At 39.2% G+C, this 144,179-nt stretch overlaps 3 protein-coding genes across 7 annotated transcripts; 2 read left to right on the top strand and 1 right to left on the bottom strand.

Moving 5' to 3' along the window:
• Positions 1-17,640: 17,640 nt before the first annotated feature.
• On the bottom strand, positions 17,641-38,201 carry CD274 (CD274 molecule). Its single transcript, XM_007094152.2, has 7 exons — positions 38,155-38,201; positions 33,494-33,549; positions 32,276-32,617; positions 23,738-24,025; positions 21,482-21,592; positions 19,709-19,768; positions 17,641-18,292 (listed from the first exon to the last, which is right to left on the bottom strand). The coding sequence occupies exons 2-7, from the start codon at positions 33,543-33,545 to the stop codon at positions 18,270-18,272; spliced, it is 876 nt and encodes a 291-aa protein (XP_007094214.1). The 5' UTR covers positions 33,546-33,549; positions 38,155-38,201; the 3' UTR covers positions 17,641-18,269.
• An 11,382-nt stretch (positions 38,202-49,583) lies between these two features.
• On the top strand, positions 49,584-109,866 carry PLGRKT (plasminogen receptor with a C-terminal lysine). 5 transcript variants are annotated; one of them, XM_042964207.1, is made up of 7 exons: positions 49,584-49,676; positions 50,846-50,945; positions 52,784-52,870; positions 87,656-87,786; positions 88,364-88,473; positions 106,083-106,155; positions 107,361-109,866. In XM_042964207.1, exons 3-7 carry the CDS (start codon positions 52,790-52,792, stop codon positions 107,368-107,370), a joined length of 405 nt encoding a protein of 134 aa, XP_042820141.1. In that variant the 5' UTR covers positions 49,584-49,676; positions 50,846-50,945; positions 52,784-52,789; the 3' UTR covers positions 107,371-109,866. The 5 variants fall into 5 exon arrangements, with proteins under 5 accessions (XP_042820141.1, XP_042820138.1, XP_042820139.1 ...); XM_042964204.1 differs by lacking the exons at positions 106,083-106,155; positions 107,361-109,866 and adding exons at positions 50,353-50,568; positions 92,218-92,603; XM_042964205.1 differs by lacking the exons at positions 106,083-106,155; positions 107,361-109,866 and adding an exon at positions 92,218-92,603 and having other exon boundaries at positions 49,584-49,680.
• Positions 109,867-110,777: 911 nt separating this feature from the next.
• RLN2 (relaxin 2) lies at positions 110,778-116,349 on the top strand. Its single transcript, XM_007094155.3, has 2 exons — positions 110,778-111,117; positions 115,910-116,349. The coding sequence occupies exons 1-2, from the start codon at positions 110,910-110,912 to the stop codon at positions 116,245-116,247; spliced, it is 546 nt and encodes a 181-aa protein (XP_007094217.1). The 5' UTR covers positions 110,778-110,909; the 3' UTR covers positions 116,248-116,349.
• The last annotated feature ends 27,830 nt before the right edge of the window (positions 116,350-144,179 follow it).

Below are 144,179 nucleotides of genomic sequence, written 5' to 3' on the forward strand. Positions count from 1 at the left end.
CCTCATCCATATTTTTAGAGTATATTCAATGACCAGTTTCAAAAAGTGCTTTGTTAAAACAACCTCAATAGAGGCCAGTGACATTATAGCTATTTTAATTCAATGTAGTCTTTTCTTGCTGGGATACCAATACTAATTTGGTCTTGATGTTCAGCTGTAGCCAACACTGATAGCTCTCCCTCCAAATTCATAAACTCCTTTTTCCAGCTAGATTATATGTCCCAGTCTCCCTTGCAATTGGGTATGATCTTGTGACTGAATTCTAACCAATGAAATTCTAACCAACGAAATTCTAACCAATAAAACCAATTCATAAAAACTTTCCACTGAGCTCCTCTATATTCTCCTAGTTTAACAAGCTGTATGGAGGCCCCCTAAGGAAACCTCAGAAACCACATACTGAATATAACAGGGCCATTATCCATCTGAGTCCTTGATTGACTACACAGAGCAGACTGCCTACCCAAGTAGATACTGACTCTGTCCTTTTCTTATAGAAATTTTACCCCATGCCTATGGACAGAACATACATATTCTTCTACCAGCTCATGTTCAGCATTTACAATGTGCTTGAGTTTTCTTACACATATTAACTCATGTAATTATCCTAACAGCTGTCTTGATTCAGGTACTATCATTGGCTCCATTACACACATCAAGAAAGAAAGAAGTACAGCAACTTAACCAAGGTCAAAGAAACAGGAAGCAGCAAACCCAGAATTCAAACCCAAACAGCCTAATTCTACAGTCCCTGCTCTCAATCACTCTCCTACCCTATTTTCTAACAGAGTTTTATTAAACTCTTTGTTGACATAGGTGCCAACTAATTAACTAAAGCCAAACGTTAGTCTTCAGCCATGCTTGTGATCCCTATGTCCATTGGAAATACTTTAATACTTGGCATGAATTATTGTGAGTCAATAAAACACTCTCCCAACCACTGTCCGGTACATACAAGTGTAATCCTGGATGAAAACTATGTCTGGGTTTCTTCCTTTTGTTTCTTCAGTCTCTTACAGGGAGGCAGAGGCAGTGATAAGACTGTGTGAGTCAGCAGGGGAAAGATGATGGAGTAGAAAAGCATCAGGAGTTTGTTTTCCCACCTGGACAATAATTACAGTGGCAGAATCTGTCTGATACAACTATTTTGGAACTCTGGAATCTATTGAAGACTTGCAATTTCCAGGGGAAGGCATGGTAAATTGCAATTAATTTTGATACATTTCAGCTCATAGCACAATATCAGCTGCCTATTTCCTACCCCTACTCCTATGGCAGGAGGCTAGCTATGCACATATTCCTGGAATAGCCCACACACAGCTTGTGGGAGCCAGGGCAGGCAAAAAAGACCCTATTCTCCAAATATTGAGGATTTTTGCTCTTATCACTGATTGCTGCATCTAACCACAGAGGTGCAGACAAAGAGGCAGCGGCCATTCTTGTTGCACCTCCTCTCATTGCTGCAATGCCCTCCCCCTCCAGCTGACATGACTTCCAGGGGACTTAAAGGGTCAAAGCCCTTTTTCTTACTATCCCCTAAAACTTCACATTTTTCTCTTTTTTCCCTTTGGGGAGCCAGACAACAAAGACTAGGACATTTATAACTGCAGATATGGGGAAATTTTTTAAGTGACTGCATATGGCCAGAGAAAGGAATAGGTTCATAACAGACCTGAGAAGACCTTAAGTTTACACCTTGGTAAAATTGGCACAGATTCTTGGCACAGAGACAGACTACAACAGTAACAACAACGGCAACAACAACAAAATAAAAACAATATACAAAAACCACAACAAAACAGCAAACTCTAGGGAATATGGAGAATCTTATTTCTAGAGTTAACACATTATTAGATTCAAATGTCTTATTTTCTACCAGAACAACAAAAACAAAAATAAGGCATACAAAGAAACAGGAAAGTATGGTGCATTCAAAGGAAAAAATAAATCAACAGAAACTGTCCCTGATAAAGACCTGATGGCAGATCTACTAGAAAAATGCTCTGAAACAAGTGTGTTAAAGGTGCACAAAGAACTAAAGGATGATATGGAGGAAGTCAAGAAAATGATATATGAACAAAACAGGAAGACTGATAAGGAGATAGAAAACCTAAAAAGAAACCCAAAAGGAATTCTGGAGCACAAAAGTACAATACCTGAAATGAAAAATTCACTAGAGAGATTCAATGGCAGATTTGAAAGGGCAGAAGAAAGAACCAGTGAACTTGAAGATAAGACAATGGAAATTATCAAGTCCGAGGAACAGAAAGGAAAGACTCTGAAGAAAAGTAAACAGAGCCAAAGTGACCTGTAGGACACCACCAAGTGAGCCAGAACATGCATCACATGAGTTCCAGAATGAGAAGAGACAGAGAAAGGGGCAAAGAGAATATCTGAAGAAATAATGGCTGAAAACTTCCCAAATTTGATTAAAGACATGAATATAAACATCCAGGAAGCTCAATGAACTTTCAGTTCTGAACTCCACTGAGACACATTATAATCAAACTTTTGAAAGACAAAGACAAAGAGGGAAACTTGAAAGCAGCAAGAGAGAAGCAACTCATCACATACAAGTGATCCTCAGATAAGATTATCAGCAGATTTCTTATCAGAAATTTTGGAGGCCAGAAGGCAGTGAGCCGATAATTATTACTACTAGACTTGCTCTGCAAAGAAATGCTCAAAGGAGTCCTGCAGGGTGAAATGAGACGACAACAGACAGTAACTCAAAGCCATATGAAGAAATAAAAATCTTGATAAAGATAAATACACAGGCAATTATAGAAGCTAGTATTATGGTAACAACATTTTGTAATTCCACTTTTTGTTTTCAAAATGATTTAAGAAATTAATGCACTTAAAAGAATTATTAGTTTATGTTTTGGGGGATACAGTATATAAAGATATAATTTTGTGACTTCAATAGTCAAAATGGATGGGGAAAAAGTTGTAAAGGAGCAGAATTTTTGTATGTTACTGAAGTTAAGGTAGCATCAATTCAAATTAGAATGTTAGAACTTTAAGATGTTAAATGTAATCCCATGGGAATCATGAAGAAAATAGCTATAGAATATACACAAGAGAGAGAGAGAGAGAGAGAGAGAGAGAGAGAGAGAGAGAGAGAGGAACTTAAGCATTTCCCTACAAAAAATTAACCACAAAAGAAGAGAGTAATGCAGTAAATGAGGGACAAAAAAAGCTATAGGCTATATAGGATATAGAAAAATGACAAAATTAAGTCCCATCTTATCCATAATTACTTTAAATTTCAATGGCTAAAACTATCCAATCAAAATACAAAGATTGACAGAATGGATCAAAACACATGATACAACTGTATGCTGTCTATAGGATACTTATTTAGTTCCAAAGGTACAAACAGATGGAAAGTAAAAGGTTGGAAAATATATTCCATGCAACTAGTAATGCAAAGAAAGCAGGGGTAGCTATACTAATACCAGACAAACGGACTTTAAAACCAAAAAGTTTGCAAGAGACAAAGAAGGACATTACATATTAATAAAAAATCAATACAGCAAGAAGATATAACATCCCATTTACAATAGCATCAAAAAGAAAAAAATACTTAGGAGTTAACCAAGGAGGTTTAAGACTCACAAAATGAAAACCACAAAACATTGCTGAAAGAAATTAAATAAGACACAAATGGAAACACACCCCATGTTCATGGGTTGGAAAGCTTAATATTGTTAAGATGCCAGTGCTACCCAAAGCAATCTACAGATTCAGTGAATCTCTATTAAAATCCCAATGGTATTTTTTTGCATAAATAAATAAAATGCATCCTGAAATTCATATGGAATCTCAAGGGACCTCAAATAGCCAGAGCAATCTTAACAAAGACCAAAGCTAGAGGATTCACACTTCCTAATTGCAAAACTTACTACAAAGCTGTAGTAATCAAAACAGTACAATATTGGGGAAAAGGCAGACATATAGGTCAGTGGGATAGAATAGAGAACCCAGAAATAAACCCCTCAACATATATGATGAAATAATTTCTGGCAAGCTTGCCAAGACCACTCAGTAAGTAAAGGACAGTCTTTGTAATAAATGGTACTGGGAAAACTGGATATCCACAGGCAAAACAATGAATTTGAACCCTTATCTAAAACCATATACAAAAATTAACTTAAAATGTATCAAAGACTCAAATGTAAGAGCTAAAATAATAAAACTTCTAGAAGAAAACATAGAGCAAAAACTTGATGAGATTGGATTTGTCTTGAATATGACATGAAAGGCACAGGCAAAAAAAGAAGATATAGACAAACTGACTTCATGAAAAATTTTAAATTTTGCACATCAAAAGACAATGCAAACATTGCAATAAGGCAACCAACAGAATGGGAGAAGCTATTTGCAAATCATATATCTGATAAGGGATTGATATCCAGAACTCCTAAAAGTCAAAAACAATAAAAGCCTGATTAAAAACTGGCAAAGGGCTTGAACTGACATTTCTACAAAGAAGATACATGAATGGCCAGCAAGCACATGAAAAGATGTTCAACATCACTAATCATTGGGGAAATGCAAATCAAAACCATAAGGAGATATCACCTTACACCCTAGAGTGGCTACTGCCAAAAAAAACAAAAACAAAAACAAAAACAAAACCAGAAAATAACACGTTGGTGAGGATGTGTAGAAATTGCCCTTGCATACTGTTAATGGGAATGTAAAATGAAATGGTGCACCCACTGCGGGAAACAATATATCAATTCCTCAAAAAATCACTGTATGACCCAGCAATTCTAGTTTTGAGTATACACAGAAAATAATTGAAAACAGGGTCTCAAAGAGGTGTACCCATGTTTATGACAGCATTATTCACAATACCTGAAACTTGCAAGCAACCTAGGTGTCCCATCAACAGATTGATGGATAATCATAATATAGTGTATACATTCAATGGAATATTATTCAACCTTAAAGAGAAAAGAAATTCTGACATATGCCACAACCTGGATAAACCTTAAAAACATTATGCTAAGTGGGTGCCTAGATGAGTTAGTCGGTTAAGCATCCAACTGTTTTTTTATTTTTATAGAAATAGAACATTGAACTTCTTTTTAAAAAATTTTTCTAAACATTTATTTATTTTTGAGAGAGAGAGAGAGAGAGAGAGAGAGAGAACGAGCAGGGGAGGGGCAGAGAGACGGAGACACAGACTCCGAAGCAGGCTCCAGGCTCTGATCTGTCAGCACAGAACCTGACATGGGGCTCAAACTCACAAACCGTGAGATCAGGACCTGAGCCCAAGTTGGACGCCTAACGACTGAGCCACCCAGGCACCCCGTAGCACCCAACTCTTTATTTCAGCTCAGATCATGATCTCACATTTCATGGGCTTGAGCCCCACATTGGGCTCTGTGCTGAGCATGGAGACTACTTGGGATTCTCTCTCTCTCTCTCTCTGTTTCTCCCTCTCTCGCCCTCCCTGCTTGTGCTCATGCTCTCTTTCTCAAAATAAATATTAAAAAAAAACAACAAGCAAAAACATTATGCTAAGTGAAATAAGCCTGCCACAAAAAGACAAATACTGTATGATTCCACATATACGAAATATTTTACAGTAATCAAAATCATAGAGACAGAAAATAGATTGGTGGTTGCCGGGGGCAAGGGCAAGCGGGGAATAGGGAGTTACTGTTTCATGGGTACAGAATGTCAATTTTTACGATGAAAAGGGCTATGGTGCTGGATGGTGGTGATAGTTGCACATGAATGCATTTAAAAATGTATACTTAAAAATGGTTAAGATGGTAAATTTTGTTATGTATATTTTACAATAAAAAAAAAGCAATAGCATGATCAGAAAAAAAAAAAAAAAGATTGTAGGAGTTAGGGTGAGTATCTGCTGGTGAGGGTAGGAAGATGAGCTTGAACTGATGACTCACCAAGAGGTTATCTGCACAGGAGAGAAATAAACCCATTTATTTGTCTCAGTCCAGCAAATCCGTGTGCCACAGCTTGGAGAAGATTTGAAACACAGCCCTGTAGGATCTTTTGATCTTTGAATCACTATAATGATCTCGCTGGATTAATACATTTACAGAAAATCTTGCTGCTATTGCAAATTTTGATGATGTATCAGACAGGAAGCCTGGACCCTGCCATATATCCTGCATATGTAGCACTGCCTCAGACCATTACCTTGTCATCATTATGACTCTAATGGGATGCTGCTTTGTTCAGTGGAGTAAGGGGTTTCTTAAAAGTCAGAGATTGTCAAAGTGTGACCTGGGGGCTACCTCTGGTCTACTGTTTTTGTAAATAAAGTTTTATTAGAACACAGCCATGCTAGTTTGTTTGCATATTAATTATAGCTGCTCTTGCACTCTGATGGCAGAGGTGAGTAGTGGCAACAGAGATCACATGGCTCGCGAAGGCTGAAATATTTACTATCTGGCCCTTTACAGAAAATTTAAAAATGCCCACCCTTGTTATAACGGAGTAGGAGAAGAAAGGATAAAGGGATAGGTTGGAGGCTCATTGTGGGCATCTCGAATGGGGAGGCCAAGGTGTTCAGACCTTATCCTTCACTCAGGGAGGAGCCACTGTAATACTAAGAAAGGGCTGTGATGACAGAAATATGTTTAAGGAGAATTCTGGTGACTTTATTATAAATGCTGAGAAAATGGGGGCTGAAACAAAAGGCAGGGGAGCATGGTTAGGAGGAAGCTTACAGTTACTTAAACTGAGGCGATCAGGGTCTGGAGCAGACACTGTTGGTTGTCTACCACCATTCAAACCCCCATCTTCCACTGTGGCAAGGCCCCGACTTTGTTAAGGTATCTATCCTCATGTGACCCAGAAAAAGATGGTCTCATCCCTGGCTCCTGGGTAAATCCTTGCCAACAATTGGTTTGGGGGATGGGCATGGGGCCTGGTCGTGGCCAGTGAGACACACGAGGTGTGGCTGCTCAGTGTGGAATGTGGGACTACCATAGCTGTCTTGCTACAAGCTTGTGTATATAGAGTCAACCCCCCACCCCCACCACAGAGTGAGGCCAAGAGAATTGCAGAGAAATAGAGACAGAGCCATTCTACATGTATATTTCTTGCTGAGACCCACAAAAAAATAAAGGGAAAATTGGTAAATAGGACTATGTAAAATTAAGAGCTTTTTGATCATCAAAAGACCCCACTAAGAGAAAGAATAGGAAACGCACAGGGTGAGAAAATATCTGACAAAGGACTTATATGTAGAATCTGATAAGAATTCCTACAAATCAATCATAGACAACCTAATAAAAAATGAACACAACACTTAAAAAGCCCCTTCATGGAAGCTGATTGCCACATAGCCCATAAACATGAAAAAGAGCTCAATTCCATCAGCCATCAGGACAATGCAAATGAAAACCATAGTTGATATGTCTACAGATTTACCAGAATGCCTAAAATAGAAACAACAAAATGCCAGATGTTGGTGAGAAAGTGGAATAACTAGAGTTCTCACACGCTGATGCTGGAAATGCGAATTGGTACATTTCCCAACATTTCCACACTATGCCCCAGAAATCCCACTCTTATGTATGTCTATATCTTGATGGCCCAGCAGTTGAACTTACCAGTTATATACTGAATAGAAATGAGCTCAAGGATTCATCAAAGACATACACTAGAATATCTAGAACAACACTAGTCAGATTATCCCCCATTGCCTGGAAAAACAAAACTATACAGGCAAACGAACATGTGACTGCTTCTGGAGTTGTCCAACCCAGGTAGGTCCCAGTGGTAATAAACTCTGAAACCTCTTCATTAACATGCCTCCAGGCAGTCTTTGGCTGCAGCACAGCAGGGAGTGTAAGAGCACGGGATCTGAAGCCACACTGTGTCTGCATCCTGCAGACATCTGATTTTGGTCCAGTTATCTAAACTTTCTGTTCCTTCATTTCTCCATCTGTCAAGAAGAGATGATAACGGTAGTTTCCTCGTAGAGATTTTAGGAAGACTAAATGAGTCAATACACACAAAGCACGGAGAATATTGCCCAACATAGAGTAAATGTTTTAAAAATCTTAACGCTATTGGGGTGCCTGGGCGGCTCAGTTGGTTAAGCGTCCGACTTTGGCTCAGGTCATGATCTCACAGCTTGTGGGTTCCAGCCCCTCATTGAGCTCTGTGCTGACAACTCAGAGCCTGGAGCCTGCTTCGGATTCTGTCTCCGTCTCTCTCTGCCCCTCCCCCGCTCATGTTCTGTCTGTCCTTCTCTCACAAAATATAAACGTTAAAAAAATTTTTTTAAGTCTTAATACTATTAAACCTCTTTCATATGTTCCAGTGCTCTGATATGGCAGAACTCATGCAACTACAAAAATACCACATTTGGGTTAGAATCAATGAGGCACCAAAATTCACGAACTCGCCAAGGATTGAGAAAATATAACTTCAGTGGTAGAGAGGATAAAGATTGAGTTCAAACTGCTTTAATTATTTTCTGGCGATTCAGTGGTTTCTCTAACACTGTTATTTGTGTCTTTTGTTTTGTTTTGGGAGGAGGAGGCGGCTCTATGCCCATAAGTAATGATAATATGCTTCAATCGTGGTGTTTTTAAAGGTAGTGTGGATGTCTGGCTCATCTCTATATTCTTCAGGAAGCCAAGTAGATACAGTAGGCACTAAATGCGTGTTTGTTCAAACAAAGAGGGCAAGTTCTCATTGATGGTGTACTTGTTTCTCTTTAGTTAGAAACCAACAAGGGTCATTGTTTTGCTATATTTTGTTTTCAGTTTGACTGAAGGATAGACAGAAATATTTAACTTGAGGTGTAAAAAGAGGAATTACTTTCCACTAGAAAACAGCTTGTTCTGAAATTACCAAGAAGTGAAGCATCTTTCTTTAAAAACAAAACACAGGTATCCAAATAAACATTTTCTAAACTGTCCCTAAATAAGTTACATTATCTTATGCAAGTAATTTCTGCTTTACGGTAGAGTTCAGCATTTACTGACATGAGAGATCCAGATGAATCGAAAAGGGATCAATGCCAGAATTTTAAATGGGCAAATTAAAAAAGAAAAGAAATTCTAGTCAATTGTAACATAATGAAAAACTCCAAAATTGTTACGATGACCATCAACCCAACTTTAATTCAGTTATTTTACTTTAGAGAAAGAAAAATTAAACATTTTAACTTTAAAATTTTTTAATTTTTAAAAATAAGTTTTAGTAATATATACAAAATTAATTTTGATTTAAAAATGGTTTCTGAAGTCGTCCATTACCAATACCAGTCTGGTTGGATTTATAGCTCCTGGACTTTAAAATAATTTAATAAGTAATTTCTTGGCATTGATACTACCAATACACAAACTGACTAGACCATCCATCATGCATTAGATATGCTGTCGCATTTAGACCTCACTCTGTTTTACCCATAAGGAAACAAGACTCATGAAGTTAAATCACATACCCAAGTCACAGAGTTACTAAGAGTGGAACTTGGGTCTGACTCCAGGTTTCTACACAATCTCTCACTTTTCCTAAATATATGTATATTTCTCAGTACAGCTAGATTTTTTTTTTTTTTTCAGTTTTTACCTTCCACAGTCACCCAGGATGAAGCAACTTTTAGAACAGTGGTAAAACAACAAAATGTGTTTGTTGTTTTTGTCTTTGTTTTTGTTTTTCAGTTTTCTCCTACATGTCTGAATCACTTTAATCAAGTTTTGAAGTCCCCAAGCATCTTCTGTGTCCTAGAAAGAGGCCATTTTGTTGGATCTCATACATGTTAGCATTGACAACTTGTTTCTGTCTTGCTAAGAGAGGTAGTTGACGGATAAAGCTTGCTCTCAGTCATTTGTTGTTGCTGATTTAAATTTTTTTCATTATTCATGCTTGATGTGGCATTTTCTTTAATTCTCACAACAAAAAAAGATTCTTCTAGTCAGTTTCAGTTATGCAAGTTTTGTTGTCTCCTGAGTAACTTCTCCATAATCTTTCATTTTTCACAACTGCAAGGCACTGAGGTGGAAACAGCTTTTTGTGTCTTGTGAAAGTCTGGGTGCTTGGTCTTGGGGCAGACGGCCAAACCTTCCCAAGGAGAAGCCAAGATCTGAAAGGGGAAACCTAGGTTTGGGGGATTTTGATAGTCACCAATAACCCCCCAAATGCTGGCCAAAAGTTTTACCTTGCAGTTATGCACAAACTTTGCTTGTGTTAAACTCAGTTCTTAGACTGGATACATATACTGGAATCTTTCTTGCAAATTTCCCCAAGGTCCAAATGTTTTAGTGATTTCATATCAAAAGAAACATATTTCATATCTATAACACCATAAACAATGGGTTGATTTGTTCTACTCATTTTTTTTTTAACAGTATCATATGGATCTAAACCCACAGTCAGAGCCCATAAGTAAACTGATCATGCTTTTCCATAGTCAAACCATACTGGGAGTGAAACCAGTGAAAACTGGGGAAAGGTAAATGAAAGAAAATAATTCAGTCCAGATTGAAAATCCATTGGTGGTTCAATTTAGTTGTTTAAACTCCCTCACCTCTGATGTTTGTATTTAGTCTTATACATTAAGGAGAGTTATCATTTCTTACAAGTAGTACTTAAAAGTTCCTAGAAGGCAAATAATTGAGCTCAGATTTTAAAAATTATAATTTATTTGGAATAGGTAATATGTTCACATGATTCAAAAGTCAAAAGGTCCTACCAGTAAGATTCTCCCACTAGGAACCCACTATGCCACTCCAAAAACAACCAGTCTTATCAGCCTCTTATGCATTCTTTCAGATATACATTTTTTGCATATACATGTAAATATGTATCTACATTTTTTCCCTTTCAAATAATACAAAATTTATATCTGCAAGGATAGTGTACATAATATACAAACTAAGTGTACCCAGTATACACACTAAGTACCTGGTGTACAAAGTGTTCATAGTATAAATGCACACATAATACAATGTACAAAGTGCTCATACTATACTGTTCTATATCTTTTTTTTCAATTTAACAATAACTATATGTCAGAGATATGTTTCATATCAGTACAGAAAGAACTTCCTCATCTGTTTATGTGGCCATCTAATATTCTCGTTTGGATGCGACGCCCCATTCATTTAACCAGTTCCCAAATGATGAACATTTGGGTTATTTCCAATGTTTTGCTATCACAAACAAAGCTGAAATTCTTTCAGCTTTAAAACCCTTTTTTAAATCAAAATTAATCTCATATTTATTAATTCACATATCCTTCACAGTAATGATACGTGAATATCCTGACACATATGTCATTTTTCACATACGAGAATAGAACTGTAGGGTAAATTTCTATAAGGGGAATTCCTGGGTCATTTATCATTTTGATAGATATTGCCAAATTATCCTTTTCAGAGGTTGTAGCAATTTACATTCCCACTAAAATGTAAGGGATCACAGATTTTCTTCCATTGTTAAATTTATCCAAAGGGGAAAGGGGAGGGGGATGGGGAGGAAGAGGAGGATGACGACGACGACAAGGAGGGGCAGCAGCTGCCCACACTGCTATGGCCTAGATATTTGTGTCCCCTCAAATTCACATGTTGAAATTCTAACCCCCAAAGACGATGGTCTGAAGATGATGGAGCCTATGGAGGGTTCTTGGGTCATCAGGGTGAAGTTCTCATGAGTGGGATCAGTGTTCCTATGAAGGAGACACCACAGGGATCCTCTGCCCCTTCCACCATGTGGAGAGACCACGAGAAGGTGCTGGGTACAAGCCAAGAGGAGGATCCTGACCAGAAGACAACCATGCTGGCCTTGGCCTTGGTCCCACCTGGACCTGGGACTTCACAGTCGCCAGAAAGGTCAGAAATAAATTTACCAGTCAGCTGCTCTGTGGTATTTTGCTATAGCAGCCTGAACGGACTAGGAACGCACACCATCAGACGCAGGCATCTTCTCCATTCTCCAGGGTCCAAGTTGAATATGGCCTCATTGGTGAAAGTTTCTGGCACCAATGATTTCCTCCTTCTTCTACTTTATAATGTTTGCTGTCCTCTCTTCTCACTGTCCTGAGACATTTTCTTCAAGTCTCATATTCTCCAACATTTGAATTATGACTTAATTCTTCTTGAATTTATGTATTATGTCTTCAGTTAGACTGTAAGCTTCTTGAAAGCAGTGGCCACATTTCACATCTTTGACTCCTCTGCTATGCCTTGTAAATGCCTGGCCTAGAGAAGTTGGCCAACAAGTAATTGTGACCCACGGATATGGTTGTAATGGAACTGTGAAGAAACATGAGTGGAATTTCAAGTATTAAAGTGGCACTTGTGGGGTGCCTGGGTGGCTCAGTAGGTTAAGTGTCCGACTTCGGCTTGGGTCATGATCTCGCGGTTTGTGAGTTCGAGCCCCGCATCAGGTCTGACAGAACGGAGCCTAGAGCCTACTTTGGATTCTATGTCTCTCTCTCTCTCTCTCTCTCTCTCTCTCTCTGCCCCTCTCCCACTTGCATGCATGCTCTCTCTCTCAAAAATAAAGAAACATTAAAAAAAAATTTTGTTTTAAAGTGGCACTATATCTCATCTTTGGCATGGGCTGGGGAAGGGAAATCAACCCCTAGACTACAAAGAGGGAGAACAGAGGTAGAGGGAAATACAGGAAGCAAAATCAGATTAATATGTTAAGATTTGCCACAATCATGACACAAAGCCTTCTTCTGGTAAACCCATTTACTTCTTGAGAATTTTCCTTCCCCAAAATGGAAGCACCAGAACACCGTCCTAACTCGGTTTTGCCACCATCGTAGTCATCCCCAGGAGTCTCAAGGCACTGGATCTGAGAGTGTGATCCTTCAGCTGGTCTCCAGCCTGGAGATGATGCAAGATCAGATTCACCTCCGTTTACCTTCCCTCCAGCCAGGATGTGGCTGCCTATTGTTTGAGGCATAGCCTTGAAGGGGGTGTCCCTTCTGCAGTGCCTAGGGTCTTAACATCTCATCTCCCCTCCCTATCTGGAGCATCCGCAGATTTGCCACCTGGCCTGAAAGGCCCTACTGAGGGGCTGAATCCTGAGGCCTGCATGAGACTTAACTCCACACCAGACTGCTGCCCATCTCCCCAGCCTTGACTCATTTTCTGCAAGAGATCTAGAAAGATCCAGAAAGATGACACTGACTAGAAGGAGGAAGATGGGGATCTGTGTTTTCTTCAATGGAGATAGAGGTTCTGAACTTCTGCTTCATTTAATTCCATTCTTCTATACTACAGAATCTGCAATCAAATCATAAATTGATGAAAAAATGGAGCTAAAATATGATAACTTCATAATTAAGAAACCAAGAAGTGTAGGGGCACCTGGGTGGCTCAGTGGGTTAAGTGTCTCTCTCTTTTTTTATTTTGAGAGAGAGAGAGAGAGAGAGAGAGAGCAGGGGAGGGGCAGAGAGAGAGAGGGAGAGAGAGAGAATCCCAAGCAGGCTCCATGCTGTCAGCACAGAGCCCGATGTGAGGCTCGATCCCACAAAGCGTGAGATCATGACCTGAGCTAAGATCAAGAGTTGGATGCTTAACTGACTGAGCCACCCAGGCGCCCCAAGCATCTGACTCTTGATCTCGGCTCAGGTCACGATCTCACGGTTCGCGAGGGCAAGCCCTGCATCGGGCTCCACGCTGACAGTGAGGAGCCTGCCTGGGGTTCTCTCTCTCTCTCCCCTCCCCTACTTGCACACTCGCTCACACTCTCTCTTTCTCTCTTACTTAAAATAAATAAATTAACTTAAATGAGAAAAAAAGAAACCAAGAAATGTACATTTCAGCCAATTTGGCCACCTATTCTCCATTCAAAATTATGTCATAGTAGTCTTATATACATTACTTTTAAATGACCACTTTGTATTTTTCTGTTGAGGGAAAAGACATAAGTAAATAATCAGCAAGAATTATAATAAAAACTATTGCTTGGTATATCTCATCACCAGCCCATGGCATTAGATGAGCTAATATAATCCCAGTGTCTAGCCTGAAGTACGTGCCCAATAAACGGTAATTATCATGACTTTTAATGACAAAACCTCACCACTAACAATTGTTTCAGTTTCCTCAAACTTTAATTTCTTTTAAAATATAAATAATTCTGAGAATATTTAAATTATAATAAGGGTAAGTTGGTTTACTGATTTCCTTGAAACTCTGGAGGCCTGGAGCAGGGAAAAGTCATAAAAATGGAATGCATCTGTCTTCACAAATATGGCCAGGGATAGCAATTGTGCAAAAGTTAACTCTGAATTCTAACTTTTAAAATAGTAATAATCTAAGTTTTCTAAAATATTTAGATAAAAATATATTTGGTTGGGGCACCGAGGTGGCTCAGTCGGTTAAGCTTCCGACTTTAGCTCAGGTCATGATCTCATGGTTCGTGGGTTCCAGCCCCACGTTGGGCTCTGCGCTGACAGTGTGGAGCCTGCTTGGTATTTTCTCTCTCTCTCTCTCTCTCTCTCTCTCTCTCTCTCTCTCTCTCTCTCTCTCTCTCTCTCTCCCCCTCTCTCTCTCTCTCCCCCCACCCCCGCCCCCCCGCTGATGCGGTCTCTCTCTCAAAATAAATAAATAAACTTAAATAGTAATAATAATAAATAAAACTACAAATCTTTTTATGGCCCCATCCTAGACCAGGCTTTAATCCTCCACTTGACTTCACGCTAAGATGTCTCACTTCCTTTTCAGAATGTGAAGACTGGAATACATCCAGCTTTACAGGCATTGGCCTTCATGTCCATGTTTACTGTCCTGCGAAGAGGACTCTCTGAGAGGAAAGCCCCTTCAGTTTCCTTATTGCTGTCTGTTTTGTTTTTTTAGAGAGAGTAAGCACAGGCAGGGGAGGGGCAGAGAGAAGGAGAGACGGAATCCAAGCAGGCTCTGTGCCATTAGCACAGAGCCCAATGCAAGGCTTAAACTCACAAACCTTGAGATCATGACCTGAGCCGAGATAAAGAGTCTCAGAAGCTTAACCCACTGAGCCACCCAGGCGCCCCTCCTCATAGCTGTCTTGAGGACCACTCCCTCCCTCTCATCCTCCCTCCTCTCCTTCCTCCCTCAGATCTTCAATTTGTGTGACACAACTTTGACTCTTTTCTTGGTATTGTCCTAAAAGAAGCTATCGAGTAAGAGAGAATGAAAACTTTCAATACATCCTTTTTAAACAAATAATTCTCTTGATCGATTTCATCACACTTAACTCAAGAGTATGCAACATAAATGGCAGCTATGAAAAAAATTACTAGGAAGGTAGCTGCAGATATTCTAAGCAACTTTTCCCACCAGGATATTAAACTGGACGTGGTTTTCTAAAACCTAGAAAACAAGAAAATGGACAGGCTGGTGCACCGAGGAACAAAATAAATATTTTATTAAATTAATGCAGGTGTAAATAATGACAATTAAAACGCAGAACTAAGTATCCTCTCTGCCTATGTCTTTTACAGTGAAACACAAGACAAAGATATAAAGTGCCTTACAAATCTAACACCACAAGAATGCATTAACATTTAGGAATGGAGTGAACAGACTGTCCTCCAACTCAGCCAGAACCCTCTCTTGTACCTCACACAGAGGATACAGTCACGCAAACAACGGATGCTGTACAAATGAACGTGTACAAAAAGAGAACAGAAGGAGTTCTGTTCTGTTGGATATTCTGTTTCTTCAGCCTTGACATGTGGCAAAGCAAAGGTTTTCCTTGTTGATAACACAGGTAGATGGCGAAGACAGAAGGAATACGCTGGGGCCTCCAGAGAGGGCATGTAAATTCAAAGTTCTGAAAAGCAGTATCTTGGATCTTTGTAGTGATGAGAACTGGTAGGACTCAAGGGTTCAGGCACAGCCCTTTTCAAGGGTTCAGGCTCACCTTTTCTAGCACAGGTGAGAGGCAAAGTACAGTACTGGAATTTCAAAAAAACAAAAACAAAACAAAAAACAAAACACAATAAAACCCACTCATGTAGTTTTGCAACTGCAACATCAAAGTCTAGTTTATACTCAAGAGAAAACAGAGAGGAAAAAACAAGTTCCACACATGATTTGGTCGTAGAGAATTAGTATTAAAGTCAGCCCTTAGGACTAGGTTGACCCCGTGTACCCTGGAGAACCCAAGGGTTTCACTTTGAGAAACACAACAGAAACCAAATCCAAACTCAGTCACAGAGCACTCAACAAATGCTGTTGTCTAAATGTGGATGAAGTAATATTTAGGATGTACTAAGTCTTAGAAAAGATACTAACAGGCTATGGAAGAAGCAAAGAAGCAAAGAAGACATGACGCCCGGCCTCTGGGAACTTCACATTGGTTCCAGCCGCTACATGAGGAATAATATATTCAATAAAAATAGCAAAGTGCACAGCAGGTGAATAGTGTGTTACCACTTACGTGAAAAAGAGAAAGAAATAAAAGACATACTTTTCACACATATTTCTACATATATTCAGAGATGGTCTTTAGAAGACCACATAAATAAAAGGCAGGGATGGTTGCTTCTGCAAAGGAAAACTCGACGGCGAGAATGGAATGAAGACTTTTTAATGTCTTCTCTTAGATCTGAATTCTGAATCACGGAAAGATACGAATTCAAAATTCAACAGCACTTAAGTAAAAAGAAAGAACTGCTAAAAATAATACCAACATGACATATATCGACATCAGACTTCAGGGCAAAGGTAAGTAAATCAGAGGTAAATACAATGAGAGAAAAGGGATTCAAGAGTTATCGTCCACAATTTTTAAAAATGCTGACTTCTCCTCATAAACTAAAATCACTTGGATTATGAAAATGCATTTTCAGCTTCTGAGGAACACACTGACTGGCATCCCTCCTTTTGGAGGCTTTTCCAGACTCTCCACACCGTCGCGGTCCTCCGGTACCTTATACTGTGACGCTGCACTAAGTTGTAATAATATATTCTCGGACCCATCACTCCTCCATGCCACGAGCTCCTTGAGGAGAGCTACTTTGTCCTCTTCAGTCACGGCCCGGCAAAGTGCTGGACGTGCAAGGGTACTTCCTAAATGTCTCTGCTAAATGAATGAATTGCTTAAAGCAAAACACAGCCCTCAACTGTCTTCTAAAGGGCCAGTGAGTGACAGCTGTGGAAATCTCAGGTGTGATATTTACTGGCTCGGGCCAGTTACTTTATCCCTCCTCTCCCTCCACCGTGAAATGGGGGTAGCAACGGTGCCTACCACAATACAGTTGTCACAAGCATTACGTGACATTGTGTGTGAGGATGCCACATGGCTGTAATGCTGAGAGGTAAAATGGAACAGACACTGCAGTAACATACCTCGCCTTAAGGTGTGAGAGTAAGAGTTTTCATGTCAACCAAAGTACTGGGGGGCTAAATAAGGTAATATCCTATACAAACCATCAGTCTGTTCTCTATGCTTCCTACGTCCTGGTAGCTGTGGTGGATACCAAGCACTTTATAAATACTACATGCCTTGGGGCACCTGGGTGGCTCAGTCAGTTAGGTGTCCGACTTCGGCTGAGGTCATGACCTCATGGTTCATGGGTTCCAGCCCTGAGATGCGTTCTGTGCTGACAGCTCGGAGCCTGGAGCCCGCTTCGGATTCTGTGTCTCCCCCTCTCTCTGCCCCACCCCTGCTCACCCACTGTCTCTCTCTCTCTCTCTCTCTCTCTCTCTCAAAAATAAAGAAACATTACCAAAAAATTTAAAAACACTACACATCTTATTGAACACACCCAAGTCACTAAGCAGTTTAGTTCCGTGGCAAAATTTTAACTTCCACCATAGTATTCCTTCAAAAGAAATCACTCACAACCACACTCACATGACAAGACTCCACACACTCAAAATAAATAGAAATAACATACTTAAATATTGCTGCAACACTGGGGCTCTCAATAACACAGACGACAAATAGAGATGCTGGTGAAGCCAACGGGCACTTCTGTAGGAACTGACCACTAAATCAGGGAATCTCAACTTGTTTTCCTAGGATGAGCGACGGACAATTTGGAAGTGTCCTCTCTCTTTCTCAGGTGCCCGTAAGTCTGAGGCCCCAGTCATGCTGAGGCCACAGGGTTTCCTGGCAGGTGACCCCTGCTTACACCTTGCTTTGTTCTCCTCTTCTCTCCTGGCTTCCACTTTTCAGTGCTTGGGCCTCTCACATCCGACATCATCTGCAGTTCGCCTGGCCCTCCGCATTCCTCTGGTCATGCTTACCCCTGACGAGCCCAAACACAGGCTGAGAATCCCTGCTTTAAGATCAGGAATTTCAATGCTGGATTACGTCTCCTCAAATTGTAGATCTGGAGAGTGATCATGAGAAACATAACTCATGGTTGCTAGATGATATAATAAATTTGCAGTAAGAGAAAGAGGCAAATTATGTTTATGTCCAGTTACCTCTGCAGCATAAAGGGTGATCAACCTAGGTTTGTCCTAGTTTTAAAACTGAGAGTCCATGTCCTGAAAAACCCCTTAATTCTGGGCAAATGGAGAGAGATGGCTGGTCACCCTAAGATGCTCCTAACGTTCACTGGTTTTACAAAACAACTGAGTGGGATGGACAGCATAATGAGACCTGCCTGGGCTTATCCAAACTAATTAGATTCCTTTAAATTTGGGTTTGTCATGAAGTTTCATTTCTATCTGAATTAGAAAGAATTAGAGGGGTGCCTAGGTGGCTCAGACAGTTAAGCATTAGACTTTGGCTCAGGTCATGATCTCGTGATTCATGGGTTCGAGTTCTGCATCGGGATCTGTGATAACAGCTCAGAGCCTGGAGCCTGCTTTGGATTCTGTGTCTCCCTCTCTCTGCCCCTCCTCCACTCGCACTCTGTCTCTGTCTCTCTCCCTCTCAAAAATAAACATTAAAAAAATTTTTTTTTAGAAAGAATTAGAAATCTTAATATAACTTTCTTCTTAGTTCAGGGGTGCCTGGGTGGCTCAGTTGGTTAAGCTTCCAACTCTTGATTCTGGCTCAGGTCATGATCTCAAGGTTCATGAGCTTGAGCCTGGGCTCTGGGCTACAGTGTAGAGCCTGCTAGGATTCTCTCTCTCAAAATAAATAAAATAAACTTGAAAAAAATAAACCTTTCTTCTTAGTTCAATCAGCTGGGTGAGGTCTTTCTACCTTTTGTCAATGCAGACATTTGTGGTGAAATGAATGTTAGTGGACAGGTTAAGAGTAAGGATCAATGGTCAGGCTAGCGGGCTCCAAAGCCTGATTTTTGTCAGGTATGTGTTCTTGGGCAATTTACATGATCTTCTTAACCCTATGTTTTCTCTACTATAAAATGGAGAATATTCCAGTATTTATCTCTTTGATTTTGTGGGGGAGAGATTAAATAAGGAACTGCCTATGCAGTTAACACAGTGACTGCTACTCAAGTTCTCTATCATCTATCCATCTGTCATCCACCCACGTAACTCAACTTGGTCCCCCCTTTTGCAGGGAGGTGTTAGGATCCAGAGCAATAAAAATTTAGCAGAGAGAAGTTACGTCCTCCTGCCATCCCCAAAGCTGTGGACCAGGGCTGTTCCTCAGTCTCCTGGCTGACAGTGAGAGGAGGCCCCTTATCGCAGGTGGAGGTAAGGAGGAGCCCGTCGCTCTAACAGCCAGCATTCTTTACAGTGAGGGGAGATTATAGCTGATGGCTTTCTTCTTGTTAACTTTTTGTTTCTTTTTCCTTCAGCTTCCTCACCCCTGCTAATATTCTTACCATTTTGTTTCTTTGAGTTCATATCTGTGGTGTCACATTTTTCCACATCCATCGTTCGCACTTCAAAAAAAAAAAAAAGAAAACAACAAATCATATTTATCCCCATATAACATAACTCTACATCCCATGCAGTGACTCAAGTTTAAATTCCAGGTTCTTAGGAAACATTTTTAATCCCCTAGGAAATCTGGTAGACTTCCAAATTTATTCCATGGGTTCCAACCCCTGAGGTCAATTCAACAGTTTAGGGCATATTCTTTTGCTGCTAGATTTTCTTTCTTTCTTTCTTTTTTTTTTAAGTTTGTTTGTTTGTTTGTTTGTTTGTTTGTTTTAGTTGTCATCTCTATGCCCAGTGTGAGGCTCAAACTCACAGCACTGAGATCAAGAGTCATATTCTCTCCTGACTGAGCCAGCCAGGTGCCCTGCTCCGAGATTTTTTTTTAGCAGTATATACTTTTATTCTCCATCCTTCCCTCAGAGATGGACCATATTCCAAGGTACTTTATTATACACTAGTTTTCTAGTCATTCCTAATGCCAAAAATTATTTTTCATGGGGAAATATTCAAAATGCAAGGTGGCAATAGTCACTTCCTTGGACAAATCAACTCCATTTCAGGGTCATCATATCATTGAAACTTCATCCTTACATTCTGGCTCATTGTCTCGGTTCTGTTAAATACGTATTCTTTAGAAACAGCTGACCTCCACTTAATTACACCACTTTCCCGTATCCACTCACCCTATTAGGGGTTGTGGGGAATTTCTCAACCACCATTGGAATTCCCTTCCATCCTCCACTTCCCTATTTGACCTCAGATAATTCTACACACAGATCATCATTGGATCCCCTGATATACTTCTCAAAGTATTGGGGAAATGTCTACTTTGAATCATCTTAAAATGGGAGGAAATTATTTGAATAGATTCAATTTCCTGGATTCTAATTGTTCCCATGGGCAAATAGAGAAACACATGCAAATTATTTCAAAAACTATATAGCACCCTCAGCCAGAAATCTTATAAAATACTCTATGGTAGGAGTATCACAGCTCTACAGGAAAAACTATCTTTATTCCTCAGGGTGCCCAGAAACCAACTCAATACAGCAGTACAACTAATGCAAGACTTAAATTCAACCGAAACCGGCAGGTATTTTAGCTTTTCCTCTCCTACTCTAAGTCTGTGGTTATTTGCATGATGGAAAGAAATTGTATGACGCGTGGTCTTCTTCACCCTGTGTACACACCCATTCTCCCGCCCTCACCCCCATACACACGCTCTTCACGCCGCAATCCTGCTCGGCCTCACTGCCATCTCTACTCAACAGCGGAATGTCTTTGGGACACGCTGCAAAGGCAAATCAGGTTTCCCTGCAGCCGTGATCCAACTGTCACCCCCTTGGAAATGCTACTTCAAGGGCTCACTGCCATCCTCAATGTAAGCAATGGTGCAGAACAGCGAAAGGAGCAGGACTGGAGTGACGCATGACACACAGGTTCACACGCTAGCACAGCTAAGACCTACTTTGCATAACTGAAAGCTGGCCTTAGAAGTGAATGCTAATAGAAAGGCAGCATTTTATAAATCATTGTTTCCTAGTGGGGCCACCACTAACATTTCGGGCGGGAGGGCCCCCTGCTACATGGGACTATCCTGCACATTACACAAGACTTAGCAGCCCTGGCTCTGCCTATAAGAGCCACTGTGGCAACAACAGCACCCCATACGCTTGCCCATATGCCCGGCGGCCCAACTGCAATAAAAGATATACCATCTTGTTTCTTCAGACAGAAAGTGACAGCCGGGACCACGACAAGAAACAACAGGATGGCTCCCAGAATCATGAAGTGGGTCCTCTCATTTGCTGGAGCCAGAAATGGTTCTGAAAAACAAAAGAGAAAGAGAAACTGAAGATAACATTTTGACGGGAAGGGGTCGAGAGAGTAACTATCCTTGAAGTTTAATTCAGATCAGCTTGAGGTGGCCAAAAGTGCCAGGCCAGCGAGTGGCCAGAACGGCGAGATGCCTTCGACATGAGAATGGGAACAGCACAGAAAAGAGAAAGAAGCCCAGGCTTTGGACAGACGGGCCTGGAGTTCAATTCTGCTGCCACTCCCTAGCTTTGAGGTCTCAGGCAAATCCTTTAACCTGCCCACAAAATGGAAATGATAATAAATTTATTGCGAGGCTAGCGTTTGTGAAGTGCTCACCACAGCAGCTCAGTACCACGTGGGAGCCTTATTATTCTCCTCGCATTCTTTAATGCAGAAGCCAATGGCTTGCTGTACGTGGTGGAGATGGCACATGAAGGCCACCTGGCCCTGGCAGAGAGCTCCTGCCTCCCCGTACACGTGGCCGCCACTAAAGGCCTTTTCAGGCTACCTTTTATTTCTCAGTTTGAACATCTCGGGCCATCCAATCACTCATACCTGTCACCAATCTGTCTGGGGTTCCGTGCAGGAGGAAAAGGGGTTCCCTCAGCACATGATGCTCAGATACTGCTAATTCCCACCTCCTAACCATTAGTCATGATCCCTGACGGCCTAATTCAAGCTTTAAAACCACACAGTGGTCAACCTTTCTTTAAGAGCTTACAGTTTACAACCTGTTTATATCTATTTTATTTTAATCTCAAAGTTAAGTTGAGTTAGGCATGTAAGATATTAAAATAAAATCGCAGGTTATAGATGAGGAAACAAACACCAGCAATTAGGCGAGTTACTGTAAGCCTTCCCACAAATAAGCTGTCATAAAACAACTTTTAAATGGCAGGAGCCCATGAGAGCAGCCCCTACCAAAGTGACTCATAACCCAGTAAGAGCATCTCTTTAAGTTTCTAAACTTTTTTTGCTCTTTTCATTCACAGGACCAATCCAGTATTAATTACCTTTTCCTATTGTTTGACCTTTCCACCTAATTTCTTAGCTTTTTTTTTAAGTTTATTTATTTACTTTGACAGAGAGAGAGAGAGAGAGAGCACGCACAAACTGGGGAAGGCAGGGTAGAGAGAGGGAGAGAGAATCCCAAGGAGGCTCCACAATACCAGTGCAGAGCCCAAGTGGGGCTCGAACTCACAAATCATGAGGTCATGACCTGAGCCAAAACCAAGAGTCAGACGCTTAACCGACTGAGCCACCCAGGCACCCCACTTAGTTGTTTTTTCTTAAGTAACTGAAGCTTTACTGATAACATCTAGTAGAAGAGGGGGCGTTGAGAAGTGCTTCTCAGAACACCTCTGGGGTTACATTAACATCGTACTCTCCTGTCTCTCTCTAAAGGTCTGAGCCTCTCACCAGACTCTGCATCCCACCTTACCCACTTCTGTAGGGTAGTAAGGAAAACAATAATGGAGTCTGCACAGGCAAGAGTCTCAAATCCCTCTCACACGCTGTAGCTTATTTACCCCTAGGATAACCCTGCCTGACAGGTTATTGCTGTAGAGGGAGCGTGACACATGCAGAAATTGAGTCTCTTATGTCTTACGTGCTCAGCAGACTGCTTTGAGTTGGAATGTCATAGACTATATCTGGGGTTGGGGGACAGATGGGGAGAAATGACCTGTACCATTTAGAATAGGATAGATTTCCATTTGCTTGCTACCGGAGAAACCCTGGAAAGAAAGGAGCAGCTCTGATGTGCTCAGATCTGGACTCCTGAAACCCTGCCTGTGTTGAGTCTTCCTTTCAGATACTCCCCCAGACTCCCTCAGCCATAAGAGCATTTCCTACATGGAATGGGGTTGCCTTATCTGTTTAACTTTTCCTTTTCCTGGAGAGCCTGAATGGTGTCTTACTTTTCTATGAACCCCTGATACCTGGAACATAGGGCGTATTCAATAATATTTGCTGAATGCTTATTAAATAGCAATAGGACTCAGATGAGTGGAGGTGAGGAAGCATTTTTTAAATACATTGTAATACATGCATTCATCTATTTAACACATGAATGCCTACAGTGAACACGCATCGTGCTAGAGGCCAGGGGACAGCAGTAGGCACATTTTAGTTGAGACATTTCAGAATATTACCTGGGATGACCAACTCAGCAGTACTGTTTCCCTCTGGACTTGATCTTTGAAGAAAAGTGCAGTAGAAAATCTCGTTAGCTGTTGTGTTGATTCTCAGCGTGCTGGTCACATTGAAAAGCTTTGTCTCCATGTTGGAAACAGAGATGATGGTTTTGCCATTCAGGACTTGATGGGTACTGTTTGTCCAGATGACTTCAGCGGTCGGGTAACCCTCAGCCTGACACATTAGTTCATGTTCAGAGGTGACAGGATCCACAGAAATTCTTTGGTTGATTTTTCGATATGGGGCTAGGTCATGAGCAAAAAGAAGGCAGGGCTTTTATTTAGGACAAAACTATGTATGTAGCTTGATGCTGTCTACATTAGAAAAAGTATCAATTCTGGCTGGTTCTCAGAGAAATAAGCTTAATGTTCAAACGTCTCAGCAGTGGGGAACCCCTGTTAGTTCTGTTTCAACTCTTTTTTAAATTTTTTTTAACATTTATTTATTTTTGAGAGAGAGACAGAGAGACAAAGTGTGAGTGGGGGAAGGGCAGAGAGAGAGGGAGACTCAGGATCTGAAGCAGGCTCCAGGCTCCGAGCTGTCAGCACAGAGCCCAATACGGGGTTTGAACCCATGAACTGTGAGACCGTGACCTGAGCTGGAGTTGGATGTTTAATCGACTGAGCCACCCAGGCGCCCCTCCTTCAACTCTTCTATTCACAACTGGGCTAAGTTTGAACTTACAGGAACAACTACCTTGCCATAAAAATCATATTGCTTTTATTTAGACTTCAAGTAAATGTACAGGTTAATTTAAAGAGAAATGTCTTCCTGAAACCAATAGTCTTTCTATCCAAATATAAAGTATGTCTGTCCATTTACTCAAGTCTTTGTATGTTTCTCAGGAAAGCTTTATAATTTTTACAAAGGGCCAAACCATTTCTTCTTAAATTTATTCCTGGATATTTTCTTTTTGTTGCCATAAATCTATCTTCATAACATTGAACCTCTTCAGCTGGGCAGCACAGTTTTCTTAGACTTTATTTAATAAACAGAAAATCTGATTTTCATGTGCCACTCACCTTTTTTTTTTTTTTTACTATTTTTCTTCTTCTTCTTTTCTAAATATACTTTATTGTCAAGTTAGCTAACATACAGTGTATACAATGTGCTCTTGGCTTTGGAAGTAGAGTCCCATGATTCATTGCTTACATACAACACCCAGTGCTCATCCCAACAGGTGCCCTCCTCAATGCCTGTCACCCATTTCCCCTCCCCCTTCCCCCTATCGACCCTCAATTTGTTCTCTGTATTTAAGAGTCTCTTATGGTTTGCTTCCCTCTGTTTGAAACTATTTTTCCCCCTTCCCTTCCCCCATGGTCCTCTATTAAGTTTCTCAAATTCCACATATGAGTGAAAACATTTGATATCTGTCTTTCTCTACCTGATTTATTTCACTTAGCATAATATTCACTTTTTCAACTGTAGGTCAAGGATCAGAAATTAGGTATGAAAAAGAGCATGATATCATTATAAAAACTGCTATGTGTTCCTGATAATACTTTTTAAAGGTTAAATTTATTTTTTATACTAAGGTAGTTTCAGATTTACAGAAAGATTTACACCAAAGATAGTGCAGAGTCCCTACATACCTATCACCCAGTTCCCCCACTGCTGACATCTTACATTTGTCATAACTAAGGAGCCAATGTTAGTACATTATTATTAACTAAACTTCACACTTTGTTATATTTAACTAGTTTTTCCCTACGGTCCTTTTTCTATTCTAGGATCTCATCCAGAATTCCATATTATGGTACTTACTTTTTTGAACATTTTTATGCTATTCTTTATTTTATTTATTTTTAAAATCTATTTATTTGAGAGAGAGAGAAAGAGAGAGAGAGAGAGAGAGAGAGAGAGAGAGATTGAGAAAGGGAGAATCCCAAGCAGGCTCTGCACTGTCAGCACAGAGCCCCACATGGGGCTCAAACTCATGAACCATGAGATCATGACCTGAGCCGAAACCAAGAGTTCTATGCCTTAACTGACTAAGCTACCCAGGCGCCACTATGCTGGCTATTTTAATAAATCATTTAAATAATTATTACACTCAAGATATAAAGTTTAAATTTTAGATCATCGATTAAAATTTAGCTCATCAGTTTAGGACCCTTTTAGGATTAAGATACCATGTGTACTGACTATTCTAGTAGATTGTTTAGTCTATTTACATCACCTAAGACCTTTATTCATGTTTTTTCATTACAAGCATGGTAACGAGCCATTATTATGCTGGTAATCTTTATTTTACTTCCAATGCTTCAGTGAAATCACTAGCGGTTCACCCAGAGCCTTAACTTTCCATTCCTTTACTAAAGGCCTAACAATGGCTTTATGATAAGATATATTCACAGAAATTTGATACAAAACAACCAGAAACAAAACTGAAATAATGATGTGATGTTTTTGTGCTCTTAATGAAACCACAAATAGAAACACTGGAAATCAACATAATGACAATTTCAAAACACATAAAGAATGGTTCTCATGAGTACTTGGGCCCTCAACATTGTATGTGTTATGTTCAAGAATTCTTTAAGAAAAATAAATCCACTGGGGCACCTGGGTGGCTCGGTTCTTGATTTTTGGCTTGGGTCATGATTTCAGGGTCATGAGACTGAGTCCCACGTCAAGCTCCGCAGTGGGCGTGGAGTCTGCTTAACATGGTCTCTCTCCCTCTACCCCACACACTGCTCTTGCATGCGCTCTCTCTCTCTCTCTCTCAAAATAATAAATCAATCAATCAATCCACTGATTATATACCTCCTGCAATAATATGACCGTAACAGGTTCTAGTTCACATAGCACAGAGCTTGATCTCTGGACAATTTCAGTTTCAAGAGTAAAATCACAGATAACGGTAAAGGATTAGAGGTAAAAAGTTTGCTTTTTTACTCTTCTACTATAATTTTTAATGGAATAATAAAGGAGAATGTTGCTTCATGCTAAGAAAATGTATAAATGTGGTATACCTCTAAGTGCCCAATAAATGAGTGCATTGGTTCTACTCATGGTTAGATATCCACGGTATCAGTCTCTAAAGTAGGGCACATGTATTTGGGTATAAAAAGAAAATATGAGAACTTCCACTTATACATATTTTTATCATAATAATTAAGAGATAATCTAAGCTTAAAGCTTTGCTAATTGATACTGGGGCTTGCTTCATATGCCACATGAGGGTCATATGGGAAGAGGGAGGTTTTACAACACCAAAGGGAGAATAGTGACTCATTTGGGGCTTATTATAGATTATCTGATTTTAAGTAGACTGAACCTGCTTACAAAATGAACAACTAATTAAAAGTTTCTCCGCAGAGAAACTGAAGATGGAAGATAATACTAAGAATTCAAGCACAAACCACAAGGAAGTGGCAGGAATGACACTTTATGAAGTTAAAAGAGTAAATGCCTAATTGGACCTGACAAGGTGATGGTTTGAAAACCCTAAAGACTGTAGATAATGCTGCTATAAATACTGGGATACCCGTATACCTTTGAATTAGTATTTTTGTATCCTTTGGGTAAATACCTAGTAGTGCAATTGCTGGAGCATAGGGTAGTTCTATTTTTAACTTTTTGAGGAACCTCCATACTGTTTCCTACAATAGCCAAATTATGGAAATAGCCCATATGTCTATCGAGTGATGAATGGGTAAAGAAGATACGGCATATATATACACACAACACACTACACACACACACACACCAGAATATTACTTAACCATAAAAAAATAATGAAATATTGCCATTTTCAATGACATGGATGGAGCTAGAGAGTATTATGCTAAGTGAAACAAGATGGTGAAAGACAAATACCATGATTTCACTGGTATGTGGGATTTAAGAAACAAAAAAAATGAGCATAAAGAAAAGGAGAGAAGCAAACCAAGAAACAGACTCTTAACCTATAGAGAACACACTGATGGTTACCAGAGGGGACGTGAGGGGAGGTGGGTGGAGGGATGGGTGAAATAGGTGATGGGGATTAAGGAGGGCACTTGTTGTGATGAGCACCTAATGTTGGATGTTAAGTGTTCAATCACTAAATTGTACACCTGAAACTGAAAAAAACCCTCAAGATTGTCAAGACCATCCACTTTGTTAACAATGAACTTCACCTTGAAGTATTAGCTAATGATAGTGAATCATCATAATTAGCGAGGCATTAAAAATATGGTATGTTAAATTTTTATTCCATCCTTTAAAATTTTCTATTTTTGTACATATTTTTAATGTTTGTTTTTGAGAGAGAGGCAGAAATAATGTGAGCAGGGGAAGGGCAGAGAGAGGAAGACACAGAATCTGAAGCAGGCTCCAGGCTCCCAGATGTCAGCACAGAGCCCTAGGTGGGGCTCAAAGCCATGAACCCTGAGATCATGACCTGAGCCGAAGTTGGATGCTTAACCGACTGAGCCACCCCAGAGCCCCCTATTTTTGTACATTTATGGAATGCACAATGCAGTAGGTTGAACCATATGAAATTAGTGATGTTCAACTTCTTTTACCTTTTAAAAAAGTCAATTTCTTATGCTATATCCTTTATATTAGCACAAGTACATCCTTTATAACTACACACACATATTAGCTAATCTACTTTATTGATGGGGTAGGTTATCAAAAACAGTTACAGACTACTGGTTTACTAGATATAGAGCACACATGTGCTAATCCAGTGGTCATATCAAGACCAAGAAAAGTTCACAGTAGTTTTAAAGTCAATATACAATTCCATATATGCCCTGGAGGGATAAATACAAGGGGTAAAACCTGGTCATTAAGGACAGAGACTTAAGAGCTAAATTACCTGAGTTCAGAACCTGGCTTTACCACCTAATAGCTGAACTTGGGTAAATTACTTAATTTCTTTAGACCTCAGTTTCTTAAAAATATTTTTTTCAATGTTTTATTTACTTTTGACACAGACAGAGACAGACTGCAAGCAGGGGAGAGGCAGAGACAGAGGGAGACACAGGACTCAAAGCAGGCTCCAGGTTCCGAGCTGTCAGCACAGAGCCTGACGCAGGGCTCGAACTCCCGAACCGTGAGATCATGACCTGAGCCGAAGTCAGACGCTTAACCAACTGAGCCCCCCAGGTGCCCCGGAGTTCAGTTTCTTTATTCATAAAATGAGAATCACACCATACCCATCAGTGAATCCAAGATGGCATCTATTGAAAGACACACTTAGATTGCAGAGATAGTCGAATGTGAAAACATGCATCCTCCTACCCCATGATGGACCTCCTACCCCATAGAGTCATTTGAGGATTGAGTTAATATAGGAAAAGTGCTTAGGACAGGGCCTGGGATGCAATAGCTACTACATACGTGTCAGTTACTACTAGGACAGCTACTAGAGCTGCTGCCGCTCCTCTCCCTACTACCTCTATTTAAGTGTCCTCAGACAGTCTTCTTCAGAAAGTACTGACAATTCCTCATGAACAGACTCAGAAATAAATTTTCACATATTCAAACTTGTTCATGTTTCAAAAAGGTTAGGTTTATCCTATTTGAGGAAATCATTCATTCAATAAATATATTTTTTATGTTCTTTTCATGTTTGTTTGTTTGTTTGGAGAGAGAGAGAGAATACGAATGAATGTGCATGCACAAGAGAGCCAGGCAGGGCCAGAGAGAGGCAGAGAGAACCTCAAGCAGGCTCCATGCTATTAGCGCAGAGTCCACCGTGGGGCTCGATCTCATGAACCAGGAGATCGTGACCTGAGATGAAATCAAGAGTCAGATGCTTAACAAACTAAGCCACCCAGGCACCCCATTCAACAAATATTGTGTGTGTGTGTGTGTGTGTGTGTGTGTGTGTGTGTGTTCTTGTCACACTCTTCTTGTATGCCAAGTCCTAGGGATAAAACAGTGATTAAACAAACCAAAATCTCTGCCTTTGTGCGAAATATATTCAAGAAAGAGGAGAGAGATAACAAACAGAACAGGCACATTTATATGATGTGTTAGATGGGGATAAGTATGTTCTGTGATACATTAGATGGGGAGGAACACTACAGAGAACACCTAAATGGGGATGGCTGGTGAATCTGGGGGGAGAAATGCGGTTGGTGGGGAATGACAACATGAATCCTTGGTCTGTATGAACAAATGAGCTTTATCAGGGTAACTATATAGTAATTGAGTTCATCTAAAACTAAACTCTTACACATTTCAGTTTTGAAATGCTTCCCCTTTAAAATCCCAGGGTGAGTAAACTCTCTGTGGGAAAGCTGCTGTTAACTCAGGTCGACAGTGATGGGGAAAGGAACCTGACAGCATTACTGTGAAATCATTTGCATATGGAGATGACTCAGGAATTCTAACCTGCTTGAGTTGTGAAGCTCATGAAAGAGGACATTTCCACGAATGACTCTGCCTCAGTGCATGTGAAGCTTGGTGGCTGGCTTGCTCTCAAGTGTAGTTCAACTCAACACCCAAGACCACTGTGTACAGATGACAAGAGGGATGGGACTAGGGTGCCAAATTTAGTAATTTATAATACAAAATGGAATGGTCAAAACAAATCAGGGTGCCTGGGTGGCTCAGTCAATTGAGCATCCGACTCTTGATTTCAGTTCAGGTCATGATCTCACAGTTCGTGGGATTAAGCCCTGTGTTGGGCTCTGTGTTGACAGCATGGAACCTGTTTGGGATTCTTTCTCTCTCTCAAAAATAAGTAAATAAACTTTAAAAAACAAAAATAAATCAGACCCTCAAACCTGGATGTTCATCTGCTTTGTTCCATTAGGAACCCCTCCTTGGAAAAACCATCAAGGCTATAAGGTTTTCTATTATGTTGAACCATAGCAAAGGAAGTCACAGATCAACAAGGGACATTACAGAGCCCAGAGGACCTAAAAGAACACTCACACTCGCTACAGGACAACTGTTCCACTCTCTGCATACCCCCTAATGGCTGATGAGAGACCCTCTTTTCTGGAAGCAGAAATTTATACCCTATACTTCCTTCTACCTGACCACAGGGTTTTGCTCTTTTTCTCCAACCTAGATCCAGCCATGCTGGCCATTCATGGGGCTAAGTCTTGATAATTTCTTCAATGCCATGAAACAGTTAGTGCCTGATATTTGCTGACAGACTGAAGGAAAGTTGAAAATCCCAACCTGGGATCTCACCGGCTTGCTGTTCTGGGGAAGTATATGGTAAAATATAATGAAAATTAGATCTACTTCCCAAGACAAGTGACATCTTCTTGACAACAGTAGTACTAATTGATCCAGAATCAGAAACTCAATAATGTGCCATAAAATAGATGCATTTCTCCGAATTCCTACAAAATTTTGATTTTGAGTTTATAATAATCAGTTATCCCTTTATGATAAATATAAACTTTTTCTACTGATAAAATTGATCTTCCAATGGAAGGTGGGTAAACCAGGAATGGAAAGAGCAAGGAGGGTAATGATTAGATTCTGGTCACATACTAAAAGATCATCATGTAGACAAAAAAGGCAGGCAGATAATCTCAAAACTATGACTAGAGAGAACAGATTTCAGCTTAGTATCAGATAATAATTTCAATAAGCCTATGGACAGGATGTTGCTGTGGAAAGCATGTGAGCAAAAGATCCCTTAGGGGAGATTTCTGTTCTTTGGGACTTTGGATTAGTTTCTCTTACTTGGGATCCTTTCATGTTTCAATTCTGTGAATCTAAACAGTGAAAGCAGTAGGGGTCAAGTAAGGTGTTGAAGGTGTTTTCCTTTTCTTAGCTAGTGGCAATGCAAAACTTTGAACCTAAGTGACCTGATGACGTATCTGTGGGTCAGTACCCAGGAATTTGACATTCACAGTTCCTCTGCAACACTCCAAGATAACAGTGGGACATATTTTCAAGATGAATATATGCCCAATGAGCCTAGTTTACACTGTCTCTGAAGAATAGTTTCCTTTGTATTCGGTAGGATTATTTTTTGCCTACATAGACTGACTTCAAGTCTTTCTGAATGTAAACCTTATAGTGGGGTTTGTTTTTAACATATTAATTGGGACTTGACACAGAGAGGCATAAAGGAAGGAAAATGATGGCAGACTTCATAAAATTTTAAGAAATTATAGTGGAATAAAAAAATTCCTGGAGGGACACACGAACGGTGGTTGCCATCTTTGTGTGCCATGGAAAATGGCAGTGAATGGAGGAAGGGCACTTTTGTAATTCATTTTACTCCCCTCCATAGTATCTGAATTATTTGCAAATACATATATTACTTTCACAATAATAAAAAAGTAAATACTAGAAATTTATATTTAGGAGAACTGAAAAAGGGCCCTGCCATGTTTGGCTCTAGATTCCTGGGGGCTGTTGAATAGGAAGTGTTCCCAGAATGCTCCCTGATGAGTGTGTGAAGGAATGAATGAACAGACTGACACCATGGATATCGAGGTCCACTTGCAAGAAGGAAATGTTCCCAGCACCAGGACACGGTTTTCATCAAGACTGGGCCCTCTTCACCTGGGGACTACTCTTACCATGAACTTTCAAAGTAATCCGCTTATAGTCAGCACCGCCATAGCCAATCAAGCAGCAGTAAACCCCGGCATCCTCCAGGGTCACGTTTGTGATCTGAAGCGCGGCCTTCCCCAGGAAGAGCTGGTCCTTCAACAGCTGGGCCCTCTGACTGTAGCTTCTGTGCTGAACTTTCAGGTCTTCCTTCCCTTTCACAAACTGAATGATTTTCTTATCCTCCATTTCCCAGTAGACGATCAGTGAAACCAGGTCTAATCGTTCTTCTACGGGGAATCTGCACTCCATTGTCACATTGCTGCCGTACTCTACCACATACAGGTCCTTGGACACTGTGATCGTAAACGCTGAAGAGAAAGATGATCAGTCTTCAGAAGATGGGAAACTCCTCAAAAAATTTGCAGACTGACGCAGGGTTTACAAACACTTTATCTGGTCACTTATGTGATCATTATGTTCAAGGACTTACTTCCCTAAAATACATATTTTATCTAGTGGCTTTGGAGCACACTTTGGAACCCTAAATCTCATCCATGAGTCAGAATAGTAAAATCCACTAAACAAGTTGCTGTCCCCAAATCATAAAACTATATTACTGTAGAAATATGACATGGTGATGGTGTACGTATAACCAGGAATACTTGGTTTCATACGGATACCCCCATAATGTCCTTTGGTTGGATACCTATTTACCTTCTAGATAGTCTGAATGATAGATTCCAACAGTCCTCTTTTCTTACTGTCCTAAACTCTTGACCAGCTGTCCAGCCAGAGGTACATGGGTATGGAGATTTAGGGAGGGTCTCAGGAGGATGCCAGTACTGTGTTACCCTGACACTTTCAACGTATACTATAATTCTTCTGTAGAATATACTCACTGGGAAAAGCAGGTTGCAGAGGAAGGTGGATATAACGATCCTGTTCTTGTTTAAAATAAATGAATAAAAGTACATACATAGACCATTTCCCCAGATATTTTCAGGAATTATCCCTGGGAAATGGATAATGGGTAATAGACAAATAGCTAATGGATAAGTTTTCTTTCTTTCAGTTTGACCATATTCCCCGTATCTTTGGCCAATGAAATGGGTTTATGAAACAAAGAAGGAAAAACAGAATGTTCTCTAAAAAAAATGACATCCATTTAAAATAATTATTTTAGTTTTTAACTTATGGTAAAATATTTCAAATATAGAACCTAATGAAACGATCTGGTGTCTTACCTTTCAGCAAATGACAGTAGGCCATGAATGCAAAGACACTAAATATCCTCATTTTTCTGGAGTGACCGAATTATGGAAAACACAAAAAGAAAAATGCTTTATTCAATGATGACAGGTCTTGGCAGTTCTCACTGAAATAGTCTTCTGATAACCAGACAATGCCTGATTCATAAATGTGGAAGTGCAATAGGTAATTTAGAAGTTTAATACCTTTACTTAATATCCCACAGTCCTATAAAGCCAAATGGAAAAAAGTTACTATGATGAGAATCTTTATTATTATTTTTTTGTTTCAGAAGTAGAATTCAGTGATTCATCACTTACATATGATGCCCAATGCTCATCCCAACAAGTGCCCTCCTTAATGCCCATCACCCATTTAGCCCATCCCCCCACCCAACATCCCTCCAGCAGCCCTGTTTGTTCTCTGTGTTTAAGAGTTTCTTATGGTTTGTCCCATTCTCTCTTTTTATCTTATTTTTCCTTCCCTTCCCAGAATCTTTAAATGCAATTACAAGGTCTGAAAATAACTTATACTAGAACTCAAAAGACGCCAAGGAGAAAATACTACACTAAACCCTCTCAACTATTTCATGTTTTTTCTGCAGTGGAACATATCTGGAAATCCAAACCTGCTCTGTGAAAAATTTCAAGGGAGTCTGACTTCCACACCTCCCACCTTTTAACTCTTTTTTTCCCCCTTCATGGCACCTGAATATTTTCATCCTACCCTTAACTACTCAAGCCTTCCATAGCACTATCCCAACCACGCCACCTCTCTCCCAGGGCATCCTTCTAAATCTCCTCTTCTGTCCTTCACTTATTCCAAATTATAAATCCTATTCTCTCAATAAAATTGATTCTACAAGTAGCAGGAGTCAGAAGGAGAAACAGTAGGCTCCAACCAATTCATACTAAGATGTTAATAACTCACAGTCACTCTTTCTATTCTTTATTAACACATTCTCCCTCTTGTATTATACATGTATTTACACACTTTGAGAAGTCAGTTTTCCCTCTTAAGGTCTCTTTGACCTCTTGTATACATACAAAAACTCACAACTGATCAATTAATCTATGCTACACATATATAAGACAGAAGATTTAGGCTAATACACAAATAGCTCCTAAAAATCAAAAAGAAAACTACATACAACTCAACAGAAAATGAGCAAAAAGTTCTAGCATACAGGTCAGAGAATAAGAAGTACAAATGACATATACACACAGGAAAGAATGTTTAATCTCAACAGTTTTTAAAAAAGTATAGTTTACATTAGGTACTATTTTTCACTTATCAACCTAGCCAAAATTATAAAGATTCCTAATATTTAGTGTTTGTAAGAAATGGACAAATGGGTTTTCTCACTAATGGTAGGAATGTGAAATTATACAGCCTTTTTGGGATGGCAATTTGGTAATGCCCATTAAAATTTTAAATGTATATATGATATATGAGCTCTCACCTCCTCTCCTAGAAATATATCCTACAAGAACACCTACATAAACAATACATGTAAACCGATGATACTACTAACACTAGCCCCAAACTGGGGAATACTCCAGAAAGCCTAAAGGGTTAAATAAATTTTGTTATAGTCATACAATGTAATACCATTAAGGATAGAATTGTAGTGACTTTGCAAAGCTGTAGAACATAATTTGCAGAGCAGTATATGTAGCAGAAATCTACTGTAGTGAAAACAAAGAAAAATCTGTGTGTGTGTGTGTGTGTGTGTGTGTGTGTGTGTGTGTGTTTAGACATAGGAAATACCCAGAAAAATCCATACCAACACGCTGATGGCGATTATCTCTAGGAGTGAAATCAAAGGGATGATAAGCAGGTTTTCACCTTTTTATAATTTTTAAAAGAAAGAATGGGAGAAAAAGAAAAAAAAAGTAGATGATCTTACTAATGATTTCTTTGGTGTTTCTGTGTGCACATTTTCAAATAAATGGATATGTTTCCCTTTAGTTATCAGAAAAACATAAAAATGAATTTAGTGAAGCATTTCATCCTGCCAACCTGCAGAATGTTTGTGAGGCAGAGTAGCAGAAGGGACAGAACCCTGGAACCTCAAGCATCAGAGTTGAGGGAGAATAATGATATTTATTTTCCTGTTTTTTTGTTCATTATTAGAATAATATAAACACATTGAAGAAAATGAGAAAAGAAGGGAAAGATCACCCACTATTCCATTACTTTAACCTGGGAAACAATTGCTAATGCCAGGATGTATTTTTGGTGTCCAAGTGCAGTGGGGTGGGGGTGAGGATTGCTGGTCTCCAAGAATGCTGTCTTTGAGCATCCCACAAAGCACAGGACAGCCACCACAGCAGAGCAGTGTCTAGGCCAAGCTGTCAACAGTGCTAAGACTGAGAAACCATTATGAGCATTCTAGCAAATATTTTACCTCTAGTCCTTTCCCCTATGAATTTTTTTAAAAACAATTATAACCTTATCCTACATTTAACACTCATTTTTTTTTTCATTTAGTATTACAATACAAACATTTTCCATTTTACTGAATGATATTCGTAAGTATCTTACTGTTTCCATAATGGTTACTTCCCCTATAGTTAGGCATAAGATTGTTTAAAAATATCATACATATTTGTGTATACAGCAAATATCTGGGAAGTGCCTACTGTGTGCTCAGCCCCATGCGAGGTCCTAGGATAGACTTTCCCCAAGTGGAATTGTTGATCGAGGACAAAGAACATTCTGGGACACCTGGCTGGCTCAGTCGCTTAAGTGTCCAACTTCTGATTTTGACTCAAGTCATTTGAGTCATTTTGACTCATCGTTCATGAGTTTGAACCCCACATCAGGCTCTGCACTGATGGTGTGGAGCCTGCCTGGGATTCCCTCTGGAACATCAGGACAGCTGGTCTAAGAGAACACTGACATCTTCCTCAAGTAAGAAACTATGATGGTATATCTGGATTCCCTGACAAGAGCATTCAAAGAGCAAGGAAATTTGAACTAGGAAAGAAATGATGGTTCATTCTGGATGGGGAAGCAGGTTTGTGCCTGGGGAACTCAGTATAATCCTTTGGAACTGATGCTACCCCCTCCATCTCCCAAGGGTAGCCAGCGTAGGAGGAAAAGATGGAAAAGAATTCAAGCTTCCTTTCTCAATAAGTAGGAGTAAGCAGTGTCTTGATATCTGTTTGGTTTAGAGTTTCCTTTGGCTTTTACCTGATGTAAATGAACTATAATTTGATTTTCAAAAAAAATTTTTTTCCTGGAGTTTGACAATGTAACTACAAAATGAAAATCCACCCCATCAATAGATCAAGAGAGTTGACCTATTAAACCCAGCTAAACCTTGCGCCCAACTCCCTTCCCTCGGTCACCCTGAGACCCTCTTCTATGATTCCCAGGTGACTTCAAATCCCAGCAGTACTTCTGTGGCTTCCTGTAAGACTACACTCTAACTACTGTCCTGTAACCTCTGCCTACTCTCTTCCACCGAAAAAGGCTAATTTTTTCTTTAGACTATCATAGTCCTTAAAAACTGCTGGCAACTTCAATGGAAAGTGGCACTATCCTGAAGGTGATTTTTCAATTTGCCTCAAAAGGTGGCTCAGTGGGTTGAGCCTCTGACTCTTGATTTCGGCTCAGATCATGCTTTCATGGTTGGTGGAAATCGAGACACATGTCAGGCTCTGCGCTAATGGTGCGGAGCCTGCTTGGGATTCTCTCTCTCTGCCCCTACTCCACCCTCCAAATAAAATAAACATTAAAAACATTAAAAACTTAAAAAAAGGGCTTTAAAATATTCAGGCTCTTTGCCTAAGTAGTTAAACTTACAAGAGTTTGCCTGAAGGAAATAATCAGCAATATCCCAGAGATTTACATTCAAAGATGTTCACTGAATGGCTAAGATACTTAAAACACTGTAAATAATCTTTATGTCCAGAATGGGATATTAATTTTGCCTGGTTACCCAGTAACATGGAATGCAGCCACTAAAAAAACTGTATCTACATGTACACACATATATACATACACATATATACACATACATACTATGAGTATGTGTGGGTACATATATCACATTTTAGAAGACTGTTTAATCCACAGAAAATCATACAAGGTATTTCTTAGATGCAAACAAGGTGAAACAATGTGTTATAAGACAAAGACCATGATCAATGTGTCCAAAGGCTCCATTTGGAGCCTGCAGGTCTCCTGCAGGTCCTCAGCGCAGGCAGCGCGAAGAACTCCTATTGAGGTTTCCTGGATCTTACAGTAGGAGGGGATCCTTAGGAGATGCTGCAGGTGTACGACGTACTCAGAGAGCAGCTGAGGATGGACGAGGACCCAGGTGTCCGACCTCCAGCCTAGGAATTTCCCCCTAGACTCTGCTACCTAAGTCAGGACCATATTCAGGAACGCGCGGAAACTTATACTTACAAAACTGACATGAAGCAAAACTGAATCCCACCTGGCGAAAGGCCAAACGTTTTAGCTTTTCCTATTAACCTATGCAGCTGATCTGCTCTATTGCCCCATCCAACCAGCAACGCTTTCCCACGCCCGCCTCCCCTCTCCATTCCAAAGGTCTTCAGAGCATTTTTTAAAGCGCCAACCCCAACCGGGACAGCCAGCGAATCCCGCGGTGGGCACCCCATGAGGGAAGGACGCTCCCTACCTGCCGGCGGGGAGACTGGCGGCGCCTCCGCACGCGGTGGCCCCGGAGCTGCTGCAGCAGCAGGTGGCGCGGGTTCTCGCGCTATTGAGCTGGCGGGGGGCGGGGCGGGGCGGGGCGGGGCGGGGCTCCGCCCCACCCGGCCGCAGCCCCGCCCCTGAGACGCCGGCGGGCCCTCCGTCCTTGATCCGTTCTCTAGGCTGGGCTCGTAGTGGGGAGTTAGCGGTTGCGTTCTAGGAGAAAAAGTAGAAACCGAAAGCGAAAATAGAGGCCCGGGTTCTTGTAAATCAGCTGTTAAAGAGAAAAGCTTCCGCATTAAAGCAATCTAATAATTCCAACATTCTTTTAAAACAGAGGTTGAAAAAATAAAACAAAGGTTGAAAACAAACTGACGTCTGAGCTGATTACAAAGACTTCAGACGGCTTTTATTTTAGGAATCCAGACACCTGACGTTCTGCCCATCAGGTTCCCCCCACCCCCCAACCCCCACAGCCTTCCGATAAAAGCTTTTCACAAGATGAGGGTACATCTTGTCGTAGCTGGATGTAATTCCACAATACATACGAAGTAAAATGTCAAGCCCATATGGCTTTGGTTTTTATTCTAGAAAGTACGGGTGTGTGTAATAGGAAATATACTTTTAATACGTGAATTTTGAGGACTTCCTCAAAGTTCCTCGACATAATGAAACTTAGGTTGCTTTGACATGAAAAGAACTTCCCATCACCAGTTACATCTTTTAAGAATGCTCTCGATCCCTGCTGTCTTGCCAGCCTTGGGGGTTCAGGTTAGGTTAGCACATTCTAGGCGAAGATTAGGAAAACCCTCCAGACCGATGGAGGAGACTAGCTAAAAACCATGTGAGTCACACAGAGGGTGATGGCATAATTTACTTAAGCGTTCCCCATTGCTGGACTTGTAGGTGCTTCCCTCTCTTCCTCCTTCCTTCTTCCCTCCCTTCTCGTCTCTGTCTCCCTCTCTTTGTAATTTTAAATTGGTAACCTGAACTCTTCATTGTTTTGACTTTCCTGCTTATTAATTTCAACTGCAATTCAAAATACTGCATAACGGATGAATATCAAGTTGTCCATTGTCTTGGTTATGGCATTTGCTTCCCAAGTAAGACTTCACATTCTCAAGAGTATCACGTTTTTATTCTTTAACCTAGAAAAATACTGAGGATGATACTGCTCTAAAAATCTGGTAGAGAGTGTGAAATTCTCTTTAGCCTCAATCAAATTGTAAATATACTTGGAGATTCAGCTGAGACGCTCCCTCTTTCAAATCTCTTTTTGAGGCCACATAGTGGAATACGGCAGTATTATCCCAACTTTGTCTGATATTTTCTATTTTATCTTTCATTTTTCTAAAAATGAGAGTTAAGACCCAGGACACAAGATTTCATGACCTGTGAGTGTGGTCATGACTGTTGTGTGAGGAAAAAAAGAAAGAAAAAAACTGTCTCTAGAGCCACCTGCTGCTAACTAACTAAGTTATCCTGAGCAACCAATTCACTGAGTAGTAGTGAGGATTAAGTAATATCCTCTTAGATGGCCTCTATGATCTATGAATAATTTTTCAAACTGAGAGGAGGGGGGAGGGAGGGTGTTTAGTTTATTGTTTGCTTTACTAAGGTGATGTCCAGGGTCTACATAATGATCAACAGAGAAGGCAGAGAGTGAATGGAATCTGCCTTTCTCTGAACTCAATGATGGGAATGGAAAGTATTTACTCAGATTGCTGCTCAGTGATTTACATATTAGTAATTTGATGATTGCTGATCTTATTCATCTTCCCCACCTGTTTTCACCCTTCAGCCATTGATTTCCCATACAGCTTATCAAGGTTCTTGATGAAGTTTTTGGTACCTTCTGGAGATATTAAAAAACAAACAAACAAACCAGGATGTGTTTAGAAAAAAGGAGAATTTATCACTTCAAAAAATATATGAGAGTCTGTATGTTACCATACTGGAATTAAAATTAAAAAACGTAAAAATATACATGAGAATCAAAACAATCCTGACTTTGTGATTTGGGTAACGTAGACGGAGAAGTGCTGAGACAGGAGGAGACCAGTGAGAAGCCAAAGGTGTGGAATGAGACATCCAGATCATCTTCAGTATTGCCATATCCTTTCTCGCTGCTCTATTCATTTTGAGAGGAAAAAACTCATCATTGCCAATGGGCCATTTCTCAGGGTGTTTCTAAGGTTGACTAGCATCACAGTTGACTTGGCGTAGGTGTTTAAATACAGAATCCAGGTCTCTGCTGAATCCAGTTCTCCTGGGGCTGGTCTGGACATGCACATTTCAACACCATCCCTGGGTGGTTCATGTGCACACTAAAGTTTTGAAAACTGATGGTATAATGTTTAAGGAAAAACTGAACCAAGAGTTCTTTGCAAGTGCAGACGTAGCACCCTTTCCTGTAATTTGGTTAATGAGTATCAGTACCACCCTTCACTCTAGTTCTGCCTATCCCACTTCCACATTTGCCCTTAAAACGAGAGAGATGATCTTTGTTCTGTTCTTAAGAGGAGGATAGACTGTAGGTTCTGAACAACTGGGCTTGAAGTGCCATTAAAATTTCCTGGTGAAGGAGCAATTTCCAGTAAACTTTCTTGATCATCACAAACAGGATAAAATAAAGAGACTTTAAGAATATCAACAACCTGCTTGGTTTGCATTGAAAGTTTACAAATGCATTTTATTACTAGATAGAGAGAATATCCAAATGTGTCTCCACGTTCTATTTTTGATTGTGTGCAACTGTAAACCGCTGCCCTGTGTTATGCCCATCTCTCTCTCTGTGTCCCTATCCGCCAACTCCTGCCTTCTGTTGGCTTCCTCCTTCATCATCTGTTCATAATCTGTACATCTGTGCCAAACAGATTTCATTGATAACACTTTGCCCTGGTCACACAAGTGTTTAAAATACAGGAGTAATTCACACACGGGGATGGTCAGAGAGAAGCAGCTGTCATCACCTGACACCCGTGTTCAGATGCTTCTCTCACTTTACACTGTATTTGTCTCCTTCCTCCCTGTCCTCAGCTGGGGATGGGCTGGCCAACTGAAGAGTTCTATCTAGTCTTCAAAGGGGAGCTCCCATGCTGTGGGCACTTGAAAACAAAGATGAGATCTCCAACAACGTCCCCTGTCCTCAGGAATTAATAAACCCACAGAAATACTTATGACTTGAATCAATGCTGTGGGACTTTGGGACTCTATGGGAAATGACTTAGTTCTAAGGTATCTCAATAAATGAAGGCCACTAAAAGTAAAGTTTACAAGTGGGAGATACCCTTTTAGAGGATACTAGAAAATATTCTTTATTGATTTAATATCCTAGACTAAAAATTACGAAAGTGAATGTTATACAAGTCAAACAGTCCCCTCTGAGTCATTCCACTTGATTTAAGGGCATGATTTAGTTCCAGTGTCTCTTGTAGAATTGCCTCCAGAAGTATTATCTTATACTCACACTGAGATTTAAACCAAGAACTATGTGAGTTCTCAATACCGAAAAGTCTTCAAAGCCTCTCCTTTGAAGGAAATAACTGATTTTTCTTCTCTGGTCTGAATAAGTGCTTATTCAAAGGTTATAGTCACATCCAAGTCACAGGATTGAGAACCTACTTAATCTGCCACTCCTGACTGCAGACTCATCATAAAAGAATGAGAAGTAGTTGTTTTTTTTTTTCTTTTCCCCACCTTTCACTGAAAGGACATTAAAACCTTTCTGTTTTGAGAAAGAGAGATAGGCAGGGAAGATAAGCAGTTTCCCCATCACCCATGAGGGCTGGCCTAGGTTTGGGTTGGAAAGGTAGTCCTAGTTTTGCTTCTGGTGCAGTAGGGTTGGTATCTGTCACCCTGTATTTCACAGACTCCAATAATTCTGGAAATAACCCTCATTTGATTGGTTTTGGTAAAGGGGATAATTAATGCCTGCTGTAACCACAAACGATTTAACCCAGTTAGGTCATCATTTTTCATGTGTTTATGGGGGGCAAGAGGAAGATGGGGAGCTGACATGGGGAAGAATACATTCTAACATTGAAATGCTTATTTCCAGATTCACTTAGAAGAAATCAATGGGACTATAGCAGGCCAAGTGGTACAGCATTTCCAGGGATGCTTGCCATAGGAACAACAGAAACAGAATGAAGACTGAGGTCTGGGTATGATTTTTTGGTGTCCCTGGGTAGCACAAACATATGTTGTGCCCTTCTGGTGAAGAGTTGAAAAGGAAAGGTAATAGATAATAAAGTGGATCACCTTATTCATCACAGTTCAGAGACTGTTCTCAAATTTTTAAAAAGGGTATTTGTGCTGATTTCTCAGGGGTGCAGGAGGCTGAGAGTCACAGGCAGAGAACAGTCATGTGAGCCGCATGGGCTGGAGAAAGAGGAAGTCAGCCCGGGTCTAGTCTAGTGGTCTTCTCATAGTCGAGAAGAAGGAAGAAGGAGGAGAAATATAAATAGGTACTGTGAGTGGAAAAAAATCGGGAATGAGAGAAATATATAGAGAAGATCTTGGAGTCTGTTAAACAGGCTGAGGAGAACATTTGCAGGAAATTCTTCAGAAAGCTTATGTATTATTTTTCAGTATTTCAGCTGTCAGTTTATATTTCCTTAGAAAGCCATTACATGCTTGGACTGAACCATGTGAAGCCTTGGTTTTATTCACTTTACACTCTGAAATATAATCACCCTTCGCCCCTGCTGAAAAAAGCTTTCCTTGACTCTGCTGCCCCCCTAAATTACTGTCATCTCTGATTACGCCACCTCATGGCACACCTCAGCAAACTATATCATCACTTTCTTCAACTATCAAATTAACAAAACAAAAAGCAATCATTATAGTAAAGATTAATATAGTAATAGTAAGACATAGATTTTGTACATGTCGGACACTGTCTTGGTAATTTCCATATATTAGCTTTAAGTTTTATCCTATGAGGAGGGTACCGTTATCACCCCTATTTCAGAGATATGGATACTGAGGCACCAGTGCTTAAGTAACTTGTGTAAGCTTCCACAGTCAGAAGTGGCACAGCCAAGGTTCAAACCCAGGCACTTTGGTGCCTAAGCTCTTAACCACTATACAAGTGTGCAGTGAAATTGGTATCCTTGCTTACTGCTGCTGGCACTGTGTATTTGTTCAACCTCAAGAAGTGAAAGAGGCAACTGGGTGACTCAGTCGGTTAAGCATCTGATTTGAACTCAGGTCATGATCTCACGGGTCATGGGTTCAAGCCCCACGTTGGGCTCTGTGCTGACAGCTCAGAGCTTGCCACCTGCTTCCGATTCTGTGTCTCCCTCTCTCTCTGCCCCTCCCCCACTCTCTCTCCCTCTCTCAAAAATAAACATTAAAAAAATGAAAAGAAACCTGAAACACACTTGCTATCTGACCCAGTAATTCCACTCCCATATATCTATATCTATATCTGTATCTATATGTATATCTACATCTATATCTATATCTATATCTGCCTGAGAACTGTTCATAGTAGTGTTACTCATAATAACAAAAGATAGGGATAATATAAATATTCATCAATTTAAAAATTTTTTTAATGTTTATTTATTTTTGAAAGAGAGACAGATCATGAGTGGGGGAGGGACAAAGAGGGGAAGACACAGAATCTGAAGCAGGCTCCAGGCTCTGAGCTGTCAGCACAGAGCCCAACGTGGGGCTCAAACTCATGAGCCGTGAGATCATGACCTGAGCTGAAGTCAGAAGTAACTGACCGAGCCACCCAGATGCCCCCAAAACATCCATCAATTTTGAACAGATCAACAAAAGATGGTACACCCACACATTTGCATATTATTCAGCCATAGAAAGGAACGAAGCAGTATTATATGCCACAACTTGGATGAAACCTGAAAACCTTATACTATGTGAAAGAAGCCAGAGTCAAAAGACCATATATGTTGTACGACTCCATTTATGTGAAATGTCCAGAATAGGCAAATCTATTGAGACAGAAGGCAGATTAGGAATTGCCAGGGGCTGGGGGAAGCAGAAGAACATACAAAACTCAGTGATGTTCTCTGTTGGTTCAAAGGTATAAACATGTTCCATGATTCAAGTGTAAGGTTGTAATTTAGACCGTGTTCCCCACAGCTTGGGAAACTGTTCCAGAATAGCTTACTACTGAAGAGCTTCTGGCCTCAGCCCACACTGTGCACCTAGATGCCTTCCTTCACAGACCGAGGCTCTTGGCTAAACCTCATTCTCAGATTAATGGAGAAATTCATAGTCCTTGGGAAAGCATCTCTGTTAAAAGGAAATACTCCCATACATACCTTGAATTTTCAAAAATGTTGTTTTTTAAAAATTATTTTATGGTATACAGGGAAATGGTGAATAATTTTACGGTCCTGGGGGGAAGGACTTTCAATGAGTTGAGGATTTTACATCAATTCTAAAATATGTGTACTACTCAACTTGGTATTTACAATCAACATATTAAATGGTTATATATATGAAGCTGTTTATCACAGTGTTATTGACAGTAGCAAAAAAAAGAAAAATCCAACAATGAAAATTGTATACACACTTGCAGAAAGTCATACACCTTTAAAAAATGGGACATATGGGGGCACCTGGGTGACTCAGTTGGGTAATTGTCCAACTCTTGATCCCAGCTCAGGTCTTGATCTCAGGGCTGTGAGTTCAAGCCCCGTGCTGGGCTCCGTGCTGGGTGTGGAGCCTACTTTTAAAAAGTGGGATGTATGAATGCTAGCTAACATGAAAATCATGCTACCATGCAAAATGATTAAAAGCACCTATTTGTGTGTGTGTGTGTGTGTGTGTATGTGTGTGTAAAAACATACAAACATTCAGTAATTCATACAGTTATAAATAATACACATACTCATTAAAGTTGTATGTTTGTTTGTTTTTTTTTAAGAGAGAGAGAGAGTGGGAGATGGGAGGAGAGAGAGGGAGAGAATCTTAAGCAGGCTCCACGTCTAGCATGGAGCCCGACACAGGGCTCAATCCCATGACTCTGGCATCATGACCTGAGCTGAAATCAAGAGTCGGACACTCAACCAACTGAGCCACCCAAACACCCAAAGTTATATGTCATTTGATACTGAAATAATTTCCTTTAATCCTCTTACCCGTATTCCATTGTGTTCAATAACTATACGTAGATTTCTCTTAATTCCAAAGGTATATATTCTATGGTCACTTTTTCCACTTCTATCTTAAAATTGTGAACAATATCAGGGCACCTGGGTGACTCAGTCAGTTAAGCATCTGACTTCGGCTCAGGTCATGATCTCGTGGTTCGTGAGTTCGAGCCCCACATTGGGCTCTGTACTGACAGCTCAGAGCCTGGAACCTGCTTCAGATTCTGTGTCTCCCTCTCTCTCTCAGCCCCTCCCCTGCTCATGCTCTGTCTCAATAATAAATAAACATTTAAAAAAATAAAATTGTGAACAATATCATACATATATGAGCATAATGTAGGTATATCGTTTGAAGTGCATCCATTGGGTTTCCACTGGGAACTGGAATTCTACTCGGTTCAACTGAAGAGATGTTAACGAATACACTATTTAAAAGGGTGTGGGTGAGATTAAGAGAACCACGAAGTTGGGCCTGAACCATCAACAACTAGCAACCGTGGGAAGTCCATACCATCTCTGCACTAACATGCAAAGGAGGAAAGCATTTCCAGAGCTCCATGAGCTAGAGCCACAGAAGAGAGGCCTCTGGTCAAGAGTTCCAATTGTGGAAGGACCCAGCCACTACTAGGTCATCAGTCCCAAACAGAGAAGGAAAGTAGAAAACATATCCTACCTCTTTCCTCCTGCTTCCAGTCTCCTTTTCGAAGTGTCCAAACACAAATGGAAACAAAACGAGCTGTGGTGAGCCCAGGTGATACTCTCCAAAAAGATCTGCCTCTAGAGGCATAGAACAGGGCAGGGGAGGAAGAGTGGATATGAGGAAAGGCAAACAGAAAACCCAAATGGTCTGCCTGTTTTGCCACTCAGCAATTATTCTTGCCATTGATCAGGTGAAGAGAAGCTCATCCCCTACACATGAGAATCAGAAGCCTACCAACCACTATACTGCTTTGAGGTGATGTCAATTTGGGTATACTTTGACCTAGAAACTAAATTGTAATATTTGTCTCCACCAGCACTCTTGACACAAGGTAACAAGGAAAGAGGGGCAAGGAAGAAATGATCAACATTTTACATGTCTGTCTGTCTCAACAGCTTGTTGCAAGGCTAAAATGGATAATTATAACTTCCTACTTCATTTATGTTTCCCTTGCCCTATGCGGTTCCTTTGTAGATCAGGAATTTTTTGCCTGGTGTGGTGATAAAACATTTAATTTCTGCATGTTCTGAAATTTAAGTGGTCTCGACCTTATCAAGTTCCTGCAGTTATTTAATGACCATTAGTACTGCACATGGGAGTATTCAGATATGCCCAGTGAATCTCTGGTCATCGTGCAGAGTTCTCCTTGCCCTGATTGTATAGCTGCAACCCAATTTCTCCTTGGTAATTGGGATCAGTTATCCCAATTCCATCACAGTGAGAAACCAAAATGATGAAGGGGGCAGATCCAGCTTCCAATTCAATAGAACCACAGCTGAGTCCTGTAGTAGAAACATTCCTTTCTTTTGAACTAGGACTTCCAAACATGGTCAAAGTTTGTAGAAATGGTGTGCTGGACATTTTCCATTTGTCCCAGCAGTCTTTGTGCCTAGGAGGCTGACCTCTAAAAACTGCATGAGCCTGGTTTCCTCATCTTTGGCTTCGGGGTAGATCCAGCTAATGGAAGACCTCAGCAGGATATCGGAGCATGAGAGGACACAGACGGGCCTTTCTTTTCCACTCTGTCCTCAATTGGAGCTGAGGGTGTGGCAGTGGCTCCAATGACAGAATCTCACCCTGCTGGGCTAATGGTCAGTACTGACTGCCTTCCTCTGCTGAACAGCATAGCTTCTGTTGGGTAGCCCTCACCTACAGCCACACCTGTGGCTCTTGCCTGGTTTTAGTAACTGTTCCACCCCTCCGGCCCCTTCTGCTCCCAACTATTGCTGGTTATGACTGGTTATTGAATACAAACTATGTGCCAGACACTGTGAGAATTGCCTAAATACATTATGTCATTTAGTCCTCACAGTCCAATAAGTTCGAAGGCTTTTAGTCCTATTGTAGAGATAATATAGTTTTAGAGATTTATAGAAGCGACAGTGACAGAGTTTGACATAGAATCCAGGGGTCCCTATGCTAGGGTCTCTGCACTCAAATACTATTCCCTGCTTCTTTTATCAGTTGATATCCTGCCTTAAAGAATCGAGGTTCCATATGGCTTTGCTCCTGTGGCACCAAGGATACCTTGACAACACACCCACTCCCACAGTTGGGAACATGAATGCTGGTAAGATTTCCCCATCCAGCCATTCAACAAACAGCGTCTGGAATGTAGGACCCAAGCTCCAGAATACTAAGGGTCAGTGCTGACAGCATTAAGGCAAGCCTAGGAGGTTGGTTTGGTGCTTACTCACAGGGAACAGGGAGCTTTGTGTCTATTATTGTGCAGTACCATACTATTGTGCAGTGACAGGATAGACAGCCCAGAAATAAACCCCACATTTATATGGCCAATTAATCCACAAAGGAGGCAAGAAAATACAATGGGGAAATCAAGTCTCTTCAACAAATGTAGCTAGGACAGCTACATGCAAAAAAATGAAACCGGGCTACTTTCTTACACCATACACAAAGATAAACTCAAAATGGATTATAGACCTAAATGTGAGAGATGAAACCATAAAACTCCTAGAAGAAAACATAGACAGTGATTTGTTTGACACTGGCCTTAACAAGGGAAACAAAAGAAAACAAACTACTGGGACTACTCCAAAGTAAAAAGCTTTTGCATGGCAAAGGAAATCATCAGCAAAATAAAAAGGCAACCTACTGAATGGGAGAAGATATTTGCAAATGATATATCTGATAAGGAGTTAATATTCAAAATATAAAAAGAATGTATACAACTCAATGCCAAAAGACACAAACAGTCCAATTCAAAAACGGGCAGATGACCTGAACAGACATTTTTCCAAAGCAGACATACGGATGACCAACAGACATGTGAAAAGACACTCAACATCACTAATCAAGGGAAATCAAAACCATGAAAATCAAAACCACAATGAGATATCACCTTACACTAGTAAGAATGGCTACAATCAAAAACAAAAGAAGTGTTTGCAAGAATGTGGAGAAAAAGGAACTCTCATGCACTGTTGGTGGGAATGCAAACTGGTATAAGCCACTGTGGAAAACAGTATGCAGGTTCCTCAAAAAATTAAAAGCTGAATTACCATATGATCCAGTAATTACACTATTGGGTATTTACCCAAAGAAAATAAAAAAACTGATTCAAAAAGATATATTCACCCCTATGTTTACTGCAGCATTACTTACAATAGCCAAGATATGAAAGCAACCCAAATATCCATTGACAGATGAATGGACAAAAAGATGTGGTACACACACACACACACACACACACACACACACACTGGAATATTACTCATCCATAATGAGATTGTGCGATTTGTAACAGTGTGGATGGAGGTAGAAGGTAATATGCTAAGTGAGACAGGTCAAAGACAAATATCATATGATTTTACTTATATGTGGAATCTAAAAAACAAATGAATACACGAACAAAAGTAAAAACAGACCCATAAGTAGAGAAGAAACCAATGGTTGCCAGATGGGGGGGGGGGGGGTAAGGGGATGGGCAAAATGGGTGAAGGGGAGAGGGAGACACAGGCTCCCAGTTATGGGATGAGGAGAAGTCACGCGGATGAAAGGGACAGCCTAGGGAATATAGTCAATGGTATTGTAATCCGGTTGTATGGGGCAGATGGCGGCTCCATTTGTGGGGAGCACGGTATATAGACTTGTCAATCACGAAATACACCTGAATGTAATGTAGCATTGTGTGTCAACTATACTTAAATTTAAAAAAAATGCAACTGTGGATCATATGTTTAAGTGACAACCTCTCATCAGACACATTCTTTTCTGGAAAACAGACCCAACTGTGTGGTTGACACCGCTCCTGGAGAGTAACAATGAGATGGCTCCTTAAACTCTTTAGAAGCTCAGCTGGGCGCGGGAGCAGGGATTTCTCTCATACATGGGTCACTTACGAACCTCACTGAGGCCTCTTCGTCCCCTCAAAACCTGACAGCTGAGCCGCTGTTGGTTTGAATTTGCCTCTTTGATCTCGCCATTCTCTCCCGGGCACCTGGCGGGACACAGTACACTAGGCCTCGGGCAGGAGAGGGGCGTCTTTCAGGAAGCCAAGGGCTGCGCTGATTGGCTAAGCCTTGGAATCACTGTCAAGGCCGTCCAATCCCGAGGCTCCGCCCGCCGAGTCCCGGTCGAGTCTCGGTGGAGGGGATTCCGGGCCTGGAGGCCTCCGCTGCGGTTACCGCCCGCACCTCGGCCGCCGCCTGCTGCCCAGTGAGTGAGCGCCGGGCCCGCGGGACTGGCCGAAGGCTGATGGGGAGGGAGGAGTCCTCGCGGCCGCCTCTGCCGGCGACGAGCTCCGGGGTCCCGGGCTTGCCGGGCAGCGCGGGGCGCCCGCTCCTCGGGGGCACCCCTAGTTGGCTCTCCTCTCGTCCTCCCGGGTGCTGACCGCTATCCCCAACCTCGTTTCGAAAGAGCGGGCTCTCCTCGCAAGGAACCCTGGCTTCTCCAGAATCGATGTAATCGAGCTGGGAAAGGAGGCAGAGCATTATCCGCGGAAATCCGCATACCACTGCAGGAAATACCCAAGTTACGGCATTTGGGTCCAGGGAGCGCGGGTGGAGTTACCATAGGGAAAACCTCCCGGAAGCTGTGGGTTCTGAGCTGGAATTCGCGGGGGGGTGGGGAGTGACCTAATTTGACCGGGATGCAAAAACGTACAGGAAATTATTGTAATGTGCCACTAGTCTTAAATGTAGGTAATGTACCATTTGATCAGGAAATGAATCAGCACAGACATTTGGATAACAGGTCACGCATGGGTCATGAATCTTTCTTTCTCTTTTTTTTCTTTCTTTCTTTCTCTCTTTTCCTTCCTTCCTTCCTTCCTTCCTTCCTTCCTTCCTTCCTTCCTTCCTTCCTTCCTTCCTTTCTTAAAATCAAATCATAGTTCCCAGGGGTGACAGGAGTAGGGCTGCCCGGAACTTGCAGCCCCTACCTATTCTCCTCAGATATACCTCTTCCCATCTTAAACGATGGCATAGCTGAGGGCCTGAGGCATTGAAGAACACTTTCTAAGGTCTCAGGAGTAATCAAAGGAAAAATGAAGGCAGAAGGGACCCGAATCAGCATTCTCAGCCCCTTGAGACACACTGGTATCTAAGCTGTAAGTAGTAAGACATTTGTCACCAGTGATAAAGTTGTAATTTTTGAAAGACACCTTATTCAATTTGGTGAATTCAAAGTTATCCCTATTGCAAGATCACTCTTGCTTATTTTCTGATAAATATTTTGTGAATAGGAGAAAGCTGAAAGTATTCTGGACACCTTAAGGAACCGCTTAGATTTTGGACAATGCCTTTGTTAGGGTGGGGACGGAGGGGAAGGTTGAAGATACTGAACTCTGGGACATAGTTCACAAGGTGTGGTACACTTATTTTCAGGTGTGGGTTCCCTTGGGGACCACAGGGAACTTCTTCATCCTGATTGGATTCTACATTTAACCCTTGGGAGCAAGACCAAGAAACTGAGGCCCAGGAACAGGTAAGTCTATACCCTAACCTTCCAGATAGTTTCTCCTCCCTAGATGTCTGATGTGAGCACTGTCTCTCCACTTCAGGAGAGATCCCACCCCCTTCTCAACAGGGGCACTGCAAGAGACACAGTTCTATAATTTACAGGGTGAGAGTGTGTGTGTAGGAATGGGATTAGAGGACAGCTGTTTTCTTCATAAATGTTTGTAACATATGTAAAAATTCAATCACCTACTCCTATGTGCAGGAAAAAAAAAAAAAGAATGGCAAGTGACCTAAGCTTGATTTCTCTTTTATCACTCATGTTCTATGCAAACATTTATGGGAAAAAAACATCATGGGGACTTCCAAGATGGATAATATATTGCTACTTCCTTCAAGGAGGTTCTGGCCTGCTGTTGCAGACAACTGACTCGGGGTGCCAAAGTTCAGAAAAAGGAAAGAACTTCTGTTACATCTCCCTACCCTCAGTGGGTGGCCTCTAACTCTCTGGACAGGGGACGGAGTGGGGCTGTGGCAGAGGGGAAGAGAAACCTCATGACCTGCCTCTTCTCTCCAGTGAGTTGTTCAGCCTCCTATGCCCAGTACTGAGGCTGACTCTGGCTCTGAGGTCCCTGTAAATCAAGAATGCATCTTTGGCAAGAATACAGGGAAGTCACTGAAGTCTGGCTTGGAGTGCCCACTCGCCTGGAACCTAGTTAGCAAGGATAACTATTCTACCACCTGGCACAAAATTCCCTCCCTCCCCCATCATCTTCTCCCCAGCTAGCCAGAACCCACTATTTCATGATAAGGCTGTGAAAAACATAAGCTCTGCTGGGTTTCCTACAGAAGAGTGTGGGTCCATTGGAAAGCACTGAGGCTGGTCGGTCCGACATGAGGTTCACAACCTGCTTGGTAGCCTACCAAAGAGAATCAGCACTGTTATTGAGGGGAGAGCGGTGGTAGCTCCCCTAAGTTTTTTTAATCTTCTGAAAGTAAAATTAATAATAAACCGAAGGCCTTCTGTACCTACCCAATTGGATTAAGAACAAAAAATTGAAATTTTGGCTCCCTAGAAGCGATAGAGCACTTAAGAACTTCCTAAGCATGATAAATAAGATAGGCAATACCATGTATTCATTTAAAAATTGCTTTTCCCAGGACATTTAAGTGTCATTATGGTCTTCCCCTCTTGAGACCTTCAGTAGAAGCTGAAGAGAAGAAAGGTGAAGCCAGAAGGGGATGGCCAAGGGATATCACCAGTGGCTGACACAATAGGGGTATATAGGAGAGGGCCAGGGATCACAGGAAGAGTGTTGACATAGTGACCTGGAAACACCTAAAACTTCCTAAACACAAATGCAAGGAGCACAGAGAAATCTGTCTTCAAGGTGTCCTCAATGCATCTTCTGAATCATCCCTTCTCAGAAGCAAAGTTTCTGTCATCCAGTTGTATAGAAGGTCTATACAACTGTCCCTCACAGAAGAGAGAGTGATCTTTTAGTTTGTTTGTTTTTAAGTATTCAGTTCTTCAAGATTTACAGTGGGAAGCAAAATCAGGAAACATGGAGCTGTATACCTATAGAGAAGGAGGAGATTCTGAAATCATCTTCGTTCAGTCAGCTGGTCATAGGCTAGCAAATGTTGGCCATGCTGGTTAAGTTTGCCCAAGATCAGACAGCTACTTAGAAGAAAGGACTGTAATCCACACTGTGTTCCTAGCTCAGAATTTGATTTTTTTTTTTTTTTACATTTTTATATGGTATCTGGTATCTGGTATTTGTTATATGGGCAGTCCAAAGCATCCTATATGAGGATACATGTAGAATATATCATTTTAAGCCTCATTGCTTTTTTACATTTTAGGTGAAGATGGGGTTTATATTCTCAAAATCTATGAATGAAAACATGAAAAACCAACAGGAGTTTATGCTTATGAATGCTCGACTCCAGGTACATTTTCAAATAATTAAGTTTTTATGTTGTTACAGTGGTTAAAGTTTCTATGACATACTCCAGCAGTATTGTTCTCTTTGGCCCCAAAAGGTAAAATGCTCTTGGGCCTCTATGCTTGGAGCCAAGATGAAATGGATTACTAATTATCTGGTAAACGGGCGTGTTTAAATCTCCAATCTAGATCCTAGTATAAAAATTTCCATACCAAAGGAAGACGTAACTGCTTAGAGTGTAGGGGAGGTAGAATGATGCCCCTCTCCTCACCAAATATGTGCATCCTAACCTCCTGTGGATATGTTGCCCTACATGGCAAAAGAGACTTTGAAATGTGATTAAGTTAAGGAGTTTGAGCTAAGGAAGCTCCTGGGTTATCCTGGATTATCTGGATGGGCCCAATGTATTCACAATGGTCCTTATAAGGGGTAGAGATGGGGCGCCTGGGTGGCTCAGTCGGTTAAGCGTCCGACTTCAGCTCAGGTCATGATCTCGCGGTCCGTGAGTTCGAGCCCTGCGTTGGTCTCTGTGCTGACCGCTCAGAGCCTGGAGCCTGTTTCGGATTCTGTGTCTCCCTCTCTCTCTGACCCTCCCCCATTCATGTTCTGTCTCTCTGTGTCTCAAAAATAAATAAATGTTAAAAAAAAATAAGGGGTAGAGAGAGGACAGAGGGTCAAAGTCAGAGAGAAAAAAAAAAGATTTGAAGATGCTATACTGCTGGCTTTGAAGATAGAGTGAAGGGCCAAAGAAGGAATTCAGGTAGCCTCTAGAAGCTGGAGAAGGCAAGGATGTGGATTCTTTCCTAGAGCCCAGAAGGAACACAGTCCCACAGCCCGCTTGGGATTTCTGACTCCAGAACTATAAGATAATAAATTTATGCTGTTTTAAGCTTCAAGTATAATTTGTTATAGCAACAATAGGAAATTAATACACACTGTGAAAACTTGACACTGGATTTAGACATAGGCTGATAGCAAAGTAGAAGTAGCAAAGTAGAAGATTGTCTAATTGCCTGGTATTGTCTAACTGCCTAATTGTCAGGAAGTATTATGAAACGTTGTAAAGGTTTGACTGAAATTATTTTCCTAAGGTTTCAAACAAAGATCTCTTGACTTCTGGGGTTCATTATGGCCCTGGGGATAGAAGGTCCTACTGTGAGGCAGTATGGTGAGTGGTTAAAAGTGAGGACTAAAGACAGACCAGCTAGGTTTGAATCCCATCTCTACCCCTAACTGTATGACTTGTGCCTCAGCCTCCTGGTTTATAAACTGGAGGTAACAGTATCCCCTTCACAAGGTTGCTTTGAGGATAATGATGGTCGTGTAAAGGGAGTATATAGGACAATGTCTCAAGTCCTCAGAACAGTGTCTTTCACTTTATAAGTATTCATGGTTGCTGCCATGATTGCTATTAAGAGTGTCCTGTGCAGGACAACGATTTCTTTTGGGGGAATGGGACAATTTAAAGAATGGAAACTGAATTTTTGTAACACAGAAAAGTGACCTAGGGGAGATTAAACATTAGGCATATGAACCAGCCAAGAATGTCATATGCCCAGAGAGTCTTTTGTCCAAGATCTTTGGAAACTATAGATTTTTACATCCATTCCCTTGAAGTCAGGATATGTGAAGGGTGTGGGATTTTATCCTATTTGCAAGATAACAAATTAGCCTGTTACTATTTATTGGACGCTGGCAGAATACAGGAGACACTTCCATCAGAGACTGAGGACTTCACTACTCAGAGCACAGTAAGCAGCATGAGCTTGAGGTTGGCATGAGTTTTCCCTGTGCCCCTCAAGTCTCAAGAGGGCATGCAGGTTGGCTTAATTGGATGCTGAGGTGGGTACAATGGGTTCGGGACACAGCGGAGGAACAGTGAGCTATGGAATCTACTACTTCTACCGTGACTGGTCAGCCAGGCTGCTCTTAGGTAAGACTTGTTACTTCATTTCTCAAGGTTTCTCACTGCAAACACAACCCTGAGTAATGGCCCATGTAAAGAACAGTCAGACCCTATATCCTTGGCCTACCCAGCAAAAAGTACAGGAATGGCCCATGCAGTTTGATTCTCCCAACATGTGTTTGGTTAGGATGATTAGTTTTTCTTTGTTGATCAGGATAGACTTTATTATTTATCTTCTAATTTCAAGGAAGGATGATAAAAAGAATGTAGATCAACACTATTAAAGCAGCTTTCCACCTTAAAGCTACTTGAGTTCTGATCTTAACTGGGACAGGCTAGAGAGAAACATAATCTAAAGAAATTTTGGAAGATTAGGTGGGTCCTCAAATATTTCCTGTTTAAAGGAATTAAACTTCTAACATCTTTCTTAGGGTTTAGAGCTATTATTTTATTGAAAAAAAAAGTATCACAAAACATTTGATACATTCTAGAGAATATATTTATAAGTTATGAAGCATAATAAAATGAGTACCGATGAACCCATTACTAAATTGAAGAATTTTGTTATCACAATACACCTGAAGCTACCTATAGGTTCCATCCTATATGTTGAGTGAGCCCAAACAGTTAAAGCCGGTCTGGAATTGACCTCATATCCCAGAGCCCCTGGGACTGGGCAGGACTCAGAAAATGTAAGGAATAGGCCACTAGGGTAGAAGATTTCTTGTCTTTGTAAGTTCTTTAAAATATTTTTAAAAATCCCAGTTGAAACATCATATGTACTAATGCCTTTAGCCCATGACGGCATGTCTTTTGGTGCTTTTCCTATTTGATGGCATCTCAATAAAAAGGGTAAAGAGAAGAAATAAAGCAAAACTCTTATTAAAGAAAAGCCTAATGACTAGAATACTTTTCCCAGTTTTTTTTCTTACTTCTACTTTTTTTTTTTTCTTTTTTTGGTAAAAAAGGAGATAAATAATAACTCAATCATTCCATATTATTCGGTTGTTTTTTTTTTTTTTTTCATTCAGGGAAAAGAACAAGAATTAGAGATTCAGCTACATCTCATACCAGTGCCCAGGTTCTTAACTGGCTGTACATTCTACTCACTCAGGGCTTTGGGATATTTAGGTACCACCCCAGACCAATCAGATCTCTTCCTGGCCGGGCATGCTGTCACTGTCCTAAGCTCTCCAGGAGACTGTAATGCACAGTCTAGTTTGAGGTCTTTGCCCTTTTGCTTTCCATGATGCTACATAATTATAATCAATGATTGGCAGGGATTTAACACAATGCATATTGGAGATGAAACCAAATAGTTTTCAATTTAAGTAAGCTAATCAGGAAATTAAATCAGTCACTGGAGTCTGATTAATAAGAATTTGTAAAAGACTTCAAATCAGAAAGTTTTCTCTTCATTACAACTTTGGTTCAAGTTGAGCTAGAGGGGATTTATACTACTAGTTAGAATGATGTTTTCATATCATCAGCAAACTTCAGTTTCCCATTGCTTTGTTTAGCCTCTCTTACTCATGATGGTGGCTATACTCAAGTAAACGAAGTATCAAAGAAAAATGAATACTTTCTTAAAATGCCATTAGATGGCATACCTAAACTAATTTCGTATCACTTGAGTGGCCAGAAAAGCATTTTGATATTATATAACGGAATGGAAACTGAAAACGGAAAGCAGAAAGAATGAGGGAAGATTCCATAAGTCTTTGCTGTGCTCTAGAACTCTGTAAGCAAAGCAGTTATGATCCATGTAAAGATAAGTCAGGTAGTTTATTCACCGTTTACTGTGTATAGACAACAAACTCAAGATTTAAAAAATACGTGATTGTATGTCTATTGTTAGTTTGGTGTTAAAGAAATGAGGTATAGTTATAAACCAAAAAATACATATTTAATATATATAAAATAATGTGCTGTATGCTAAGCAGGACTCAGAAATGCCTAAGGTATGTGCTCTATATTCAAGGAACTTATCATCTAAATTCAAGGAATTTATCATCAAGGGTGAGTCATGCTGCAAATAACCAGATGTTTGTGTATATGTATGTGGTAAGCAGAACATTGGCTCCCTAAAGATGTCCACACAGTAGTCTCTAGAACTGTGAATGTATTATCTTGTGGCAAAATGGACCTTGCAGATGTGATTAAGGGAACAGACCTTGAGATGGGAAAATTATCCTTGGTGATCCATGTGGACCCAATCTAAACACACAAATTCTTTTTTTTTTTTTTTTTTTTTAGTTTTTTAATGGTTATTTTTGAGAGAGAGACAGAGACAGAGAGAGACAGAGAATGAGCAGGGGAAGGGAAGAGAGACAGGGAGATACAGAATCTGAAGAAGGATCTGGGCTCTGTGCAGACAGCTCAGAGCCTGACGCAGGGCTCGAACGCACGATCCGTGAGATCATGACCTGAGCCGAAGTCAGATGCTCAACCGACCACCCAGGGCTACCCAGGTACCCCTAAACACACAAATTCTTAAAAGTGGAGAGGTGAGGACAAAAGAGAAAGAGAGAGAGAGAGAAATACCAATGTGGAATTTAAGAAACAAAACAAGTGAGCAAAGAAAAAAATAGACAAAAAAATAGACTCTTAACTGTAGAGAACAAACTGAGGGCTACCAGAGGGGAGGCAGGATAGGGAGGAGTGAAATAGGTGAAGGGCATTAAGAGCACACTTACATGAGCAGTGAGGAATGCACAGAACTGTTGAATCACTATAATGACACCTTAAACTAACATAACACTATACATTAACTACACTGGAGTTAAAATTAAAAAGAGAGAGAGAGAGAGAGATGTGATGTTGCTGGACTGCAACATGGAGGAAGGGATCCCCCACAAGGAATGCAGGTGGCTTGGAGAAACTGGAAAATGCTAGGAAACAGATTCTCCCCTAGACTCTCGAAAAGGAGATTCTTGCAGACACCTTGATTTTAGCCCATTCACACCTGTGTCAGACTTCTGATGTCCAGAAGTATAAGATAGTAATTTGTGTTATTTTAAGCCACTAAGTTTGTAGGAATTTGTCTATATAGCAGCATGGACTCTTGATAGGATTGTTTCTGCAACATAAAATATAATGTATACTCAATGCATGCTTTTTCAAATATATAAAAATTAGAGCAGCAATAACTATTATGAGAACTTTCTGAAATTGCTTAAACCCCTATAACTCCCAACAACCTGCCATTCTTATGCCCTCTCATCTGTTTTTTGCTTTTGTTTTGTTTTTTTGAGGTGAAAGCTTCTTGAAATAAGAAGGGTTTATTGTTCTGAGGAAAACAAGAGAGTACCGTGTCTGCTTGGTAGAGAGTCTTGTGGCAACAAGGAGCCCAAAATGTAAAGTAGGGAGTGAAGAGGGAGGAAAGCAGCCAACTCTGTATGTGGAAGGACGAGCAAGTGGGAGATGGTTCCAGAACCAGAAGTGGCCAGGAAGTGCCCTGACTAAAAGATCACCATGTCAACACAAGCTCACCAACTTAGATTTGGAACTCTCTTCAACTTAACCCTCTGAAACTCATTGCTGTCCAGTCCTTATCCCCGTTACCTTTGTCCCTCACTCATGATTATTCTTGAGGTTTATTTTTATTGTGGTAAAACGCAAATAATATAAAATTCATCATTTTATAAAATTTTTAAGTGTTTTTATTTTATTTTTGAGAGACAGAGACAGAGACAGAGAGAGAACAAGTGGGGGAAGGACAGAGAGAGAGGGGAGACAGAACCCAAAGCAGGCTCCAGGCTCTGAGCTGTCAGCACAGAGCCCAACTCGGGGCTCGAACCCACGATCCATGAGGTCATAACCTGAGCCAAAGTCCGATGCTTAGCTGACTGAGCCACCCAGGCGCCCCTAAAATTCATCATTTTAAAGTGTACAATTCAGTGACATTTACAATGTTGTATAACCATCTCTGCTACTGAATTCCATAACATTTTCATCAAAAGGAAACCCCATGCCCATTAAGCAGTCACTCTCCATCACCCCAATCCCTGGCAACCACTAGTCTGCTTTTGTATGGATTGATCTGTTCTGGACATTTCATATAAATGGAATCATGCAATATTATTTTTTTGTCTGGCTTATTTCACTTAACATAATCTTTCCAAGGTCCCTCTATGTTGTAGCATGAGTCAGAGCTTTATTCCTACTTATGGCTAAACAACATTCCACTGTGTAGATACACCACATTTTGTTTATCTGCTCATCAGTTTACAGACATTAATATTTCCACTTTTTGGCTGTTGTGATTAATGCTGCTGTGAAAATTCTTATACAGGTTTCTGTTTGAACATTTGCTTTTCAACTCTTGAGTATATACCTAGGAGTGGAATTTCTAGATCACCTACTTTTATATTTAACTTCTTGAGGAACCACAAAAATGTTTCCCTTGGTGGGTGTACCATTTTACATTCTTACCAAAAGGTATGTGGCTTACTATTTACCCACTTCCTTGCCCAAACTTGTTATCTTCCTTTTTCTTTTCTTTTCTTTTTTTTTTAATTCTACCCATTCTAATGGGTTTGAAGTTGTTTCTCATTGTGGTTCTGACTTGAAATTTCCTAATAACTAATAACATTTTTTCACAGACTTTTTGGCCATTTATATATCTTCTTTGGAGAAATGTCTATTCTGGTCCTTTGCTCATTTTTAAATTGGGTTGTTTTTGTTTTTGACTCTGCAGGAGTTGCTTATACATGATGGACACTAGATCATCATCAAACAAGATTTGCGAATATTTTCTCCCATTCTTTGGGTTGTCTTCTTACTCTCTTGACAGTGTTCTTTCATGAATACAAGTTTTTAATTTTTATGAAATCCAATTTATGTTTTCTTTTGTTGCTTGTACTTTAGGTGTCATATCTGAGAAACCATTGTCAAATCCAAAATCATAAAGATTTGCTTCTGTGTTTTCTTCTAAGAGTTTTATAGTTTTAGCTTTATATTTAGGTTTTTGACCCATTTGGGGTTAGTTTTTTATATGGTGTGAAGTAAGGGTTCAACTTTACTCTTTTGCATGTAGATGTCCAGTTAGCAGGAGGCTCATTCTTTATGAACATAAAGAAGTCAGGCACTGCACAGTTAAGATTAGGAGTCACATACTAAATCTGTAACTGACTCAGATGACGAATCTGTTCATCAGGGTTCAGGCTCTCTGAAAAGAGCATCTTGGCCTATTAGTGGTCTTCAAGTACCTGAAGTTCAAGACAGTGACAACCTTCCGGTTTCTTTTTCTACTAAAGTTGAAATGGATAGAAATAAGCTAATTTAACTACATTATGAGGGATAGGTAAATACATTGAATACATTATTTGACTTTTAAAGAGGTTGCTAAAAATCTTCAGCAAATCTCTTTAAATGTGGGGCAAAATATTAATCACTTAATGGAATCACTTAGAGGAGTTAACGAAAATAGTTATGATTTCCTATATTCTGTCCATATTGAGGAAGGGTAGGAAATGAAAGTGAAATGAGGTCATTGATGCCACAGGTACTTATCTCTACAGAGGGAAACAACTAAATGACAAGGGTCAAGCCACCAAGCTTATCTTGTGCTACCTAGCCTTTCCCTGCTGACATTGGGTCCAGGACCCTTCAATCAGTTCTCTGAAGGGGACACAATGGTTTCAGGTTTGTTCACAAACTTAAATGAGATCAATGAACCCAGTTATAGACTGCCAGAAGGCTTTTCTTTTTCTTTGCTTCCCTCAACTATAATTCTGTTTCATAAATCTGATCAGAGTGAATTTTAATTCATTTTTAGTTTTTCATTGCTTGAACAAGGGTGGTCACTTTACTTATTTATTAACTCAGTAAAGCATGTTCTGAACGGCCAATATATACAGAGTCTGGGACACAAAACTGTTAATTAAAAAATGGTACTATAGCTTTAATAATTTTGTTTTCTCTATAAATCTTCATAACATGTATTCTTTCTCCCTCTCACCCTACCTTACTCTTAAAATAATTTAATGCAGGCTTGCTGTTAAAATCTTTACACTTCTCATATGTGTCTTGTTTCTACTTCATTTTCTTCCTTAAGATAATTAAGAATGTGGGGCAGCAGGAGGAGGAGAATTTTTAAGAGACAAAAAAAAAAATATCCCCTATAAATATCTCTAATAGTTAACATTAAGGTAACAATTCAAAGTGTCATTATTCTTCAATAATCTTACTAAGTACAAAATAATAGTGAAACCACATTTTAATAAATGTTTTAGTTTAAAATAATTTTAGGGGTGCCTGGGTGGCTCAGTTGGTTAAGCATCTGATTTCAGTTTAGGCCATGATCTCATGGTTAGTGAGTTCAAGTCCTGAATCGGGCTCTGTGCTAACAGTGCAGAGCCTGCTTGGGATTCTTTCTCCCTCTCCCACTCTCTCTGTTTCTCCCCCACTTGTTGTCTCTCTCTCTCTCTCTGTCTCTCTGTCTCTCTCTCAAAAAAAATATGAATAAACTTTAAAAAATAAATAAATAAGGCGCACCTCGGTGGCTCAGTCAGTTAAGTGTCCGACTTTGGCTCAGGTCATGATCTCACAGTTCGTGGGTTCGAGCCCTGCATTGGGCTCTGTGCTGATAGCTCAGAGCCTGGAGCCTGCTTCAGATTCTGCCTCCCTCTCTCTGCCCATCCTCCACGCATGCTCTGTCTCTCTCTCTCTCTCTTAAAAATAAAGAAACATTGGGGCAGTTGGGCGACTGACTTCAGCTCAGGTCATGATTTCATGGTCCAGTCGATGGGTTTGAGCCCCAAGTCAGGCTCTGTGCTGACAGCTCAGAACCTGGAGCCTGCTTTGCATTCTGTGTCTCCCTCTCTCTCTGCACCTCCCCCACTCGCACTGTCTCTCTCTCTGTCTCAAAAATAAATAAATATTTCTTAAAAATTAAAAAAAAAACATTAAAAAAGAACAAGATTAAAAATATAAAAATAAATAAATAAAAATTTAGATTTACAGAAAAATTACAAAACTAATACAGAGAGAGTTTATGGATACCCTTCATTTATTAGCTTCCTCTAATATTAACAATTTATAATATCAAAGTACAATGATCAAAACCAGGAAATTAACATAAGCACAATAAAATGAACCAAACAACTGATCTTTTTGATATTTCACCAATTTTTCTTCTAATGTCCCTTTTCTGTTCCAGGATCCAATCTAAGATCTCACACTGCATTTAACTGTTGTGTCTCCTTAGTCTCTTCCAATCTGTGACAGTTCCTCATTCCTTCCTTCGCTTTCATGATAAGTATTTTGGATAAGTCCTGGTCAATTATTTAGAAGAATTTATTTTACTTTGGGTTCTTTTAGTGTTTTCTGACAATTAGATTCAGGTTGTGCACTTTTTGCTATTATTCTTAAACCACAGAATGCTATTGTGTCTTTCTCATTGCACCATATCAGAGGATACCTGATGTCAGTATGTCTTATTACTGGTAATATTAACCTTGATCACTTGGTTAAGGTGGTGCCTAGCAAGTCTCTCCACTGTAAACTTACTATTTTTGGTTTTCTAATTGATAAATACCTTTGGGGAGATACTTTGAGACTCAGTTAATATCTTGCTACTACTCACACTTGTGTCCATTGATCTCCGCACCCATTGGTGGGATCTTACATGCAACAATTATTACTGTAGTATCTGCCTAGTGGTGATTTTTGTATCTTCTTCATTCCATCTGTATTTGTTCACTGGAAAAGCTGTTCCTTCTTCACCCAAATTATTTATAGTAATATGGTCTCATGGACATTTTATCCTATGGGTTATAATCTAGTACCACCATTATTTACTTTATGGTTTAAATTATTGTCTTGGCTATTGGAAATTCCTTCAAGTTGGCTCCTAGGTCCTTTTGACATACCCCAACGTTTTTTGAATATTTTTTTATTTTCTGTGATCAAAAGATAGTCCATATATATTGTCCCTGTCCCAGGTCTGGAATTTAACCACTTATTCAAGGAGTCCTGGTTCCTCTTATTGGAGAATAGTACTTAGAAATCAAGACCTGGACTCTAGATGTGTTTGTTGCTATGGTCATTGTTCCTGGACCTATTCAGCAAAGACATGTACATGTACTAACCCATGCACATACACTAAACCAGGAGTTCATGCTGATATCTCTGATCAATCCATTATGACGCCTCATTCTAGTCTTTCCCTATCCTCATATGTTCTTTATCAGACAGTGAGAAACCTGGCTGTTATTTTCCATAATATATTCACTTCACTCCTAGTAGACAAGTAAAATAATTCTAAAATTGCCAATATATACCCCAGTGAGAAACAGATTCACTAACTAAAGTACATTTTTTGTTCTTTTCCCCTTTACAATAAATATCCACTCAAAATACTGTTTTCCTGTGAATTGGGTTAGTTCTTCCTGGGCTCCTTCAGAATGGTTAGGTTATTTATTTGTAATATTTATACTTTATATTCTCCCTATGTCTGGTCAGTTTTAATTAGTTGTAGGGTAGGGGGGTATATAAAACATAACTGTGTTCTACTAATCAAAGCTATACAGCAAGACACACTCCAAGAAGAGTATCTCCCTCCTCATTCCAGCTAACCTATTCCCACCCCTCTCTTTTATATAGCCCCTTCCCACATTCAACCTATAGGTGCCTAATTTCTCTAGTCTTCAATTATCCTTACTGCACTTCTTTTGCACAATAAACTGATACGTGCGTATTTTCTTTTGTCTCCTTCTTTCTTACATAAAGGGTAGTCTACCAATGATACCCTTTTATACCTTGCCTATACATTTAACAGTATATCACTCCAAAGCTGTTCAGAGGTTTTTCTCATTTTCTTTAATAGTTGCATAGTACTCCATTGTGTGGGCAATATTATTTATTCAAATGATGTATGGGCACTGTATTAGTTTCTTACTGCTGTGACAAATTTGTTGTAGCTTTAAATTTATCCAAACTGGCTTCTATCTCTTACAATGAGACCTATTATGATATAAATACAACAAAATACTACCTGTTTCTACACAGCCTTCCAGCAGGGATTACCTAGAGTGCAAAAGCATTTTTCTGCTAGGTTTCAGTCCTTCCTAAAAAGTTCTTCATTTAAGGGGCGCCTGGGTGGCTGAGTCGGTTAAGCATCTGACTTCAGCTCAGGTCATGATCTCACGGTTTGTGAGTTAGAGCCTCGTGTCTGGCTCTGTGCTGACAGCTCAGAGCCCGGAGCCTGCTTCGGATTCTGTGTCTCCCTCTCTTTCTGCTCTTCCCTCACTCATGCTCTGTCTCTCTCCCCTTCAAAAATAAATATACTTTTTAAAAAAAGTTCTTCATTTAATATTTTTAAATGCCTTCTAGATGTTAAGAGCCTTTAAATGTAAAAATAAAAATAGCCTTTCATATGTGAAAATGTTCTATTTAAATACATTTTTTGGTCTTGCTGTTAGCATTCATAAACCACCCAGAGACAGATTCATTTAGAATTACAAAGTATGATTGAAGGTATTATGTTAAAGAATACAGCCCTAGTGCATTTATTAATAATACATGACCAAGTAAAAAACCCACTTTTGGGGGGAGTTGATGTGTACATGAGGATTTTTTGGGAAAATCAGAACCATGCAAATTAGGAATAAGAAACCACATCTCCATTTGGTCCTTAGTGCCTATTCCAAGAGATGGGCTTCCAAATTATACTGCAGAAGGACAAAGGAAAATGCAGTGTGAGGTAGTGAACAGAGATTATTACACAGAGAAATGTGCACTGTTCTAAAGATGTTCTTGAATATACTGTTTTCCTCTCAACTTCTCCTACATTATGCTCTGCTCCCTGATGCATACTTCTTACTCCCTGACAATCGCTGCCTCTCCTCCTCTTATTATGCTCTCCTCCTCTTATTCCCTGTCGATCGCTGCCTACATTATGCTCTGCTCGCTGATCCATACTTTCTTTTCTTTTATTTTTTATTTTTTAAAATTTACATCCAAATTAGTTAGCATATAGTGAAACAATGATTTCAGGAGTAGATTCCTTAATGCCCCTTACCCATTTAGCCCATCCCCCCTCCCACAATCCCTCTAGTAACTCTCAGTTTGTTCTCCATATTTATGAGTGTCTTCTGTTTTGTCCGTCTCCCTGTTTTTATATTATTTTTGTTTCCCTTCCCTTATGTTCATCTTTTTGTCTCTTAAAGTCCTCATATGAGTGAAGCAATATGATTTTTGTCTTTCTCTGACTGACTAATTTCACTTAGCATAATACCCTCCAGTTCCATCCACGTAGTTGCAAATGGCAAGATTTCATTCTTTTTTTTTTTAATTTTTTTTAATGTTTATTTATTTTTGAGACAGAGAGAGACAGAGCATGAACAGGGGAGGGTCAGAGAGAGGGAGACACAGAATCTGAAACAGGCTCCAGGCTCTGAGCTGTCAGTACAGAGCCCGATGCGGGGCTCGAACTCATGGACTGCGAAATCATGACCTGAGCCGAAGTCGGCCGCTTAACCGACTGAGCCACCCAGGTGCCCTGATTTCATTCTTTTTGATTGCCGAGTAATACTCCATTGTATATATATACCACATTTTCTTTATCCACTCATCCATCGATGGACATTTGGGCTCTTTCCATACTTTAGCTATTGTTAATAGTGCTGCTATAAACATGGGGGTGCATGTGTCCCTTCGAAACAGCACACTTGTATCCTGTGGATAAATGCCTAGTAGTGCAATTGCTGGGTTGTAGGGTAGTTCTATTTTTAGTTTTTTGAGGAACCTCCATACTGTTTTCCAGAGTGGCTGCACCAGCTTGCATTCCCATCTGATCCCTACTTTCTTACTCCCTGATAATCGCTGCCTATGTTATGCTCTGCTCCCTTATCCATACTTTCTTATTCCCTGATGATCGCTGCCTACGTTATGCTCTGCTCCCTGATTCATATGGTCTTACTCCCTGATGATCACTTCCCTTATTTCCTAATGAAATTGCTCCATGTTTCTGTGGAGGTACCTATAGAGACATGGTCAGAACTGTGGAGGTATCTACAGGGACACGGTTAGAACTGTTGAGGTACCTACAGAGACATGGTTGAACTGTGGATGCATCTACAGAGACACGGTCAGAACTGCTGACCAAGCTTTCAATGACTTCTGGATTAAGTAACTGACTGTGAAGCTCTCTTGCCAATTATTGGAAACATATTCATATCATGCCTCAGAGTAATGATCACCTAGTCAAGGTAAGATTCATTTCTTCAGACACATGTTTTCATAGCTTACATAATTAATTTCACCCAAGCCTTAATAAAAGTCTGTCCTCTGCCCCTGATCTCTGCCCTTGGAACCAGCAACACATCAGAATGTGGTTTGCAAAGAGTTCAACCTTAGGCTCTATCTCAGGCAAAAAGGGAGTTGATTAAAAAAACAGGCATGTTTAAGTCAGTGTTAGAGGGAAGTGATAGTGAATTTTGTTTGCAGCATCTAATGTGTGGTTCTTTTTTGTAAATGGAAAGTTACTTTAAAAAAACTCCTTATGAAAGAGTCCTCATATTGGGAAGTTTCATTCAATTATATTATTTCCAATTATTTTCCCCTCTTCCTTCATTTCCTTACATCTGAACCATTCATTTTTTCCCCTCAATGACTATGTTGAAAACCTCATAAATATATTTTGCCTCCTCTACTTTCTCTCCACCTTCCCTTCCCAACTGATCAGCAAGTAAATGTGGATCGCAAGTTCTTACTTCCCAAGAATTTAATAAACCTCAGCCACTACATCAAAAATTCTAGATTAGGCCTTTCAAAATTTTTGAAAAATTGACTTAACAAAGATAAATATAATTAATGTTCACAGTTCTTAAGAAAGGGATATATGTGGGGTGCCTGGGTGGCTCAGTCGGTTAAGCGTCCAACGTCGGCTCAGGTCATGATCTCGCGGTTCGTGCGTTCGGGCCCCGCATCAGGATCCATGCTCACAGCTCAGGGCCTGGAGCCTGCTTCAGATTCTGTGTCTCCCTCTCTTTCTACCCTTCCCCTGCTTGTGCTCTCTCTCTCTACCTCTCAAGAATAACATTAAACATAATAGTAATAAACATTAAAATAATAATAAAACATTAAAAAAAATAATAATAATTGCCAATTTTTACCGAGTGCATGTTAAATGCCAGCCACTATTCTATACATTTTATGTATTCTCTTATTTTGTTTCATAATAACCTGGTAAAGAGACCCTATTATTATGACCATTTTATAGATGAGGAAGCTGAAACCCAGAGAGGTTAAGGAGCTTGTCTAAAGTTACGCAGCTGGTGTGGAGTAGAACCAAGATTCAAACCAGGGAGTCTGACTACTTTTTGCACTTTTACATAACCATATTTGTCTCTCCCTGCTTCAATTATTCATTCATAAGACATACACAAAATCCAGGGCATTAACCAATATGAGAATGTAAGTTAACCTTAAACAATTTGGCTTATGCATATCTATGTAATAATTACACAGTAGTGACATAGTAAATGGGAAGCACAAGTAGAAGTTTTAAGATAAAATTTAGGATAAGCTGTGGAAATAAGAAATACACCCTTCTGGGACTTATTGTCAATGACAAGTTACATAAGCATATCAACCCTAAGCAATTACTCAGAATTATATAGCATCTTTATTGTTAACATCTATGACAACTTGCCAAGTATCACTTAATTTATCCCAAGAGGCCCTCCCTGGAGCAGTCCTGAGGAGAGCAGATTATATAATTTATCACAATGTCTAAAATATAAATGGAGAAAGGAAAAAACAAAGACACTGAAAAATCAAGAGGTTTGTTCCAAAATGTGCAGACTGTTTCAGTCTCGTTTTGATTAAACCCTAGTACCCGGCATTGTTGTTCTAAGAGATTTGTTGCCTTTCCTTCTGGACCTCATAGTGCAGATAACAGAGCTCTAAGTGGTGTGAGGTTCATTGCTGCCCAGGCCAGGCCAACTCCTCATCTCTGTGCACCCTTGCAGCAATGGAGATTGGTGTAGGATTACCTGATTGAGGAGAATGTGCCCCTACCCCCTTGAGCCTGGTAGCGGTGGGAAAGGGGAAGGTGCATTGAATTATCTGTGAGGCTTTTCCAACCAAACCTCCTTCCCACAGATTCTCTACTCAACCTAACAAGTGGCCAGCTTTAGGGTGTCTTGGCTTACTAAAAGGCTGAGGACAGCTGAGCTGGACAAAATATGAAAACAAATGAACATACCAGGGTGGCTGTGGGACTGCCCTTTTTTCCTCATGATTGAATACAATTAAAGGCCAACCTTACCTCTGCTCCAAGGCCACAGACCCTGCCTTTGATTCTGGAGGACAGTCTCAGTAATGTGTGCCACTGCTCACAGGGTGATGAGGAGAAGGCAGTGCTGAATCAACACCGAGTTTACCACTGCTTCTGACCAAAGACTAAGGAATAGCCAGTGTGACATCATCTTTTACCCAACAACACAATTCGTTACATGTGACAAACTAGTTTTGTGGAATTTTCTGACATAAAACCCAAAGTGCGCTGCCCTCATGAAAAATATTGTGATAATCTAGATAAAATTAGTATTGCAGTTGGTTATGACTTCCTTCTGTTATCTTAGCCTTTTCCCCCCAGGCAATGTTTTTGGACATCTTGGCTATTTTCTGTTTCACCCTGAATAATCAAATGTCAAAAATTGCAAATGCTTCAAAGATAAGTAATCTTATTTTGATTTAGCACAAATCAAAACCATATTGCATCATATAAAGTTGTGTTAAATCAATGATTATAGATAAACTGAATGATGCTTTAAGCACATACAAACATTTAATCTTTGAAGCCAAATTCCAAGGTCTTTTGGTGGCCAACATAAATTCAGCCAAGTATTTTTCTGTTGGTATATGCTATATATCCTTCATTTGTTTTTCTTAGAAAATTCTCTACTTTGATATTTAGAGTAGGGAGACCTAGTAGGGCAAAAGAACAAATATCTCCTTTGCAACAATTTTCTGACAATTAGGCATTATAGTAGTCAACAGAACTTTTTTTTTTTTTTAAGATTTAGTCTTTTTTGAATTTCAAAGACATTTAAAAAGTTCTCTCCTGAAATGTTCCTGTTTGACATGATACAGGGAAGGCAGCACACATGTAGATTTGACTGCCATCACTACACTTTATTTCCAACACCCTGGACTTGCCTTTTTACACTTACTGTCTCTCAAAAGATTTGTGAGGTAGGTGTGTGATCGCTGCATTTGATGGATTGAGGTAACTGCTGTGTAGAGTCCCACATCTAAGACCAGAGAGCTAACACCAAAGGAGCCTGAGGTCAGAGTCTGGATCTCCCTGGCTCCAAAGTCACAAACCCCACCTTTATTTGGTGAATTATGGAAGGCCACCAAGAATAAACACTGTAGAAGAAAGGCGAGGATGGTGTACTGGTGTTCACGTTCTGCCCTCGGATCCTGTGGGAGAGAGCCCATGTAGGAAGGGTCTCCAGGCCCCACAGCTACCTCTCTGAGTCTCTGCCTAAGGCCCCTCTGTTTGGCCTCTCCTGTGATCTTCAAATTCTGAAAATGGTCTAGCATCAGTCCGCCTTGGCCAATTCTGTCAACATGTCCAGATCTTCCCTTAGCACTCCCATGGTTTTACAGGTTAATTTTACATGGACAAAGGTAAGCAAAATAGAGACATAACTAGTTTATGAAAATATAAACTTAACTAGATACAGAGTGTGCTGTTCCTGAGATTCTAAGCCAAAAAACATCCTAGTCTGAGGCAGATGAAGGCTGGCACCAGGGTTTCAGAATCTTCTAGACAGCCTGTGTTGGTTCTTCAATGAATATCTAAATCAGATGATACCTTCCTGGTGCATCTGGCCACATTCACCAACCATCCGGGGTATTTTACACTTCGGGCCCCTGGAAACCTCACCTTTGCTCCTCACTCCTCCTTGACATTTCTCTTCGTCACTCAGGTTTTCCTGAAGCACATTCTCATTGAGAGCTCCCAGGGTCCCTATCCTTCAGAGGAGGTGAGTTTCACGTACTGTGAAGCAAGTCCCTCCACTTCATATTTGTAAAGGCTTTAGGTCACAAAGGAGAAGGCCATCCTACCCTGGAGTTCATGCCAGAATCCCTTCTCTCCTAGGGCCAGAGGCAAACTCCCGTCACTTCCTATTTTCTCTCTGGTATCACTGTGGATGACCCACTAACATTCTTTCCCTTTCTAAGAGCTTCTAGAGAGTGGGTCATCTGCAAAGCAGAGACGATGGGTACACTTAGGATTAAATCCTCAGATTTTTCCTAGATCAGTTTATCCTCTCTGGCCACCTCCCCAGGTCCTCCTTGATGACTCATTACTCAGATGTTATCAGAAGAAATTAAAAAAATCTTCCCAGAGTCTTTTAATCACCCCCTGAAAGCACATGGCAGTTGGTACAGACTGAGAAAGAAAAATGTACCCCTGACAGCTAGGCCCTGGCACTACCAGTTAGGCCATGGTGTTCTCCTAGGGAACATAAGCAGCTTCAGAGAGCACCACCATCAGACAAGACCACTCTATAATCATGTCAGAAAATAGACAAAGAAATGGACATTGTCCAAACTACAGAGATGACTGGGCGACCCCCCCGCCCCATGCTGACTAATGTGAAGGCTGCTCCTTCTCTACTATTTACAACTTGCACATGCTTAGTACCTGCCACCTTCTAGATAAGAAGACTTAAAATATCCAGTCATGGAATTATTCCCACTTTCTGACAGCACTCAGTCCAGACGATCTCTGAACCTTCCCCCAAATTATTTAACACAAGTCCATGTCCTATAAATCTCTTCTAATAGTCTCTTACTGAGACACCCCACACTTCCTATGGTATGTTTCTCTTTCGCTGCCACAAGTCAATGAACTCTACTTTTTTTACTTTACTTTTCTGGTGGTCTTCAGCAGGAGGAGCACTAGGATAAGATAATAAATATCTAATGCTTATTTAACATTTTCTCTATGCCAAGTACTATTCTAAGCTCCCTGAACATATTAACCCCTGTAATCCTTGTTACACATACTGAGATTGCCACTATTACTATTTCCATTTTGTAGATGGGAAACCGAGGCACCAGGAGGTTGAGTAAGTGGCAGCCCTGTTTCCCAGAAGAGGAACACTCCATCACAAGTTTGGGCAGTCTTTAAACTATGGAACAGACAAGAAAACACTTCAGTTCTCCATGTTCTTTAGGACCAGGGTGATAGAAGGCTAGACTAGTTCCCTAGGACTATATACTTGCTAATTTTAAGCCAAAACTTGGAAAGTCAGAGGGAAAGAGTAGGAGAGTGACCTCATTTCTGAAGAATTTTTATTTTCTTCACTGCAAAAATATGATCTCCTGCCAAGAATAATGAGTTTATATCGGTTTTAAGGTATATTCCCCATGATATTCTCCACATAGCCTGTGATATTTGAGTGTTTACCAATGTGACAGGCATGGTTTCAGATTATCATTAATCAACAGAATTAATATCTCAGGGCTTGGCTCACTCGATTTCTCAACAACTCTTGATACAGTTGATCACTGATCACTCCCTCCTTGAAACTACTGTCCTCAATGCTGGGAAAGCCTATCTCCTGGTTCCCTTCCTCCTTCGCTAATGAAGCCATCTCAGTCTCTTCTGCCTCCTCTGCTCCCTGTTGCACGTTTCAGGAGTGGCCCTGGCTCATATCACAGTTGTCTTCTCTGTCTGTGCTCATGTCATAGGGGATCTCATTCCATCTCCTAATTTCAAATACCACCTATATAACTGATAACTTCAGATTTATATTTCTACCCTAGACCGATCATACTGTCTACTTGAAGTATCTACCCAGATGTCCATAAACACCTCAAACTAACATGTTCAAACCACACACAATTCCTTATTCTCACCCCACCGATCCCATTCTTAGCCATCAGATCTGCTCATCCTGGAGGCTTCCCCATCTCCACAAGTGCAACCACCATGCTGTTCTCAGGCTTCAAACCTGAGGTTACCTCTTACTCTTCCCTTTCTCTCACACCCCATTACCCAGTCCATCAGAAAATCACTTTCAGCTCTAAGTTCCAAAATATCCAGAATCCAACCACTTCTCACCACCTCCATTGCTACCACACTGCTCCAAACCCCATCTTTTGCCTCCATTCGTGCTATAGCCTCCTAACTGTTCCCCTACAACTTATTTCCTTCTTATACTGAAGCATGTCATAGACATAGTGAAGTACACAAACCCTATGTATCCAGGTCAATAAATTTCTACATATGTTTATACCGGTATAAGTATCACCAAGATCAATATATAGAACATCTTCAGCCCTTAGGAGGCTTCCTCCTGCCTCTCTCTCTCTCTCTCTCTCTCTCTCTCTCACTGCTTAAAGGCAACCATTATCCAGACCTCTATCCTCATAAATTAGTTTTGCCTATGTTAATGCTTCGTATGTATGCAATCACACAGTATGCATTCTTTTGTCTTTTTTTCCCCATTCAATATTATGTCCACATTGTTTATTCATATTGTTGCTTGTAGCCATAATTCATTTTTTCCAGGCTTTGTAGTATTCAATTACACAAAACCATGATTTATTTATCCATTCTATTGTTGATGGGTATTTGGATTGGTTCCAGTTTGGGTCTATTATGAATATTGCTGCTATGAACACACATGCTCATCTCTCAGACTGGTCCTGTTAAAGCATCAAATCACACAAATTCCTGCTTATAACCTCCAGCAGCTTCCTATATTCTTCAGAGTAAAAACTAAAGTTCCAGCAAGGCATGTGAGAAACTGAATTTTGAATTTTATCTTATTCTAATTAATATCATTAATTTGAAGTTAATATATTGCTAGTGGCTACCATAATGTACAACACACCGCTACAGTAACTCTGGATGTCTGGCAGGTAAAGCAATTTTCAAAATAGTTTTTTCTGGCATATTTTTCATCTAAGTAAATGTACAACAAGCTTGTGAAGTTCACTAAGATAATTCCTGATATGATTCTGGTTGGAATTTATTCTTGGGTATTATATAGTATTTATAATATTATGAATCGTTTTTAACGGTTTCTGGCATATAAACATTTTTAATTTTTGTATGTTGAGCTTATATGATCATATATTCAGCCATCCTGCTAAATTATCTTGTTGATTTTCATAGTTTTGGGGGGGGGTTTTAGTCATTTTTCAACTTATTTTCTCAAATCTTATAAATAATCATTATCCATTTGTTTTAATTCCTACTTTTACTGCACTATGGTTAAAAATGGTCTACGAGATTTTTGACTTGAGAATTTATTGGGATATTTTATTGTGGCATAATACAATGTTCACTAAATATTTATAAAGAATATTTTCCTATGTTTATTGGGCTATACACATATACATAAAATTAACTTGTTAATTTAGTTGCTCAAATCCTCAATATTCCTACAATTTCTTTTTTTAAAGTTTATTTATTTATTTTGAGTGAGAGCGGGAGAGTGGCTGAGACCAACTGAGCCACCCAGGTGCCCTAAATTGATTTTCTATTGGATTTGATACAGGGAGTGCTGTCTTCCTCCAGACTCAGAATTAATGATGCCAATATCTTTCATGAAAACTCATGCCTTTCCCTTCCTACCACACTGTCTTTTATGTGGCCTTTCCCCTGCCTCCCACTGTGGGCTGATACTAAGCCACTATTGCTTTTAATACTTCACATCTTAGCTTGCTTATCAGTACTATCAAATTAGGTTTTAGTTTTCAAAAATGAGGTCAGTATGAATAAACATCCCATCACAAAAAATGTATCTCTTTCTCATTAAGCAGAAACATTCATGAGGATTATAGAAGAACATTTTATAGCACAAACCTCTAATTACATTTATGTTTATGTTTCCCAATTTGACCTCTCCCTGTCTGTGGCTATTCAGTTTGGGTTTTTACTTAGCATTATATTGCAGGAGGAATGAGTATTTCTGCAGGGATTTAACAGCAGCAAATCGAAGATTTCTTGGTTATGACTGGGTCAGGCTCACCTTTCTGTAAAACTCTTAGACCCATACACATCAGAAAAGGACAAAATGTAAAAATAACAATTTCTTCCATTTCAGGAATTAATGGTTATTTTCTTATAATAGTGAAATGGTATTTTATTCTTAAAATCACATGTGAACATGAATATTGGAAGTATTATTTCCCAGAAACAGGAAACTAAATAATGGATTCTTTCTACAGCCTACTTCTGTCTTTATACTGAAATCAGGTTTAAATAAGAAACTTCCAATATAAGGTTTGCCAAAAATTCATAAGAACTGGAGATGACCTACCCCATGAATTCTTCCTATTAGCAATTATGTCGCTATATTAACTTTCTGATATTAATTGGATTCTGATTTTAGTTATTGTGCAAACATATTTTCTTCTAAATAAAAGAATATCCAGGTTAACAACCATACAAACTGAGCTCCCCAAATACCCTGTAAAAAATGGTGATGGGCTGATATCTGAGCAATGTTTTAAAGGAAGGCAGATCACTTCAACTCACCCTCTTGACCAAAAATTTACTATGGTGTATATGGCACGTCTATAGGGCAAGTAAGCATCTAATACTCAAGGACGGTGATATTAGTATCAGACATAAGAAAACTTGAAGAAAATACAGAAACATTTACTGAGCAAAAAAACCCAATATTCTTCCCACCTCTCAAGGAAAACCTGGTGTGTTTTGGTATGAGAATAGAAAAATATGGAATATAATGCTTGAAAGTAATGATTTGTGAAAAGGAATATATATATATAATGCTAAACAGTTTTTCCTTTCTTCTTTTATAAATGTAAAGATGGAATGTTTTATTATAAAATTATTTATAATTTTTTGCATCTGACTAGAATTATTCCTTACCAAGTGGTTCAGATGTTTTTGAATAATTTACTGAGAGTGGAATACAAAAGGCCTTTTTAAGATACAGGAAGAATTACGAAGTCAGGCAACTATATAACCACATATCTTTCTTATTTTTTATAATGATTTAAAATAAACACATGCTGGGGCACCTAGGTGGCTCAGTCGGTTAAGCATCCAACTTCGGCTCAGGTTATGATCTCACAGTTTGCGAGTTCGAGCCCCGTGTCAGGCTCTGTGCTGACAGCTCAGAGCCTGGAGCCTGCTTCAGATTCTGTGTCTCCCTCTCTCTCTGCCCCTGTCCTTGCTCACACTCTGTCTCTCTCTCAAAATTAAATAAACAGTAAAAAAAAACTTAAATAAACACATGCTGTCACTTACCTATCATGACTAATGCTGAAAGGGTAGTCTGTCCCATTTCTTTTTTTTTTTAAACACCTTTGCTGAGGTATAATTGACATAGTATAAAATCTACCCATTGTAAGGATTCAATTCAGTTATTCTTAGTACATTTATAGTATTCTGCAACCATCACCATAATCCAGTTTTAGAACATTTCCATCATCTCCAGAATTCCCTTGTGCTCATTTACAGTAAGTCTTGGATCCCAACACCCCACCTGGAAAATCACTAATCTACCTTCTGTCTCTATAGATCTGCTTTTTCTAGACATTTCAAACAAATGGAATTATACAGTACTGTATCTGTCTGGCTTCTTTCACAAAGTATAATAATTCTGAGTTTCATCCATGTTGTAGTATATTTCCTCCTCCGAGGGAATTTTAGAATCAGCTTGTCAAAAAAAAATGTTTTATTTATTTTTTAACTTTATTTATTTATTTTGAGGGGGACAGAGAGAGAGAGAGAGAGAGAGAGAGAGAGAGAGAGAGGCAGAGAGAGGGAGAGACAGAATCCCAAGCAGGCTCCATGCTGCCAGTGAAGAGCCTGATGTGGGCTTGAACCCGTGAATTGTGAGATCATGACCTGAGCCAGATTCAAGAGTCATAGACGCTTAACCGACTGAGCCACCCAGGTGCCCCTGTCAAAAAAATGTTTTAAAAACTCCTGCCAGCCAGGTGGGAAAGTCTTTGCTCAGCACAGCCTTTAATGACTCTTGTTTCTTGCTTGGATTCTCCATCTGCTGAAGTATTTTGGAATAATTATTTTAGATTTAGAACATTTCTGAATGTAATAAAACTACATGAAAGGACAAAAGTACTTTTTATTGGATAAAGACCTTCAGTTTCAGGATTCCCTGAAGACATCAACATGTAGGATTAGAAGCACTACCATTGAGAAGACAGAAAGGAAACTAAATAAAGAATATCTACATGGTTATAGTTGTATTCAGTGTGGTTAGTGTTATCTTTTTTTTTTTTTTTTTTTTTTACTTCTCTTTTGCTTTGGCTCATATCCTGAAAATAAATACTTTGCAAATTTCCTGGCTATCATGGTAAGAGGTGTTAAACAATATTATTCTCCATTTTATTGTGACTGTAATAGCATCTCATTAGACCAAAGTCATGTATCTGACAACTTCTTGTCTGGCACATGATGAGGAAACAAGGAGAAATAACTTAAAGACAAAAGAACCAAATAATTATAACAATTGTTATTAATAATTATAACAGTTATATTTATATACAATTGTATACATATAATATATATAATTATTATAATAATTGTAATAAGTATAACATACTCATAGGATGTCCCTATCAGGTCCTCATTAGAAATTTATGTACTTCTACTTTTTTTTTTTTTTAATTTTTTTTTTAACGTTTATTTATTTTTGAGACAGAGAGAGACAGAGCATGAACGGGGGAGGGTCAGAGAGAGAGGGAGACACAGAATCCGAAACAGGCTCCAGGCTCTGAGCTGCCAGCACAGAGCCCGACGCGGGGCTCGAACACACGGACCGCAAGATCGTGACCTGAGCCGAAGTCGGCCGCTTAACCGACTGAGCCACCCAGGCGCCCCATATGTACTTCTACTTTATACACAGTTCTAACAAGCTTTGCTCTCTTACTGCCCCTAAGACAATCAAAAGCAACAGATCATTGAGAGGGGGAGAAAGAGAAGAAAGGGAACCAGGAGACACTGGTGCTTAGAAGAGGATTTACTACTAAGAGTGAGAAATAAGCACTTGATACAGGAGGAGACAGAAAATAGATGCAGAGGCCTGGGACCACTCAGAGAACTATGACAGCACAGCTGGATTACAGCCCAGGAGAGCTAATGATGAGTCTATGTCTTTACTAAAAGAAGGTTCCTAATGTTCAAACCTAGAAAAAAGGTATGTAACTACTAGCTAACTAAATTCATAAATAAATAACCAAACTACTTTGGTTTGCTATATTCTATTATGAAGGCAGCAGCATTTATACCACATACTGCAGTAAAAGCAGTATATAGTTTTTAGACAAATGTCTGTTAAAATGGTTAGAAATCTTTTGCAAATTTCTTACTAGAAGGAGTATATTTCAGTCCTCAGGATAATGCTTTTATTTTTTATTTATTTTTATTTTTTAATGTTTATTTTTGAGAGAGAGAGAAAGAGTGAGAGAGAGAGAGAGAGAGAGAGAGAGAGAGAGGATGAGCAGGAAAGGGCCAGAGAGAGAGAGGGAGACAGAATCCAAAGCAGGCTCCAGACTCTGAGCCATTAGCACAGAGCCTGACATGGGGCTTGAACCCACAAACTGCAAGATCATGACCTAAGCTGAAGTCAGAGGCTTAACCAACTGAGCCACCCAGGTACCTCAGGATAATGCTTTTAAATATGAACAGATGATTCCTAATATTGCTGAAAATGTAGCGTTTCTGCATTTCTTATTTTTTGGCCTGTCCTCATCAACTGACAAAAATTACGATGCTGGGCTAATCTTTGGGACATTGCAGCAACCCCATTAATAACTAGATATTACAACATTTAAAGCCCATACTATAAAGAAGTTATTGATTATTGTTGGGTTAAGTTACATTTGCAGTAAACTAAACATCTTATGAATTAGGTTGTATAAAACATTTTTCTATTACTAAATGAACATGGGACTTATTATCTGAAAATAAATAGTACGGAAGATAGGTTTCACTGAGAACAATGGATCAACAGTCCAGAGAAGGAGCTTGCGCCCTGCCAACTACTCATTTGGCAAACTTGCACGTGCCTTTTAACCTTCTTGAGCTACAGTTTCTTCATCTAAGAGGTAAAAGAAAACCCAGTACAAACAGAACTACAGATACAGGCAAGTTACCTAATCATTCTTACCCCTCAGTTTCCTCTTTTGGAAAAATGGGGATGTTTGTTACCTCTGCCAAACAGACTGTTACAAGGAGTAAATGGCTCAATAACCATTAGCTTTTAGGAATCATATTGTCACTTGTGTGCAAATTTTGTCTTTTTCTCCTGAAACATATTTTTACTTCCCTAGGCTTCAAGATTTACAGAAATGTATTTCCATCTGATACTGTGTAAAGCTGCTTCTGCTCTTCCCATACAAACATCCTTTCCTCCACCAACCACAGGCATGTTTAAAAAAAAAAAAAAGATGCTCTATATACATAATTTCTTTTTAGCCCCATAAAAAAGTAAACCCACGAGGTAGGTACTATTATTATCCCCATTTTACAGATGAGAAAACTAGAGCATACATATGTCGTGACTCACGTAGGTCACAGGGCTGGGAAGAGATGAGTGGAGTCCCACCTAGAAAACTGTAGGAGGCCAGGCTGACCAAAGCTGGGAGGGGCTGCAGCAGACAACAAGGTTAGGACATCCTGGGGCACAGATATGGTCTGAAGGACCTGGAAAACTGAGCAGAGAGGCAAAAATAGAAGCATTAGAAGTTTTCGAGGAGGGGAGCACCAGGGGCAGAATCGATATTTACAAATAATCAATCTTACAATTCTGTATCTATTTTCTAGGCAAATAATGGCAACTAACTTTTGTTTAACCCTTATTAAAGCTCTGCTCTAGACCTCTGCATGTATTTGCTCATTGAATACTTATAACAACTCTAAAAGGTAGGCACTGTCATTTGCTCCATTTTACAGATGAGAAAACTGAGGCGCAGAAAGATGCAAGAACTCACCAAAATCCAGACAGCTTGCAAGTAATGGAACTAGGCTTCCCTGGCAGGCAGCCTGGCCCTGGTGTCTACTGTGGCCTCTGTGCCACAGTGCCTTCGTTAATAGACATATACCGCAGTCTAGACATATAAGGCTAGCAGGGGAGGCAGCAAGAATGGAGAAAAGGGGAAATTTTGAAAGAAAAGTGGGTGGGATTTCTGGACTAACTAGAACTTGGGGGGAACAAGAAGGGGAGTAAGTTGAAAATGAAATAAAAGTTTTCATTCCCCTGGGAGAATCACGGCGCCTCTGAGGAAGACAAGGAGCTGGTCTGGAGGAACCACGATGGAAATGCAGGTGGTATTGAATTCAGGGTAGTGCCAGGAATGCTAGAGAGATGGCTGCAGCTGGCAGCATTGCTCAGTGAGTAGACAGCACTCCGGAAAGAGATGTGAGGGCCTCCTGCAAAGATAAACTCTCAAGTCAGGAAAACAGGTAAACTCTCCAGGGAAGAGAGAGCGAAGAAAGGAAAAGAGTAAGTCTCTAAATCTAGGTAACCACCAAGGACAGGAGATGAGAGGAAACAGCAAGACAAAGAGGCTAACACATACCAGTGCCCGTGGTGCACCAGCCCTTGCAAATATGCCGTGGGATTTAGGAGAGCAGCCCTGTAAGGCAGCTAATGTTGCTCCTGGAGATAGAGGAATTTGAGTTAAGGCATTCAGGGGTCTTTCCCACAATCACACAGCAAGTAAGTGATGTAACTGGAATGTGAACCTAGTCCACGCAATCCCAAAGTCTGTCTCTTTCCATAAACAAAAATGTGTGGAAAGGGGAAAATGCCTGACACAGGTGAAGGCTGGTGGCTGGTGTCTAGGACAAGGGTGGCAGGACACAAAGCCCTAGAGGCGAAACAGAATAGGATTTTAAAAGGCTACATCATGTCTAGGAACTAAAGAGCCAGTGGAAGTTTTTCAGCAGGAAAGTAATATAAGAATCGTTTTAAGACAAGAATATAAACAAATATAAAAAGACAAGTATTAAAAAAGGGACAGGTTGGGGAAGAAACTAGGACCAGAGAACACAGATGGCGGTAACGCTGTACTTTTTTTGATGAGTAATGATGCTCTGGGCTGGAGCTGGAACAAAGGCAGCACGGAAGAAAGAGACTGGATTCAGGACGTATGCAGAGATATTACGGTAAGACCTGCCCATCCCTCTCCCAGGGGAGGTCCCCAGAAGGCAGCTGGAAATAGGATCTACCACTGAAGAGAGTTCTAGGATGGAGATTTAGAATTCAGAAGTCATCAGGAAGAGATGGTATCACCAGGAACTGGAAGACCAAGAGAAGATGACCAAGCAGGAAATTCTGGGGGCAAAGTAAACAAATAGAGGATCTGAAGGACCGTTTCTGGCAAAGGCTCCAGTGCTCATCTGCTCTTACGAGTTTCCTTTTCCTTTTGTATCCTGTCTACAGAAGGGGAGCAGGTCTTGACCTTTCAGAACTTCCGTTGCTCCCTGTTCTGCCCTCATCTCGAGCACAGACACTATTTTCCTTACAAAGCCATGGGCTGGCTTTGTTCTCTCTCAGGGAGAGATCCCAGAGCCCCAAACCCATGCCTGTGCAACAGGACAGGGGAGGTCACATCTCAAAGAAATGTTTAGACAGTCAAGTCTGCAGACCCTGGTCATTATTCGGAAGTGGTGGTGGCTACTGGTTCTCTGAGAAATCCGCCGTGGCACTGAAAAGGGCGTCTTGTAAGGACCATGAAATGCTCACATTCAGAGAGTGGTAGTTACCGAAATCACTGAGGAGAGGGGAGCATGAAATGCTGGTAAGAAATTGGAGGCAGTGAGTTGTTGAGGTTCTTTCAAAGAGATTTAAACAGAATATTCAGGTCAGTCTGTATCCCAGGTCAATTGAGAGCTCTTTATGCAATCTTTCTAAAATTATGGCATCAAATATATGGAAAGCTAAAGGTTTTTCAGATGATGATCACATACCCTGCCATTCACCCCTATTTTCTATACTGACTTGATACTTCAGTATACTTAACAGTAGACTGAAAATTTGGACTTTGGGACAGGCAGGTCTGGGTTAGAATCCCAGGTCTGCTATTTAATAACTGAGGCCACAGGGGAAATCACTCAAACTGTGAACCTCAGTTTCCTCAACTGTAAACTAGATAATACCTCCTGTGGCCGTTAATATTGACTGGATTGTTTAACTTCTGTTCCATTCCAACTCCCTTATCAAGTGCCTGCGGATACAACAGAGGCTGGAAAAGTCAAAGGCAAGTTTCCCAGACTCCCTTGCAGCTGGGTTTCATATCTAACCTAGTTCTGCCAGGTAGGGCATGCCTGAGGGAGACTCTGGAGGTAGATGTGGGCAGTGTAAAGCTCCAAGAAGACACTGGATCTTCTAGTAACCACTGTAGAAGTGACTGGTATTTTGGGAATGTGGAGGTGGAGTTTCAGCATTTGGACCCAAGTATGTGACAGGAGACAGTAGCTGTGGGGTTCCCCCAGAAGAGTCGCATGTTCTGGCCGAGCATTCTCCTGGTTGTGTTGTTCCTGACAGTACAGAATGCAGACTGATTTTCCCTGCTCCCCCAGAAATTCTTAAGCTGCGAGATACCCTGCAATAATTGTCATTTTGTTTAAACTACTAGTTGGAATGGATTCCCTTTTTTTCAACTCATAGACCAACCTCATAGGGTTTTGTGGGAAAGGCAATGTATGTAAACGAGTACAGTGCTTAGCACCTCATGAGCCACGTTACTATTATTAGCGAATCGTATATCCTCAATCGTATGTCACAATTAGCAAATCAGTGTCCACAATGAAGTAAAAATAAGCATCCTGCAATTTCTTAAGGATTTTCTGATTTTATTTTTTGAAACATATTTTGGTTCTAAGATTCTTAGTTCTACGTATTATAGAGGTTTTAGTTTTGTGCACAGTTAGGATCGACAAAGTGAAACATTAATTATCAAACTAAGAAATATGTCCTCTTTAAAATGAGGAAAACCAGGATAAAAGAAAACGCCCATATTGTTTTTTACTTAAGTTGTGGAATTGTCTTCAATTTCAGTACCAGACACAGTTAGGAGTGATCTTAAAAGACTTTTAGACAATGGCTGAGAAGGTCAAAGGTCTTTTGTTCTTTCCCAGGCTCTGCTTATCTTGTTAGCATCTTCTGATCTCATTGGGGAGATTCCATTTATTTTGGAATCCATAACTTAACATAAAAGGTTTTTGCCAAACTTGCATTCTTATCTTTTATTTAGGGAGACCTTACTGTTTTCAAACATTTGAGAGGAAGAATGGATTTAATTGTGTTTAATCTTTATTGGAAGATATGTAACAAGATGCTGTAAGCAAAGCTTTTAAGCTTCTAAATACTACTGTGATTTTGTTTATGTTCAGTTACTTTCATAAGTCATTGACCAAAAAAATAGTTTTTTTTTTTGTAAAAAACTTGAATTTATTACTCATTTTCCTTTCTGGATTCTCCCCAAACTATTTACTGGATGTTGAGCATTTAAAATATCTGTAGAGCAGGGCACCTGGGTGGCTCAGTCAGTTGACTCTTGATTTCAGCTCAGGTCATGATCTCATAGTTCCTGGTTTTGAGCCCCACATTGGACTCTGAAACAACAGTGCAGAGCCTGCTTAGGATTCTCTGTCTCCCTCTCTCTCTGCCCCTCCCCTGCTCATTCTCTCTCTCTCTCTCTCTCAAAATAAATAAACTTAAAATATATCTATCGGTAGAGCCAATTAAAGATAAATCTACTTGTTACAGTTTTCATTACAGATGCTTCATGTTAGCAATCTTAGTTTATGTTCTATTTATCTGAAATTCTGATTTTGCTTTTAGTTTAGGGGGTATCAATGATGTCTCTGTTAATTTAACAAAGGCCCCGACGAATATGAAATATTTTCAATTCTGATAAAAAAAAAAAAAAACTTCTTTTGTGACAGGACACAGAATTCTTTTTGGCATTGCCCAATTAAGGAAATAAAAACACAACTTTTCTGTTACTTGGGACTATATTATGCATAAGTTAAAAGGCCACTGGAAACTAAAAAGACAGAAGTAACTGAATTTTTTCAAGATTGGTCTAATTATTTCTCAAAAATAGAAAAGGCTTCAATGGAAAAAAATGCAATGAAAATAATTTATAGGACAATGTCATTGCCTTCTTTGAGCTCTGAAAATATTTTCTGCATCCAAGTGAAATTTAATCACTTTATTATTGTATTAAGGGGAAACTTGCATTAAGTGGTCTGTGGAACTTTATGTAATTGTCCCTTCTGAAACTCAAGAGATTGATAAATTACTGAGGTCAGTAATTTTGTGACTGTTCTTAATATTTTTTAAACAAAGAGGGGTGCCTGGGTGGCTCAATTGGTTAAGTGTCTGACTCTTGATTTCAGTTCAGGTCATGATCTCACGGTTCGTGGGACTGAGCCCCTGCAGCTGGCTCCTCTCTGGCAGTCCAGAGTTGGCTTGGGACTCTCTCTCTCCTCTTTCCCTGCTCATGTGCTCTCTAAATAAATAAATAGATAGATAAAGCTTAAATATATATTTTTATATAAAATATAAAATATATTTTATTAAATTATTTAAATATAACAATTAAATATATTAATATGTTAAATATATATTTATTTAAAAATATATATGTATAATATAAATATATATATAAACACAGAAACTGAAGAATTAAAATACACAAGAGGGGGTTGCCTGGGGTAGCCCAGTCAGCTGAGCGACCGACTTGATTTCAGCTCAGGTCATGATCTCACTGTCGTGAGATGGAGCCCCGTGTCCAGCTCTGTGCTGGGCATGGGGCCTGCTTGAGAGTCTCTCTTTCTCTGTCCCTCCCACACTTGCCCATGCACTCTCTCTCTAAAATAAATAAATTAATTAAAATTAAATAAAATACACAAGAAAGAGCAGATATAACAGTTTTATGAATGTAGTCAGGATATGGTTGCTACTACTATGTACAATTAAAAAAATTTTTTTGATGTTCATTTATTTTTGATAGGGAGAGAGAGACAGAGTCAGAGCATGAGTGGAAGAGGGGCCGCAAGAGAGGGAGACACAGAATCCGAAGCAGCTTCCAGGGCCTGATCTGTCAGCACAAAGCCTAACGTGGGGCTCAAACCCACAAACGTGAGATCATGGCCTGAACTGAAGTCAGACACTTAGCCGACTGAGCCACCCAGGTGCCCTATTACAATTATTTTTAATAGGCTAGTTCCCTTTTATTATGTTCTCTTTAAAATGAATTGTGGTTCTATAACTGTTAAACTAGTATCACATAAACCTATAAGAACATTAGAGTCTGAAATCATAAGAAGTAACATTCTAATTTCAAATTGTTTTGTAAAGCAATACCAAAAATAAGAGACAAAAAAAACCCTATTATTATAAAAAGATCTAAAATTCTTTTAAAATAGGATGAAGAATTTTACATTTATGATTTGGGTTAAAAACTGCTAAGGAGGGGTGCCTGGGTGGCTCAGTCAGTTAAGCATCCAACTTCAGCTCAGGTCATTATCTCACGGTTCGTGGGTTCAAGCCCTGCATCGGGCTCTGTGCTGACAGCTCAGAGCCTGGAGCCTATTTCAGATTCTGTCTCTCCCTCTCTCTCTGCCCCTTCCCTACTCACGCTCTGTCTCTATCTCTCAAAAATAAACAATAAAAAAAAATTATTTTAATTAAAAAAACTGCTAAGGAAACTTACTGTACATGTTCTCTTTTTCTCGTATTTCTTATGTGTCAATATTTGGGGAAGAAGGGTGAAAATGAATGTACATTTATTTACATGATGCCTATTATTGGTAAATTAATAGAATTATCCCTTATGGCTGCTGAAAAAGTTTGTTAATAAAATTCATTAATTAATTTGAAGTTTGAAATGTATTTAGATCTAGGCCTACGATTTTAAGCATAATTTATGAAGCATGAGATAATTAATAAACTTAATTGGTAATTAAAATTATAGCTCAGTGATGTCTTTCATCAGGAATTTTTTTGCCCACAGAGAGGGTATGCATAGATTTTTTTTTAATGCTAGGCTCAGAGTTTATTGTAGATACACAGTCTTACTGATTATCACAATTTATGATATACAGAGATGAATGCCTCTATTCTTATTAGAAGAGACACATAAAATAAGATTTGTTCATAACCATTTTTAAAATAAACTTACATTTTAGAACAGCTTTAGTTTTATAGAAAAAGAGGACAGGGGCGCCTGGGTGGCTCAGTCAGTTAGGCGTCTGACTCTTGGTTTCAGCTCAGGTCATGGTCACACGGTTTTGTGAGTTCGAGCCCTGCATCCAGCTCCGCTCTGACAGTGCAGAGCCTGCTTGGGATTTTCTCTCTCTCTCTCTCTCTCTCTCTCTCTCTCTCTCTCTCTCTCTCTCTCTCTGCCTCCCCCACTCATACTGTCCATCTCTCTCAAAATACATAAACTTAAAAAAAAAAAAGAGGACAGGGTTCTTGAATACCCCATACTTAGTATACTCTACAGTTAATATCTAACATTATTTTAACTGTCACAACTAAGAAATTAACATTGGTATATCACTATTAAATAAATTCCATATTCAAATTTCATTAGTTTTTCCCTAATTTCCTTTTCTGTCCCACGATCCCATCCAGGATGCTTCATTACTGCATACAATGCGATTCACTCTTTGTGCGTGAAGTTTAAAGGTCTTTGGCAAATGCAGTGTCACCTTTCCACCACGACAGTGCCATACAGATTAGTTCCACCAACCTTACAAAGCCCTCTGTTCCCAATCTTTTGAGAATTCCCAGAGGATCAGTTTTCAGACTGATATTTCAGCTTGATCTTTGGTTGGGAAAACCTAGGCTGTGAATTTTTTCAGGCAGTGGTTCTCAATCCTAGCTGCACACTGGAATTACCTGGCAACCTTTAAAAAATATTAATGACTGGTCCTCACTCCAGATCCTAGTTTCACTGGTCCGGGGTGTGGGCCTGGGCATTGGGATTTTGAAAAGTTCCTGAGAGGCTCACAATGTGCAGGTACGATTCAGAACCACTGATCTTGTGTTCATCTGTTTCATGATTGGATTCAGCTGCATTTTGATAACAACACAAATGATTAATTGATGCATCTACATCACTTTGGGGGGGATACTATGAACTATCATGTAAGTTTTTGAATAAGTAATATAGCAAGGATGCATTTCACATGCTAACTAATCATGTACACAAAACACTCTGGCTGGAGGAGGCTTTTCTGCTGTTATTTCCTGTTTGATCAACCTGGGCAGCTCCAGGTTATTTCCTCGAAGGGTATTCAGCCATGTTTCAGGTTGGCTTGGCCATCATCTCTGGACTCTAGGATGCTGCTATTCCCCTGATATCCAGCCACTTTCCCTACCCAGCACGTGGTTTATGGCCCCTGCCTGAGTGTCTGTTAAGGAGTCCCCAGGCTCTAGGTTTTGTGGACTATCTGGTAAGCCCAGACCTGCCTTCAATTGTCAGCTACCTTCTATGACCCTCTTCAGGTTGACACAGGAACCCTGCAAACATTCTCCATACCCCCTGGCGGCTGAGGGAGACTGAGTGGCCTCTCTCAGGTCTGCTCTAAGCCTAGATCTGCCTTGCAACCATTTCTGCTCCACTTCAGTTGTCCCTTGCCAGAATTCCCAACAGAAGATAGGCCCACAGGTGCACTCTGGGGATCCCCAAACCCTAAATCCATCACAACCCTCCAGAGTTTCAACCCCTAAGAGGGGCCAAGGAGCCAAGCCCCATCTTTAAATCTAAAATCTCCCTTTCTTCTTCTAGTTCCTTCTTACAGTAGAAAGGCAGCAAGAAGGGAAAACGGAGTCACGTTATTTCCCATTCCTTCCCACCCTATGGTTTACATCATGAATTCTATGCTTGCTGTCCTCTATATTCTGCTAATGATACACAGTGCCAAGATTTTAGAATTTAAAAAACAACTTTTATCTCTCAAGAATCTGACTTTCTTGGGGTGCCTGGATGGCTCAGTCGGTTAAGCATCCGACTTCAGCTCAGGTCATGATTTCACGGTTCGTGGGCTTGAGCCCCATGTTCAGCTCTGTGCTGACAGCTCAGGAGCTGCTTTGGATCCTGGGTCTCCCTCTCTCTCTGCCCCTCTCCCACTCCCACTCTGTCTCTTGCTCTCAAAAATAAATAATAAAAACATTTTTAAAAAAAGAATCTGAATTTCTCAAAATAATGGGCTGTCAGACAGTTGCTTCTCTTGTGTTTTCTAAATATCCCTTCAGAAATCCAGTCTCCTTTTGTGCTCTGGGCTGTATATGCTTTCTGCTCCAATGAAGCGAAAGACACTGACTAAAGTGACAAAGCACTTGAGGCAAAAAGAAGATTATGGCAAAGAAAAATCTCTATTGATGTCTTAGAGTAAAACCCCTCTACAATCATATCATAAAATGATATGGACCTGCTACATCAAGTGAATGTCAATTTGCAGCCAGATAAATTTGGAAAGAAAAATGATTTCAATGCAATTTCTAATAATGGCCAATAAGATGTACTTGCATTTAAAAGCACATAGATCTTTCCTCACAAGTGACAGAATAGGCTGAACATATATTTTAGGGTTGAATAAAAGTTCCAGATCACATGCATTCAAGACCTGAGGACACAGAAGAAGAATATCATATCCAGTCTGTATATATATTCCAGGAAGATTTCACTGCCAAGGTGACAGCTGTGGATAGCTGTCCAGAGGAACTTCAGTCAAAGTCTATTGAGATTAAAAAAAAAAAAAAAAAAAAAAAAGACGAATAAAAACAAATGAAGAATGAAAATCCCTTGGAAGAGCAGATTATTAACTCTGTGCTCCAAATCAAAAGATGAGTAACCAGACTTTGCTATTTGTTTCTTCCTCAGCTGGAAAGACAGCTAATGATGCAGAATGAAATGAGAGAAAGGCAGATGGCTTTGCAGATTGCTTGGTCTCGAGAATTCCTCAAATATTTTGGAACTTTTTTTGGCATTGCAGCCATCTCTTTAACAGCTGGGTATGTTTGCTATTTACTTTAAACTTGTCTTAAGTAATTTACTTATTTTTTCTTTTGACATTACATATCATTATCAAGTTGACCAAGATAGGACTTTGTTGCAAATAGTGTATACGTAAAAACAGTAACCCCTTATAGCTTAGTCCTTGGAGATAACTGTAGAACCAGGGTAGAAATAGTTAATTCTACCTCTAGTGTCTCAGATTTCTTCTATCCTTTTCTCCATTTTATAAGTTACAGGACTGACTTAATACCAAGATAGAAGAAGTCCTCTGCTAATTTATCTCCACAATCCATAAGGGGGATATAGCAATACTTAACCATTTTTTAAATGATTAATCTGAGCCTCAATGTCAAATAAAGACGAGCAAGTCATAGACTCTGCTCTTGAGAATTGCAGACTCTGGGGAGAGGTTGTGGGTAAGAAAATTCTATTTCTGTAAAATACTCAAACGTACTAAGTACCTTCTAAAATGGAGGACATTCGTCCAAAAGCAGGTAATTTTTTTTCATTGAGTATGGAGATAAGTATCTACATGCCATTCTTGATATTTATTCTTTTTTGTTCTTGAACCAGAGCAATAAGAAGGAAGAAGCCAGCCTTCCTCTTCCCTATCATTCCATTAGGCTTTGTCTTCACCTACCAGTATGACTTAGGATATGGAACCCTTCTCCAAAGAATGAAAGGTCAGTTTTTGATAAAGCAGAGTCTATTTCTGATTCATCTTCTGGTTCAAGGATCCTCTCCTTATGATCCCTTCATTTATGGGCATTTTGACAAGACCCCTCTCTGAGCTTCCAATGACCAACATATCTGCTCCCTCTCATAGCAGTGTGCTAGAGTCAACTCATACCAGCTCACGTGAACTATCAAATTTTCAGGAATTTGTAAGCTGGTTGTTAAATACAGTCATTATTAAAAATTAAATTATATAAACTTATAATTAAATAAATTACAAAAATAATATTAAATTCTATTAAAAACAATGGTAATATATACTCAACTTACCAGTTTTTCATTATTTTACTATTATCAGTACTCCTAAGTTATGTGTATCTATTTTATGTGTATCTACTGTATCTGCATGGCAGAAATGCAGATACAATAGACAGACACAATAAGATACAGATACAACCCTGACTTCAGTGGCATCCCATTGGTAGCCTGAAGTTGGTCATGGTGGGAATATTTACACATGGAAATCTGCAAACACCAAATCAAGGCTTGACTTACTATTTTGTTGATTGTCTAAGCCAGGGGTTGGCAAACTATGGCCTGCAGGCTGGCCACATGTTTTTGAAAATAAAGTTTTATTAAAACACAGACATGCCCATTGATTTCTGAATTGTCTGTGGATATATTCCCATTACCACAACAGAGCTGAGTGGCTGCAATAGAGACATAAGGTCCCACAAGCCTAAAATATTTACTGTCTGGCCCTTTTAAGAAAGCTTGCCAACATGGTCTAGACTGAAGGAAGTGAAGAAGAAAATGTTAATACTGTAGATTGTGCTTAAATGTTTGTTGTGTCAATGGCTATTACACTGCGACTAGCACAAACAGTTGAGGAAATATTCTCCCAACATTTAAAAACTGTTATCTGAAAAATAAATAAATAAATAAACAAATAAAGTAAAATAAAATAAAAACTGTTATGCGATTCAGCTAAGTTGTTTACATCATTCTCAAACAAATAACATTCCAACATATGTTATTGTTTCCACTTTTGTCCTACTCATTAGTATAAATGAAAATACCAACAAATATTCATGTTGGAATTATACTCTCTCATCAATTACAACTATAGATTAGCTATGAATATAATATTTCAGGAAAAAAACAATAAAAACATTCTGAGAATCAATTTGCTATGGGAAATTTATGATAAAGTATACAGAACATTTTATTATTTTTTTATAAATTGTGTGCTACATTTATTTTATATAAGTAAAATTTATAATAAACTTATGTTCATAATAAACTTATATGCTTTTTTTTTTTCCGGGAGAGCTGGTTGTTAAATAATCACCAGCACCATGCTGTTCGCACAGAACTCTGGATTTTATTGCCCTAGAAAATAGCACTGCCACTGTCCCTTCTTCTTGAGCCTTTGACCCAGAGCATATTGGAAACAGTGCTTTCCCAAGCCTTTCCTCTCATGGGCTCTGTGGGCACATCACTGTCTCTCAAGCTCTGTGGGGACTGATTTGGTACAGGAAGGGAAGAAGTATAGACTCCTTTGCAGGTATTGGAATCAGGGAGTAGAACTTCTCTTTCCCAAGCCTAGAGAGATACAAGGGTTATATGTTCTTAAAAATTCCCATTTGAAGATGGAAATACATTTTCCACACAAAAACTCTGCAAAAATGTTCCTTGGGGTCAAGCATTATTGGTATCATATCATAGTTCAGCTATATTGTGGGCTAAATAGTTTTTTGTTGATGGCCTAGAAATTTCTTGATTGCATTATTACTATGGGAAAATGCATTTTAAACACTGACCTACAAATTAAATTCTGGAGTGCAATCTCATTTTATGCAGGAGACTAACTACACAACTGATGTACCAATGTTAAAGCTCATTTCAATAACCTACTCAGTTTCATGCTACTCATCTGCTTAAGAATTCATTAGTCTGATTTTGCAAGATGAGGAGCTCTGGAGATAGATGGTAGGGACGCCTGCGCAGCATTATGAATGTTTTTAATACCACTGAACTGTAGACTCAACATGGTTAAGACAGTAAATATTATATGTATTTTACCACCATAAAAAAGAATGGGGGGGAAAACTCACTAGTCTTGAGTTCAATTGTTTCATTGTTTATATGGACATTAGAATTCTTAGCGCCTCATAAAAATTAATATGTACTATTAAATGTCAAGCCTGTTACACAGCATTCACTTGATCATATTACTAATAGAGAACAAGTTTATTTTCTAAGAACACTGTGATTGTATGTTTGGGAAGTAATTTTATTACAGGTCCATCAGAATCCACAGAACATACAATTTTAAAATTTCAAGACACACTGTCGGAATTTCCTGTTTAAAAAATATATATAGGGGCACATGGGCAGCTCGGTCAGCTCTTCTCAGCTCAGGTCTTGATCTTACGGTTGTGAGTTAGAGCCCCATGTTGGGCTCCTCTAATCTACCAGGAAATGTGCCATCTTCGAAAGTTTAGGTTATAACATTTAGCCCTGTTAACTAGTGATGACCCAATATATACAACCCTTGTTTGACTGAATTTATCATCAGCCTTTCTGCAAACACATGGTGAGAATTTGCAGTATGTGAGGCCCTATCACATGGAAACATCTAGTATGTCATCAAAGGCTTGTCTAATTACATATAATTTATAATGATTTTTACTTACTACTTAAGACAAAGGCAAAAAAAAAAGATGTTTGCCGATGGTTGAAACATTATAATTTGAAAATTGTAAGCCCACCCTCTTGGGCCTGGGGTACAAATAAACTGTGTGCTAAAATAGAGGTACTTAAAGGAAACATTTGCCTTCATTCCCAAGGAAAGTTTATAGAATGTCAACAATGTAGATTATAATTTTTTTAATCTTGCTAATTAGTCTTCAACTGGGCCCAAGACAGTGCTAGCTGTTATTTGAAAGAGGAATTGTTTATAAAAATGTATATTCTTGGGAAGCCTGGGTGGCTCAGTTGGTTAGGCGTCCAACTTCGGCTCAGGTCCTGATCTCACTGCTTGTGAGTTTGAGCCCCACCTAGGGCTCTGTGCTGACAGCTCAGAGCCTGGAGCCTGCTTCAGATTCTGTGTCTCCCTCTCTCTCTGCCCCTCCCCTGCTCACACTCTGTCTCGCTTTCTCTCCCTCTCTCAAATATAAAAAATAAAACATTAAAAAAAATTTTTAATGTATATTCTTGTGTGTATGTATGTATACAGACTAAAGAACATTTAATATTATTTTGGGTATAAGTGGTTTCAGGTAAAAGATTAGCTTTTCTGAAAAAGTAGAATTTTAATAAGCTTTATTTTCTCTTATGTGTGTCACTTACATATTAAGGGCAATATAGCAAAGACTTTTTGGCTTCTCCATCCCAAACCCCTCCAAACACAACTAAGGCTTACCATCCTGACTTTCCTTCAAGGGATTAAGTATTACATGTGGTATTCTTTTTCTTTTACATTTTAAAATGCTGTCTTCTATCAAGTAAAATCTATGGCATATCATTTATCTCTGAGTCTTCAGAATTCCTTTCCTCCCAAAGGAAAGAATGGCCTTCCTTTGGGAGTTTCCTTCCCCTAAGGACAATGGGTGAAACATGTGAATGTGAGATTTAGGGGCATGCCTCCAACACTGTTACAGCTTGTCATTGCGATATAGCAATTTGGCCTTCTCACAAAACACTAATGGCCATTTTGTCACCTTGCATATTTCTGTACTTTATTTAAGGTGAAGCTGAGAACATACTGGAAACAGAAAAGAGTAAGTTGCAGCTGCCGAAAGGAATGATCACTTTCGAAAGCCTTGAAAAAGCCAGAAGGGAACAGAGTAAATTCTTCGTAGACAAATGAAATTGTTTACCCACCGAATCTCAAAACACATCATTGTTGACTTGAATCATGGTTTTTACAATTTTTAGATGCTTGAGATTTTGATATAATGGATTTTATTTTAAAATATTAAAATGCAAGATGGGTTTTGTTAAATGATTTTAAAATAACATTTATAACATTCAACACAAAATTATGGAGGTACTCTAAATAACTTATTTCCTATATATGTGTGTATTACAAATATCTAAATGTATAATTAATAAATTATGTTGTTTTGAATTTCTGGAAGCAAATGTCCTGCTGCTCTCATTTCTCTGTCACACATGTTCCCTATCACATTTCTCTCCCACCAATACTTCTTTTATTTGGATTTGTCGACTGTCCTGTCTCTACATGATAGAAAACAACTAATGTTAATGACTAACATGAATATTGTACTTATTATGGCCACTTATTTTTTTGCATATATTATTGTAATCATCCCAACAATCCCATAAAGCAGGCATCATTTTACGGCTGTGGAAACTAAGACACAGAGAACTTAAATTACTTGCCTAGAGCCATATATAGACTTGAACCTAAATGGTTTGGCTCCAGTGAATATGCTCTAAAAGGCCTTGAAAAGGTTAGGCCTTTAACACATTCTTGCCAAGCGAAGACAGCTGTGAAAGACAAAAGGTAAACACAGTCAAATGATGATTCAGGACAGAGCTGCTAAAGAGGTGGCAATGAGGGGAGGTTGATTAGGATCCTACCTTTTTACTTCCACTCACCAGGAAACCTATACTCATAAGATAACCCTATTTAGCCCCATTCCTACAGTTGCAAACCCTACATATAATAGAATAGTTACAAAGATATTTCCTGATACCTACTCTGTATCAAGCACTATTGTAGGCCCTAGGGTTACATGAGTGAAGGAACAGACAAGGTTGGTGCATCTCAGGCAAAGGAATGTGTTCTAGTAAGGGGTGGAAGAACTGAGGAAAGGAACAAACAAACATGGAGATAAACAAGACCATTTCTGATGGTGACGAATGCTCCAGTAGAAATAAAACAGGATGATAACAGAGTGATTGGGAGCATGTGGGGAGGGGGGACTATGGATCTGGGACAGTAGGAACTGCCTCTCTACAGAGGTAACGTTTGGGCTGATACTTGAATGGTGAATTAACCAGTCCTGTGAAGAGCCGCTAGGGGGACAGGGAAAGGATCTCAGCAAAGGGAAGAGCCAGAGGAAAACCTCTGAGACCTGGCATGGCCAAAGAATAGAAAGGCCAAGCAGAATAGGAGGAGATGAAATCTGAAGGGGGAACACAAGCCATTGTTATAAACGATAGTCATTATACTCAAGCAACTGACCACATATCAACATATGGTTCTGACAGAATCATAGTTGTAGAGAACGTTGGGTGAGGTCTTAAAGGATGCACTGAAGTTCTCCATGAAGATAAGGAGGTGCAGAACAATGACATGCTGGGCAGAAGAAGAGGCTTGATTAAAGGCAAGACAGGATGTCACTTCCAGGGATTTGCTGCTGGTTCGATTTGCCTAGGCTGGGGGGTTCCTCCTGTGAGGGACGTGTTAAGAAATGCACTTGGAGGCACAGATTATCTCTGGAATGGCTTTGGGTTTAAGGAATCTGCATCCTGAGAGTAATGGGCATGAAATATCTGCACTGGGTTTTACTGGAATTAGTCACTATAGGGGGAAGATCCCAGAGCCCATGCAATGAAGAACGGCAATAGTCCACCCGAGTACTGGCCAGGGCCTGAACTAAGGCTGTGGCTTTGAGCATAGGTTCAGGAAAGTGACACAGAAGAATAGCAAAACTGGGAAACTAGTTTGAGTTTGTGGAGGGAGAAGAAAGTAAGTTCTCTTCATTGAATCATTAGCATGGATTTCCTGGAGGACATGGGAAAGTAGTGATTAGGAGGCACACTGGTGGTCTAAAGGATACTTAACATCTAGCACTGGTTCATAGACCATGCCACAATCTGGAATTGCATTTCTTTTACCTTAAATTCAATCATTCTGTCCGAACATTCCTGACACGGTCTAGCCAGGGCCCACCGAGAATGGGCTTAAGTGTCCTGCAAAGACTGACTGGCTAAAGACCTTACACAAGATGTGTGTCAGTGTGCAACATATCAGGCTGGGATCCCTCTGGACCACCAGGACATTCATTTGTATTGGCCTCTCACCCTGGCATTAACCCTGAGTTCGTTAGTAATTATTACTCAATAGAGCCTCTGCTAAACACACACACACTCACATTTTTGTTTGTGCCTATTGTGAGGCAAAAATCAAAGCAGAGCTATTAAATAAAGGCTTTGCAATTCAACTGTATTAAAATATATTCCAATTGTCTTTTGTATTACTGATTATCCAATGCTTTTCCCCTTATTATTAAACATAATAATATTTATATTATGAAATATAATAACATTTATAATTGAAAGGACATTTTTGCTCTGACACTCGAGCTGTTAGCCATTTATGTTAATACTTGCATTAATTACTATTATTATTATTATTATTAAATTCTGATTACCAACTAGACATCTGACATTTCTTTTTTTTTGAATTTTCTAATGTTTTTTTATGTTTGAGAGAGAGCATGAGCTGGGAAGGGGCAGAGAGACAGGGAGACAGAGGATCTGAAGTGGGCTCTGAGTTGACAGCAGAGAGCCCGATGCAGGGCTCAAACTCACAAATTGTGAGATTGTGACCTGAGCCAAAGTTGGACGCTCAACCAACTGAGCCATTCAGGTACCCCTAGACATCTAACATTTCTAAATACTGAACATGATGTGGTCTTTGTTCAGGTAGCTTATATTTACAGATCTTTGTGATATTACAAGAAGAATAAGGAAATTGTTGTAAGAAAATATATTAGAAGAAAAATAAGAAACTAAGGTCTGATTATAAGCAAAGATTTAGAGATTTGAATAAGGGTAACCTCACCCAGTGTCTTTTCAGTGATTAGAAACAAAGCTGGGGAAAATCTCATCCCTATCCTATGTGGCTGTTCATCTTCCCCCAAGACACTGCAGACCTAACCAAAGCAATGCAGAGATTCCCTCACCTTCACGTGGAGGTTAAGTCGTGGTGGGAAGGAAATAAATACGGGCCCCAAAATTTTCTGCACCAGAATGACCCTTATTGGAAATCAAATCACTTTATAATAATAAAATAATATAATAGCAAAAACAGTTTATAAAATCACAGTACTTAGCCATTTTGAACGTTTTTAACTCATATTTAAATGAGAGAACTGGGGACTAAAATTACAGTCACTAAAATTACAAATAAACTAAGTTTATATGATATTATACCCAACTCAGTTTGTGTTTGGGGGTAAAACTGAAGGGTCCTTTATGGTCCAGTACCTAACTTCACTTTGTAAAGATTATAAAAGTGTCCTAAATCTACTGAAAACAGTTTTAATGACAAATACTGAAGTTATTGTCCAGATGTTAAAAAGAGAAGACCCTTGGAAATGGTCTACTATAAGCTCCCATTTTCACATTTTCTCAAGAAAATGGAGGCTTTTTGTGATTTACCTAAAATTCCACATCTGGTAATGGTAGTTTGTACTAAAATGTTGGTGTTTTGAATTCCTGGCAGGATTCTCCCTGACTCTGAAAGAACAGTGACAATGAAAGTCAAAATCAAAAATATGCTTCTATAATATCATAGATACTCAGTCTCAGAGCCTTAGAAGAGGGGATTAGAAGGGCAGGGTTTAGGGTACCTGGATGGCTCAGTTGGTTAAGCATCCAACTTTGGCTTAGGTCATGATCTCATGGTTCGTGGGTTCAGACCCTGCGTCGGGCTCTGTGCTGACAGCTCGGAGCCTGGAGCCTGTTTCGGATTCTGTGTCTCCCTCTCTCTCTGCCCCTTCCCTGTTCATGCTCTGTCTGTCTCAAGAACAAATAAACATCTTTTAAAAAATTTAAAAAAAAAAAGAAGGGCAGGGTTTAGAAGAAGATGAGGAGGGAGCAGACTCAAATTACAAAGAATAATCTACAACCAATGTAATCTGAATGTAAGCAATCTGAAATTCATAATATATTTTATAGACTTTGACAATTTAATACACGCATGGTCAAAGGTTATATTCTAGAGACACTAGCCAGAACCTAGATAGTGTTTCTGCTCCACTGTTCTGGGAAAGGAACAAACTCTTGCTGGGAAAATATTATTAAATAAAGTCCACTAGCCAGGGATCACACTATCTCTTGGCCTTGGAGTGTGTTTGTTCTGCAAGAGGGTTGGAAATATTCCTTAGGTTTGGCCTTGTGGATGCCTACAGGGGATTTCAGGAATACCTGCATTCTACCAACTGTACAATTTGCAGAAAGTAGATTCTAGTATTCAGGGATGACTACTTAGCATCTCTGATGATTTTTCTACTGGTAACTTTGGAATTTATGAAGACTGGAGCAGTGCTTGGCCTGCAGGTGCACCAGGAAGCCCAGACTGACTAGGGGCGGGGGAGAGAAAGTGAGAAAGGCCTAGAAAATAAGAAGGCCAAAAAAAATGAGTAGTCTTCATGAAGGGATAAAGCTGACTCAAATGCCCCTCATAGTAAACAGCACAAAAATGGCTGCCAGGGGAGCCACTGGTAGGGGGAGTTGAGCCCCTCAGGGACCAAAGTCACCTGTGGGATTCTCTTGCAGCCCAGTTTATTTTGCTGTGCTAACTTGTTCCTCTGGCCACTTGGAAGACAGTAAGAAATGTGGCTGGGCAGGACAAATTCATCATGACTGCTGATAAAGGTAACTGGAAACCTAGGTCACTGATAAAGACTCAATGGTGCTGCTAAGTCTCAGGTTTAGATGACATTTCTGGTTCAAATTTTTCTGTCCACAGGTGTCACAGGATTGAATGATGGATTGCTAACCTCAGTTTATTTATTTTTTTCTTGGAGGACTTCCATTATGGCTAGCAGCACTCTGTGGATGTTTTCTGCTCTGCCTGGATGTGAGGGATAGGCAGACACTGACCCTGAGTTGGTATTAGAATTTCATTTGGTGTTAGAAGAACAGAGTTCAGGATGTGTCCACAATGAATTCATGTCCTAGAAAGGATTGGCAATCTGGGATTCGGGTTTGGTGAAGGTTTCAAAAAACTAGAAGGAAACAGTTGTTGAATACATGTGAAAGTCAATGGATCAGAGATACTAGTATACATTGAAATGTGTTAAGGGAGGTCTGTGAAAAGCTGTCAGAATGTCAGGATAATACGATTGGGATTTGAGGAATACAGGTGTTTTTTTTCCTTCTCTTCATACCATCCCCACACCATTAATTTACTGCTGATGAAGATGTGACTTGAGTAGAAGATAGAACTACTTGGTGAATTCTATTCACCAAGGTGATTTTGAAAAGAGAGCGAGCTTGCTAGGGACCCAATATAGGTTAAAATACTCGACAAGTTCACATCTTCTTAAATTACTCCAGAGAAAAGTTGGCCTCTGGAATGCTTTCTTTTCCTCTTCAAGGATCTAAAACTTTTGAAAGGCTTCCAACTAATGCTACCTATTTCAAACTAGAAACAACAAAAAGACACTTGGGTTTTGAATAGAGTTTGAGCCTATGGATGGTTATGTCTCTGAATTCAATAACCATGGACTACGGACAGAGTACCGGACTGATCTTCCAGCCAGTTTCCTTGTCTGATCTGGAAGCTTAGGACAAGGCTGCCATCTCTGAAACAGCCTGAAAATCTAAGTAGGCAGGTAAAGGGGGTTCTGTTCAACTTCTAACTTTAGTAAGTTCTCTTCAGCAATTCAAGCAGAGACATCAATTTCCTACTAGGATTGTTTTAGGAAAAGAAAAAATTCAAATAGCCTCATGGGTGATGGATAAGACATTCCATTCTCCCTCCCATTTCTTTTTCCTCAGAGATAATCACTTTTATCTCTTTTAGCTGTCTCAGTATAGGATCTCCCTGAAGCAAATTTTGCAATAGTGCCTTGAGCAAGTCATTTACTTGGGCACATAATCCCAGAAACTCTGGTGGGGAATTGGTGGAGTAAGATGTGACAGAGAAAAAAGCTAGTAAATGAAATCTTACCCAGGAAGTTACCTCTGTGGGCAACTTAACCCTGCTGGGGAACTCTGAGAAATGGTTCAGAATAACCCCTTCACCCAGAGTTATCTGACCCCAGAAATGCAAGAGCTGGGGTATAAAAACCTACTTTTGAGTTCATTGGTGGAGGGCTGTTCCCAGTCCATTATCTTTCCAGCACTTAGGGTGTTTTGGCAAAGTGGGCGCTGGAGGCCAGAAAACCTGGAGGCAGGAGATGCAGGTGCTACAAATTGGAAGTCAGATCAACTTAAACTGAAATGGCATATTCATATTTTAATTCATATTTTAATACCAACAGTGTAACTTTAACTTTACATCTCTAAGTAACGTTCCAGTGTAGCTATCTCCTAATGTTCCCAACTTTTTAAAAATATAATTTCTTGACACATCATACAAATCATGAGGAATTGCTTTCACCTCTCCCACCTTATACCGTCTCACCTCTCCCACCTTATACCGTCTCGATACCACACACTTGCACCCTTCCCAATGATTGACCCGTCTTTCCAATACTCTTATGTGATCGTTTTGTTAGATCAATGTTCAGGGCTTACATTGTGATGATGACGAACACTTAGCAAAACTGTGCCACGTAGTAAAATATACTACGTTCTCTCTCTTGTTTGGCATCCTGCTTTTCTGGAATTAGTAAGTCTAGTTGTTTCCTGTGCTTAATGTTCGATATATTTATCACTTCTGTGGCCATGAACTCTTTGTCAGTTTCTCCCAAGACGTCCATTCACATCAGTTAGTCTATCAGTATCTCCTTCTTGAACAAACTTGCAGACTCCTGACCTGCTCCCACCTGGACTGTTTTCCCTCTACACCTGGTACTCAGCTCTCCCTTCACCTATGGTAGGGGTTCTCTTCTCCTTATTCCTGTGTTGCATCTTTTGTTTCCTATACCCTGTGTTGTGCTCCTTCATTTGCTGGAACTCATCCTCCTATAGCTTTCCGAGAAAGGGTAAATGGAGGAAACCTGTTAAGACCTTACGTATCTAAACTTAACAGTTCTTTTTTTCAAATTTTTTTAACGTTTATTTATTTTTTGAGAGAGAGAGAGACAGAGTATGAGCAGGGGAGGGGCAGAGAGAGACAAGGAGATACAGAATCTGAAGCAGGCTCCAGGCTCCGAGCTGTCAGCACAGAGCCCAATGCGGGGCTCAAACTCACAAGCTGTGAGATCATGACCCGAGCCGAAGTCAGATGCTTAACTGACTGAGCCACCCAGGTGTCCCTTAACAGTTCTTTTCTGATGCTTGATTGATGCCTTGACTGGGCACAGAAATTCCTGGTTGTTAGTAATTTTCCATCAGTATTCCTAAGAGATCACCTCATTTTCTTTTTGCACTTCTCAGTCTGTTTGTCGATATCCTGAGCTGGGAAGCCTTCCATCACAGATCCCCCTCTTTACCCTGCTTGAGCTCCGACCACATGTGTTGGGCCACTCATCACATAGACAGATGTGCTCCTCACCCACTCACCCCACTCACCTGCCCCACTGGGCAGAAGCCATCCTTAGCCAGTCAGGCCCACACACCTCTCACTAGGCCACCTTCCCTTCCTTGCTGCCCCCAGTGTGGATGGCCTCCTTCACTCCTCTGAGCCACCACTGGACACCTCCTTTGCTCTGCCCTTCCTGATGGCTTTAGCATGGAATTATTCAGAAAGAGAAGGGAAGAAGAATGAAAGAACTGAATTTTAACATCTGTCATTTAATTTATATATTCAGAATTTTTGAAACAAAATTACTTTTAGATTTTATGTTAATGATGTTGATTTTATCGGCTAGATCCTTTGTTTTGAATATTTTGAGAGAGACAGAGAGCATGGGTATGAGTGGGGGACAGGCAGAGAGAGGGAGAGAGAGAACATCAAGCAGGCTCTGCACTGTCAGTGCAGAGCCCTATGTAGGGCTCGATCTCATAACGGTGAAATCATGACCTGAGCCAAAAGCAACAGTCAGGTGCTCAACTGACTGAGCCACCCAGGCACCCCTAGGCTAGATCCTTTTATTTAGAATTTGGATAGAGAGGTTTTCACTAAAGAGTATTTGTGTTTATTGGAGAAAAGTATCCCAGTGAGTTGTTTTGGCAATGTCAGTGAGCAGAGAGTAGAATTCTAAGGCCAAAGCAACCAAGGAACAAAACCCCTGGTAACCATGGAACCCCGTCCTCAATAGAATAGGACTGAGTCCTGGGCCATCAACCAGTTTCTATATGAGGTGTAGACACTTTGGAGAAGTGTATTGGCTCCTGAAATATTTACATGTCTACTACTCTGCCAATTAATTGAGAACTTGAGTCTAAACACCAGCATTAAAGCAATATATTTTATAACTCACCAAAATATACTGTTACGTTCAATATGCCAGACCATTAGCCTCATAAATTTATTAAAGCAACCACCATTTCAGCATTTATAATTGCTTGAATAATTCTAACAGTAATTTTTAATAGCATATAATTTTAGTTATAAATGAGACTGTTCTGTTGCCTTAGTCCAGGGATTCTTAACCTCACTACATTTGGGGCCAGATAACTCTTTGTGGTAGGGGGCTGTTCCATCTTTGTAGGATGTTTACCAGCATTCCTGGGCTCTGCCCACTAGTCGTCAATAGCAAACCTCCTCTATCTTGGTTGGACCATCAAAGATGTCTCCAAATTATCCTTAGCTGAGAACCATTGCCTTGAATTGACAGTTCAATCATTTAGACTCTCTTTTTTTTTTAAGTGTATTTCTTTATTTTGAGAGAGAAAGAGAGTGAGGGCGGAGCAGAGAGAGAGGTGGGGAGAGAGAGAATCCCAAGCAGGCTCCACACTGTCAGCGAAGAGCCCAACACAGGGCTCAAATTCATGAACCATGAGATCATGACCCGAGCTGAAATCAAGAGTAGGACGCTTGGACCGACTGGGCCACCCAGATGTCCCTAGACTCTCTTTTATCTTTGTTGTAAATGTATATTTTTGCCCTTAACAGTGATGAATAACCATTACTGTTTAGCTTTCCAGGTATACAAAATTAACAGATGACTACTAAAAGATAGCCAGTGATGCTAGGAGCATAAAATGTCAATTTAAAAGGTACTTAGCTTATATTACAACATTTCCACTATTGGGTGTAACCTGATTGTTGAGTGGGCAAAACGAAATCATGTTTACAAAGTTTCTCAGGAAACTGTAGTCAGTATCCAAGTGTTAACAGTCCAAGCTTTGCAGACTGAGTCTCAGTTTGAACCCTTCACTCCAGTGCTCACCAGACCTGAACATGTAACTGAACTTCTGTTCTTCTATCACTCAATTTTAGTTTGGTGATACTAATATTACTCAGCTCAGAGGTTGCTGAGAGTGATAAAATGAGATAATGCAGACAAAGTATTTGGCAGATAATAGGCATTCAATATTTCCTAATACTACTGTCCTATGTCCAACGCGTATTCCATGTCTGTTGCTGTTTTCACTCTAGTCTATAACTTGATGAGTTCTAATTGACAAAGGACAAGCATACAGCTGACTGCAAGCCCTTCTCTGTTTATCAATTGACTGTATACCCTATTTGTCAGAGAACTGACTATTCATTTTCTATGGACACAATGAACATATTTGAGAAATAAAACTAGAGAAAGTGATTTGGTCGGGGGCTATATTTGATAGGTGCATTTAGATGACACTTCATTAAAAAAAGGAATAAAAATTCAAATAACATTTAGTTATGCATTAAACAAATGATATTTATTGAAAAGAATAAAACTGAAACCAGGGCTGTAGAAAATCCAGAATTATCTGAGTTATCTGGACCTATAGACAAGAAAACCTGAAAGCAGGAAAACAGGGTTTTCAGAGAAAACTGTGCCTTCTAGGGAAGTGGTCCTATGTATTCAAAACAGCTGATTACTGGGTCAGATTCATTCATTCTCTGGAAGCAAGAAAGAAGATACGAAGAAGGTCTCTTCATTCATTGTAATTAAATGAGCAGATATTCTACACACACCAAACAGCAGGAAAAGCACCCTCATCAAAAATCAGTCAGTCACTTGTTAGAAACCACTGAATCATAGATGAAGAGAGCTCACAATAATACAGAGGCATAGAACTTGCCCTAGATTTTTCATCAGTTTTCTTCTCCACTAGTCAGCTTAGTTCAGAATGATTCCTTTTGTCAAATGCTTTTGGGCATCACCCTTACTTTTCAAAAAAAAAAAAAAAAAAAAAAAGAATCACATCTATCAGTCAATATTAACCAAGAAAAAAAAAGTAGAATTAAACAAACTTCACTTTATTTATTTTTTTTTTACATGAACTAAAATTTTAATAATCACTGATGTGGTAGAGTATATTAATATTTTTGCCAAATACTCTTGTGGCCAGGATGAAATTCCTTTTCAGGACTGTCCTTTCCTTTTTTTTTATATATGAAATTTATTGTCAAATTGGTTTCCATACAACACCCAGTGCTCATCCCAAAAGGTGCCCTCCTCAATACCCATCACCCACCCTCCCCACCCTCCCACCCCCCATCAACCCTCACAAACTTCACTATATAAGAAGGGCAATTTGCAATTCTGTTCAACATTGTTTCCATAAAAATAATACTCCTTAAATATCAACAGAATTATATGTATTTCTAAAGCTTTAATATGTTCTCTCTCGCATGCTAATATGTGCTTCAGAATTGTTCGAGAATAGTTAGTAAAGATTATTCTGAGCTGTTTCAAGGTTGGTATATTGAGCCAGATACAAGTAAATATAAAATATAACTTGTTAATCTCTTCAAATATAAGTGACATGTGATGTCCTTGCAAAATACAAGGTTAACACTGAAAATCAAGTTGGAAGGAATAAAGTATGATTATTTGGGCTTAATAGTCATGACTGAACACCTTTGTATTAATTTTTCACATGTTCCATTGTTAAAAGATCAAAGTAGAATAATTACTGTGTTTCTATAAAACACTGGCTGGAACCTCAGACAAATTAGGAAACATATTCCCCTTAGCATACATACATATCTGTTTTCCACCATATTAGCATATCCTTATAATACTGACAGTTCTTTACAATACATTTAAAGTATTGCGTAACCCACTTAAGCTCAAGACTGGTATATTTAGGAATTCTAACTTTATTAATTTCTTCAGGATTGCATAAGTAACAACTTAAATAGCATTATTCCTAAAATGTTTCATCAGAGTCTTTGGGCAGTGGCTACATGGTAGTTTGTCAACTATTCAGCACACTGGAGACAACTAGTGAGCTTAAAAATACTGATGCCTAGTTCCCGCACCGGGATACACTAATTCAATTGTTTTAGCATGCAACATAATATTACTGTTTCTTAAAGGACCCCAGGTGATTCTAATGTGTTGAAATACTAGGGAAACTTTGGGCTGGATTAAAGGTCCAGATTGGGAGTGGGAGCCACGGACCATTGGCTAATCTGAAGGATCAGTCATCTTAATGAAGAAAAGATGCTAGATTAAGGGTAATGGGGAAAAGGGGTGCCCTGGGGTAAGTCTTACACAACTGCCCAGGAGTTTGTAAAAATGTACAGATGAGTCAATGGGGTCCCATTCTATCAAGCCAGTTTGTAAGTACCAAAACCCCCCTCCCCTCCCCTCCCTTCCCCTCCACTCCCCTCCCTCCTTTCTTTCTTTCTTTCATTCTTTCATTCTTTCTTTCCTTCTTTCAAAATCATGCTATCCCAAAGAAGGATGGGAAGGATCACATTGAAAATGCATGTCTTTTAATGCTTCTTTATTTTTGAGAGAGAGAGAGCAGGGGAGGGGTAGAGAGACAGGGAGATGCAGAATCCAAAGCAGGCTCTAGGCTCTGAGCTGTCAGTGCGGAGCCCAATGCGGGGCTCAAACTCCTGAACCGTGAGATCATGACCTGAGCCAAAGTTGGACGCTTAACAGACTGAGCCACCCAAGCGCCCCAAGACTTTAATTTACCAGTTATTGGGTCAGAGCATCTATGCTCACTAAGATCTATTTTAGGGCAATTGGGTAACTTAGGCAAGGCAACAGTTCCAATGGTTAAAGTGAGACATACCTATTTGTTCTCCATTTCATATGTAGTAACCTCTGAGGATTATAGGGGGTACCATATTAATATGTAGTGGGATCCCCAGGTGTACCAGTAATTTGAGTCCAGTATTATGTCCATTTGGTACCAATCGGTACATTTCAGAAGATGTTAAAATTAACTCAGAACCTGTGCTGTAGAAGTTTAAGAGCCAATAAATATGCTTTTATCTCTTTGCCATTTACATCATTTTAATAAATTTTAGACTTCCAATTGGGTCTAACTGTGGGCCTCAGTTTTTCTTTTTTTTTTTCCTTCCCCTTCCCCTATAGCCAGGTTCATTTGTTTGTTTGTTCATTCATTCCTTCCTTCTCTTTCTTTCTCCCTCTCCCTTTTTTGGTTGGCTACTAAATATAATCTGGTGTCAGGGGGTGTCCTCTCTACCCCATGCTTATTTATAAATATCTTCCCCCAGAGTCTCAAGTATCATCAGGCTCAGTGGTCACCCCCATGGCAATGTTTGCTTTATAGGGTTTAAAGAAGTTTAAATGAACTCCTTTGCTGTGCCACAGGGATGCCACAGGTGTCTTTCCTTGTAACCCCGAGGATCAGGATCTTTGTTGTGACAACAGCATAAGAAGCAGCAGCAGCAGCAGAAGAGGTATTTAAGGATCCTGCTGTGCTGTCTGCTATTGGATATGTGAATCACAAGCCACCTATTGGCTTTCTTTTCTGCATCTCTCTCTCTCTGTACAATTTCTCTCAAAAGTTTTCATCTATTTTCTAAAAAATACAATTTGTTGTCAAGTTAGCTAACATACTGTGTACACAGTGTGCTCTTGGCTTTGGGAGTAGATTCCCATGATTCATCGCTTACATACGACACCCAGTGCTCATCCCAAAAAGTGCCCTCCTTAATGCCTATCACCCATTTTCCCCTCTCCCCTACACCCCTCATCAACCCTCAGTTTGTTCTCAGTATTTAAAATTTTCATATTTCTAACTGCAAAAAGTCATAGCTTTTCAGTCTTGATCCAATCACCCATAGTGCAGACCTTCTGAGTGGTTATGGGAAAAGTTCAAAAGACCGGCAGCCGGCCACCCTCTTAGGTAACCATCTTCTCCTCCAGGGAATGTCAGTTAATCTCCCTAGGGTCAAGGTCCACATACAATAAGGTCTTTGGTCTATGGCTCAGATGGAAGCCATCAAGTTCCGTGATTGTCAGATTAGCCCTTTGGCATGCTAGCAATCAGCAACGCTAAGCAAAACCCAGGTATGCTGGCTTGGGATTTTGCATTAGGAGGGTGTTGACTTACTTACTCCTCTGGTATTTTGGCAGGAGCTGGTACCAAATGCTGCTTCACCTTTTCTTTTCTCATTAGCACCTGGCCACAGGCCTGCAACTGGGGTGCCATGCTTAATTCTCCCCAGGATGCTGGTCTCCTCCTTTTCCACAAAACTCACAGAAAACCAACTCTGAGCCTGTCCCAGGGGTGCACAGTCACAATATCCACATGGCTGCCCCTAAGCTGTCAGTGATGGTCACCAGGATGCGGTGACCACACTGTTGTAGCTGGACCCTTGGTAAGTGGGCCTCAAGAGATAATTAGTTAAAGTTAGTTTTCTCTGCCTTTACAGGTGGGATGCTCAGAGACCACCTGCCAGACAAAACACAGGCCAAACCCAACAACATGTTAAGCTGTGGTATATTGTAAGTTAACAACAATTCTTATCTGGGGGACAAGAGCATTTTAGGGTTGGAAGAGACGGCAATATTGACAAAGACAAAAAGTGTGTCCAAAACACAAGCATGCAGCAACTGGCGGTTCTGTCTGAGGGGGCCTTTGCCATATCATGATGGAACCAGTCAGTTAGCCAAGAGGAGTTAGTTAAAGCTGACTAGGTGTCCTTGGTCATGAATGGGCCACCTTGTTCATGATCCAAATGTTTTAATTACCCCCTATTCACCCCATTGGTGAGGGAGGAAATTCTGCCCCAAAGTTACAAGGATGGCCACATACAACATTCAACGCCCAACACCGGACAGCTGAGACTGTCAGTTTATTAGTCACATATACTCACGGCTCAGTGTAGGAGGACACTGCAAGCCACACAAGGCGAAATGGGAGCTGCACTCAGAACACAGTGAACAGCCGGGGGCCACATGAGGCAGGCCTTGTAGTAGCAAGAGGGTGAGATAAAACTGTAGTTACTACGAGAGGATGTGATTGGCTTCTTTGAGTACTGCCATGAGCTGGCAGGAAAATGAAACCTACTACTGAGGGATGTGTAAGAACTGGGCCTGGTTCTCTTGAGGAGAGTTGTTTGGCTAGGAAAGCCAGACTCCACTGTGGGAGCAGAGTGTGGTGGGGAACTTGTGGTTAGGCCATTTAAGTCTCTCCGTTTCACCAGGTGTCAAGGCAGCATACAAAGTTGGGTCTTAATTTTTTGCCCCAATATATTAATATTTATGGGGATCAATAAAACTAGCATATTTGGAGACCTATTATTGAGTGTCTACTATATGACAAACATGTATCATCAGTGAACAAACCTAAGGTCCCTGTTCACAAGAAGTATGAAGTATACAAAGAGTGGCATAATTCTTTCTCAACATTCGCTTAGCACATGCATTGTTGTTTGAGTAGAAATAAGAAAATATTGAAGTTATTTATCTCTTCTAATCTCTTAGAAAAATTTAGAGATTTCCCAAAGTTTTGCTGATAAGAGAACTTTCTGAAGATCCTAATTTCCCTTCAGTTTTTGTTTCAGTCTTCTTGATAAAGCAGCATAACCTGAAGTGAAAGCATAAATATCTAGAGTAGTCCAAGGATGTCTATGAGACACAGAGTCAGCACTGATTTCTGATCACTACTCTTGAAAAAATACAAAGGTTTACCTCTCCTTCTTCCACAGATCCCAATGAAATGATGGAAGAAACATACAAAACCAGATCTGATGCACTACTTATTATCACGGGAAATGAGGGGGATGGTTTGCTACTGACACATCAGAGAAAACAATGAGAATTTGCTACAAGATAGAAAACTGGTAGAAAAAGATTAATGGTGAAATATAAAAGAGCAGAATCTCATGTCTTTAAAAAACTGAGTTTCTCTTAGAACCACAGGCTGATCCCAACTGGATGGAGTGCAGGCAGGAGACCATGAGCAAGGGAATTCAAGAAGGGGCTGTAGAACTTCAGAGGTTGTCTGCCACCTGGAACAAAGTTCTGTGACACGGAGATCCAACCCAGAGAACAAGGGCAGCACCCGGGAAATTTACAGCCTTGATAGGACAAAGATGCGGTCCCAGACACAAAAGGCAATTCCACAGAAACTGCCCTGGCCCAAGTCCCTTACCACCTCTTCCACAAAATCCCTGGAGGCAGGTCTCCTGCTCCCAGAATCTACAGTCACTGCTTCTTATTAGATGACTGGCTTTTAAGAGGTACAAAGATAATCTGTGGTAAGCCATCTTGTAAAAGCACTCAAATGATTACTTCAGTCTTTAAAATATCTATCTCAAGTGCTACTAATATGTGCCTAAAACCCTCATGAGAAACTAATGAATGCAATCTTCATTTGTTTCTCATATAAAAATGTACTCTGCTTACACATATACTTATCAATTAGGATTGTGTTCTCTGTGAATAACAGAAGACCCTGTAACAGTGGCTTTAAACATAAGCCTAGGGAATCACTCGTTTAGATGTGAATGAGGGTAGCAGGCTCTTCCCTTTCTGGTCAGCTATGCTTAGCATGCAAGCCTTCCTCCTTCTGCTGCTGAAACTCATGGTCCCAAGATGGCCGCTGCACCTCTGGATCTCAATGTCCACTTTAGGACAAGAAAGGAACAAAAAAAGGCTTAGTGTCTGGATCAGAAAAGCAAAGCCTTTGCCAGAAACTTCCACTGCTTGCGTATGACTGTACTGACCAGAACTGTGTCACATGGACCCTGTTACCTACAAGAGACATCTGGAAACCATTTCTACAACTCAACAACCTCAAGAATCGATCTATAGTTCCGCTTACCGCTTTGTACCTACAATTAAAGGCATTCATGAGTATCTATTAACCTTCACCACGCAGATTAACTCCAACTGAAGCTGGCTGCAGGAGAACCAGAGAAAGGGGGCTTTGGAATCCAGAAGACATGGGCAGGAATCCAGCTCCAGCACTTACCAGATGTGTGTATGGCATACATTTGATTTTTCTCTTTTGAAAGGTTTCTTTGGGCTTTCTTGTTTTTTAACAACATGAAAGAAATGCCTTTTAGCCATGCCTACAAAGCCTGTGAATCCCACTGTTGTCTGTTACTCTTAACAGTAGAGTAAGCCCCCATCTGGCATGTGCGCTAGACAAACTTGTACAAGTTACATGACTACTCTCAACTTGCTTCCTCTCCCTGTAAAACGGGAGAATGGCCCTTTCACTGGATAACTGCAAGGACTCTACAAGACGACACAGATAAAGTAAAAATGCCCCTGATGACTGAAAGAAAACCAGCCTCAAAGCAGGCTAGTAAATCCTTTTATCTGTTGTTTTACTGAAGATGAGAGCCAAGGATACAGGTTTTCAGATTACTCTGTGGAACTGCCCCAAGTTTATTAGATACAGGGGACTCTACATGCAAAAGAAGAAAGGGTGTGCGTGCTTGCAAGCAGTTCTCCAAGTCACAAGGACAAAGACAAGTCACAAGGTAGAATTTGTTATGGTTGTAACAATTAAGGTTTTTTGACTTCCACAGAGACATGTGAAAGACCCTTAGGTCATCTTTATACATGTTTCTATCATATCTGATTGTTTAAAAATTTTGCTTGCATGCCTTTGCTTAACTGGTTTTCTGGCTCTTCCTGTATTTAATTGTTCCTTGAGGTCATCTGAGATGGTCACAGGAAGCTGGTATCAGTCACCTACTACATTTTTAATGCACTCCACCCCCTCCAAAGCTACCCTCCCCCCCAGAAATTTACATTTTACACAAGCAATTACTTTGGAGGGCAGCCTTGCAAATGGATTATTTTTTGCAATGATTGTGAACCCACAAAAAAACCTTCAAACCTCAGTTTTGAGAAGCCTCTCCCAAACTGCTTGTTTTAGCAAAAACCCATGTAAAAGCACTACCTCTGACCATCTCATAGCTTTGGTCAGGGCTGGTGTGTGTGTGTGTGTGTGTGTGTGTGTGTGTGTGTGTGTTTCATTACACAATGCTTAGCATTTGATCAATGCCAAGTGGGTCCTGTTGAAATTAGCAGCAACCTAGAAATGAGAAATATTCTATCCCATAGCTGTATCTGTAACTGATTGTTATTACTTTAACCCAAAGCTACCCTAACTTCCCCCATGTCTCTAGTTTACCTGGTGGAACTGAGGTAATCTGAATACATTATGAACACAAGGAAATAAATTATTGAAAAAAAGAACCCATTTACACTTAAAAGTTACTGTCCATCTAGAAAGATTATTTAATGAGCATATTATCTCAAACTGTTAAATTAGAAGCTCACTAAATACAGTAAACATAAAATACAGTAAAAAAATAGACATGATTTCTGTGCTGTAACCTATATTATCAAAATATTCTTTCTAGAATTGTGGCATTTTTTTGTTTCTGTGTGTGTGTGTGTGTGTGTGTGTGTGTGTGTGTGTGTGTTCTCCAGTCTCTAGGGATATAGAAACAATACAATCTGAAATTAAAATATTCAAGTAACTGGTTACAATTAGACTATCTCCCAGAAGAGTCAAGGAAAGTCAGTAGAGAAAGTGCACTGTAAACTTAAGATATCATACAAATTTAAAGTGATGCATTGATAATTTTAATGTTTTTAACCAGGATTTTTAAAAAAGTCATCAGATATCTCTTTTGTTAGTAATTTATCCATTCATTCATTGTATTTTTAATGACTGATATACCAGACACTATTCTAATGAACTTATTTAGATTAGGTTATACAACAAATGGTCATGCTGGAAAACTCTGAACTATGAGAATATAGGTGATTTCAATTTTATTTTTCTTGATATAATTTAGTGTAAGGGCCATGCATAACTTTATGATAAAGAAAAGTTTAAATCTTCACTAACTTTAGCTAAAGTATGTGAAATACTTTAAAGGTAAGAAAAGAAAAATATATACAGCTGCAAAAGATCCAAGAACAGAAAGATGGGCAAGCGGAGGAAAGTTGGGGAGGGTGAACGGAGGGCGGGTGGGGTGGGATAGGGGGTGGGGGTTTGGGAGGAGTGAAAGGGGGAAGTCCAAGGAGGTGGGTGGGGAAAAGGGTGGGGCTTGGACCACTGACTCAGGTCTAAGTGGTCACCCAAGGGTTATAAAAGCTTGGTTGAACCTGGCCAGGAAAGCAGCCCCAAAGTCCAGCATTGGAACACAGGCAGAGACCGGTAGGCGTCAGCGGCTGCAGGCTCTAGCGGAAAGCAAACGCCCAGGGCAGCAGCTTTCTGGTCCAAGATGCTGCGCCTGTTCTTATCCCACCTGCTGGGAGTCTGGCTGCTACTGAGCCTACGTGCCAGAGAGATCCCAGCCCAGCAGGAGGAAGTGTTAAAGGCATGCGGCCGGGAGTTTGTCCGACTACAAATCCGGATCTGCGGCTCATCGTCCTTCGGAAGAAAGAGTCAGCAACACCGGGAACCTCGGCAGGCACCCGCCGCACTCCCAGGTGAGCGCTCCGGCCCCCCGCCGCTCCCCACTTCCCATTGGCTGTGTTCGGAGGCGCACCCGCGCTGGGCGGCTCCAGACCGCGCCGGCTTCCCGCGCTTAGCCCTGACTCCGAGGTTGCTGATGCCTAAAAGTTTGGAATTTTCTCTTGCAATGTGCTTTTCTAGTGAGGTCGCACCCGGGATCTCACCAGAGGAAGTGAAAGCATCGGGCACAGCAGAGGCCTTTCCTGAGAGGCACTTGGTGCCCTTCAACTCCTGGCAGTCAGGATGATCGGGATGGGGACGAGGGGGAGCCACAGAGGTGGTTCTGTCGCCCAAAGACCCGCTGGAGGTGGGGGCGCACCTGGGTTGGACACCACAGTCAAGTCCGCAGGGCACAGAGCAGACGGTCGTGTGCGCTGGTTTGAGTGCCAAAGTGCATGGGACCGAACTCGGAGACCACTGCTAGGATCCTGGAGTGGTAAATATGAAGGGTTTTCTTAACAACTCTCCTCCTTTGCAAAAAATCTGGACTGTGGCCCACACCATCGAAAATCTCTTTTAATTTTATTTTTATTTGTAAATTTCATTGAAGGGGAGAGCCTAGCCTCCCACCCTCTTTGCAATGGGCCTTGAAGTTCATTTGCGAGAGAAGGGATTGAAGAGAAAGAAAAAGGCCTGATCCCCTACAGGAGAAAACCTGACCCCTCAGAATTGAGTACAGCTCAAATCTGGAATGGTTTAAAACAAAAAAAAAACAAAAAAAAAACAAAAAAAAAACAACTTTGTTAGTAATACTATTTAGAGAGATAAAATGGAACCTAAGTTTAAGTAGCAATACAAACTTTCACATCTAATCAGTGTAATGGGTTATATTAAATTCAGAAAAGGCAAGCTCAATTATGAATAGTGTTTTATGTTTAAAACATGTATGCAATTTATGATAAATCACAACTATATTTTATAGGCTACATAATATATCCTATATTTAAGTGACCTTCACGTAAAATCATTGTGCACACTAAGCACGTTTACTTCTCTTTTATGGGATTTAAAGTACGATTATAAAGCTATTTACTTTATTTTTCTATACTGTTGGTCAGAGACTGATTTATTTAATGCAAGTTTTTACCTAATGCTTATATTCTACACTACAGAGTTTAGAAATTTACTCATTCAAAGTCGGCAAGACCAGACTGCATTGTGTTTCCTTTGTTAATTCACTTTTTCTCAGTAAATAATATGCTCATATTAAAGACTGAAACATACACATAAATACAATAAAAAAATAAAAAACACAGATACTAAAGACTCTGAAAAAATACGTGAATTTAATGAGAAAATGAAAACATCTACATTAAATGAGAAACTGACAGGCACTGTTAATGAGAAATGTATGGGCACCTGCCTGGCTCAGTGGGTAGAGCATGTGACTCTTATCTTGGAGTTGTATGTTTGAGACCCACCTTGGTGAATTTAAAAAATTTTTATAGTATTTTATGTCACAAATCTACTATATATATTTAACCATTCTTAGTGGACATTTAGGTTGTTTCCAAATTGTTACTTAAACACGATTTTCTGAGCACATTTAAATATAGCTATTTGGCCAAATTTCTGTTTCTGTAGCAGAGTATTGCGATTTTAAAGTTTTTTAAAAGGACTGTCTTCACTGCTACCCAGTACATAATTTAACTGGAAATAAACTAACAAAATATTGCCTGCAAGTGAAGATCAAGAAAAATGCTTAAATTACTAGGTAAGAATCATTTTGGAAGTACATATCAATCAAAATAACTTGTGATTCATGAGCTTATAAAACCTCTATTGTTAGTTTTTGTTTTGTATTATTGTTAGCTAGCCATTTTTTTTTTTACCAGAGTGTATGCAGAAATAACACTCATTGCACCCCTTTAAAAAATAAGAGATATTTTTAACTAAAAGAGGTCTATGTTAGTAATTTTAGTTCAAAACACAGTAATTAAGAGGGCCCCTGGGTGGCTCAGTTGGTTAGGCATCTGACTTTGGCTCAGGTCATGATCTTGCTGTTTGTGAGTTCGAACCCCATATCAGGCTCTGTGCTGACAGCTCAGAGCCTGGAGCCTGCTTCAGATTCCGTGTCCCCCTCTCTCTCTGTCCCTCTCCTGCTTGTGCTCTGTCTCTCTCTCTCTCTCTCAAAAATAAATAAGCAGTAAAAAAAGAGAGAGAGATGTTTATATGAATTCAGGTTGATTAGAATATTATCTTTTATTTACACTTGAGAAGGTAAAGCTGTTGATTGGAAAATGTTTCAAAATAAGTTTAAAAAATAATTTTAATAAATGAGTGCAATCAGGCAAAAGTAGACAAGTGGAACTACATCATACTAAAAAGCTTCTTCAGAGCAAAGGAAATAATCAGAGTAAAAAGGTAGTTTATGGATTAGGAGAAAGTATTTGCAAATCATATATCTGGAAGGGTTTAATTTCCGACATATATAAGGAACTCCTACAGCTCAATAGCAAAAAAGGTAATAATCCAATTACAAAATGGACTGAAGACATGAACAGACATTTTTGGCACAGGAGACATACAAGGGCCAACAGTTATAAGAAAAAAGCTCTATATCACTATCATCAGGGAGATGGAGATCAAAACAACAATGGTATCACTTCACAGCTGTCAGGATAGCTATTATCAAAAAAAAAGACAAGAATTGTTGAGGATGTGGAAATACTAGTACCTTTGTATACTGCTGGTGGGAAAGCAAAGCAAAATGGTGCAAGCACTGTGGGAAACACTGGGGAGATGCCTCAAAAAACAACAACACAAAAGAATTCCCATATGATCCAGCAACTCCACTTCGGCATATTCATCTAAAACAAATGAAATCCAAATTTTGAAGAGATGTTACCACTCCCACATGCATTGCTCACAATAGTCAAGATGTGAAAAAGAATGCCCAAAAACACAGCCTATGAATAAACACAGCAGAAACTACAATTGTTTTGCCTAATTCATTAACTGGCATTAAGTATATGGAAAGTTACTAAAGTTACTATTAGTTTTTCTCTGCATTCAATAAGGCCCCAACTAGAGAAGGTTTAAGTTTGAGCAAGGACAGTTTTATGGGGAGATTGAATTAAACTTGGGGTATCTTACTGAAGGAAAATGCAAAAACTTCTGACTACCAAAGAAATGGTACAAATTCTCATCTGTCAGGTTTAGAACATGAATGAGAACGAGCATTAGAAGGAAAGATAAAATACTAGAGTTTGTTTTCTTTCACTTGAAAACTCCCAACTATTGAAGTTTGTTACTGGCTGAAAGGAGAGCATGGAGACCCTTGCTAAAGAACTCACAGGAAAGGGGCCAGCCCCAGAGCATTCATGCCTGCCTGGGTGAGGGGGTGTGATTTCCTCTGATCAATAGTCATCAATGGTTACCCAGAAATCTACAGTCCATTGTTTAGATTTATATATCTTGGCTTCATTGTTTCCACTGTTTCAAGAGCCACACTTTATTAGTAAGCTGAAAAGGACAGTTGGCTGTCCATGAAGAACAGCAAGAACTGATACAGGTTTATACTATAATTTAAACTTCCATCTGTGTTTCTAATGTTTCTGGTGCTAAAACTCTCAAAGTTGTGTACATGGAATATGTAAGGTTAGGAGAGAGTCTACATGACCGAGAGTTTTTTGAGAGCAGGAAATATGTTTCCTTTTTATTATATCTCTTACCTGGCAGTGCCAGAGACATGGAAACAGTCAATGCAGGTTCAACTGATCTAAGAAGAAAGATACCAGGGGCTCCCGGGTGGCTCAGTCGGTTAAGTGTCCGACTTCGGCTCAGGTCATGATCTCACAGTTCATGAGTTTGAGCCCCGTGTCGGGCTCTGTGCTGACCGCTCGGAGCCTGGAGCCTGCTTCGGATTCTGTGTCTCCCTCTCTCTCTGCCCCTCCTCCACTCGCTCGCTCGCGTGCTCTCTCTCAAAAATAAATAAACATTTTTTAAAAATAAAAATTAAAAAAAAGGAAGACATCAGCTAGTTCCTGCAGGTTCCCAGTCCAAGTTCCAACCTTCTTATTTGCCCATCCTGGGATGTGTTTAAGAACAGACTCCCTTAACATGCAGAACTTGCGTGATCCACAACACTGGAACAAAAGTCATACAAAGTACATTAGTTAGTACACGCAGCACAACAGATACCAATCTCTTCTTAAAGTCACTGGTATTTTGGTCACTGTTCTTTTAGCCCATTTCTCTAGTAAATGTAAAATACTACTGATTTGGAGTAAATACTCTGGAGAAAAGAAATTGTTAAATAGATGTATGAGGGATGTCAGAGACCAATATCTCCTTTTAGATCAGAGGAGCTGAAAATTCTGCCTTTTTAACTTTATCCTGAGGCAGTAATCTGCCACCATGGAAGGTTTGAGAGGATTAAGTTAGAATTAAGTCAGAAGTTAGTAACAGAAAAAAATTAGTCAGGTAAGAAAAATTAATCTGGAGTCAAACTGAGTGTTTTCTTCGATGACCAAGATGACTTCAGAAATGTCAGGAGTCAAAGACTATGATGAAAGCATTAAGGGGACATGAAGAAAGACAGACACGAGGTCTGTGGAGTAAAGCAGAATCTTAGTAATGCTGTAGTAATTTAAGCTGCCCAACTATAATCCGCTAAATTGTTTAATCAGGATACTTGTTAACTCTGTTTTGATGTTTAATTCTATTAAGACAATACGTTCTTTCATGTCTCTGCAAAATTTTTTTTTTCTGATGTTCCTTGAGTATTTTTCTCTACCCCCTCCTTTTTTTTTTTTTTTAATTTAGAAATCGTGTCCTCCTCCATCACCAGTGGTGCAGAAGCCTTGAATGGGATGTTGGAATACGTTCCTGATTTGCCACAAGAGCTGAAGGCAACACTGTCTGAGAGGGAGCCATCATTCAGAGAACTACAACCTTCATTGAAGGATTCTAATCTTAACTTGGAAGAAGTGGAGAAAAGTATTCTTGGTAGACAAAATGAAGCTGAAGACCAAAGTCTTTCACAATTAGGAAGATCAAGGTTAGATGCACATTCTCGAATAAAGAGATCAAACTATATAAGATACAGTGACAGGTGTTGTAACGTAGGTTGTACCAGGAAAGAGCTTACTGCTTTATGCTGAGATGAAAGTATTGTGTATTTCATCCAGTGTTCACATGTATTCCTGACACATTCACTGATGGTTCTGTCACCCCACTGATTATTAAAATATGAGAAATCATTATTTTGTGTTTGGGTTTTTCATTTGGTGTGTAACAAAATATTCCTTGAATTGTTATAGTTTGTGTTAATAATAACTTTTTATTCCAAAAAATATTTTTGCCTTTTAAATTAATGGTAATTAAATTGGGTTATTGCCTTTTTAATACTGTTAACTTAAAATGACATAATCTTTATCATTTTAAACACATATAATAACTTAAAAAAATTTTAATAGATAACTTAGCAAAAACTTATGCTTTGCATTAGTGAATAAGGATAAGCCTATTTTTAAAATTTGTATTTGATAAATTATAATCTGTCACCCACTCTTTCTCCTCTAGACCTAATGTCCAAATGTTATTTCACTACTTAATATTAAACAAATTATTTTAATAGCAAAAGAAATAAAAATAAAAAATAACTTATACAGTGCCTAACACCAGGTACACAAAAAGGACCAAAATGTTTTTAGTGATTTTAAACTCAAATCAGATATACAGAGTCACAAAACTTGGACTTTTCTTATAGGTTTTAAAAGATGTTTGTGTCTTCTTGAACTATTAATTGCAAACAATCAGATTGGATACTAAATCCATTTAATTTAGTTGGATTTTTCAAACTAGGGTTCTTCTAATGTTACCATCTAAGACATTAAAAGTAAATTATTTTTTAAGAAGAAAAATGAACAGATATATAGAAGAGAGTGAACAACTGAGTGTCATATATTACAGCAGAACTGTTTAACAAGGGAATAAGCTTTCTGTTCACTGAGAATTTACAAGCCATTTCTATAGCAAAATAACTGTGAAATGATATGAAAACTTGTTAGAATAGTAAGTTAACAAATATCTTAGTATTTAGCCAGTTCCTTTGACTTACACACACATACAGTTTTAGGTAGCATTTATAGAAAAGTACACTTAAATAGCAAGTTAATCTCTATCAAATATCTGTAAACAGAATTTAAAAATTTCTCCCAAATTTTAAATCTCCATAATGGTTCACCATAATGAGGCCTTTAAGGTTTATTAAGTCCTAACCAAGGCCACCTTGTAAAACTTCATAAACAGCTGCAGAACCTCAGAGGCTATAAGCCATCTTGGACAAAGCCAGGAAGAATGCTATCTGAAATGGGAAGTCCTTCAAAGGAGAATAACGGCAGTACCCAGGAAACTTACAGCCCCAACACATGAAGAGGCATTCTTAGATACAGAAGGTATCTCCCAAGACCCTGTCCTGGCCTGCATCCCTGATATGTACCTCCATAAAAGCCCTCAAGGCAGGGTTCCTGGTCTCAGAATCTGCATTCACTACCTCTGATGATACGACCACACTTTAAGTGGTACAGTCTATAGTGAACCAGCTACTATATACATTCAAATAATCAGTTAACAGCTTCAAGATATCTAATTCTCATGTTACCAAAGTTCTCCTAAAACCCTCATGCAAAACTAATGGTTGTATGCTTAATTTATTTCTCACATGAAAGTTTTTTCATAGTATTCTCTAATAATTGTATTTCTATGGTGTTGGTTGTGATCTCTCCTTTTTCATTCATGATTTTATCTATTTGGGTCTTCTCTCTTTTCCTTTTGAGAAGTCTGGGTAGGGGTTTGTCAATTTTTTTTTATTCTTTCAAAAAAACAGCTCTTAAACTTATTGATCTGTTTTTTTGGATTCTGTATCATTTTTTTCCACGCTAATCTTTATTATTCCCCTTCTTCTGCTGGCTTTGGGCTTTATTTGTTGCTCCTTTTTTTTTTTTTTTTTAACGTTTATTTATTTTTGGGACAGAGAGAGACAGAGCATGAATGGGGGAGGGGCAGAGAGAGAGGGAGTCACAGAATCTGAAGCAGGCTCCAGGCTCTGAGCCATCAGCCCAGAGCCCGACGCGGGGCTCGAACTCACGAACCGCGAGATCATGACCTGAGCCAAAGTCGGATGCTCAACCGACTGAGCCACCCAGGCGCCTCTTGTTGCTCATTTTCTATCTCCTTTAGGTTAGATTGTGTATTTGGGACCTTTCTTGCTTCTTGAGACAGGCCTGAAATGCAATGCATTTTCCTCTTAGGACTGCCAACGCTGCATCCCAAAGTGTTTGGACTGTCCTGTTTGCATTTTCATTTGCTTCCAGGTATTTTTTTTATTTTTCTTCAATTTCTTGGTTAACCCATTCATTCTTTAGTAGGATGTTCTTTAACCTACATGTATTTGGGGGCATTCCAAATTTTTTCTTGTGGTTAATTTCAAGTTTCATCGCATTGTGATCTGAAAATATGCATGGTATGATCTCAATACTTTCATACTTATCAAGGGCTGTTTTGTGACCCAGTGTGTGATCTATTTTAGAGAATGTTCCATGTGCACTCAAGAAGAATGTGTATTCTGCTGCGTTAGGGTGAAATGTTCTGAATATATCTGTTAAGTCCATGTGGTACAATGTGTCATTCAGAGCCATTGTTTCCTTATTGATTTTCTGCTTAGACGATCTGTCCATTGTTATAAGTGGAGTATTAAAGTCTCCTACGATTACTGTCTTATTATCAGTAAGTTTTCCTTATATTTGTGATTAACTGATTTATATATCTGGGTTCTTCCACATTGGGGGCATAAACATTTATAATTGTTAGCTCTTCTTCATGGATAGACCCTTTAATTACATAATGCCCTTCCTTATCTCTTGTTACAGTCTTTGTTTTAAAGACTAGTTTGTCTGATATAAATATGGCTACTCCGGCTTTCTCTTGACATCCATTAGCATGATAGATGCTTCTCAGTCCTCTCACTTTCAATCTGCAGGTGTCTTCAGGTCTAAAATGAGTCTTTTGTAGGCAGCATATAAATGGATCTTGGTTTTGTTTTTGTTTTTGTTTTTGATCCATTCTGATACCCTATGTATTTTGATTGGGGCATTTAGTCAATTTACATTCAGAGTGATTACTCAAAGATATGGATTTAGTGCCATTGTGTTATCTGTAGGTTTCATGTTCTTTGTGATGTTCTCTGGTCCTTTGTAGTCTTTAGTGCTTTCCACTCACAGAGTCCCCCTTAGGATCTCTTGCAGGGCTGGTTGAGTGGTCACAAACTTCTTTAGTTTTTGTTTGTCTGGGAAAGTCTTTATCTCTCCTTCTATTCTGAATGAGAGTCTTGCTGGATAAAGGATTCTTGGATGCATATTTTTCCTATTCAACACATTGAATATTTCCTGACACTCCCTTGTGGCCTGCCAAGTTTCAGTGGACAGGTCTGCTACTAACCTTATGTGTCTACCATTGTAGGTTAAGGACCTTTTTCCCCTACCTGCTTTCAGAATTCTCTCTTTATCTTTGTATTTTCTCAGTTTCAGTTGCGGTGTTGACCGGTCTTTGTTGATTTTAAAGGGAGTTCTCTGTGCCTCTTGGACTTGGATACCTACTTCCTTCCCCAGATTAGGGAAGCTCTCAACTATAATTTGTTCAAATAGACCTTCTTTCCCTTTCACTCTTCTTCTTCTCCTATGATATGGGTATTTTTTTGTTTCATGGAATCACTTAGTTCTCTAATTCTCCCTTCATTATCTAGTAAATTCCTTTTCCTCTATTTTTCAGCTTCATTATTTTCCATAATTTTATCTTCCATTTCACCTATTCTCTCCTATGCTTCTTCCATCCTCATTGTCACTGTATCTAGTTTATTTTGCATCTCAGTTATAGCATTTTTATATTAGTTCTAGTTCTAGGTCTTTGATCTTTGCAGCAAGAGCTTCTCTGGTGTCTTCTATGCTTTTTTCAAGCCCAGCTATTAGTTTTATGTTATTCTAAATTCTTGTTTAGATATATTATTTATATCTGTTTTGAACAATTCTCTGGCTGTGATTTTTTCCTGAACTTTCTTTTGTGGAGAATTCCTCCATTTTGTCATTTTGGCTAGGTTTCTGTCTTTGTGTGTTTTAAAACCTGTTATGCCACCCACACTTGAGAGTGTGACACATATTAATATATATATTAATATATTAAATATATAAGTTAATATATTAAAAAGGGGTCATACGCTGTCCAGGGCCTCGCACTTCAGGAAGTGTTTTTTTGGTACATCTCATGCACTCTGTGTTGCATTTTGGCTGCTCTATCCCACTGACCAGTCCTCTGCAGAGTTCCTCCTTGCTCATCGTGGTGAAGTGTTTGGAACTTCAACCAGATGCACTTCAATTTGTTGAAGCAATTTGTTGGGGAAAAAAAAGGAAAGGCAGTGGGCTCAGCTTGATCCCATAAAAAGTGAAAAATGAAAGGGGAGCCAGAGAATCAAAAAACCATAAGTCTAAGTCCAGAGAAAGAGAAAGGAAAATAAAGAATAAGAAAGAGAAAAGATAGAACAAAAATAGAACAAAAATGACTTGTCAAAAAAATTTATATATATACATATATGTGTGTGTGTGTGTGTGTGTATATATATACATTTATACACACACACACACATTATATGTTGACCAACATATATATTGATCAAATAATATATAATAGTATATATGACATATACTATATATTACATACAATATATAATAATACATATAATATTGACATATATATATACATACATAGAGAGAGAGAGAGAGAGGCACTAAAAAGAAACCAGAAACTATGAGCCTGATCCCAAAAGAAAAAAAGAAGAGGGAAGAAAGGAAAAAAAAAGTAAAACTAGCTGTCTGTTGGTGCCTGGGACCCGTGACTGCTGTTCTGGAGGAGAGGCCAGCTGCGTTGGGTCAGTCAGTCTTGCTCCAGTTGATAAGCAGTTGCCAGGCACGAAGGGGCGGGTTGGGTGTGTGTGTGTCCTGCCTCTGCTGGGGTCTGCTGCTCTCTGAAGTCCCACCATGTTGGCGTTGGGGGCGAGATGGCATCTCTCCACTCTATATGGGGTATCTCAACCCACACTGTTTAGGCAGCCCTTACAGAAAACCCGGGCGGTCAGCTTGCCCTGCTCCACAGTTCTCCCATGCCTTTTAGGCGCTTGGTTGGGATTCAAAACCCAGCTTGGTGTAGCTCCTCTCCCCTGTTCTAGAGTAGAGCCCCTCTGCCCTGCAGATAAAAGGCCTTTGGCTGGCACCTGCAGTGTCTTTTGTCCTGGGGGAGGCAATAAACCCTCTTCCCAAAGTACTCCAGGAAGGGGACTATTCTCTTCCAATGTGCCCCTGTGATCACTACTGTGCTCTATATACTCCAGACTGGCTCCCTCCTCCCCAGGAGCAGGCGCCAAGGCTCCGGCTTTGCTCCAGAGAAAGTCCTGCACTTCCCAACCTCCAAGTTTCAGCTCCTAAGGCTGTTTGCGAATAATAAACTGGCACTCTCTGTATTTCTTGTTCCCCAATCCATGGTCCAGAGAGGTTTTCCTCTTGTGCTCACTTGATGCCGCACTTTCACAACTGCTCTCTCCCTTTTGTCTCTCCACAGAGACAAATTCACATACATGTGCCTCGACCCTGCCAAGCTGTCTCCTTCCAACTGTGGAGATTCTTTGTCACTGTGCAGATCGATTCCCTGAGTGTTCCAAGTGATCTGACCTCAATACAGCCATGTTTGAGGTACAAAGAAAATCTCAGTCCTCCTACTCCTCCACCATCTTAACTTTCTGCCTCAACATTATTTTTTAAAGAAGTTTTCAGTTTACAAAAAAATGTAGCAAAAAGTACAGAGTTCCCATTTACCCCTCTCACTCACAGAAACAGTTTCCTCTATTATTAACATCTTGTATTAAGATCAGCAGTTTCTTCTTTTAATTTTTATTTTAATTCCAGTTAGTTAACATACAAGGTTATGTTAGTTTCAGGTACATAATATAGTGATTCAACAATGCCATACATCACCTGCTGCTCATCACAAGTGCATTCTTTAATCCCCATCACCTATTTAGCCCATCCCCCCCACCACCCTCCCCTCTGGTAACCATCAGTGTGTTCTCTATAATTAAGAGCCTATTTCTTGATTTCTCTCCCTCTCTTTTTTCCCTGTTGGTTGTTTGTTTTTAAAATTGCACATATGAGTGAAATGATATGGTATTTCTCTTTCTATGACTTACTTATTTCACTTAGCAATATATTCTCTAGCTCCATCCGTGTCATTGTAAATGGCAAATTTTCATTCTTTTTTATGGCTGAATAATATTCCACTGTATGTATGAATGTATATTAAGGAGTGCATATATCCTTCTGAATGAGTGTTTTTGTATTCCTTGGGTGAATACCCAGTAATGAGACTGATGCATCATAGGTTATTTTATTTTTAACTCTTTGAGGAACCTCCATACTGTTTTCCACAGTGGCTGTACAAGCTTGCATTCTCACCAACAGTGCATGAGTGTTCCTTTTCCTCCACATCCTCACCAATATCCGTTGTTTTTCTGTGTTGTTGATTTTAGCCATTCTGATAGCTGTGAGGTAATTTGTCATTGTAGTTTTAAACTGCATTTCCCTGATGATGAATGATTTTGAGCATCTTTTCATGTGTCTGTTGGCCTTCTGGACATCTTCATTGGAATACATGTATATTCATGTCTTCTGCCCATTTCTTAATTGAATTATTTGGTTTTTAGACATTAAGTTTTATAAATTCTTTACAGATTTTGGATACTAACCCTTTATTATGTAAGTCATTTGCAAATATCTTCTCCATTCAATAGGTTGCCTTTTAGTTTTGTTGACTCTTTCCTTCACTGAGCAGAAGTTTTTTTATTCTGATGTTAGTCCCAACAGTTTATTTTTGCTTTTACTTCACTTGCCTCAGAAGATATATCTAGAAAAAAAAGTTGCTATGGTTGATGTCAAAGAGGTTACTGCCTGTGTTCTCTTCTAGGATTTTTATGGTTTCAGGTCTCACATTTAGGTCTTTAATTCATTTTGAATCTATTTTCGTGTGTAAGAAAGTGGTCCAGTTTCTTTCTTTTGCATGTTGCTGTCCAGTTTTCTCAACACCATTTGTTGAAGAGACTATCCTTTTCCCATTGGATATTCTTTCCTGTTTTGTTAAATTTTAACTGACCATTTAGTTGTGGTTTCATTTCTGGGTTTTCTATTCTGTTCTACTGATCTATTTTTGTACCGGTACCTGCTGTTTTGATTACTAGAGCTTTGTAATATAACTTGAAGTTCAAAAGTTTGATGCCTACAACTTTGCTTTTCTTTTTCAAGACTGCTTTGGCTATTCAGGGTCTTTGGTGGTTACATACACATTTTAGGATTGTTTGCTCTAGCTCTGTGAAAAACACTGGTAGTATTTTGACAGGGATCACATTAAATGTGTTGATTGCTTTGGGTAGTATAAACATTTTAACATTAAATGTGTAGATTGCTTTGGTTAGTATAGACATTTTAACAATATTTGTTCTTCCAATCCATGAGCATGGAATGTCTTTCCATTTCTTTGTGTCATCTTCCATTTCTTTCACCAGTGTTTTATAGTTTTCAGAGTAGAGATCTTTCACCTCTTTGATTAGGTTTACTCCTAGGTAACTGGGATTGTTTTAACTGCTCTTTCTGTTGCTTCATTACTGGTGTATGGAAATGCAACAGATCTATGTAGGTTGATTTTGTATTCTGCAACTTTACTGAATTCATTCATTTATCAGTTCTAGCAGCTTTTGGTGAAGTATTTGGGTTTTCTATATATAGTATCATGTCATCTGCAAATAGTGAAAGTTTTGCTTTTTCATTACCAATTTGGACACCTTTTCTTTTTGTTGTCTGATGCTTGTGGCTAGGACTTCCAGCACTATGTTGAATAAAAGTGGGGAGAGTGGACATCATTGTCTTGTTCCTGACCTTAAGGAAAAAGTTCTGAGTTCTTCCCCATGGAGGATGATGTTAGCTGTGGGTTTTTCATATATGGCCTTTATTATAATGAGGTATATTCCCTCTAACCCTACTTTGTTGAGGATTTTTATCATGAATGGACGGTGTACTCTGTCAGATGCTTCTCTGTATCTATTGAAATGATCAGATGGTTTTTATCCTTTCTCTTACATGATGTATCATGTTGATTCTTTTGTGAAGATTGAACCACCCTTGCAACCAAGGAATAAATCCCACTTGATCATGATTAATGATTTTTTTAAATGTATTGTTAAATTTGGTTTGCTAGTATTTTGTTAAGGATTTTTGCATCTATATTCATCAGAGATATTGGCCTGTAATTCTCTTTTTTAGCGGAGTCTTTATCTGGTTTTGGTATCATGGTAATGTTAGCCTCATGGAATGAATTTGGAAGTTTCATTCCATTTCTATTTTTTGAAATAGTTTGAGAACAATAGGCATTAATTCTTCCTTAAATGTTTGGCAGAATTCACCTGTGAAGCCATCTGGCCCTGGACTTTTGTTTGTTGGGAGTTTTTGATTAGTGATTCCATTTTTTTGCCCGTTATTGGTCTGTTCAAATTTTCTATTTCTTCCTGTTTCAGTTTTGACAGTTTACATGTTTCTAACAATTTATCCATTTCTTCTAGGTTGTCCAGTTTGTTGGCATACAGATTTTCATAATATTCTCTTATAACTATATTTCCGAGATGTTGATTGTTATTTCTCCTCTCTCATTTGTGATTTTATTTATTTGAGTTCTTTGTAATTTTTCTTGGTAAGCCTAGCTAGAGGTTTATCAATTTTATTGATTTTTTCAAAGAAACAGCTCCTGATTTCATTGATATGTTGTATTTTTTCCTTAGTTTCTATCATTGTAGATTTGTTCTGCCAGGCTTTGGACTGCTCTCTGGCTTATTTACTTGGATGGGGATGATATCTAGTTGTAAACATGAAATGGGATTAGCTTAGGGTCCTCCTATGCCACAATCTTCCCCAGATCATCCGTTTAATCTTACATGAGCTTTGGAAGATTGTATCTATCAAGGAGCTGGTCCATTTAATCTATTATATCAAATTCGTGGGCAAAGAGTTGTTCACAGCATTTCTTTAGTATCTTTTTAATGTCCATAATATCTGTAATGATGGACTCTCTTTCGTTTTTGATATTTGTATTGTGTCTACCCTCTTTTTCTCTTAATCTAGCCAGAGGTTTATCATTTCATTGATCTTTTAAAAACCAGATTTTGATGTCATTGATTTTCTCTATTGACTTCCTGTTTTCATGTTCATTGATTTCTAGCCTAATTGTCTCTACTTGCTTTGTGCTTAATGTGCTATTCTTTTTCTAGTCTCCTAAGGTAGAAGGTTAGATGACTCATTTTGGATATCTCTTCCTTCTAATACATGCATTCAATGCTATAAATTTTTCTGTAAGTGCTGCTTTTACTACATCCTACAAGTTGTGTTTTCATTTTCATTAAATTCAACATATTTTAAAATTTCTCTTGACAATGTCTATTTGATTCATGTTTTTGATTCATGTTCTATCTTAGAGAGGCTAGAAAAAAGAAAGGTGTCAGGGTGACTAAGTGAGACACTAAAGGGAACCAGAATCAAGGGCAATGTGTCCTTCAGCCAATTATAGATGAAAGTAAGTTTGATGCTGTCAGGCATTTGGAAGTTCCAATGGATTTTCTTTAAAGGCAAGACTTTGGTCTGGAACCAAACCAGCAAGATCTCCAAAGTATGCCTGTAATATTTATTTCCCCTTCAATTTTCTTTGATTCATTCGTTGTTCAGAAGGTTATTGTTTAATTTCCATGTATTAGTGGATTTTCTAGTTTTATTTTTATTGATTTTTAGTTTCATACCATTGTAGTCAGAAAAAATATTTGGTATGATTTCAGTCTTCTTGAATTTACTAAGATTTGTTTTATGGGCTAACATATGGTTAATCCTACAAAATGTTCTACATATGCTGGAGAAGAATGTATATTCCATGTTGTCAGATAGAATTTTCTGTGTAGGTCTATTAGGTCCATTTGGCTTATATTGCTATTCAATTCTTTGGATGGTCTATCCATCATTGATAGTTGGGTACTAAGTCCCCAACTATTACTGTATTTCTGTTTATTTCTCCTTTTAGTTCTGTTAGTTTTTGCTTCATGTATTTAGGTACTCCAATGTTAGTGCATAAATATTTACAATTGTTATATCTTCTTGAAATTTTGACCCCTTTAGCATTATATAATGATTTTCTTTGTCTTTTTTACCACTTTTAGATTAAAGTCTTTTTTTTCTGACACAAATATAGCTACCCTTGCTTTTTTGTTGTAGTTATCATTTGCTTAAAATATCTCTTTCCATCCCTTCACTCTCAGGATAATGTGTCTTTAAGGGTAAAGTTAGTCTCTGGTAGGTAGCATATTGTTGGAACTTTTTTTTAATCCATTCAGCAATTTTATGTCTTTTGGAGAATTTAAGCCATGTTACATTTAAAGCAAATACTGATAAGTAAGGACGTACTATTGCCATTTTATTAACTGTTTTCTGGTTGTATTCTGGATTCATCATTCCTTGTTGCTTAACCTGTCGTCTTTGCATTTTGATGTCTTGTATCAATATGGTCTGACTTCTTTATCATGTTCTTTTATGTAATTACTACAGGCTCTTCCCTTGTAGTTACCGTGAGGCTTACATAAAATATCTTAAGGTTATTATAACACCCTAATTTAAACTAAGAACAAACTAAACCACAATAGAATTCTTAAGCTTTACACTTTTACTTCTTTTCCTCACATTTTCAGTTATTAACATTATAATTTACATATTTTTATATTGTGTAACTAATAATAGATTGTTTATTTATAGTTATTTATACTACACTTGTTTTGTAACATATGAACTAGAATTTTAAGTGAATTACACACCATCATTACCATATTACAGAATCTAACTTTGACTACACATTTACCATTACCAGTGAGTTTTATAATGCCTTATGTTACAATTTTAATTAGCATTATTTTAGTTCTATTCAAAGAATTCTTTTAGAATTTAGAATTTCTTATAAGGCAGTTCTAGTGGTGATAAATCATCTCACCTTTATTTATTTGGGAAAATCTATCTTTCCTTCATTTCTGAAGGACAGCTTCACTGGGTATAGTGTTCTTGGTTGGCAGGTTTTTTTTTCCCTTTCAATAATTTGAATATTGTCATCCCATTCTCTTGTGGCCCGAAAAGTTTCTGTTGAGAAATCTGCCAGTAGTGTCTGCCAGTAGTCTGATGGACTACTCCCTTGCATGTACTTCTCCTTTTTCTGTTGCTGCTTTTATATAATTCTTTGTCTTTGACTTTTGAAAGTTTAATTACAATGTTTCTTGGTATTCACTCTCTTTGGGGTCCTCTGGACCCCTTGGATCTGGATGTCTTCCCCAAGTTTGGGAAGTTTTCAGCCATTATTGCTTTAAATATACTTTCTCTCCCTTTCTCCTTTCTCTTCTCCTTTTAGAATATTGTTTCTTTCATTGTGTCTCAGAAGTCCCACAGGCTTTCTTTCTTCACTCTTTTTTATTCTTTTTTCTTTTTGCTCCTCCAACTGGGTAACTTCAAATGTCCTATCTTCCAGGCCAATGATTCTTTTTTTCTACACGATTGAGACTAGTTTTGAAGGTCCTTATTGAATTCTTCAATCTGGTTATGGTATTTTTCAGCTCTAGAATTTCTGCTTTCTTTCTTTTTTATGGTTTCTATTATTTTTGTTGAATTTTTTTTTCATGCATTATTTTCCTTATTTTGTTTAGTTGTCTGTGTTCAAGCAGTTGGCTAAGTTTAAGCGACTTTTTCGGAATTCCTTTTCTGAATTCTCATAAACCTCCATTTCTTTAGGATAAGTTATTAGAGATTTATTAGTTTCCTTTGGTGCAATATTTACTGATTTTTAAATAATTCTTGATTCTTGACATTGGTATCTGCTTATTTGAGTAAGCATTCTCCTCATATCCAAACTTTGCAGGTTTGCTTTGGCAGACATTTCTTCACCAGTCAGTTCAATCTGGATTTCTGGACATGTCTTTAGGTAACATTCAGGGGCAGGTGGTATCTCCTATTAGGGCTTATTTTTGGGTGAGGCAACTGTTCAAGCTCTTGAGGGCAAGTGTGGGGAGGTATGTGCCACTGACTGAGAATAACTGAATAGGACCACTGGCTTGGTTCCCTGCCCAAGTGAGGCTATAGGATAAGCTCCAGAGTTGCCTCAATTCTCTGGTCAGGCTTAGTAGATGCTTGGGACTGGATACTCGACTCAGCAGTAGGTGGGGCTATGACTTATCTCCCCTGCCCTGATGGGGCTGCAATACAGAACTCAGAGCCTGCATGGATCATTGTTGTGGGACCTGAACCAGGAAAGAGTATAAACGGAATATCCTGGTCATGTGAGGCCACCAATTTTGCTCTGCAGAAGGGAAACCCACAAGCTGTGTTCTCTGTTCAAGTGCCACTGTAAGCATGGCTGATGGCTGGGCTATGCAGCTTCCTGTGTGTTCTGGTAAGGTTCTCTGGTTGGGCAAGCTGAAGGCTTGTATTCAACAATAAATGAGGCTATTAAATAGTTTCCCTCCCTAGGCATAACAGGAGAAGCAGCTCCAAGGCCACCAAGGTTCTTTGTATTCTTGACTCAAGTTCCTTGTCCAAACAGAAGCACTGACTTTGCTCTGAGGGCAATAAACTCTGCCCACCCATCTCTCAGTTTAAGCAATGCTAGATTACTGAGAAGCTTCTAAGTGTTTTCGTCAGCCCTTCCTGTCAGATGGGGCTGGAAGCCATACTCTACAGTAGGTGGGGCTATGATTCAGCTCTTCTGCCTGGGAGTGAGCAGACTAGGATCCAAGATTCACAAAACTCCTTGTTTGAGGACCTGAATCAAGCAGACCTGCACCCCACCGAGTTCCTTGGTCAGAGTATACTACTGACTTGGCTCTGCATATTAGCAAAATCACTGGTTAGGCCCACTACTTGAGCTCACAGATAAGAACTTGGTCCACCAAGATCCAAGTACTAACTGCTTGCAGCCCCTCCCCATGGTTCCAACACAGATTCACCCTAGTTGAGTACTGCAGATTCCCCAGGATACTCTTGGAGTGCAACCAGTGCAGGAACTCCCATGAAGTGACCCACAATGCTGGTGAAGCTGGATATCCCCCGTGGACTCTCCTGACCCACTGGAGGAACTGTAGGCTCAGAGGAGACTTCTCAGCAAGGTGCCCTGTGAGCCTGAGGGAAGGGCAATGCCATCAGGTATAGCTATTCCTCTTACTCTTCTATGTAGTCTTGGTCTCTGTGGTATAGGGGGTTGTTTCAGCCTCATTCCCCTGTTAATGGTCCTAGTCCATGTTCTTTCAGCGTGTCTTGTCCATGGTAGATGTCAGTTGCTATTCTTAGGAGAGGGAATGAAGTCAGGAACAATCTACATCGCCATTTGGTGACATCACACCTCAGTTGTTTTTTAAACTAGGGTTCTTTCATGCTTCGAAGAGATTCTAGCATGCATTTTTAAGTGATAAAATAAGTTGTCTTGAAAGACTCTTTCTTCGTGTAACAGGTATGAATTTATAAGCACTCTCTGTGTTGTGTGAGAAATATTTAACTTCTTCATTTTAATCACATGAACATAAATTAAACTTCTGCCACTGGGTGGGAATATCATACTTAAACATTATTTTAATAGGACTCTGCCATTAAGCTGTGCCTTGAAACATGGGGTCTTAGCATCAAAGCATCAAACACAGAAGATATTTCTGAAATTATCAGTTCCCCAGAGTCTCAGAGCTTTCAAGTGAGCCCACTTGAATTATGTAACAGATTTGTACACAAGTATTTGAAAAAGAAGACAATATGGATAGTTACTGAATACTTATCAAAGCAAGGAAGGTGAACTACACATCAACATGTCAAGTCCATTCAAAGACTACTGAGCAGTATAGCAAAACCCAAGAATTCAACTTCATATATATTTGATCATATTTTCCTTCTCCATATGTATATAGAGATAAGAAAAGTCAATACACTTATCCGTGTCTCTTCCTTATACCTTGTGAGAAGTATCTGCAAAATCTTTAGAATTACTGGGCATTTACAAATGATGGAAAGAGCAGTTTTAGGAAGATGCTCTTTAGTCCTTCTGATATTCCACTAATTCTTGCTAATGATTGGTGTATTTATAACTTTTGCCATTTCTTGAGGAATATATAGGCAACTTAAAAGTAAATGGATTACTATTAAGATGTTGCATCAGGGTCTTGGGCAGTCACTAGGTGGTGATTCCTCAATTCTACAGCAAACTGGAGACAAGAGGAAATCCTTAAAAAAAAAAAAAAAAGATGCCTAGCTTTGACACTGGGACATACTGACTTAATTGTTTTGACAAGCAACACAGGCATGGGATTTTTATTGAAAGTTCTCCAGGTGAATCTAATGTGCTGTAACATTGGGGAATCACTGGGCAGGGTTTTAGGGCCTAAGGTGGGAGAAGGACTATAGACCAGTGGCTGAACTCAAACATAAGTCATGCTACTGAGAAAGAGAATCCAGGTTATAGAAGATAGACTTCATTGGAAAGTTACTTTTTTTTCCTAATAAACAGCTAAAGATTATAAATCCAGTAAGTGTTTAAACAAAGTTTGGTACATTGTGTCATAGAATAATAATCAGCAATAAAAAGCAACCAAGTAGTGATCCATGCAAAAACCTGGGTGAATCTCCACAGAACTAAGCTAAGTGAAACAAGGCAGACCTAAAGGTTACATATTACATTATTCCTTTATAAAGATTCTTAAAATGACACAATTATACAAAGACCTATCTACTGAAGGTTAAGGCCGGGGGTGGGGGGGGGGGTGGGAAGCCTGGGAGGGAATTTGGTATGACTATGAAGATCTTTGTTGTATTGGAATCATTTTATTTTTTAATTCTTTTTGTTCAATATATGAAATTTATTGTCAAATTGGTTTCCATACAACACCCAGTGCTCATCCCAAAAGGTGCCCTCCTCAATACCCATCACCCACCCTCCCCTCCCTCCCACCCCCATCAACCCTCAGTTGAAACCCCCATGGGTTTCTGTTAAGTTTCTCAGGATCCACAGAAGAGTGAAAACATATGGTATCTGTCTTTCTCAGTATGGCTTATTTCACTTAGCATAACACTCTCCAGTTCCATCCACGTTGCTACAAAGGGCCATATTTCATTCTTTCTCATTGCCACGTAGTACTCCATTGTGTATATAAACCACAATTTCTTTATCCACTCATCAGTTGATGGACATTTAGGCTCTTTCCATAATTTGGCTATTGTTGAGAGTGCTGCTATAAACATTGGGGTACAAGTGCCCCTATGCATCAGTACTCCTGTATCCCTTGGGTAAATTCCTAGCAGAGCTACTGCTGGGTCATAGGGTAGGTCTATTTTTAATTTTTTAAGGAACCTCCACACTGTTTTCCAGAGTGGCTGCACCAATTTGCATTCCCACCAACAGTGCAAGAGGGTTCCTGTTTCTCCACATCCTCTCCAGCATCTATAGTCTCCTGACTTGTTCATTTTGGCCACTCTGACTGGCGTGAGGTGATATCTGAGTGTGGTTTTGATTTGTATTTCCCCGATGAGGAGCGACGTTGAGCATCTTTTCATGTGCCTGTTGGCCATCCGGATGTCTTCTTTAGAGAAGTGTCTATTCATGTTTTCTGCCCATTTCTTCACTGGATTATTTGTTTTTGGGTGTGGAGTTTGGTGAGCTCTTTATAGATTTTGGATACTAGCCCTTTGTCCGATATGTCATTTGCAAATATCTTTTCCCATTCCGTTGGTTGCCTTTTAGTTTTGTTGATTGTTTCCTTTGCTGTGCAGAAGCTTTTTATCTTCATGAGGTCCCAGTAGTTCATTTTTGCTTTTAATTCCCTTGCTTTTGGGGATGTGTCAAGTAAGAGATTGCTACGGCTGAGGTCAGAGATCTTTTCCTGCTTTCTCCTCTAGGGTTTTGATGGTTTCCTGTCTCACATTCAAGTCCTTTATCCATTTTGAGTTTATTTTTGTGAATGGTGTGAGAGAGTGGTCTATTTCAACCTTCTGCATGTTTCTGTCCAGTTCTCCCAGCACCATTTGTTAAAGAGGCTGCCTTTTTTCCATTGGATGTTCTTTCCTGCTTTGTCAAAGATTAGTTGGCCAACTAATCTTTAGAATCGTTTTATAACTAGACTATAGCAATGTCAATACCCTAGTTGTGGTGTTATACTATAATTTCACAAGATGTTACCATCAAGAAAAACTGGGTAGAGCATAAACATGATCTTGCTGCATGACCTTTTAAATTTTTTTATTACGTTTATTTTGAGAGAGAGAGAAAGCGTGTGAGCGGGGGAAGGGCAGAGAGAGAGGGAGACACAGAATTAAAAGCAGGATCCAGGCTCTGAGCTATCAGCACAGAGCCTGACACAAGGCTCGAACCCACAAGTCATGAGATCATGACCTGAGTTGAAAGACTGAGCCACCCAGGCGCCCCTTGCTGCATGATTTCTTACATTCACATATGCGGATTTCTATGATTTCAAAATGTAAGATTTTCAAATTTTACAATTTTAAAAATTCCTCAAAGCCCTAAGAATCAGAGGGAGTAAGTGTAGGTTGTTTCCTGTGGACAATCAGATAAAAGGGTAGGAATTCATGGAAGATATAAAGTAGTTGGAAAGATATTGACTGTGAAATATGAAAGACCAGGAGATTCACTCTTTAAATACCTACTTCAAGTGCTTACAAAGCATGCCTAATACTCTCATGAGAAACTGAAAAATGTAAGCTTATTTCACATAAAAAAATTATACCAGTTATACATTTGTGTCAGTTAGGACTGTATTCTCTGTAAATAACAGAATATAATGCAACAGTGGCTTAAAGAAGCCTATGGAGTAAACATCTAGCATGCCACTGATGCCAGCAGGCTCTCTCACTTTTCCAGTAAGCTGTAAGCTTAGCATATAGGCCTTCTTCCTATGCTCCCACCTCATGCTTCCAAGATGACTGCTGCATCTCCCAGTATCAGCGTACATTCTAAATAGGGAAAGAAGGGGACATGAGAAGGCTTAGTGCCTGGATCAGAAAAGCAAAGGCTTTGTCAGAAACCTTCACATATGTTCTTACACTGCATTGGTCAGAAGTGTATCACACAAGCACTGCTACCTGCCTGTGTTAATTTTCTAGGATTGCAATAACAAAATACCAGAGACTTGGTGGTTTGAAGGAAATAAATGTATTTCCTCATAGTTTTGGAAGCTGGAAGTATAAGATTAAGGTGCTGGAAGGATTGGTATCTCCTGAAGGCCTCTCTCCTTAGATAGGAGCCAGCTGCCTTCTCACTGTGTCCTTCCATGTCCTTCTTTCTGTGTGCTTACATTCCAGGTATCTCTTCCTCTTCTTATAAGGAAACCAGTCACATTTGATTAGCGCCTTACCTACATGACATTTAACCAGAATTATTTCTTGAAAGACTCTATCTCCAAACACAATATATTCTAAGGTATTGGGGTTTGGGTTTTGGTTTTCTACATATTAATTTGGGGTACACAATTCAGTCTATAACATTCTATCCTCTAACCCATCAAAATTCATGACCTTCTCACATGCAAAAGACATTCATTCCCATTCCAACAGCTCAAAATTCTTTTTAATAAAAATTTTTAACGTATATTTTTTGAGAGAGAGTTCAAGCGGGAGGAGGGGGGACAGAAAGAGAGGGAGAGAGAAATCCCAAGCTGGCTCCACAGTCACCGCAGAGCCCAATGCAGGGCTTAAACTCACAAACCATGAGATCATTATCTGAGACGAAACCAAAGTTGAATGGTTAACCAACTGAGCCACCCAGACGCACCAACAGCTCGAAATTCTTAACCCATTCTAGCATCAATTCTAGGTCTGAAGTCTTATCTGAAGATCTTCCAAATCACATATGGGTGACACTCAAGGTATGATTTATCCTGAGGCAAAATTCCTTTCTGCAGGACAACCTGTGAAATCAGGCAGTTTATATGTTCTAAAACACAATGGTGAGAAACAATGGGATAGGCATAGGATAAACATTCCCAATTCCACAAGGGAAAAATATAAAAAAGAGAAAAGGTGATGGGTTCCAAGCAAGTGTATATATAACATGACAAGGCAAATTCCTTTAGATTTTAATGCTCAAGTATAATCCTTTTTGGCTTGATGCTCTGCCTTTTGGACCTGCTGGGGCTCTACCTTGGGCAGCTGCACTTTCTCATAACTCTGGGCAAAAGTCTTACCCATGAGACAATGGGAGATAGCAGTCTTGTCTTCTGAAATAAAGGAGGAAGCAGCTTTGCCCCAGGACCTGTGGTGCAGAAGCAGCCCTACTAATCCCTGAATCATCATTAAATGTCTTGTAGGTAAGGCCCTACCTTCTTTTCCTGAAGAATAATATCCATAATGGAATAGTTCTACTCTTCCATTCTGTAGAGTCCCAGAAATTCAAGGCTTCTTTCATTTTGTTCCACATTTGTTCCTTTAGTCCAATCTGGACACATTTCTGCTGGCACAGACCCATCATTATTTCTGGCTTCTGCTTAGATCCATGGGTAATCTCTTTATGGAGTTATTGCATCATCAAGCCATATTCTTGATGGCCTCTCCAGGAAAATTTCTTGTTTTTTTGCAATATGGATAGGTTGAGAATTTTACCAATCTTCAAGTTCTGGTCCATTTTCCTTAACAATTTCTTCAATTTATCTTTCTCCTCTAGCATTGTATTATAAGCACAGAGGCAAAAACAGGCAGCACCTTAAACACTTCACTGAGAAATCTCTTCAGCTAAATATCCATGTTCATCACTTGTAACTTCTACTTTCCACACAACATTAGAAGAAAACTCAGACAAATTCTTTGCAACTTTATAACAAGAATCATCTTTCCTATAGTCTCAATAACATATTCTCCATTTCTGTATGAGATTTCACACAGAAAGCCACCATTACCATTCATGTTCCCACCAACAATCTCTTCAAGGCAATCTAAACTTGTTTTCGGATTCTCTTAAAACCTCTATTATCCAGCTTCTAACTATTATTCAGTTCTAAAACCACTTGCACCGTATTAGATTTTAATCACAATCACTTCTCCATACCAAAATCTGTATTCATTTGCTAGGGCTGCCATAATAAAGCAATACAGTCCGGATGGCCAACAGTAATTTTTTTTCTCACATTGTTGAGGCTGAAAGATATCAAGGTTCTGGCAGGGTTAATTTCTCCTGGGGCCTCTCTCTTTGGCTTGCTGATAGTTGCTTCCTTGCTATATTCTCACATGGTGTTTTCTTGGTGTGTACACAACTCCATGTCCCTCTTTTTTTTCTTATAAGGGCACAAGTAATATTGGATTAGGACCAACCTTTATGACCTCATTTAACCTTAATTACCTTTTGACATGCCCAATCTCTTAAAATTGTCACATCCTAAAGTACTGGGGGTTAGGGATCCAACAAATAAATTTTGGGGAGGGAAACACAGTGTCTCTATTAAGAGACACTGGGAAATCATTCCTAGCACTGACAGACTAAAGAGCTGAGGTAAGCTGAAAGAAGAGATGAAAAAGGGGATTGGGCAAGTCAACCTAAAGTTTTGATCATGCCTGTGGCTCTTACACCACAAATGATTCATTCAAAGATACTGATCTGTATCTATTCACCTTCATCATTTTAGTTAACTCCAACACAAGTTGGATTCAAGGGATACAGTAGCAAAAAAGGAGATGTTAGAATCCAGTAGACATGGGGTAGGACTTACAGATCCAGTACTTAACAGCTATATTCATTAGAACATTTGTATCTTTTCTTTAAAAAGGTTTCTTTGTCTCTTTTCAAGGACATGTGAACACGTTAGTTGTGCCCCAAATTTGTGAATCCCGAATTTCTCAGTGACCCTCAACTGTAGGGTAAGCCCACATATTGTACATGTGAAAGCCAAAGTTATACTTGACAAGGTCTTTCACCTTTCTCAACTTGATGTCTTCTTTGTAAAAAAAAAAAAAAAAAAGAAATGTCCACATCAATGGACGATAGTGAGAACTCCAAAAGATGAGTCATGTAGGATGCCCACAAACTAGTCAAGAATTCAATATATCTGTGTTCTTTCTCTCTTCTCAGTTCTAACCTTATGGTCTGCTTAGAGATGCTCTATGATCCATTTAACTTTCGTTCATCAAGATGGCCAGGTCTCAGGAAATATGTCTAAACATTTTATGAGCCCTTGAACTGAAAACTTTATACTCATGTTCTTTACATCTTCTAGAACAGTGTCTATTACATACTAGGTACATTATAAATGACTGTCTAAACCAATAATTCTTTGATGCTTTATTCAATTATTTCTTACTCGAAATGAGTTGATACTGAAGTAGTTTCTTTTGCCAGTTGACAGAATTTCAAAGTCAAAAATAAAAGCAAATGAAAAAATTATGCTACATCAAAAAAACAATGTGCATGACCTTTCTTAGTTGCAAAAGAAACAAGATGCTTCTTCAGATAAAGCCAAGACATGTTAAAATTATGTATTATCATAAAACATATATGAAAAAGTAAAATTGTAAAAACTTGAAATAATTTACAGTTATATTTTCAATGCAAAGACTTCAATATATTTGTAGAGAATGTTTTTCTATTTATGCATAGTATTATTTCCATTTAGGGAGATTAAAGATATTTTACAAAATGTCCTTTAATAATAGAAAATAGCAAAATGGTAGACTGTGAAGCTACAAGCTCTTGTTCCCCTGTGGAAACATAAGCAGAAACTGGCCAAACTAACTGCAGAAAAGTTCTGAAAACCATGAAAACAATCTAGTTATGATAGCTTAATGAATGTCACCTTCACAACATTAGTGATTTGTGGTATTTTAATTGTTCTTGTCCCACCCTCACATGAAGTGTTAGTCTTGGCCTGGAAGAGGGGGAAGTCTAGTAACTCCCTCTCTTGAACCAGAGTGAAGAGTTGACATTTGTAAGTTATTGTATTTGACAGCTATCCAAAAGACTGGCATTTGTTTAACCCACCTCAGATCTCAAGTGGGAAAGCAGAGGGCACTGCTTATGAAATCTGCAAAGAGTCTACAGACTCACAAAACACCAGAGGCAAGAGATTATGGGTGGAGACTTAAAATAGACAATCTCAAGCCTGGAGAAGAAGTGGGCAAAACTCTTCATGGAATTAACACATTAAAGCACCTGCGCACACAGAGTAATGGAGAAACTCACAGGAAGGACAAGGCGAGACACAGGCTCAGAAAAGATATGAGAATAGGCTTTCACTTCTGGCTGTTCTCAGGATCAGAGCAAGTCTAGCTCATTGGTGGAAGGTCATATCAGTTCGGAGACAACCTGCTAAAACTGGTAGAGCAGTTTTTCCAAATGCCTCATTTCTAACAACAACAAAAAAATCACAAGGCATATATAAAGATGAAAACAAAGACCATTTAAAAGAACCATATAAATTGACAGAAACCATCTTTGCAGAAGCCCAGACACTAGATGTACCAAACACTTCAGTAAAACTGTTCTAAGTATACTGAATTAACTAAAGGAAATGACTACAAATATCTAAAGAAAATTAATAAATTAATGTGTCAACAAAATGAGAATATCAACAAAGAGAAAATATGAAAAAGCCAAAAAATAAATTACTAAGTTGAGAAGTTACCTATGGGTATCACTAGCAGATTTGAGCACTCAGAAGAAATAATCAGGAAATGTGAAGAAAAGACAATTGAAATAATTGAGTCTGAGAAACAGAATGAAGACAAATAAACACAGCCTAACAGATTTCTGGGACACTATCAAATGGTCACTATATACATTATGGGAATTTCATAAGATTAAGAGAGAAAAAGTAGCAAAAAATATATTTGAAGAAATAATGACTAAAACTTTCTAAATTTGATTAAAGACAAGAATGTATAATCCAGGGAGCTCAGCAAACTCCAAGCTGGATAAATACAAAATAAACCAAATATACACATCATAATGAAGCAAAAAATGAAAGGCAAAGGCAAGGAAAACATCTTGAAGGCAGCAAGAGGAAAGTTATTTGTCATATACAAGGGCCCCTCAATCACATTATCATTTTACTTCTCAGTGAGAACCTCAGAACCCAGAAACTAGTAGAATGACATATTTCAAGTGCTGAAAGATAAAAACAGACAACCAATAATTCTATGTATAGCAAACTGTCCTTTGAAAGTAAAAGGGGGTGTCTGGGTGGCTCATTCATTAAGCATTTGACTTTGGCTCAGGTCATGATCTCACAATTCGTGAGTTTGAGTCCCATATCAGGTAAGCTTAAGCCCTGCTTCAGGTGAGCTCGAGGCCCACTTGGATGAGCCCACTTTTCTCTCTCTCTGCCCCTCCTGGGATTCTCTCTCTGTGTCCCTCACTCACTTGCACCCTCTTTCTCAAAAAATAAAAAAGTAAAAGAAAAATAAGGCATATCAGATAAGAAAACATTGAGGGAATTTATTACCACCACACCTGCCCTAAAAGAAATGCTAAGGGGAGTTCTTCAGGTTAAAATTAAAAAATACTCGACATAACTCAAAGGCATATTGAAAAATAAATATTTCTCTTAAAAGTAAACACAAGGGCAAATATAAAAACCAGTATTACTGTCACTGTAGTTTGAAATTCCTTTTTTAAAATTTTGTATAGGATTAAAAGACACAAAGACATAAAAAAATTCCAAAAGTATGGTAGTGTGTACACAATGTAAAAAGAGGTTATCTGTGACATCCATAATATAAAATGGTGAGAACAGAGTTATATAGAAATAGAAACTTTGTATGGGATTGAAGTTAAATTGGTATCAATTAAAATTAGATGTAATAATTTTAGGACGTTGTCTGCAGTCACCATGGTGAGCACAATAAAATACAGAGAGAATATACACAAAAGGAAATGAGAAGGAAATAAACATATATCATTACCAAAAAATCAGAAACAGGAACGAAGATAGTAACAAAGGAAATAAGGACAAAAAGAGCTTTACAACATACAGAAAACAAATAGAAAAATAGGAAAAGTAAGCTTTTCCTTATCAGTAACACTTTAAATATAAATGGATTAAAGTTTTCATTCAAAAGGCTGAGATTGGCAGAATGAATGAGTAAATATATTGTAAGTACATCCAGTCTACAGTAGACTCACTTTAAATCTAAAGACACAAATAGGTTGAAAGTTAAAGGATGAAAAAAATTTTCATATAAATATGAACCAAAAGAGAACTAGGACTGGTATACACTATGGTCTGAATGTTTGTGTGATCCTCAAAATTCTTATGTTGAAATCTTGATCCCCTATGTGATAGTATTAGGAAATAGGGTTTTTGGGGAGGTGCTTAGGTCATGATGGTGCTCATGAATGGGATTAATATTGTATAAAAGAAACCCCACAGAGTCCCTAGCCCCTTCCACTATGTGAGGACACAGCAAGGAGCTGACACTCTGAAACCCAGAAGACAGCCTTCACCAGAACTGAACTATGCTGGCACCCTGAATTCAGACTTCCAGCCTCTGGAACTGTGAGGCAGAAATGTTGCTTATAAGCCATGCAGTCTGTGGTGTTTTATTATAGCAGACCGAACAGACTGAGATTCTATACTCCTATCAGATAAAATAGATTTCTAGTCAAAAATTGTTACAAATAACAATAAATATTAAGAATGGGGCTTATTCATTCAGAATATATAACAGTTACAAACATATATGTAACAATCTCCAGAGCCCCCAAATCTATGAAGTAAACACTGATAAAATTCAGTGAATAATTAGCTCTACCACAAAAGTTGGATATTTCAATTTTTGTTGAAAAGATCAACAAAAGTGACAAACACTTAGCATGCTGATTAAAAAAGAGAGAGAAGACTCTACTTACTAAAATTAGAAATGAAACCTAGGATAATGTTACTGATTGTAGAGAAGTAAAAGGTACTGTAACAGAATACTACTTACTACTGTATGCACATAAAAGGGATAACAAGATGAAATGAATATATTCCTAGAAGAAAATTAATCTACCAAAATCAATCATGAAGAATAGAAAATCTAAATAATTCTATACCCAGTGGGGATACTGAATCAGTAATCAAATTCTGGCAACAAATATAAAATCCCAGGACAAGATGGTGTCACTGGTAAATTCTACCAAACCTTTAAAGAAGAATTAAAATCAAACCTCAAAATTTTCCAAAAACTTGAAGAGGTAGAACACTTCCTAACTCATTCTCAGGGACCAACATTACTCTGATACCAAATCCAGACAAAGACACTACATAGAAAACTGCAGACCAATATCCCTTATGAATACTGACAACAAAATCCTCAATAAAAAACAGCAAACTCATTTCCACAGAGTATTAAAAGGATACCCACCTCATGACTGAGATTTATTCCTGGAATGCAAGGACAATTCAACATACAAAAATCAACTAATGTAATACACCACATTAATAGAATGATGGCAGGAAAACATGTCATAAAAGAATTTGATAAAATTCAACACCATTTCATGATAAAAAAAAAAAAAAAACTACCAACAAACTAGGAATAGAAGAACTCTTCCTCAAGATGATAAAGTGTATGTGTGAAAAACCTAACTTAACATCATTCTCAATAGTGAAGGACTGAAAACTTATCCCTTAGGATCAGGAACAAGGAAAAGATGACCACTTTCAGCCTTTCAATTCAATATCGTAGCCAGAAAAATAATATAACAGAAAGGGAGGACAAGGCATGCAGATTGGAAAAGAATAAATAAAATATTATATGCCTGAAGACAATATGATCTTATTCAGAGAAATATCTAAAGATTCCACAAAACTGTTAGAGCTAATAAAAAATTTCAATAAAGTATCAGGATACAAAATCAACATGTAAAAATTGGCTATATTTATATACACTAACAATGAACATCCATAAATGCAATGGAGAAGACAATTCCATTTACAAGAGCATCAAAAACAATACAACACTTAGGAATAGAGTTAAACAAAGAGAAACCTACAAAACATTTGTTAAAAGCAATTAAACAAGGCATAAATAAATGAAAACACATATGTTCATGGATCAGAACACTCAATATTGTTGAGAGGTCAATACTATCCAAAGTGATCTACAGGTTCAGTGGCATCCCTATCAAAATGCCTATGACTTTTTTTTTTTGGCAGAAATAGAACTAAAATAAATAATAATAAAGTTATTTTTCCCTTAAATTTGATTTCAAAACTTTCTACAAAGCTTCAGCTGCAGTAATCAAAACAGTGAGGTACTGACATAAGGACGGTCATATAAATCAATGGAACAGAACAAGGAGGCCAAGAATAAACTCTCGGTTTGGCCAAATGGTTTTAGAAAAGGGTGCCAAGACGATTTAATAGAGAAAGGACAATCTTTTCAGCAAGTGGTGCTGGGAAAACTGGATATCCACCCGCAAAAGAAGGACTTGGACACTGTCCTCACATGATACATAAAATTTAACTCAAAATTTATCAGAGACATAAAGGTAAGAGCTAAAAATAAAACTATTAGAAGAAAATGCAAGAGAAAATCTTGTTGACATTGGATGTGGCAATGATTTTATGGATATGACACCAAAAGCATAGACAACAAAAGAAAATAGATATATTGGACTTCAACAAAATTTAAAACATTTGTTCTCTTGGACGCTGTCCTGAGCAACATATTTATGGATATTTTCCTTAGGCAAGGGAAACAAAAGCAAACATAAACTATTGGGACTACACCAAAATAAAAAGGTTTTGAACAGGGAAGGAAACCATCAACAAAACAAAAAGGCAACCTACTGAATGGGAGAGGATATCTGCAAATGATATATCTGATATGAGATTAATATCCAAAAAATATAAAGAACTTAACACAAAAAACAAACAATCCAAAATGGGCAATCTAAAAATGGACAGAGGACCTAAATAGACATTTTCCCAAAGACATACAGATGGCCAACAGACATTAAAAGATGTTCAACATGGGGTGCTTAGGTGGCTCAGTCAGTTAAGCATCTTACTTTGGCTCAGGTCATGATCTCACAGCTCATGAGTTCGAGCCCCACGTCAGGCTCTGTGCTGACAGCTTGGAGCCTGGAGCCTGCTTTGGATTCTTTGTCTCCCTCTCTCTCTGCCCCTCCCCTGGTCATGTCTGTCTGTCTGTCTCTCTGTCTCTCTCTCAAAAATAAATAAACATTAAATTTTTTTAAAAAAAAGAAAAGTTGCTCAACATCAATAATCATCAAGGAAATGAATATCAAAACCACAAGAGATATCTCATACCAGTCAGAATGGCTAGTATCAAAAACACAAGAAATAATAAATACTGATGAAGATGAGAAAAGGGAACCCTCATGCACTATTGGTGGGAATGTAAACTGGTGTAGCTACTGTGGAAAACAGTATGGAAATTCCTCAAAAAAATTAAAAATGGAAATATCATATGATCCAGCAATTTCACTATTGGGTAATTACCAAAGGAAAAAAAACACTAATTCTAAAAGATATATGCATCTTGATGTTTACTGAACCATTATTTACAATAGCCAAAATATGGAAGTAATTCAAGTGTCCATCAATAGATGAATGGATAAAGAAGTGTCCATCAACAGATGAATGGATACACACACACACACACACACACACACACACACACACACTGGAATATTACCCAAGCATTAAAAAAGGATGAAATCTTGCCATTTGCAACAAAAGGGATGGACATAGAGGGTATTATGCTAAGTGAGATATGTCAGACAGAGAAAGACAAATTCCGTATGATTTCACTTATATGTGGAATCTAAGAAATAAAACAAACAAGCAGAAAGAGACCCATAAATACAGAAAACAAACTGGTGGTTGCCAGAGGTATAGAGGGTAGGGGTATAGGAAAATCGATAAAGGAAATACAGAGATACAAACTTCTAGTAATAAAATAAGTTATAGAGATGAAGAAAGTACAGTATAGGGAATTTAGTCAATAATATTATAATAACATTGATGGTGACAGATGGTGAATACACATTGTGGTGAGCAGTGAGTAATGTATAGAATTATCAAACCAATATGTTGTACACCTGAAATTAATATGACATTGTATGTTAATTATACTACAATAAAAATAAGTTGATTTCAAGAAAAAAATTTTTAAGTTTATTTTTGAGATGGGGGTGAGGGGAAGGACAGAGGATTTGAAGTGCGCTCCACACTGATAGCAGAGAGCCCAACATGGGGCTCAAGCCCACAAGGATCATGATAGTGATACAATAGAGATCATATCTTGAGATCATGACCTGAGCTGAAGTCGGATGCTTAACCAGCTGAGCTATCCAGGCACTCCCAAAGAAAACACTGAAAAATATTCTTTGTAAATAGCTGTTCCTGTCTTTTTTTTAGTTTATTTATTTATTTTGAGAGAGAGTGAGAGTGGAGGAGGGGCAGAGAGAGACAGTGAGAGAATCCCAAGCAGGCTCCACACTGTCAGTGCAGAGCCCGATGTGGGGTTCAAACTCATGAACTGTGAGATCATGATCCGAGCCAAAGTCAAACACTCAACCAACTGAGCCACCCAGGCACTCCCCAAAGAAAACATTTTTAAACATTCATGTATCAAAGGACACTATCAAGAGCATGAAATAAAAACTCACAAAATGGGAGAAAATAACTGCAAATCAAAAACAAGGTTAATATCTAGGGTTAATATCTAGAACATATAAAATTGAAAACAAGGTTTATAAAGAATTTTCAGCATGATATGAAGAGACACCTGGAAATTCATTTCTAAATAATCAATTACAGGGGAACCTGGGTGGCTCAGTCAGTTAAGTGTTTTGGCTCAGGTCTCATGGTTTTTAAGTTCGAGCCCCAGGTCGGGCTCTGCTTGGGATTCTCTGTCTCCCTCGCTCTCTGCTCTTCCCCCACCACCTCGCGCTC

Source organism: Panthera tigris, chromosome D4, assembly GCF_018350195.1.
Source record: "Panthera tigris isolate Pti1 chromosome D4, P.tigris_Pti1_mat1.1, whole genome shotgun sequence".
NCBI classification, from domain to species: domain Eukaryota; kingdom Metazoa; phylum Chordata; class Mammalia; order Carnivora; family Felidae; genus Panthera; species Panthera tigris.

What these genes read in the sequence shown, in the direction of transcription:
- CD274 (XM_007094152.2), bottom strand. Translation starts at nt 33,545, where the DNA reads ATGAGGATATTTAGTGTCTTTGCATTCATGGCCTACTGTCATTTGCTG. An exon ending in CTGTCTGAAGAAACAAGATG is followed by an intron (nt 19,769 to 21,481) that starts GTATATCTTTTA and finishes TTTTTTTTGAAG; the next exon opens with TGCGAACGATGGATGTGGAA. An exon ending in GAACTCAAAGAAACAAAATG is followed by an intron (nt 18,293 to 19,708) that starts GTAAGAATATTA and finishes ATCACTCTCCAG; the next exon opens with ATCTACAATTTGAGGAGACG.
- PLGRKT (XM_042964205.1), top strand. Translation starts at nt 52,790, where the DNA reads ATGGGGTTTATATTCTCAAAATCTATGAATGAAAACATGAAAAACCAA. An exon ending in GCCATCTCTTTAACAGCTGG is followed by an intron (nt 87,787 to 88,363) that starts GTATGTTTGCTA and finishes TTCTTGAACCAG; the next exon opens with AGCAATAAGAAGGAAGAAGC. An exon ending in CCTTCTCCAAAGAATGAAAG is followed by an intron (nt 88,474 to 92,217) that starts GTCAGTTTTTGA and finishes ACTTTATTTAAG; the next exon opens with GTGAAGCTGAGAACATACTG.
- RLN2 (XM_007094155.3), top strand. Translation starts at nt 110,910, where the DNA reads ATGCTGCGCCTGTTCTTATCCCACCTGCTGGGAGTCTGGCTGCTACTG. An exon ending in GGCACCCGCCGCACTCCCAG is followed by an intron (nt 111,118 to 115,909) that starts GTGAGCGCTCCG and finishes TTTTTAATTTAG; the next exon opens with AAATCGTGTCCTCCTCCATC.